General features: G+C 40.1%; 4 protein-coding genes across 6 annotated transcripts; 3 read left to right on the forward strand and 1 right to left on the reverse strand.

Annotated features, from left to right (window-relative positions):
- Positions 1-2,142: 2,142 nt before the first annotated feature.
- Positions 2,143-20,656, reverse strand: LOC135197164 (vitellogenin-like). Its single transcript, XM_064224143.1, is given in 17 exon segments — positions 2,143-3,330; positions 3,637-3,908; positions 4,132-4,507; positions 4,725-5,243; positions 5,378-6,064; positions 6,324-6,705; positions 6,813-7,414; positions 12,261-12,424; positions 12,552-12,797; positions 12,931-13,776; positions 13,779-14,678; positions 14,806-14,953; positions 15,176-16,270; positions 17,504-17,626; positions 17,628-17,695; positions 18,370-18,612; positions 19,987-20,656. Coding segments are annotated over 17 exon segments (7,725 nt in total). The 5' UTR covers positions 20,051-20,656; the 3' UTR covers positions 2,143-2,340.
- A 16,244-nt stretch (positions 20,657-36,900) lies between these two features.
- Positions 36,901-48,473, forward strand: LOC135197165 (vitellogenin-like). Its single transcript, XM_064224144.1, is given in 17 exon segments — positions 36,901-37,059; positions 37,869-38,111; positions 38,252-38,442; positions 38,721-39,044; positions 39,046-39,816; positions 39,937-40,084; positions 40,635-42,272; positions 42,513-42,758; positions 42,861-43,024; positions 43,173-43,771; positions 43,896-44,277; positions 44,625-45,290; positions 45,416-45,943; positions 46,259-46,625; positions 46,883-46,984; positions 46,987-47,159; positions 47,282-48,473. Coding segments are annotated over 17 exon segments (7,602 nt in total). The 5' UTR covers positions 36,901-37,004; the 3' UTR covers positions 48,287-48,473.
- A 3,035-nt stretch (positions 48,474-51,508) lies between these two features.
- Positions 51,509-67,442, forward strand: LOC135197166 (vitellogenin-like). 2 transcript variants are annotated; one of them, XM_064224146.1, is made up of 15 exons: positions 51,509-52,728; positions 55,192-55,434; positions 55,555-55,745; positions 55,963-57,057; positions 57,546-57,693; positions 58,545-60,182; positions 60,350-60,595; positions 60,709-60,872; positions 60,997-61,598; positions 61,760-62,141; positions 62,749-63,399; positions 63,545-64,072; positions 64,422-64,770; positions 65,219-65,499; positions 65,602-67,442. In XM_064224146.1, exons 1-15 carry the CDS (start codon positions 52,662-52,664, stop codon positions 66,604-66,606), a joined length of 7,590 nt encoding a protein of 2,529 aa, XP_064080216.1. In that variant the 5' UTR covers positions 51,509-52,661; the 3' UTR covers positions 66,607-67,442. The 2 variants fall into 2 exon arrangements, with proteins under 2 accessions (XP_064080216.1, XP_064080217.1); XM_064224147.1 differs by having other exon boundaries at positions 51,509-51,876.
- Positions 67,443-68,476: 1,034 nt separating this feature from the next.
- LOC135197167 (uncharacterized) lies at positions 68,477-120,822 on the forward strand. 2 transcript variants are annotated; one of them, XM_064224148.1, is made up of 11 exons: positions 68,477-68,635; positions 71,098-71,201; positions 72,224-72,398; positions 73,907-73,991; positions 84,332-84,416; positions 84,878-85,010; positions 104,423-104,573; positions 105,196-105,286; positions 106,745-106,903; positions 117,012-117,189; positions 119,997-120,822. In XM_064224148.1, the coding sequence occupies exons 1-11, from the start codon at positions 68,578-68,580 to the stop codon at positions 120,218-120,220; spliced, it is 1,443 nt and encodes a 480-aa protein (XP_064080218.1). In that variant the 5' UTR covers positions 68,477-68,577; the 3' UTR covers positions 120,221-120,822. The 2 variants fall into 2 exon arrangements, with proteins under 2 accessions (XP_064080218.1, XP_064080219.1); XM_064224149.1 differs by lacking the exon at positions 117,012-117,189 and having other exon boundaries at positions 119,997-120,582.
- Positions 120,823-125,592: the final 4,770 nt, after the last annotated feature.

Genomic DNA, 125,592 nt, shown 5'->3' on the forward strand with positions numbered 1-125,592 from the left:
ATGTAGTGGCAGATGCAGAAGCGTATAGATGCGACCCATAATCAATTTTACTCAGTATCAAAGTCTTGTGTAAATAGAGTAATGTACTTCTATCTGAGCCCCACTTGGTATGTGCCAATTTCTTCAATAGATGTAGTACTTTACTACAGCTTTCAACGTAAGTAATTAATGTGAAATTTCCAAGTCATCCGTTGGTCAAAATGCAACCCAAGAAATTTGGTATGCGTAACAAAATTAATTGGTTTATCATACAGTAGCAATTTCATTTTCGGTACATTTTTCTTATTTGTAAAAGTAATGGCTACAGTTTTACTTGCCGATATAGTGAATCCATGTGCATATTGAGGTGTGAGAGATGTATATTTCTGGTGAAAGAAGTTCACTTTCGACGTGGTTGGGAAGTCACGTAAAGCCGTTGGTCCCGTAGTTGAATAACCACTGGTTCCAGCAACGTAAAAACACCATACAAACAAACGGGATGATGGAGTGAGGAGTTTGGGATTGGGCGGGGGGGGGGGGAGGAATTGTATAAAGCGCATTGGGCAACTAGATTGCTACTCTTTTAATATGGGAATATTAGAAATGTTTTTTTTCTTTTCTGTTGACTGGTGTGTGATGAATACTTTTGATGGAGAAGGAGAGATTTTTCATTATACATTTTAAGTCTTTGATCTGTATGTAATGAATAGGCCTATCTTTGATGGAAGGGAGATTCCATATGGTTTGCTGTTCTTTCTTTTATCAGAGTCCATTGAATATCAATGATGGAGGGAGAAGGTTTCAGTGATGCATGCATTTTTACCCTTTATTTACTATGTAAAGAATGCATTAGATTTGGGGGTATCTTATTCACATCGGCCTAATTGCTGATTTACTATGTTTTGTATGATAGTGGTGTTCACAACCATGCGATCTATAAATTGAACTGTTGCAAAACCCATAAATAAACATAACTGCATATTCCACATCACTGGAACAGTAAGTCGTTGTCTCCAGTATCTTGCTCTCAAAACGAATAAGGAATTCAACACCGATCACTCACTCCGACATCGCTTACACGCCATTGAGCTGAATAGAGAAATTAGGCCAAAAGGCCAAGCACTGGGACCTGTGAGGTCATTCAGCGCTGAAACGGAAATTGACAGTGAAAGGTTTGAAAGGTGTAAAACCTCAAAGCAGCCGCACTACGAAATAGTTAGGAGGGGGTGGAAAGTAAGGTGGAAGAGAATATGAAAGGAGGTACAGTAAAAGGATCGAGAGGGGTTGCAGCTAGGGGACGAAGGAACTCTGCAAAGAACCTTTTGGCATAAGTTAAGCCTACAGTGGACCGCTTGAGGTGCACTGACGGCACTAACCCCTTACGGGAAATATAATAATAGAGAAATCTCTTCTTTTGTTCATTTTTTTTTCTTTGCCCTTGACATACTGATCTTCAAAAAAAAAAAAAAAAAAAAAAAAAAAAAAACTTCCTCCTAAAGTATAGACTCTCATCAACAGTTCTTTATCTTCAAGACACCGTCATGCAATCTGGCTGTCCCTGACGGTGCATTAATTGATACAAAAACATGCTGATGTGTGACTGGGACTGGGCAGACATGCATTCTCCTTATGACACTGATAGACTTAACGGGGATACGTCGAAACACTTTGTAACCATGCCATTTCTAACTGTGTCGTGCGACACAAAGAGCTGTATTATAAGACACGAAAATTCATCATTAGCAAAGTGTTATCTGTTATCAGTCTTATTTTCACGTTTTTCATGCTTTTGTCATTCGCTAATACAAATGAACATAGCGAGAACTTCCTTCCATTACTCTGAAAAGACCTGATTTCGGGTGGAAGACATCATAAATACAATAGGATTTATTATTCAAGGAAGCTAGCGTTATACCTAGTTTAGCTCTCTCTCTCTCTCTCTCTCTCTCTCTCTCTCTCTCTCTCTCTCTCTCTCCCCTCTATATATATATATATATATATATATATATATATATTATATATATATATATATATATATATATATATATATATATATCCCACTTACAGAACCAAAAAGTGATTAAATCAGAATCATGACAATTTTCCTTGTCTCGTTTTTTTAATTTTTTTTTTATTGTGCTTTGAAAAGGCAACATCCCTGCACTGAAGTGAGGCTGTACAATAATAACTTAAATGTTGATACAGGCAGTTCCGCAATTATAATGGTGAAGTAATCACTGCTATATTTGAAGCACTGAAGAAGACGAAGCATAACGCCAAGGATATTAAAAGCACGTTCATTGTCCTCCTCTTATTACTATCTAACTTCAATTTCTCAATATACCCATCAGGTCCCAAAGATCAGCACCCCATGGGCACCAGGGCCAGAACCCCCCTGTCGGCGCAGAGCGTCCTGTAGGCCCTGGCAGCGTCGCAAGCGTCGTACCCGGCGTAGCACATCTGGACGAACAGGTCTGGCTTCACGACGGAGCTACACCTCGACCGAACGTTCAACATGGCGTTGCAGCGCACCACCCTCGAGAACGACGGGTTGACGGCGGCGATGTTGGGCGTCTCGCACGCCTGGTTCTCCTGCCAGGAGGACACCAACTGCTGCATGCTGGTCGCTGTGGCCCCGCTCGGCATCATCCAGTCGTTGCCGACCTCGCCGTCGTAGGTGCCGAAAAGGCCCCCGACGCGACCGAAAGCCCAGCCGGAGATCTCCAGCGAGGCCATTCTCGAAGTGCGGAACACGCGCAGCGTCAGGTACTGGGAACTCAGCGCGACTTCCAGGTGCGTCCTGGAAACGCTGATGGGACCTTCAGCGAAACGGTTGTGCGTCACGAGACGCCCGTTGACGAAGACGTCTTGGTCAGGCTTGACGACAGCTTTCGTTCCCGACACCGTCATGGTGAACTGGGGTGGCCTACCCTCCTCTGGGAACTCCATGGTGAGCTCATTTAAGAGGTACGACACCAACAAGACCTCACACTCGGAACGAGGCAGATGCAAAACAGCGCCGTCAAATGTGAGCAACTCTGTATCGCCGACAACCAAGGCCGTTCGATTGAAAGGTGGCAGTAGATCAGAAACTTGATGCGGCAGGAAGTTGTAATAGGCCCATATTAGCTCACTGAGGGTGGGTGGGATGGAAACGTAGTAGGAAAACACTACGTTCCGGAGCAGCTCACTAAGGGAGGCTCTTTGAGCGAGTTGGGAGAGAGAATACACGGGTTTGCTTAAAGGCAGCTGGAGTTTAGTTTCGGTGTTTCTGACATCAAGTGAAAAGAAAGTTAACTGCTGTATAAGTCTCGCCACAAACATCTTTGTTGCCCTTTCTATCCAGCGGCCCTAAAAAGAAAAGAATATGTTAGAATTCACATAGTGCAGCAATAAAAACAATGATTACTCCATTGAACATAAATTTAAATGTTTTGGTATGTATAGGTCTGTGTATCTTTTCAATCTAAATGCAATTGCACATGCTAATTCATTTAAGATGTAAAAGAGGAAGAAAAACAATAGAGCAATCGGAAAGCCTTACGTGTGCTAAATGATACACGTTTTCATAACCGAATGGCACTAAACAGACCAACCAAAAAGGATTTATATCATTAAACGATTATCTCTCTAACATAAAAAAAAAGAAACTCGTACATCCTTTTCACGAATCCATTTGAGAAGTTCCTGAGTAGAGGGAATTCCCAAAAGGTGTTTTTGCAATTTCACAAGGTCTGCACGAAGCGCAGCTTCAGTCTTGGAAAGGATTTGCTGGAAACCCCTCGATTCTTCAGGTTGCAGAGAAACTAAGGCCCTCAAGTCGTTCTTGATCGCTTGGACTAAGTACGTTGTTTCAAGGTCTTTTAGAAGTTTTTGAATATCTGCGGGTACCTCTCCTTTCTCGACTAAGTCAGCCATGTCCCGCATACCTGAAGTGTGGTAAAATTATTTTCGGATGAACTTGTGGATGGAACAGCAAATGAACAAATGCCTTTCTCAGTGTCCTATAATAATTAGACACAGTAGTAGCCGATGCCAATATAGACTTTCAGATTGCAGATATGAGAAAATAAAACTTAAGTCAATTAAAATTCCAGTTGTGTGTGTCTTATCTAATCATCAAGTAAACAAAACAAAGTCATGGTTATTGACCTTTAGCGAGAAAGTCAGCCACCTCTTTGAATTCCGTTTTCCATGCCAGTATTTCTGTCAGCATGTAGTTCTCCATGATTCTACGCAAGCCTTCAATGTGAGACCAGGTCCACTTCAGTATATTTTTTATGTATATTTCTCTGGGACTTTTTAGTGACTGGAGGAGGCCCTTGTATCTTTGAATAAGTCCGTCCCTGACAAGATCTTGGTAAATCTTTGTTATTTCTTGGACAGCTTCTTTGTAGAGGACAACCATTTTGGGGGGTGGAAAGCTGATTCTCTTTTGCTCAGCCTCCAAGAACAGGTAAGCATAAGTCCTTAAGAAATACAGTCTCACACCTTGGCGAACTTTGTCGAGTTTTGTCCACGCTGTATTCTGTCAGAAGAGGAAAAGAACGTTATTTTGTAAGTGATAAAGAAAGAACGAACATTATAAACATGCCACAATGTAAAATAGACTTAAAACTGAGGAGCAGTAATATGCTGACATAAACTTCAACTCTGCTATCCAGTTAAGTACGTAGAGACTGCCAAACCAGCAGTGACTTACATTTCTCTTGAAAAATAAAACGGAGATGTATGAAGCAACTTACCCATAGTCTATAGGCTTCTGGATATTTGAAGACATAATCGAAACTTAAAAGGGAAGGGGTTGTCAAGTGAGACTGGAGCAGTACCACTGGCTGCTCACTAGAATTTACTGATTTCTCAAAAAAGCCAAACTCAAGGTTATTAGGATCCTGGAGTCCCAGCATTGCCTTGTAAATAATTCTGTTCTCCCCATGAACCTTCACACTCATTTCCACATAAGCCCTTTGGCAGACAGTGGTCTGGATGTCATGCTTCCCTATTACCGGAATATCTGCTATTGCTGTTATTAGCAAGCCTTCACAGTTATAGCTCTTCAGGGGTTTCAACGACCCAGTTACATCTGCATTCATGCGTCCTCCAGACTTGAGGTAAAATGAAAAAGCACCATTTTCTTCGGGAGTGGATCTGTACTTAAGAGCTGTTGCAAGTGCCACTGGTCTTAGGTTGAAGCTGATATCAAGTCCTTTCATTTGTGGTGAATTGGCTGTAATAACCATGACTTTTGGGTGCTCAGTCAACACCTGGAGAAATAAAATAATATACCATTAAACACACACAACCTTTACCCATATTTCGTAATTTTCTCTAAAAAAATATACAGGAATATATTTTCTGGAAAATGGTATCAAAGCAACCAGTTTGCAAAAGCACTTACTCTAGTTGTAATCTTTGCCTCGTGCTGATGACTGTTTTCAGAGAGCTGCAAAGATTCCACTGAACCAGAAATTTTGTCTGCTATGTCAGGAAATATATCAACTTCCAATGTTCCTAATCGTATTTTCCCTCCTTTTTTGTAATTAGCAGTAACCTTAATATCCTTGCTCAGGCGTGGATGACTTAAACAGCCTTGCCACCGAGAATGTGTCTCGTTCCAAGAGGACAAATAGAGAGATGAAACTTCGTAACGTGCGTCGCGTCTTTCCCTTTCTGGATAGAATTTGAAACTGTATTCATCAGGAGAGAGAGTCATCTCCGCTTCCATCGCCTGAGACGGGGAGTGGAACCAGACGGCATGCAAGTGAGGAGCAGACTTGTTGTACCCAACTCTGTAGATCAGAGGTTCGGTTATTCTGAGCAGACTCGTCACGTCCCTTCCGTCTATGTGCAGTCCCGCGTCGGTCATTTCCCTTATGGTTCTCAGCAGGTCGACGACTGAGTCCAGTCTCATGACGACGTTGACGTCGCGAATGCGAGTTCCGGGGTAGAACTGAAGATCCCAAGTGAGTACCGAGTTTTTCCTGTCGGTCTCCACAGTGAAATCCATCTTGCTCGAGTGGGCTTCATTGTGCAGCACCATTTCCATTATCAGAGGATTATGAATGGCATGGTTAGAAGCCTTTACCTGTTAAGCATTAATTAGGATTCAATTTTATTATTGTTTATGTAAAAGTCCAGTCAAGCATGAATTTTCTAGTAATTGATAAGAAAAACATATTCATGACATGTTTTGTAGAGTATAATGCATATATAAAAACACAAACAAATTTCATTTACAAGCACATGTGTGTAGAATTGCATGCTTTTTACCACATGTCTCCATGTCTTACTTACAAAAGTATATAAATAAAGTATAAATAATGCTTTGGATTTTAATCTCTCACCTTCAGAAAAATCTCGCTTCCTGCAGGCTTGGGAGAGTGAACCGCCTCTATGAAGCATTTCGTTTCATGACCATCAGGTGGTATGAATTTCACCTCAGTCGCTATCTTGAATGCAGAGGAACTGTGAGGGCTCTGAACGTGCAACATCCCTTTCATATTATAGTGCTTCTTCGCCAAAGTCGTCAGGGAGACAATTGTCTCCAGTTTGATGGAAGAAGGTAATTGCTCTACTTTGAAATCTACCTGTGTGGCGATTGTCTTACGAGTTGGTAACGTTAAAGAAAGGCCGATGCTCCTCTCTGTTGATTCAGAACCTTCGTCTCCATCAATGGAATCAGTCAGTTTTACTTGATACCTCTTACCCAAGAACTTGATGTCCCCACTGGAATGAAGAAGGCTACAACATTAAAAGGATTTAATATTAAGTTGAAATATTTTGAATTCTACAAAACTATAAGTGATATCATAAATTGAAAAAGATGCCTGTACCTAATAGTGGTTTGCTCGGAGTCTGAAGGGTCCATGACCAAGGCCAGATCCAGACTTAATTTTTTGTAGGGGTAACGGTCAGCATCCCAGGAGAAATCGGCGCTCAGAGTCTTGTTAGATACGTTGAGATCTGCGAGCCCTTTCATGCGTCGCGGGTATGGGGTACCAGGGAACCACTGGTGATTCAGCAAGATGGTGACGTGACTTGCGGAAATGATCAGATACAATTCGTTGTCAATCAAAGTAGGGACGAACAGTTCGATGCCGTAGACGGTATTGTTGGGGTACTCGGCATCAGTGTTCCAGTTTAGGGCGAAGACTTTGGTGTTGCGACTCCTCACGTCCATAGAGATCAGCTGAGTGACCTGGGAAAACGTCACGGCCACGTAGGCGTCGTAAGGGCCTGCTGTCAGGGTTGTTATATTCATGTTCCCTTCGAACGAAAGCGCATGCAGTGACGCGCTGAATGACAGAGGCCCTGAAATCTCCAAAAGCAGATGGTCTCCGTGCCTGAGGCTGGACTTGATCTCCAACTCGTTGGCTCTTTGGCTTGTGAATGTGTTTTCAAGGTGAATAGGCTTCAGGTAACTTGGAATATCCACCTGTTGGGGACGAAGAAGTCAAGTGAAGAAGGCTGGCTGATAATTTTGGGCAGGACTTTATGCCACTACTTACATAGCTTTTCATCTCTCACAGTTATGGCCCCTGGAAGAATTGTGTCTGTTTTTAGCACAAAAAAATAGCTTGTAGTTAGCCAGGAAATGAGGGAAAAAGGTGCAACACATTATTACCCTAATACTATTCTCTTTGCTTTTTACTATTTGCTAATCTATTAATGTTTGTTCTTATTTAATGAGCGGATTCTCTTTCAGTATTTCTCTTTACCTCGTCTTGCTTCTTCCTAATGAACACCTTATGCTTTGAAAGCTTGAATTTTAAGTCAATAGCAACCTGTGGGTTTATTCATATGAAAGGTTTCATCTTCTGAATGATAATAATAATAATAATAATAATAATAATAATAATAATAATAATAGGCACAATCCCAGGATTCCTGAAAAGGAATCTGGAAAAACTAGAGGCTGAAGTAGCTCCAGGACTCATGCAGAAGAGTGTGATCCTAGAAACAGCGCACATAGTAAGAAAAGTGATGGACTCCTAAGGAGGCAGGATGCATCCCGGAACCCCACACAATAAATACCACCCAGTCGAATTGGAGGACTGTGATAGACCCGAAATAATAATAATAATAATAATAATAATAATAATAATAATAATGTGGCGCCGTGGCAGAGTGGGTTAGGTCGTCAATGGACTGGTTAAGCAACATTGGGGCTGGTCAGTCGTTGGATGGGTGACCGCTTTCCTCGGCGTTGATTCCTTGGGAAAGGATCTTTACCATAATTTCCTCAGTCTACTCAGCTGTAAATGAGTACCTATCCCTGATGTGGTAGGGTCCAGCTATGGGTTAAATAGCAAAACTCAGCAATGATGGAAAGAAATGAAGGAATTAACGACAACGACGTAAATGGAACCTCTGGCAACAGAGGAGCTTCGTCCGGCAGCCAGGTATTCAACCCAATTGAAGGGGCAGACGGTCATGTACTTGGAGGTCGTCATCGAGCAACTGACCACCACAACGACAGTAACCAACAGCCTGAGATTGGAGCTACAGAAGCAAACCAAAGGAAGAAATGGACAAGAGAAGAAAATAAGGAAATATGGAGATGCTACATCAGAAGCAACCCGACGGAGAGAGGATATAGAAGAAGGTTGGTCAACATCTGGAATGAGAGGAATAACATCCCCCAAACAGAGCAGAGGCTGGCAGACCAAGTAAGGAACATAAAGAAAAAGAACTGGCTCTCCCCAACAGAAAGAGAAGAACTGGAAAGGGAAATGTCTCACGACAACGAATTACACGAAGACGAACTGAGAGACGATGCCACAGAAGACGACAGGGATGATGAGGTATCAAACAACGACACACGAAGAAACACCGACGAAGTAACAGAGAGGACGGAATGGGTAGAAAAGATTAGACAATGGATGGAGCCAGATACAGAGAGAACAAAGATCCCCTCCATGAAAGCCTACAACACCAAGAAATTAAGGAAGAAAACAAGTGTGGTCAATGAAATAATGGGAATAATACACACCACCAGTATCACAGAAACAAATAACTTGGCATATGCAGGAGCAAGATTAGTAGCGGAACTGATGGGGATTCGAACACCAACACCACCAGCACAACAACCCAACAGAAACCAAAACAGCAACCTCCTTGGAAAAGGCGCCTGGAAAAGCAAATCATGGAGATGAGATCTGACTTGAGTAAACTGAAAGAGATGGCAGAAAAAAGGCTAAGAAGCAAGAAAACAAGGGAGGAACTCAACGAGAAATACAAAGTACAAGAGAGGGGACTAAACAACACAATAGCAGATGTAAAACAGAGGCTTAAGGCCAAAGCACATAAGATCCAACGGTACATGAACAGGAATAAGGGATACCAACAGAACAAACTATTCGGAACCAACCAGAAAAGACTATAAAGCCAACTAAGAGGGGAAGACAACCACCAAGAAATTCCTGAAGCCGGACCAAGTAAGAGACTCTGGGAAAACATATGGAGCAATCCGGTATCACACAACAAACATGCAACATGGCTCCAGGAAGTCAAGGAAGAAGAAACAGGGAGAATAAAACAAAGATTCACAGAGATCACGACAAACACGGTCAGACACCAACTAAAGAAAATGCCAAACTGGAAAGCCCCAGGTCCCGATGAAGTCCATGGATACTGGCTCAAAAACTTGAAGGCCCTACACCCACGAATAGCAGAACAACTCCAGCATTGTATCTCAAATCACCATGCACCCAAATGGATGACCACAGGAAGAACATCCTTAATACAAAAAGACAAGAGTAAGGGAAATATAGCCAGTAACTACAGGCCTATCACCTGCCTACCAATAATGTGGAAGTTACTAACAGGTATCATCAGTGAAAGGCTATACAACTACCTAGAGGAGACAAACACCATCCCCCACCAACAGAAAGGCTGCAGAAGGAAGTGTAGGGGCACAAAAGACCAGCTCCTGATAGACAAAATGGTAATGATACCACACACATGGCTAATTGAATGCCTGAAAATATATGGGGCAGAGGAAAACACCATCAGCTTCCTCAAAAATACAATGCGCAACTGGAATACAATACTTACAAGCTCAGGAATAAGACTAGCAGAGGTTATATCAGGAGAGGGATCTTCCAGGGCGACTCACTGTCCCCACTACTCTTCGTAGTAGCCATGATTCCCATGACAAAAGTACTACAGAAGATGGATGCCGGGTACCAACTCAAAAAAAGAGGCAACATAATCAACCATCTGATGTTCATGGACGACATCAAGCTGTATGGTAAGAGCATCAAGGAAATAGATACCCTAATCCAGACCGTAAGGATTGTATCTGGGGACATCAGGATGGAGTTTGGAATAGAAAAATGCGCCTTAGTCAACATACAAAAAGGCAAAGCAACGAGAACTGAAGGGATAAAGCTACCAGATGGGAGCAACATCAAACACATAGATGAGACTGGATACAAATACCTGGGAATAATGGAAGGAGGGGATATAAAACACCAAGGGATGAAGGACACAATCAGGAAAGAATATATGCAGAGACTCAAGGTGATACTCAAGTCAAAACTCAACGCCAGAAATATGATAAAAGGAAGCATAAACACATGGGCAGTGCCAATAATCAGATACAGCGCAGGAATAGTGGAATGGACGAAGGCAGAACTCCGCAGCATAGATCAGAAAACCAGGAAACATATGACAATACACAAAGCACTACACCCAAGAGCAAATACGGACAGACTATACATAACACGAAAGGAAGGAGGGAGAGGACTACTAAGTATAGAGGACTGCGTCAACATCGAGAACAGAGCACTGGGGCAATATCTGAAAACCAGTGAAGACGAGGGTCTAAAGAGTGCATGGGAAGAAGGACTAATAAAAGTAGAGGAAGACCCAGAAATATACAGAGACAGGAGAATGACAAACAGAACAGAGGACTGGCACAACAAACCAATGCACGGACAATACATGAGACAGACTAAAGAACTAGCCAGCGATGACACATGGCAATGGCTACAGAGGGGAGAGCTAAAGAAGGAAACTGAAGGAATGATAACAGCGGCACAAGATCAGGCCCTAAGGACCAGATATGTTCAAAGAACGATAGATGGAAATAACATCTCTCCCATATGTAGGAAGTGCAATACAAAAAATGAAACCATAAACCACATAGCAAGCGAATGCCCGGCACTTGCACAGAACCAGTACAAAAAGAGGCATGATTCAGTGGCAAAAGCCCTCCACTGGAGCCTGTGCAAGAAACATCAGCTACCTTGCAGTAATAAGTGGTACGAGCTCCAACCTGAGGGAGTGATAGAAAACGATCAGGCAAAGATCCTCTGGGACTATGGTATCAGAACAGATAGGGTGATACCTGCAAATAGACCAGACGTGACGTTGATTGATAAAGTCAAGAAGAAAGTAACACTCATTGATGTCGCAATACCATGGGACACCAGAGTTGAAGAGAAAGAGAGGGAAAAAATGGATAAGTATCAAGATCTGAAAATAGAAATAAGAAGGATATGGTATATGCCAGTGGAAATTGTACCCATAATCATAGGAGCACTAGGCACGATCCCAAGATCCCTGAAAAGGAATCTAGAAAAACTTGAGGCTGAAGTAGCTCCAGGACTCATGCAGAAGAGTGTGATCCTAGAAACGGCGCACATAGTAAGAAAAGTGATGGACTCCTAAGGAGGCAGGATGCAACCCGGAACCCCACACTATAAATACCACGCAGTCGAATTGGAGGACTGTGATAGAGCAAAAAATAAAAAAAAATAAACAAAATAATAATAATAATGGTGAAATTTGCGTAACGTGGAATTCCAACAGAGTTTTTTGTGGCATGGAGAAGTCTTATTATGCATTTGTGCACAAGAGGAAAAAATATGAATCATTTAATCTTCGTATCTAAACGAGTTACAAAAGAAACATCCTAAGACTGCATAAACAAAATGTTCTTCTTTCACTGAAATACATCCAAAAAATCTGATCATTATTTTTTCCTGTGAGTTTGAAAGTAATATACTTGATGGAAAGTTTTGTAAGGACAGAGAAGTGCACAGACCTACACTCCTAAGACTGCATAAACAAAATGTCTTCTTTCACTGAAATACATCCAAAAAATCTGATCATTATTTTTTCCTGTGAGTTTGAAAGTAATATACTTGATGGAAAGTTTTGTAAGGACAGAGAAGTGTACAGTCCTTCTCCTTAGGGCTGCCTTATTAGAACAGGAATGTTACAGTGCTCGATGAATTACTAAGATAACAAGGAATTGGAAGATGGGATCATACCAAAATTGTTGAGGTGGAAGTTTCGCCAATCCGTCCAGACATGAGATCTATCACGCAGATTTTCTTCTGGCTACCTGGATGCATCACATTTATGGCAACGCCAAACTGGATGTTCTCATTCAGTATGTCTATGGCTGCTTTGTAAAGCTCACTTCTCACTTTCGCTGGAAAAGAGGATTTCTGATAATTAATCATAAAAGCAGTACGTTTTTCCAGATTTCTTTGTATTTCGGATTTGGAAATTATTTTCAGTTATCTATTTACTGACAAATTTCTTCTTTGATTACTAACCTTTCAGAGCCGTTTTAAAAGTAAAAAGGTCGTCCAATGACCCTTTCACTTCATGTGTCCCTGATAAGAGTAAAATCTCGTCTCTTAGCTTCGTGAGTTTCAAAGAGGACTCGTAGGTGAATCCTTTGGGTTTCCTGACGAAGGAAACCAACTTCCAGCCTCTCAGAGCAACTTGGAGCTCAAATTTGCGCGGCGTTATTTTCAGAGGTATGGCCTTGTAAGGTCTCAGGGTCCAGTCGCTGGAAGCTAGAAGGAAAATACACTTGACAGGCTTCTTTACCTTGCTTCGTAATGCATCGTTATCGTAGGTATTTTCATAGACATTCTACATGTATCAAAAGTATGAACTTTAATAAAGAAGGGCCACTGAGTTACTTACATTCAAAGTCGATAATAATTTGTTCTTTCAAAACATGACTTGTCTTAGCCACAACTTCAATGGCCTGAGTGAGGCCACTGGACTTCCAGTAGAATCTCGTCTCTGCAACCAGGGACGTTGAAGTCATATTCAGAGTGGGACTGAAGAAGACTTTCACATCGGTCCTCTTTTCGACTATGTTTCCAGAGGTGTGGGAAATTATCTTTATCCTGCGATGGGCCTCACTTCCATCTACCTTGTATCTGACAACAACATCGACATTTTTCTCCTCTTCCTGACTTTCTGCCTGGACTGAAAAGCTGCTCTCCATCCTCGGGGATTCGATGGCAGCCGACAGGCGGTGGCAGCCACGCCCCAGGAAGTACTCGAGCTTGGCTCTTCTCTCCTTCACTGGAAGGAAGTTGCAGACCCTCAGAAGCAGCAGCACTGTCTTTTCGTCGTGAGTATTTTTCACATGAGCTTTCACGTGGTAGCCAGTCATGGAGGAGTCAGTCTTCTCCATGGACAGCTTCACAACAGATTTCTGGCCGAGAGGAAATCCTTCGGCCAATAATATGTTCGGGGCATTGATGGCATAGCAAATTTTCATTCCCAAAATTGGTTCCAGATGCTGACTGCATGAGTTCGCCTCGATTCGAACATCTTTGAGGGAAGAAGGAATGACCTTCTGCTCAGGAATTCCTCTTATGGCTTTCATTAAGTAAATCTCATTTTCAAAGCTGAGCAGCTCAGTCTTTTCAGGAAAGTCCAGTCCAAGCTCAAGCTCTCCTTCAGGTGTCGTCTGGAGAACCAGTGAAATGTCCTCCTTACTATACACACTGGTTGCAATCTTGAATCCTTCTTTGCAAAGTAACTGTCATAGCCGACGAAAGCCTCGAATGTGCCAGAAATGCTGGGAGCGATGGCTAACGTGGCTTTACTGTGCCTCATGTATGACAAGAGATTATGTAAATCTATTTTACCATTGATTTTCAATCCCATAACTGCAGTTCCTTCCATTTCAAGTTTGAGAGGAACTCCGTGGATGGTGGGTAGTGAGTAATCAAAGCGTATTTGAGCAGTATGAGTCGTAAAAATATCCATATTCCTTATTTCTTCAATCAGTTTTCTAGCTAGATCAAGTAAAGATTCAATCATTCTGTCAGTATCAACATCATAAACCTTTCCCTTAACTGAGGAGTAGTATATTTCTTGGCCCATTAATCGCACAAACGCGTCAAACTGCGGCACTTTTTCTTTTGGCCCACCGTAAAGTTTCTCAAGAAAGAGGAGTATGGCTGAGTAGTCAATCGATCGCCTTCGTCTGATGCCATCTTCCAGCTCTTCAATAATTCTTCTGCCTTCATTGCGAGCAAATGAAGTGACATCGCGCAGTATTCCTCCGGATGAAGTCTGACGGAAATACCCATCGGGACCAAACCAGGCTTCCAGAGTTGGTTCAATGCCTTTGATACGAGCACCGAACTCCCCCAAGTTCAGAGATGTTCCCCCAACGTCTGCTGTGACATTGACGCCAACTGACCGAGGGAAGTAGGAAGCTGTGTCATAAATGATATTGGAATCAATGTGAAAGCCAGCGTTGAAGAGTGAAGAGTAATGGGCGAATTCGCTATTCCTGGAATATTTCCGAAAGTCAGACGTGAAATTAGTTGGAATCACAACATCTCTTAAGATTCTCCATTGATTTTCGTACCTGGAGGATCTTGACGTCTGAATCTTCAGCAGATGAGTTAGAATAAAACTGCGAACTGAAAGGAAAGGAAATACGTATGATCAAATTATGCAGCAGTGCAGCAGTACCTACGTACATGCACAGGAACAATAGACAATCATCAAAATGTTACGCTTCACAAAAAGAAATGAGGGAAAACTTGCCTTGTGTACTAGACTCTTTCGTCATTTTTTCTATCATCATTAACAAATCACTTTCATCAGCACATCTAACAGCTTGCAAATAGGACGCAATGCGGACTTCGGTGTCTATGTCACTATCCACCGCAATACTTGATAGCTGCGTCGTTGCCTGGAACAAGAAGGAGAGTCAGTTCTAAGCTCTGACGCTTAACATGTTCTAAGGGGTCCACGATAATAAAAAATGTTACGAGTGCGTTTATAATTTTAAATCTCTTTGCAAAATGCTTTCGAACCCTTCCCTATTATAGTGGACCCCTTAGAACATTTCCGAGAAGATTATAACAGCACTCTTCAGTTTATCAATGAAACGTTTTTCAAGACCAATACCTACTTCTCTCTGACATCTGGCATTCCTAAAGGCTTCGGCCGCTGCTATGCGGACGTAAGTGTTGGCCTCCACCCTCTCCAAGCACCTGATGACAACCCTGGCGTAATGGGTGTCGATGATACCAAAATTGCCGAGAGCTTTCAGATGAGCTAACGCAGCCTCTTGCGCGTCGTCGTCGCTGGTGTATTCACAGTCCCTTTCAATGATGTCTCCTAAAGTTACCAGAATTTGTTGTATCGGAGCTTCTCGCTCACAGTTTAGGTGAAGTCGGCAGTAATTGTTGACCAGCGAGGCAGCTGCAAGAGTGGTTTGAGGTAAAGACTTGGTTCCGTTGAATAAGCTCATAACTGCATTGACAGCTTCCAGGTTAGGCCGATGAGTCAAGTGCAGAGCAGCAATGTATGAAGCGTGTCTTCCTTTTGACACTTCTTTCCTAACTAATTCATCGACCATGACTCTCACAGCTCCTGATTCAAATACAAAGGCAATAGCATCCAGGAAGATACTCTCAAGAGGCTTGAAATGAACACAGTAATTGCCGTGGCGAATTTTATTCAGAACCGCCGGGATAGCTGAATCTGGAACTTGCTTAAGATAGAAAATGGCCTGCGATACTAAGCCAGCTGTGTCACGTTGAACTAAGTTTCCAGATACGCTGCAAATCTGACTTAAAATGTCATCCAAATGGGTTATGAGTGACGGGTCCTTTTTGGGGGTCTTGTGGTCGTACAGGAGGCTCTCCTCCAGTATATTGCCCTTGAGACTAGTCAAAGAAGAAGGCGCTGGGGCGTCTGCGGAACGAAGGATGAAGTCTGACCCAATTTGGGCCTCTATATACTTGTAAGAGCCGTAAAGTGGGCGAATCGTTTTCTTATCAGAACAGGTTATTTTGATGTATATCTTCCCCACGATGACTTGCTCACAGGTCGATTTGGACTCCTCCACTGGGAGTGACCCCTTGAGCCAAGCGACTGGGTTTCCCGCTCGCGTCAGGTAGTGGTCGTGGCAACGACGGTGGTCCTTCTCTTTGGTGACGAAGGTTTTTTGCAGTCGATTTCTCACGCTGTACTTCGTCGGGCAGTTCCCCACAGCGTCGATCTGAAGGACCGTGAAAATTGTAGCCATAGGCGTAACCAGGAGTCCATTAATGGGGCCCACTGGGCATGCACAAATTATAATACTCATTCCTTTTTTTTTTTACTTAAATGGGAAGATATTAAGGTTGTTTTTAAATATTTAAGCTTATCAATCTGTGAATCACGTTTTTATATAACGGAAAGAAAATTTATTTATTTCTTACATTTATTATGTAAATCTCGACTTATCTTCGTATAAAAAAACAGCCAAACTACTTGATGTATAAGACTTTAACATTAATAATAATAATAATAATATGAAAATTAAGCTTATGCTTTTACTACAAACTCCATGAACTCAAAATGGGGGGCACGTCCCCCTACCCTTAGTTACGCCTATGATTGTAGCGCCAGTGAATCTAGGTTCTCAGTCACTTCCCGTGAAAGGAGAGAAATATATAACCTTGTATTAATCACTAATGCACAGTACTTCCTGTTATATGATTATGTTCCACTAGAGTACTGATTTATTTCCTCCTGTCTTATCGCAGAAAAAAAGAAAACATCATGATTTACTGGAAACTTCATCATCCTGACATTCATCCGTTGGTCAAGTGAAGGTGACGGCTTTTGTTGTGGCTGGCTAATTGTGAAATTTTTTTTACCGTAGACTGAATTTGCTCAAGAGATGTTATTCATTTCGTCATTTTATGTGCCATGAAGAAAAAGTCAAATAGCTTGTTGTATTTAAGTGAATTGGTGTTGAGAACTGAGGCAAGCAACACCATCTCAAAAATTATTGGTTATGCTCCTGCCTTCGAAAAAAAAAAAAAAAACACCATTAACAAAACTTACAACTAACCCCAGAACAGTAAGTTTTTTGTCATCAATCTTATGCTGGCCAGTGGCGTCGCTATGGGGGTGCCATGGAGGGGTTGGGGGTGCCAGTCAGATGCTTGGCTCCCCTCACTGGGCCTTCAGTTGAAATTCCCTTCGTAGCTAAACTTTAGTCCTTTGGTAACTAAAAATTGACAGTTGAGCTCTATAATTTCAAATGCAGGTTTAATAATTATAATACTACGGTTTTCCTTCATCCACATGGAAATAGTAAATATTCGAGAATAATTTTTTTTGGCCCTACCTAGACACCCCTACTGATGGAATGCCAGCTACGCCACTGATTCTGGCATGTATAGCGATCAGGCAACTCTTAACTAACTTGAATAGAAAACAGTAACGTTGTATCTCCCACTACCTCGGTGAATTGCAACCCCGTGTTGACGGTGGAGAGAGTAGGAAGTGAGTTTTGAAAGGCCGAAGCGATCCCCTTCTTGAAATTCAAGGACCAGGAGTCTTCGTCCGGGTGGCTGCAGACGTGCTTGGACTTGGCCATCAAAAATAGCAACTACCAGGGCGTATCTTTCTATAGAAGACGCTGATGGATGGCCTGTGGAATAATACTCTGTTGAATTATTAATGTTTTGGAACTTTTTCGCTACTTTTATCCTAGATCCTCTTAGGGCCCCCATACACTGAACGATTGTATGAACGATTGTCTGAACGATTGTCGTTATCGACAAACACTCACACTATCCAGACAGTATGAACGATCTCCGCCCCAATTTCAGTCTGAACAAAGATCTTGTCTCGGGAAGACATGGCATCATCTCTAGAAAAGAGGCGCGCGATAACGTTATGTCGGCAGACAAACACAAACATTGAACGACCTGTGTATGACAGACATAAGTCGCAAGCCAGCAACCTGGTCGTAACAGATTTCAGCTGAGATCGTTCAGACACGAAGCTCCGCCCACTTTTGCATTCAGACGAGCCCATACACAATGTTTTACGAACAATACCGACAATCGTTCAGTGTATGGGACCCTATAGCTTCCTCTCTTTAAAAATCGAACTCTCACTTCCCTGAGGGTAAAACCTCACCCTCTTCACTTCTCTGTTCATTTTCTTGCCTTCGGAACTGGTCGAAACAAAGAACTTAAGGTTCTCCCTATAAACAAATGCGAATACTCTGTATACAGTTCACAGAAAACCCCTAAATCTTTGTAACCTATTTAACAAAATAAAAGTAACGTTGATACAGACGAATAAATAATTACTTACTTGCACCGCCATCAATAACTGGGTTTTTGACAGAGATGGCCACATCGCAGGGACTGAGCCAAGACAAGGAGACCTCGGCTTTCCAGGAAGTCTCCACTGCGCCCCCGTTCACATCCTGAAGGTGGACTTGAGACTTTCCAGTATAGAGATACAAGTAGGTCTTCCCTGTCTTATACGAGAGCTTTGGAGAGCCGGTGATGGGGCAGTCTCTAGAGCACAGGGGATATTCAGGAGGTCCAGGCGCTGGGAAGAAAGTACAGTCTTCAGAAAAGATAAATTAGAACGTCATTCAGCCGCTGGAATTTAACGTTCTCTGGATGATAATGAAAATGTATAGATGGTCCAGCCGCTGGGGTGAAAATGCCTTATATATATATATATATATATATATATATATATATATATATATATATATATATATATATATATATATATATATATATATATATATATATATATATATATATATATATATATATTAAATTTATCAGTACCTGACTCACTTCAGGATCGAATGCAGGTCTTTCGACTGAAAGACGACCCAGTGGTCTTGTCTTTCAATCGAAAGACCTGAGTTCGACCCTGATGTGAGCCAAAAATTTATTTCAGTTCCACACGTGATTGATTTTGTGTGTGTGTGTGTGTGTGTTATATATATATATATATATATATATATATATATATATATATATATATATATATATATATATATATATATATATATATTATATATATATATATATATAATATTATATATATATATATATAAATGTATGTATAACTGAATCAAGAAAACGTGGAAAGTAAGTTAGATGGTTTCTCTTCTGTGCGCTGGTTCGAATCCACGAGAGGACGAAATTATTATAAACTAAAAAAAAAATTCCCCTTCGGTTAATATATGAAAATGTATTAATTCCGAGGTAGAACGAATTGGATATTAAAGGAGATTTGTAGCTTAATGTTGATATATATATATATATATATATATATATATATATATATATATATATATATATATATATATATGTGTGTGTGTGTGTGTGTGTGTGTGTGTGTGTGTGTGTATGTATTATAATAAATACATAATTATATCCTAAAAAACACTTTGACTCTATCTTCCAGAAAGTAGGTGTCAGCAGCAATGATTAGATACAGGTAGCCTAAGGGCGTTGCTGGATGGTGATGATACGAGATAAAGAAACTGGTCAAACAAAATGCTCTCTTATGGATTCGCCTTTGAAGGAAATGAGATTACAATTTACATTATCAGTAACTTCTACCAGTAAGCATGAATTAAAAGACGAGAAATTGCAAGAAGAAGAGCTTAAGGGTGATTTTTAAATCAGATTAATGAATAGGTATTGAAAAGCCAAATAGCACACTAGCTCAAATCTTCAAAAAAAAAAAAAAAAAAAAAAAAAGGCCTGAATCCGTACCCACACTCGGATTCATATCAAACTTTGAAAAATTATTCCTTGGTATATTACCAACTCCTTAACAAAATTTCATGACAATCCATCCATAGATTATGTAATGGCTGACTGACAGGCAGGCTGACAAACTCGACACGAAAAAAAAAATAAAAAAAAAATAAAAAACAGGTAAAGTCAGGTTTACCCGTAGCATCAGAGAGAGACGAGATGTAGAGCAACAATAAACATGTCCCAAGACTTAGACGCATCTTGCCTGCATGCTGTTGCGAACAATATAATATTCGTTGTTAGTGGACGCAGCGCGGGCTTTCTTTGTATGTTCCAGGGAATGGCATACGCCAAGATTGTAAAATCAATCTGGGCACTTTCACGACGGAAGTCCTATGCACTTGTCAAAAGGATGCTGCTGCTCTGCACCTGAGGTGTTGCTATAGACCTACGCACGGGGCCTGGCCTCTCAACGCAGGGGTTACTGCTATGCACCTTCGTCACTGTGCGCAAGATTTGAATTGATATCGATACGATACATGCAATAAAATGTGATGAGAGTGAACCAATAGGCTCAGAAGTTGCAGTACACTCGAACTGCGTGCACTGACATTGCTATATACACTCGAAGTGCTGTATACACGTGAATTGCTCTGCACTCTGGCTGATGAAAAGGTGAGGAGCAATGCAAAAGAATTGCTTTACGCCTTGGTAGCTAAACGCTCAAACAGTAGTGCACAGAAGTTGCTTTATGCCCAAGGTAAAGTACACACGAACTGCTATACTACACAGTTACTATACTCTTGCGATGCGATGCACAGAGATAACTACACAGGAGAGTAAGATGAGAATAACGAGCTGTTTCAAAACGGTGTGTGGGGAATGAAAATCTCGTATAATATATCAGTAACCAATCAAGACTAGATTGAAATTATAATCTCAGCAGATATTCAAGAGGTTTATTAGAGAGAGAGAGAGAGAGAGAGAGCTAGCAGGGGGGGAGCAAATCTAATGTCGTATGTTAATTAAAGTGACAATCTCATGTTAATTAAAGTGACAATCTCTGTATGAAGACCACTTGCTCTGTGCCTGCCTTATACAGCATGTACTATATAATACCCATTAATAGTGCTTCCGCATTTTACTTCTTAAACCTGACCTGTGGCCTATACTACCCACGTTGCTGTTCAACTTCTTTAGGCATAATAATGATACCTCTAACATTTCCACGTAGTATGAAGATCTGCCGAAAGACCCCAGAAAAATGACTGTACAGTGGCTCCATCTCTACATGGGACCAGTTACTACTTGCTGGCTATCGGTCAAAGCTGACTCAAGCACCCTGGGGCTTGAAAATCCTCTTGAAAGCAGATTTTTTTGGACGCTGATCATGTTGAGGTGAAAATGTCGATTATAGTCTCAGCAAATATTAAAGATCTTTATTTGAGAAAGAGAGAGGCTATATAATGATAATTCTGAAAACAATGGGTTGAGAGAGCCGAAAGTCAGTGGTCGCTCTGTTGATTAGTGACGTTACATATGGGGACCACTGCTGTGCCTTGTTCAGCAAACTACACAAAAATACGACTGCTTTCAGAACGTCTGATCTAAACCTGCGTTTATGTCCAAATTCTTTAGGCATGATTAATAACGCTAACAAAATTCTGCTTAAATTGTCCTGGAAAAATTTTTGCTCAGTGGCGCCATCTGTACACCTCACAAGCAGTGTTGCCACACGTACGATAATTATCGTACATGTACGATAAAAACAGCCTAGGTACGATGTAGTACGCACTGTCTAGATCGTGGATGTACAGACGGCCAACGAAGAATTGGCGTAGTTTCTTAATTCATTGTTCGTTATGGAAATATTGCCATATGCAGATGCCAGATTATTTACTTAACAATAAATAACATTTCCTTTCAAAGGTGCTATACTTGAAATAAATTACATTAGAATAGAGTAGACTTATTCAACGTATTAAAGATAATTATTTTGCAAAGTAAGGAAAATATATACCGATGGGTCCACGATTTCTAATTTTATTCTCAACTCTACCTTCGTGACAGCATACCGAAGATTTTGAAGTTGGCTTTGCTGCCGCTCGAGTCTTGACTCAACGTATCGTACTGCACTGGGGTGTTGTCATTTCGTCTCCTACAGCCGATAAATAATACATCAAGGCGCTAAAATTCTTTGAAAACGATGTTTAATTAAACTAATTTTGTCCTTTGATCAATAAAATAATTTGCATGACACATTTAGTGGGCCTAAATTGGACTTCTGATTTTCCCACTTGATTTTCCTAGGTCTATTTTCAACAGTATACTCTCTCGGATACGTAATATTAATGACTATTTAAATCGACAATATTATATATATTATATATATATATATATATATATATATATATATATATATATATATATATTAATCTGCTTTATTTAACTATTCCCGTTATTCTTGTTTTATTAGCCATGTTCGCCTTTCCTCTTCTCTTTTCATAATTTGCTTAACATAATTAACTCAGACCTAGCTATTCAAAGTAAAAAAGCAATCATAAAAAAATCAAACGAATATAATTCAGTCTTATTTTTTATCGAATTCCTTGCATATCATACTGTTTCATTTGGTCACGTTGGAAAGCTGTGGGAGTCAAAACTGACGAATACACTAAGAAAGGCTTACTTTCCTTAAAGCTTTCTTAGTTTGATCTTTTTGTAGCTATTCATTTCTTCTAAATAGAAATTAATTCAAATTAGTTTCACATGTATACCTACTAGACCTACTACCATAAGTATATTATAAGTAGCTGAAAAGATAAGAAATATGAAAGGTGACGTTCTCGTGTAAGTCTATTTCATATGTTGTTTTGTTTGTTTGTTTGTTTTTTTTCCAAGAAAAACCTACTGCTTTAATCAATGGTTGCTCTTTGACGGCTACAGGGTTGAACACGACTGCATGCACATATTTTGTGGAATGAAAGATAAAGTTTCTTTGAGCAAAAAATATTTTATAAACATGCATTTTAAGGTGTCCGTTGTCGGTGCGGGGAATTTTAAAATAATCGTTATCATTAGTGATGCTTTCACGAGATGGAGTTCGTAGTGAGAAGTCGGATCTAGTCGCCTGAGATGTAGAAGAGAGCGGAGGTGGCGTATAGGAGTGATGGAAGGATTAGGCCGATGTTAATAAAGTATCTCCCAATCAAATGTATTCTTTAGGTTTTGAAGAAAAAAATGCATGCATCATTGAAACAGTTTCCCTCCCTATCCGTGGTATTCACTGGCCACCGATAAAAAACAAAACAAAAAGAGTAAGCCTAACTGAATCTCTCATCCATCAAAGATAAGTTTGCCTATTCATTAGACTTATTCATTAGACAACTATCAAAGACTTCAAGCGTAGATTTAAAAATCTCTTCCTCTCCATCTAAAGTATTCATCAGACACCAGTCATAAGCGTAGAACTAGTTATGATTCATGGTTCAGCAATGTCGTGACGAGGCACTAGAATTCAAATGAATGTTGTTCAGCAACATTTACACTATTGTATTGTCTTGCTCTCATGTGGTGCTTCGAGGTGTTCCACTTCTAGGCCCATGTTCTAAATTTTGCCGTTCTTTAAACAATTTGATTCATCTATGTATGATTCTCTCCGGTTTATTAGGCTTTCTTGATAGCTCTCCAACAGGAACTTGCACCAAATGCAGTGCAATAATTCTCTCGCTCATCGTGTACTTTGGCGTCCCTCGTTCGTAGACAGCGTGTCTAAAATGTGACTAGTCTTTGGTGTAAATATAACAATACACCGTTTTTCTACACAAAAATACAGTCTCTCTCTCTCTCGCTCTCTCTCTCTCTCTCTCTCTCTCTCTCTCTCTCTCTCTCTCTCAACTTATATCGAATGCAAAGCCTTAAACCTAAATGAAGGAACAAATGAAGAATTCCAGACCTTAGGGGCAAGATGAGAGAGAGAGAGAGAGAGAGAGAGGAGGGAGAGAGAGACGATTTGAGATGAGGAGAGAGAGAGAGAGAGAGAGAGAATTCATTAGGAAAAAGGGTAGATAAAGGAAAATCCCTGAATTTATTGCCATAGATGAGGTAAAAAAATCCGCACGGAGAGAGAGAGAGAGAGAGAGAGAGAGAGAGAGAGAGGAGAGAGAGAGAGAGAGAGAGAGAGCAGAAAATCTTTCAGAATCATTCCTGCTATATTTTGATAAATCAAAATATCTCTTGTGGAATATATAAAATCAACGAAAAATCGAGAGAGAAGAGGAGAGTATATGAACTGGATACTTCTCATACGGATTTCAGTTTGAAGAGAATGTGGCCTTACCTGGCCTTGGCAGCAGCTGTTGTTGGGACGTTGTTGTCCAGATGTTTTTCGAAATACGGAGATTGTTTGCTGTGGCTGCCTATTCGCCGGTGAAATTTCTCCTGACTGATAATGATGGAGCTGAACAGGCCAAGGAAAAGGAACTGAACGAGAGAATTGCGGCCTTGCGAGACGCCATCCAGTGCCAGAGAGAGCAGCGGGTGAACTTGGACAGGACAATTCTTCAGCTGCAACAGAGGCTCGACTACTATGAAGAGACGCAGACGGCGGGCGGAAGGGAAGAAACGCACTCGTGCCAACCAGATCACTCAGGTGTTGCAACAGCAAGCCTGGCAAGACGAGGCCCCCTCGCTCTAAGCTGGAACGATAAAGAGAAGAGGGAGAAACGCCAGCTGGAAGACAAGATCCTCAAGATGGTAGAAGAAAATCAGCAGCTGAAGGACAACGCGAAGGAAATCGGGCAGAGAAACGATGGCCTATGTGAGAGGATAAAGGATGTGATTGCACAGTTGGCAAAGGCAAACTACCTGCTTGAGAGACTCGAGAAACTCCTACAACAGAAGGAGAAAGACCTGCAGCTAAAGATGGCATAAGCGATGGCGAGGCTCATCCAGGAATAAAAAGACACCACTGAAAAGCGGGAATCCGAGAGGAGAGACCTCGAGTTGAGGTTCCAGTGCCTGCAGAGGGAAGTGGAAGACTTCTGGAAGGAAAAGTGTGGACTCCAGTGTGAAGTTGAAGTGGCGAAACTCAAGAGGAACGAGCTGGCATTGCCTTCTAGAGGAAGGAAATCGTCGCCTGGGCGAACGGAACGACCAGCTGGAAGATGAGGTTCGACAGTTGCGAGGAGTGAAGGAGAAATTGGTGTGTGATCTGAAGAACCTCCATGAGAAATAAAGACGCCTAGAGAAGGACAACTGGAAACTGCAGAAGTAGCTGTCCATCTTCAAGGAATGGCGTGATGAAGACGGATCAGAATTGAAAATTTTGTTGTATGGAAACTTTGATGTTTATTTTGTAATGATTTTGCTTTGTTAATCCTTGAAGGAAATTGAACCAGAACGGAAATAAATATGGTAAAATTTCTTAGTCTTATTGATTCCTGGAAGGGAAAGGAAAGGGGAGGATTATAAAACCGTTAAAGAGAATGAGGGGATTTGTGGAGGTGCCGGGAGAAGAACCAGGCTTCAGAAAAGCCCCTGGAGAATTGAGTAGGATTCGTGGAGGTAACAGAAGAAGAAGCAAAGGATTCAGTAGGATTCACAGAGTGCCAGGACAATAACTAGAGGATTCAGAGAAGCCCCAGGAGAATTGAGAGGATTCAGTGGCATATTCTGGTTCTAAGGAATAGTATAGGTGTTGCTCTCTGCAGGGACTGGCGGGCGAGGCCCGCCACGGGTCCCGGGACAGGTGGGAAAAGTCCGCCAAGTGTCCCGGGACTGGTGGGCTGGGCCTACTGCGGGTCCCGGGCAGGGCTGCCGAAGTGTGGAAATGACGTCACTAATACGGCTTATCTTGTCCACATTGTGATTAGGTGTGGAGTGTGGAATCCACACTTCAAAATTTCCACGCTTTTTACTTAAAAAGCGTATGCTAGTTAAAATCTAATCATAAATTATGAAAATTTTTTACTATTCTCTTTTATGTCTCACACACAAATATCCATAAAAATAAATAATTAATTTTATCCTTTTTAATTTGTGGATACGTTTGGATGTTTTTCAGATGCATAACGCTGACCGTTGATTCATGTGCAAACCAACACCAAGAATATAAGCTAGATCTTGACCGTACGAACTGGCTGGCTCCAGCGCCAACCAACCTCAGTTACCTATCAAAATTATTTTCAATATGGTTCTCAACAAAATCTACATTTATTCTTTTTCATAATACTAGAGAGTATTCTTAATTTGCTAGTTTTGATGGTATATTTTCTTGAAAATTTTGTGAAATGTATGCATACATTTATACTGCCATTTGGTAGCAAATTATTTTTCAGCGACGCACTTTACAGCTTTACAATACACATTGCAATTTTTGCATGTGAAAATGATTAATGTGCCTGTATAATCAGTTTGATCATACTACAACTACGGTGACAAACTTTTGAAAAGAACGGGCTTTAATGATTTCATAACTGTAATTCGTATAACGTAAGACCTTAGCAAAAATCATAGGCCTAGTTTATCAGTATAGATGATAGCGCTCATGATTTCGTTGTCAGTTGATAAAAGTGAGAGATTGTATAATGCAGTGGTAATTAAATCCTCATGTAAAATTAAATGGTTCAGTACATTAGCCAAGGTCCAGGATACGTTGTCAGTTTACTTTACTCTAAAAAATAAGACATTTGAAGCTTCAATTCTTCATGAAAGTTATTGTAATTATGTAATTGCAATGATACAATACAGCGATAATTATTTTTTAAAGTTCACTTGCGAGCATATAACCAACAGTGTTAGTTGGCCCAACATATAGGTCTAGTCATTATATTTATGGCAATAATGCCGGATTGAACATCATCATAAATTTATCGTTATATTTCATTACGATGATGTGATCAAGATGCCTTATATATATAAACTTGTTGTAAAATACCTATGTTACTTTTTTCATCGTCAAATTAAATAAGTTTCATTGCAGTTTTTCATCATCATATTAAAAGAGTACCGACTGTTGTTGAGAAGTTTTGCTTCTTTTACCCTCTCATAAAAAAAGCAATAAAAATCTAACTAAGTGTTTAAACAATATGAGGTAAAAACGGAAAGGGTCATTATCTATCCTTATTTATCAGTTAAAAAAATAAGCTACTGGTTGGGAATTCATACTGCCATTTTTGAGCACTTACAAGATCATGGTAAACAACTTTTACATTCCTCAAAGTTCGATAAAGTCGAATATATTGCATAACTGGCAACTGTCTGAGACCGAGTGTGGATTTCCTTAGTGTGGAAATCTGGCAACCCTGGTCCCGGGATGGGGGGACGATGTCCGCCATGTATCCTAGGACGGGCGGGCTGAGCCCACCGCAGGTCCTGGGACAGGCGGGCAATGTCGGCCACGTGTCCAGGGACGGGTGGGCCGGGCCCGCCGCGGGTCCCGGGACAGGCAGGCGATGTTCGCCTTGTGTCCCGGGACGGATGGATGATGTCCGCCACGTGTCCCGGGATGGCCGGGCGATATCTGCCACATGTCCCGGGACAGGCGGGCTGGGCCCGCCGCGGGTACTGGGACGGGGGGGCAATGTCTGCCACGTGTCCCGGGATGGGTGGGCTGGGTCTGCCACATGTCCCGGGATGGGTGGGCCGGGCCCGCCGGGATGGACGGGCGATGTCTGCCACATATCCCGCTAAGGGGGGGCCAGGATGGGTGGGCAATACCTGCTATGTGTCCCGGGACAGGCGGGCGATGTCCGCCATGTGTCCCAAGATTGGCGGGCTGGGCCTGACGCAGGTCCGCCACATGTCCTGGGATAGGTGGGTCGGGCCCGCTGTGGATCCTGGGACAGACGGTCAATGTCCACCATGTGTCTGGGGATGGGCGGGCCTGGCCCACTGCAGGTCCAGAGACAGGCGGGCTGGGCTCGCAGCGGGTCCTGGGATGGGCGGCCGATGTCTACCACGTGTTCTGCGGTTTGGCCTGACTGCGGGTCGTACCGCCGGGGGTCCTGGGACGGGCGGGGGATGTCTGCCATGTGTCCTGGGATGGGCGGACAGGGCCCGCCACGGGTCCCGGGATGGGCAGGCGATGTCTGCCTCATGTCCTGGGACGGGCAGGCCAGGCCTGCTACGGGTCCTGGAACGGGTGGGCGATGTCCGCCATGTGTCCCGGGACAGGTGGCTGGGGGCCCACCCCCCGCGGGTCGGGAAGCGGATGATGTCCGCTATGTGTCCCGGGACAGGTAGGCTTGGCCCACTGCGGGTCCCGGGACGGGTGGATGATGTCCGCTATGTGTCCCGGGACAGGTAGGCTTGGCCCACCGCGGGTCCCGGGACGGGCGGATGATGTCCGCTATGTGTCCCGGGACAGGTAGGCTTGGCCCACCGCGGGTCCCGGGACGGGCGGATGATGTCCGCCATGTGTCCCAGGACGGGCATGCCAGGACCACCTTGGGTCCTGGGATGGGCGGGCAATGTCCGCCACATGTCCTGGGACGGGCGGGCCAGGCCTGCTGCGGGTCCAGGATGGGCTAGTGATGTCCGCTGTGTGTCCCGGGACAGACGGGCTGTGCCCACTGCGAGTCCCGGGACGGATGGGCAATGTCCACCACTTGTCCCGGTACTGGCGGCCTGAGCCCGCCACGGGTCCCAGGATAGGCGGGCGATGTCCACCATGTCCCAGGACAGGCGGGCTGGGCCCACTGCAGGTCCCGGGACAGGCGGGTGATGTCCCCCATGTGTCCCGGGATGGGCGAGCCGGGATTGGCAGGCGATGTCCACCACATGTCCCAGGAAGGGTGGGCCGGGCCCGCTGCGGGTCAGCCCCGCCATGGGTCCTGGGACTGGCAGGCGATGTCCACCACGTGTCCCAGGATGGCCGGGCCAGGCTAGGAGGGCTGGGCCCGCTTTGGGTTCCAGAACGGGCAGGCGATGTCCGCCACATGTCCTGGGATGGGCGGGTGATGTCCGCCACGTGTCCCAGGACGGCTGGGTCGGGCCCACCATGGTTCCCTGGACGGGCAGGAGATGTCCACCACGTGTCCCGGGACAGGCGGGCTGGGCTCGCTGTGAGTCCCAGTACGGACAGGCGATGTCCACCATGTGTCCCGGGACAGGCGGGCCAGCCTGCCATGGGTCCCAGGACGGACAGGTGATGTCCGCCACGTGTCCCTGGATGGGCGGGCCTTGTCCACCATGTGTCCCGCCTGGCATGGGGCCCCTGGCCAGGAGTAAAAAAGTCTTGTTTTTCAGACCTAGCCAATTTTGCTCTAACTGCTCTTTGCTTGCCGCACTCTAATGCTGAATGCGAACGAGTGTTCAGTAAAGTTAACCTCTTTAAAACTAAACAAAGAAACAGACTGAAAACAAGGTCAGTTAATGGGGCTCTTCTCTCTGCTAGTTGCATCAAAGGTTCAGGACGGTCGTGATCATTTTACCCCTGCAAATGATATGTCTATCAGAATAAATAATCATGCACAGTTATTCCAGAACATCAGAGAACATGAATTTGATTTGGAAGATGATTCTTAAAGATCAACTTTACAATTATTATTGTTATTAATTTCTTTATCATGGGATAGGTATCAGTACCAGTCATGTTTAATTATATATATTTATTTCAAAATACTACTCAGTGATGCTATTTTGATTTTCGATGTTTTGGGGTGTTTAAAGATATGTATGAGTTGGCCTGTCAAATCACATATTTTCGTGTTAATTCGTTATCAGTTTGGTTTACATTATGGAAAGAAGTGACGTTCTAAGCTGTATACTTTTTTTACCAGTGTTAGTACAATATAGTAATAATTTGTTCATAACAGTTGTTCATAACATTAACTAATTATTCATAATTCCATTTTTTTCGTTTTTGTTGAGAGAAATGTTTCATTTGTATCATTTTTTTCTTAATTATGTAAATTACAAGATATTAATGACTACAAAGAAATCATACACATATTCATTATTTTGTCAAATTATAAAAATGTATTAAATATCAGAAACAGTGTAAGATAATAATTACGATAAAATCTACAATTTTGTACGATATTTTTACTGAAAAACCCATAATTTTGAGGAGCCAGTACGATAGTTCTAATCCGAGAGTGTGGCAACACTTCTCACCAGTTACTATACTCTTGTTTTTTTCCATCTGTCCATCCGCCTGTGGTGTTTGTGTATGGTAACACTGCGTCCCGGGCTTTAGATAGTTACGCTATGTGTAAGTTTTAGGTAAATAAAAGGATATCTGGGTGTACATTTGCAACTGAAAAGTGTTTTAATAATTTACTGTATGCAAATTACACCGTTAATATTCGAAATAGGATGTTATTATAATCGTTGAATGTAAGCTGAATGTAACTATCTAAAGCCCGGGACGCAGTGTTACCATACAAACACACATCCTAGTTAGTAGTACTGACCATCGCCATCGGTCAAACACCTTAGCGCTTGAAGATCTTGCAAGCAGGCAGATTTTCGTGGACTCCGGCCGTCTTGGCGAAAATGTCAATTCAGGAGAAATGGTAGATAATGTTGGCAATGATTCACAATGCAGATTAGGTAGGCTCGCTTTATCCATATGCTTCAGTGGGACAACAGATGGGATTACTTTGGTTACGTGTTTTGCGATGCAAACGTGAGACTTTGGAAGATGATATTTTAAAGGTGTGTGTTCCACACAATTTGAATATTCCGTACCCTTCTCCTATCTGGTTGTGTGTGATCCATGCCCGTGCGAGTCGGCCAACTACTAGGTACATATTTCATTATTTTTATGAATATGTAAAATAGTTAATCACACACACACACACACACACACCCACACACACATATATATATATATATATATATAATATATATATATATATATATAATGTGTGTGTGTGATTAACTATTTTACATATACATAAAATAATGAAATATGTACCAAGTAGTTGGCCGACTATATATATACTTATGTTATAATATATATATATATATATATATATATATATATATATATATATATATATATATGTATATATATATATATATATATATATATATATATATATATATGTGTATATATATATATATATATATATATAATATATATATATATACTATAACATCTGTCGAAGACAATATATGCTCGTATGATTACAATATTCAAGAAGTGTGTATATCACAGGACATGAAATGATAGTTCATGAATGGACCAAAGGGGAAATGATGGGATATGTAAAACGTATGACGATACATGAATGGAATGCACTAAAGTAACAAATGGCAGTACATAACAGGTTCTTAGACTAATGCTGCATGAAAGAAGCCTACATAAAATGAAAAAGGACAGTAGGCTACACTGAATGACAGTTCATAAAAAAGCAGTTGGTGAAAGGCCAGTACTACATTTACATGACAGTATATACATAAATGGAATGTACATGATATCAGAAATGGAAGTACTACATAACAGATACTACGAGTAATGCTGCATGAATGGAGACTACATAAAATAAGAAAAAATTGAAAAATGATGGTACACTGAATGACAATTAGAGAGGTCAGTTAATGAAAGGTCAGTACATGACATGACATAATTGAACACAATGTAAGCAAATTGATAGCACAGGAAGTGATATAATCAGTATATAAATGACTGCAAGAAACGAGAAAAAAGGAAGCGAAAATTAATACTGCTTAAGTTGTAAATCGATAAGGATTTAGTAAATAGAATGCATGAAATTAATACAGATGCGGTAATGTAATAGAAAACTGAAAAAGGACGAAGAAATAGACGGAAAGCATGACAGGGTCCCGAGAGAGAGAGAGAGAGAGAGGGTGATTTACAACAAAGTCTTGATTTACATGAGAGAGAGAGAGAGAAGGTAACGGTTATGGGGAGAGGAGGTTCATGCCACCGCTTCTTATATTTTTTGTATCACTGCTTACAATCATGATAATACTGTTGTTAATAATAATAATGTTATTGAAAACACCACATGATCCCCCAATAACCAAAATCTTTTTCGAAAAGCTCGTCACGCACATATCGGAGAAATTATTGATAAGAGAAGCGCAAGTTGTGGACACTTGTGGCTAAGTTGCTGGACACTTGAAGACGAGATAAGAAGAAATCCAGATATGCAGCGCAAAGAAGAAGAAGAGCAGCAACGAAAACAAAGAGCCGTGTGAGAAGAAGAGACCTTTGAACGCTGTTTTGAAAGCTGGAAGTGCACAGGCAAGCGTTTTAGAAGACTGAATCAATGCTTGATCATCTGTTTCACAAAGACATTCCTCTTAAGGAGGCAACACTATCGGTCAGCGTGACTGATATATAAATGTGGGGGAAAACTCGATGACATAAAAGTCAAGCTTTTTCTATGTATAGCAATAGCACTTGAGACACAAAGCAATTATTGCTGATCGAGACGGTGATTGACAAGTCATGCTCAACATGTCTAGTCATAGGCGCCCGCAGCATATTTTCCAAGACGGGGCAAATTTTATATATATATATATATATATATATATATATATATATATATATATATATATATATATATATATATATATATGCAGTGGAACTGCGATACCAATAATTTAAGTGAAGCAAGATGCGATAAAGAAAAAGTACAATGTTAAATTCACTCTTTTTTCAATAGTTCCATATACTGTTCAGCTGAAATCAAATATTTTTGCAAAGAACAACGCAGTTATATGCTGTATACAAATATTATACAACACATAATGATACCTTTAATTTACTTCAAATGAAAGAATGTATCGTAAAATGGAAGGAATACAAAGTGATGTAGTTGAATGTAATAAGTTTAATATACATATGTACATATATTTATTTTTTCCAGGATTTCAGGGGGGGGGGGGGGGGGCAAGTGCCCCCCTCTTGCCCCTATGTGCGGGTGCCCATGTGTCTTTATAGTAACTGTTGAGAGACACAACGTGGATGATAATTCAGGCATTGACTTAGAAACTATAATTGATAATAATCAATTAAAGCTTCTTGACCTTTTGATGACTCCAGACCCCCAGTGAAATGCAAAATATGGTTCCATACCCACTTTACTTAAATCCACTTAATACACTTAGCTTAATACATACTTAGGTATGCATAGCCAGGAGCAGAACATGCAAGAAAATCAAAAGCATTTATAGTTTTATTTAGTTATTTACAAGATGCACCCATGAATACATCGACACATTAAAATCTAACATACACAAATATCCAGAGATCAAGTCCCATACCCACGTCATGTGGTTCTCATGCCCCCAAGGGGTACGGATACCCCCTACTAAGAACCCCGGGTTTAGCCAGTGACCTGGTGCCACAGACTCAATGCCAGTCAAGTGAAAGACGATTCTCAAAATAGTTATCGATTATTTGGAAAAATTATTCGGAAAATGTTGATGAATATCAGGATAAACTATTCACGCGTTTCAAAGTTTGCTCAGTAAAAGAGAGAGCGAGAAAAGTACAAATGAATCTTTGGAATGACATTCAGGAAATCCGTAATCTTGACTGTCATATCACCGAATTTTCATCTGGCTTCCATTTTCCCAGGCAAGATTGGGTATGTGATAGATGTGAATCCCCTGAGGAGATTGTATATTACAGTTTAAAACGAGGTTTTGCTTAAATTAGCCATAAAAATAGTTTCAAGGACAGAATTTAAACTTCGGGTAAAATGTGTCTGGATCAGCATCCTTTGTTAACCAAACATTTTCACATTTTCAATTATTAAATGAATTGGAGTCTGTTTATAAATGATATTTTACCTTATGTATGAAGTAAACTGATTTTTGTCTTAGGCATAATGTATTTTTTTTTTTTTTTTTGCAATTCTGATGGGATCAAACTTTTTAACTTTATAAATGAAAATGTAATAATTAATCGAGTATTGCTTTGTGAGTCTGTGCTGGTGTCTGTAACAACGCCAGTCCACGGGTACTGAACTGAATTGAATATAGAATTCAAGCCATAGGCCAAGCACTGGGATTTATGAGGTCATTCAGCGCTGGAACGGAAATTGGCAGTAAAAGGTTTGAAAGGTGTAACAGGAGGAAAACCTCAAAGCAGTTACGCAATGAATCAGATGTTAGGAGAGGGTGGAAAGTAAGAAAGAGAATATGAAAGGAGGTACAGTAAAAGGAACGAAAGGGGTTGCAGCTAGGGGCCGTAGGCACGCTGCAAAGACCTTAAAGTAAATGCTACAGTAACCACATTGGGTGCACTGACATCACTAACCCCCATGGGGTCCTCTTTTGTACTTGCCGTCATCAAGCCCAGGGTTCAGCTCTTGTCTTCCATGATAGTACCTTTGCCATAGATACAATATATATATATATATATATATATATATATATATATATATATATATATATATATATATATATATACATATATATATATATATATATATACATATCTATATATATATATATATATATATATATATATATATATATATATATATGTGTGTGTGTGTGTGTGTGTGTGTGTGTGTATGTATGTATATATTTCATTTTGAAAGCTAGCACGATGATACTGTTCCCACAGTCATCATAGAGTCTCCCCCCAGCCCTGTAGGAGGGTAGTGCCGTCAGTGGGCCTCATGCAGTGCACTGTAGTCATTACTTAAGGATCTTTGCAGTGTGCCTTCGGCCCCTAGCTGAAACCACTTTCATTCATTTTACTGTACCTCATTTCATACTCTTTTCTTCATCTACTTTCCACCCTCTCCTAACACTTGATTCATAGTGCAACTGCTTTGAGGATTTCCTCCTATTACACCTTTCAAACCTTTTACTAATCAATTGCTACCATCAGCACTGAATAACCTCACAGGTCCCAGTGCTTGGCCTTTGGCCTAAATTCTATATTCAACTCAACTCAAAGAGTCTCCGGTAAAAGTATTTTCGGAAAGTTTATTTCTAAATACAAAACACATTTTCGTCGATGTCGGTGTCTTTGATGTCATTATGTGGATATCAATTATCACAAACATCCCATCCTCGTAAGGGAATAGTGCCGTATACGTAGGCATTACTTAAGGGCCTTTGCATCGTCCCTTCGGCCCCTAGCTGCAACTCCTTTCATTCATTTTACTGTGCCTCGGTTCATATTCTCTTTCTTTCGTCTTACTTTCCAGCTTTTCCTAGCAACTGTTTCGTAGTGCAGCTGCGAGGCCTTCCCCCTGTTGCACGTTTACAGCTCTTCACTGTCAGTTTCTCTTTCAGTGCTGAATGACCTTAGAGGTCCCAGTGCTTGGCCTTTGGCCTAAATTTTATATTCTGAGAAACAAGAGTCGGTGCTGACATAAGCCAATTATATCAAAATCGTCCCAATAGAGTTTTCTATACAGTGTATAATTCTGTATGAAACTCTCAGCCACGACCCATGAAACTCAGCTGTGGTCCATGACACTTTCAACCACGGCCTGGTGGTGACCAGGCACGTACGTAAAACGGTGCCAGACGCAGGACCATGGCTAACTTTAACCTTAAGTAAATTAAAATCTACTGAGGCTAGAGGGCTGCAATTTGGTATGTTTGATAATTGGAGGGTGGACGATCACTAATTTGCAGCCCTCTAGCCTCACCAGCTTGCACGATCTGAAAAATTGCCACCTCAAGTTTTTTTTTTTTTTACAGAAAACTAAAAACAAAAAGTTTGAAAGTAATACACTGGTCTCCCAGCTTCATTCTCCAAATATCTGTTGCTTGGATCTTGCAGCAGACCTTGGACGTCTAGTGTGCGAGGCAGCGGGAAGCACTGAAAAATACTCTCTCCCACCAGACGAGCTATAGTAGATTCACATCAACCTGCATTTGATGTCTAGGCCGGTCCCTTACGACGCTCCTGACTGGCTGCTGATAAGCCAATGACAGGGCTGGAAACTCAGTCTCTCTCTTGAGAGTTAACATAGGCCGGATGTATGTTCCACCTCTCCCGAGGGATACTTTTGAAAGACGTATCTCTAAAGAGGTGGAGCATATATCTTCCCTATGTGAACTCTCGAGAGAGACTGAGAGTTTTCCAGCCCTGTGATTGGCTTATCAGGAGCGTCGTAAGGGACTGGCCTAGACATCAGATACACGGTTGATGGGAATCTACTATAGTAACACCCGTTAGGCCATCTCTTCACACGTCCACACTACAGAAATCAAAGCAGCGTCTGTCCCTTTCATTCACCAGCCAAGCTTTGGAAGTCACAGAGCTAAAGAATAAAAATCTTCATGAGCGCCTCTGTGGCGTGGTCGGTATGCGTGTTGGCGTGCCACCTCGTTGGCTGCGATTTCGTTTCTCGGGCATTCCACTGAATGGTTAGAGATGTGTATTTCTGGTTATAGAAGTTCACTCTCGACGTGGTTCGGAAGTCATGTATGAAGCCGTTGGTCCCGTTGCTGAATAACCACTGGTTCCATGCAACGTAAAAACACCAAACAAACAATAAAAATCTTCATATACGTCATAGTTACGTTAAGAATATGTTGGTAGCAAGAAATGTATATCACTATTACAAATTTCTTGGCCACAAGCAAGGCTTAGGGAGGTATCCTACTTTCAGGGCTGTACAAGACGAGACCTTAAAGGTAACCCACTACAATATGAATACCAAACTGTAACAAAATGATACTATATAAATGCAAGCATGAAAATTATCATAAAGACCCGTCCACACTAGGCAACATTGTTTACAAACTGTTTGCAAACAATGTTTCCTAGGGAGGACAGGCCTTAAAAAAGGTTCATTATAGGGAATGTCCATTAGACCTAAGGAATTATGGGGAATGTCCATTAGACCTAAGGAGTTATAGGGAATGTCCATTAGACCTAAAGAAACAGATGCGCAGAATGAAAAGAAAAGATTGGTTGTCCTGGTAGTTGGTTACAAACGGAAAACTTTTTATGACGTACATGAAACACCAGAGCAATGTTGCATGATCCTGAATGCTTGTGAAACAATAATAATAAAACACGCTTTTCGAAATGCCACAATGACTGATAACTTGAAGTGCCTCTCATCGACCCGATTATAGAAGTAGACGTAACGTAAGCATTCCCCAATTGCTAGAAAATAAAAGAGGATGATTTTGGACGTGAAAAGGGTTCATTAACCTAACGTACCCGGCATTCTAGGGCGAGAGACAGATATATAAGGGAGCAGGGTGGCAGTTGGTCTTCAGTCGTTGTGGTGCAAAGGTAACGGCGCCATGACCTCACCGAGTTCCTTGTTGGTTATCGGCCTCTTGGCCACAGCCAGTGCCGGTAAGACTCGTTTTTTTTGTGTGTTTTGCGCGAAAAAGAATGTGAGACTCGCTTTGTGTGTTTCATGAGACAAAGAATGTAACCGTTGCTTTGTGTGTTTCACGAGGCAAAGAATGTAAGACTCGCTTTGTGTGTTTTATCAGGGAGAGAAAGTTAGACTCGTTTTGTGTCTGAACACTGGAAGAGAGTCTCTTTGCGTCTATTAGCAAAGGAAGAAGGAAAGATTATTTTCATGTAAAGAGAGAGAGAGAGAGTATGAAGTCATTTGAATATATATATATATATATATATAGATATATATATCATATATCAAATGAACATTTAAAGAGTTACCTAAGATTTGGGAGCGAGAGAGGATAATAGTTACAATCTTGTCTGTTCTACATTTACTATTATTCTCTTGTCACGATCGCCGAAGAAACCAGCGCGCTTTTCACTTGTTTTTTTTATTTTCTCAGTCAGCACTTTCACCGTAACTTCTTGCAGCTTCTGAGAAACGACGAAAGACAGTCACTCTCCTCCTCCTCCTCCTCCTCCTCCTCCTCCTCCTCCTCCTCCTCCTCCTCCCCTCCTCCTCCTCCTCCTCCTCTGCTGAGTCAGTCACGCCTCCTTTGAGTAGGAGGTTTCAAATCCTCACACCTGACTCAGCTCCTCATTCGAGGGGAGTGGAAGCGGCATTTATTCGTTCATTCATCCACTGACATGAAATGAAAACCTCAACAACAGCACATGTGGTTACTTTACATACATAATGACACACACTTTGATATAAAAAAATTTCATTCTAACCGTATTTTAACATTCCTCAGCCCCCTGGTCAGCGGACGTCCCGAGCTGCGCCCACGAATGCCCCATCGCCGGATCCCAGAAACTTCACTACGCCCCTGGCAACACCTACTCCTATTCTTACACCGGGAGATCGGAAATTCACTTGAAGGATGTCGAAGGCGGAGTCTCCCAGATGGAATGGACCTCGCAAGTGGACGTGACGTGGGTGAACCCGTGCGACATGGCCATCACCTTCAAGAACCCGTCCTTTGGGGGAGCCAGTGGTAAGGAAAGAATGAGTCTGCAGTTGAAAAACAGTCACTCGAAGAATGAAAGACATGTTGAATTCTTGGGGAGTTTCAATGCTTCTTAATGATTCCGATAGGTACTGACTTTATAGAATGTCACTTCTACTCCCTGGCAGGAACCCCTGAGGCTAGCTTCTTGACTCGATACCCAATGGTGGTGGCCATCTTGGATGGGCGCGTTAGTCACGTATGCAGTCATCCTGATGACGATACCTGGTCAATTAATCTGAAGAAGGGCGTCGCATCAGCTTTCCAGAACTCGTTGCCATCAAACTCTTCAGTTAACACAGGACTGAACTTCACTGAGGTAATCTTAAGGATATATCTTGCGGATTTCTGTGTAGCACTGGATCCATTTCTTTATCGGCGAAATAAATTTTAGCACAGTACCTCTTTTAAAAAAAAAGAAGTCATCCAAATCAATCAAATGTTTATTAAAAGCCAGTTTCTCTTAAAATTATACCATTTATACTCCAGAAACTTAACAGGCGTAGATTAATCATTTTTCTTCTCAGCAGAGTTTGCAAATAAATGTGACAAGGAAATGCTTACTGAAAATAATTTTGAGTCTCTCCAATTTTCCAGACCGATGTTACAGGGCAGGGACCAACATTATATAAAGTGCGAAATGAGGGAGGAAAGGTTATTATTGAGAAAACCAGGAACCATCGATTCTTACAAGAACGATTCCCAACCCAGTCTGAAACACCGATGTCTTGGATTAAAGCTCCTCTCCCAGTGCAAGACTCAAAAAGCAAATGTAGGCAGGAATTAACAGGAGGTATTTACACTTCAATTGTATGTGAAGATAGGAATGTCATCAAACCAGCCATTGGATCCTACAAGTACATTGAAGCTAAACAGGAATCCAAACTCCAGTTTCAGTCAGAATCCCCTAATGACCCCACAAGCTCTTTCAACCCTCAAAGGCCATTTGGTTCACAGAAGTTTACTGTTCGACCATGAAACACTTAAGAAAGATCCCAGATTGGTCCCACAACTAGAACAGGCTCTAAAGCAGGTATGTGAAAAAACAAAGCTTGCTGTTGAAAAGGATGCTGCACTCTGGGTAGACAAGGCTATCCATCTATTGAGACACGTTCCTGAGCAGGCAATCGAAGAAATGCTGCAAAAGGTCAAAGGTGGAGAAATTTGCAGTGAAAAGCAGAAGATGGAAAGTCTCTTCTTAGACATCCTAGCTTATGTCCAAGAGCCCAGTACTGTGAAATTTATGGTAAGGGAGATGACCAGTGGTCAGACTACAGGAGGTAGAGCTGCTCTTTACACTGCAGCCCTGTATTTTACTCCCAGGCCTTCACTTCATGCTGTTGAGGCTGTGAAACCTTTGCTTGAACATTGTGAGCGATTCCCCATGGCCTGTCTTGCAGGAGCTACCATGATACATACATATTGCAGGCATCATTCTCATTGTCAGCTAGAGTCTCCAGTACGACAGGCTGCTGAAACTCTGAGTCGCAAAGTCCAGGAACACTGCTCTTCTCGTGGGAGTGAGGAAACTGAAAAGGCTTGCCTAATTTCACTGAAGTCTCTTGGTAATATGGGTGTAGTGAACTCAGAAGTAGCAAGAAATGTCATCAGTATTATTGAGAAACGAGAGCTTGAAGATGTCATTAGGGTTACTGCAGCTCAGGCATTCAGGAATGCCAAATGTGAACACGAGGTAAGATTTTCTTTTACAGTTAAAATTTCCTATCCCGATAAAATTTTTGATAGATTTCCTCTAAAGAGGAACGAACAGTACAGTCATTGTGTCTAATGATATGTGTTATCTTTTCCTTAGCCCACAAAACAACTTGTGAGGATTGCTCTTGATCCGAAGAAGAAGACAGAAATTCGTATTGCTTCTTACTTGGCTGCAATTCGGTGTGCAGGAAATGAAGACTTGGCGAAGATCTCGGAAAAGATCTCGAGAGAAGAAAATACCCAAGGTAAGTTTATGTTATATAAAAGATAAAAGTACTTTGATATTATTTCTCATTCTATTTAATACTATTACTATAACATTAATTTTAGTAGATACTCATATAATGCATTATGATATCAGTATAACTAACATCAGTTGCCCTTGATGTAGCTACATTAGTTTTAACTGTTGCTAAACTACTAATTGTTTGCTTTGTCAGATAATATTTGGTCAGTTGAGTCATGTTGTAAGTTTTCATATATTTGACTTAATATACAGCTAGTAATGTTAACATTACTGAAAAATAATAATGACATGAAAAAAAACAGAACTAATCTCAACCATTCCCTAGTATTAATGATGAAAATAACCTCTTAATGATTACAAATGACTTCTACATACAGGGGGTACACCATTAACATGATTTAGTTATAAGCATCTACTATGCGGGGAAAATTCAAATTCTTCAGTCAATAAAAGCTGACCATGAAATGCTTTCACAAATGAATGTTGTGATAGGACATTGTGATCAAACATGTCAAAAATTTAACCTCATATTTTTCTGTTACCATCAGTACGTGGATTCATCCTTAGCCACCTATGGAATCTTCAGGAATCCTCAGCCCCTCACAAGGAAAGGCTGAGGTACATACTATCAAGCATCTCTGTGCCATCCAATTTCTCACTCGACATCAGAAAATACTCCAGGAACATTGACCTTTCCTATTATGCTCCATCCTTTGGTGTTGGGGCCGGTGTAGAATCTAATATCATTTACGCTACCAGGTCATTCATTCCCCGATCATTCAAAGTTAACGTAACATCTGCTCTTGGAGCAACTCCAGTCAACCTCGGAGAGTTTGGTGTTCGAGTAGAGGGTCTTGAACCTATCATAGAAAAACTATTTGGACCAGAAGGATATTTCCAAAAATCTTCCTTACGCCAGATCTTCAGGGATGCTACTGAATATGCTGAAGAGAAAGGAGCTAACATCCTTGAACACTTGAAGGAAACATTCAGGGAAAGAAGATCAGTTGATTTGTCTACTCTCTCTCACTTCTTCAGCCAAGTTTATGGTGAGCACTCAATGAAAAGGCCTCGTGCAGACTTCTTTGCTCGCATCAGTGGCCAAGAAATAGCATATGGCTCACTGACAAAGAAAATGTTTGAAGGTGTCAGTGTTGATGGATTAATTGATAAGGTCTTTAACCTTATTGAGGAAGCACTTAATAAAATGACAGATGTGAATGCTAATTCAGCAAGAGTACTTCAAGTCGACTTTGATCATTACCTACCAACAATTCATGGTCTTCCTTTACGATTGAAACTGAATGGAACAGCCGTTGTTGGCTTAAAGATGGAAAGTAGACTTAACAACCTTGGAAGCAGTTCTCCAAGCATACTGAAAGTAAAGCCAAGTCTTTCAGGAAAAGTAAATGGATTCATTGGATTTGATTCCTTCATGGCAAAATGTGGTGTTCGCTCGGTGAATCGTATTGCTAGCAAAAATGGACTTTCCCTCAATATTAAAGGAGGAGAGAGATTTGAAATTGAGCTAGATATCCCAGAGAAAATGGACTTTATTGATATTAAAAGTGAAAATTATCTAATGAAAGCTGTTAAAGGACAAGGTGAAACCAGAATTAGTCCTCCTGGAGTCAGGCTATCTGAAGTCCACCACCAGAATTGCTTCCAATCTTTAGAACATCAACTTGGTTTGAAGGTATGCTATGACCTGAAATTCCCAGACCTACTCAGAAGCCATGGGTTACCTCTTGGACAGCTGTTGGTTGCAAAAGTAACTGTGGAAAAGTCTGAACCCTCTATGAAAGGCTGGAGGTTAACAGGCAATGTCCAGAACAGGCCAGAAAGGAAGGAAGTGAAAATGCAGATGGAAGCTGCTGAATCATCCTCACCAAGAAAGGCTGAAGTACACTTTACATCCTCGGTGGATCAGGGTCTTCGGAAGATAGGGGCATCGGTGTCATCACAAGCATCTGGAGGATACAAAGTAGAGCTCAAGACCAAACACGAAGAAAGTGAAAAGCTACTGGAAGCCAATGTCTACAGCAGTAGAAGCCAGAGTTTCAGTCCTGAGACACAGGTTTTGGAGGTCAAGTTGGCAAGCAAGTACAATGGCCAGGAGTCACAAGTGGAAGTGCTGGCAAAGACAAAGAATTCTTTGAGCTCCTACATTAACTATCACTTTGAAGGTAATTAAATTTATTGCGTAGAAAAGTATTCAATAAAATATTTTGTGTTCTATCTCAATATAATATAAATATCCATAGAAAATTATGGTATTTTCTTTACTATACAATTTCATTTTGTTCAATCTTTAAGTGCTATACTTTGATCATATACTGAAATTTCTTTGACCCACCATAGCTAAACCAAAATTTCATTATTCTTTAAAGAAAGAAACCATAATTTCACTGTTCTTTATCTTGCAGTGCTTGGAGACATAGGATACACCACATCAACAGGAATTCCTTACCCAAGACGTCTTCACAAATTCATCCTTATGACTCAAGTGAAAGATTTTAAATTGGTTTCAGCTTTAGAAAAAAAGAGTGATTCTGAATATGCTACTACTTTGAAGGTTGGATCAAGGAGTACTGACCACTTTGTTATTGAAGCAACCCATAACATTCAGGAAACCTCTGAAGAAGGCATTGCCATGAAGACAGTTGCCATTGGTAAGTCACATAAAATTCTGGAATTTATAGGAAGATATAAATCCTGCTTTAGATCAGGGAACTCTGGTGGCATTTTTATTACATCCATTTTTATGCTTTCAGCTAAGTCAGAAAGTGCCCAGTACAAAGCTGTTTTTGATGTGCACAACACGCGAGAAAAATTGGGAACTTCACTACAAGTTGTCCGTTCTACAGAAGGAGCAAAACTAATTGAAGTTGAAGCCATGCTTTCTAGGTCAGGACAGTCACACAGTTTAAAATTCCAGGTACTATAGTATTTTCTTTTTATTCAGCTTTAATACCATTTTCTATGAAATAGTTATATTTCAAACTAGGAAAGTACTGGTTATGATTGTTATTTATAAGCTATTTTTATATACGTATTTCTTAGTTTTGCTCTCTTCATCTTTTCAGATGGACATGCCACGTTACACAAGAGCCATTAAATTTGAATGTAAACTGGAAGACCAAGGCAGCCATCGTTACCAATTACAAACAGCCCTAAGGCTTGGAAGCCAGGTTGTTTTACAAGCTGATGGGTCCTTAACTGCAAAATTCATTCCTAGCATGAAACAACTTCAGTTAGCTTTGCGAGTGCAGACTTCTGAAGGAGAACCTCACATTATCTCCACAACTTTCATATTGGCCAGAAACAAACAAGAACTAGGTTTTGAGCTGAAAGATCAACAGCAACAAATCTTTGCGGTCAGGTGGGATGTATCTTCGGAGAGCAGCGAAGAAACAAAGGCTCACTTTAAACTGATGATTCAAAATCTCATTAACAACAAGGTAGATGCCATTATCAGTAAAAGGAATATTCAGGTAAGCTTTAGTAATGTTGTCAAGCATACAAGCTCTTCACACCATGTAAGAGGCTTTTCAGATGTTGACATCGGAAACCAGAGAGTCAAAACCGAGCTCAGCTGGGATGTTGACAGAGATCCTAACCAGAAATTGAGTATTGAAGCCATGATCATTGGAAGCCCATCTTCTCCCCATCAGACTATGGTTCAGTAAGTTTAATGTTCAAGAGCATTTCCAAGTTTTTGGTAAAAATAATGTTTTAGAATGTTTTACTTCTGAAAATCAAATAATGATTCTTATACCTATTACATAAAGTCCTTATTCTGTTTTCAGTGGCACAGCAACCTTTGTGGGTAGGACTTACAACTACAAAGCTGAATTAAGGCGGGGTGATTCGCAGCCTTGGTTACTAGGAAAGAAGGACATAGTGGTTGAAGTCACTACTCCCTCTCACAGAACCTATACTTTTGATACAAATTTAGATGTCGAAAAACGGCCATCCAGCGCAACAGCAAGGGCTCAAATACGGTACAAGAACCCAGAGGGCAAAGAATCCTCAATATCTTCTGATATTGCTGCTGAACACCTTGGTAGGCCCTATAACTTTAAAATGAATGCCAAGGCTAACTTCATCTCCCCAGAAGGACAGCATACAACCATTTCTCTTGAATCTAAACATGAGTCCACTGAAAATCAACGGGAAGTCTTAGCAAAGGTAAATATAAAAAAAAGATTTTATTATTCTTTCATAAAAGGAGTTAGGTCCTAAGAATCAAACTTTTAAAATGTCTTGAATGCATATTGACTGTAAATAGTATACCTGCCTAGAGATCCACCTGATAAATAATTAAATTGAACTATCAAGGGAAGAATTTGGAGGCATTCTGAGTTCTATCCAATCATAATCACAGAATGTTCATGTTTTGTACATTTCACTAAGGGGTACCTCATTCATTTTAGCTCTCAAATTATCATTCATCCTAGCAGTCATTTCCAAACTGCTTCAAGAAAATCTCGAAACAAGAAAAAACTCACTTATTTCAACTCACATAATGTTTCCAGGTGGATGTCAACTGTCCATCATTGAGAAAGCCACTGCAAACATCCCTCACTTTATCAAATCAACCAAGTTCATACACAGCTAAATGGATGATTGACGTTACATCTCCATCTGATGGTGCTCAGTATGATCTTAAAGTTTCTCCTGAGGGTGTACAGTCCCTCAAGATTGGCTTTGACTTGAAAGAAATTGTTGCCCTTCTCAAGGCTGCTCATAGACTAGTCAGTGCAGGATCTGGCCCCTCAGAAACAATGGGCAGTGCTAAGTATCTTGTCATGTACGAGAGGCCAGAAAAATATTCTCATAAGATTCACATCCATTCCCCATCTAGACACATGGAGGGAGAAGCAAAGTACTCTCCATCAGAGTACAGAGTCACCTTCCATCCTGAAAGACACAGGAGTGACAAGAGGTATGAGCTGGCTTTCACTTCCTCTGAGAGGTCTGGCTCTGGGGAAAGAGAGAACAGGTATGAAGGCCGGTTCCATCATCCATCACTAGATAAAGAAAGGAGAATAGAGTTTGCATACACACAGGGTGAAGAGAAGACACAGGGAACATTGGACCTGGATATTTTCCCAAGATCAGAAGACAAAATTACTGGCACACTAGAGTCCACTAGGATTGCACGCAACAGTTGGAGAGTAGAAGCATTATTGTCAGGGAAAGTAAGTATACTTAGGCTAAATCTCTGGACATTAGGAAAAAAATTATTCTGTTACATTTTATTGCAAAATATAAAAATTAGAATAATTTCTCTGTTCTAACTTCCCATTTATGTTCACAACTACAGGTCCTCAAGGTTCATCCAAAGGTCATAGTAAGTGCCTCTTATGCTCACCACACTGTTGGCTTTGATCTAATGTTTAAAAAGTCTCCATCGGAGAGGCCATCTTTCGTTGTCTCTGGAAAATATGACCGAAGCTTTGGAAGAAACGCTGCTGTAGCATTCACAGTGAGAACTGAGGGAGGCCCAGTGGTAGAGATGTCTGCATCTTTGAAACCTAAACAAGAACCTTCATGCAATGGTCTGAAAATATCTGCTAAGACGTATATTTCTGTACTTGGAAAGTATGACCTTTCTTCTGAACTCTGCAAACCTGGATTTGCCAAAATTTCTTTGTGGAAAGAAGGCAGCAACAAGCATGTTATTGCTAGGGCTGGGCTTCTAGCTATAAAGGATCTCGAGTTTAGCATCTCAGAAAAAGATGAAAGACGGCAAAAGGAAAGCCACATTGCTATGGCGAAAATCAGCCTTGTTTCTCCAACTCTCGTCAATGCAGAGGGGAAATGGAGAACTGAAAAGGTTTCTGAATTGTTGGTAAGCATTGTTTTATTTATTTTAGATAAATTTTGTTGTATAGATACATACTCATATAGAAATAATAGCTATTAATTTAACCTTAGGCACTTAATGTTAGTCGCTAAAGTGTATAAATAACGGATCACATAAGAAAGATATCAGAAAGATGAAGAATCATTTAACCTGACTTCGTGTTTTTAATAGGAAAGACAGCATACTTTCCAAGAACAATCTCAAAGAAATCTTGCTACTTTCCTCACTGAATTGTCTTCCTGAAGCTAACCTAAAGCAATTCTGAATATGAAATGCTAAATTATGCTTTCTTTCTTCTAGGATGCTTCCCGTGAAAAACTGTCAAGGGTATCTTCAGGGCTGCGGTCATGGGTCAACCATCAGGAGCAAGAAATTCTTCAGCTTTCTGGATCAAGCAGCCCTACGTCAGAAACGGCAAGACTATGGCATGAAGCTAAAGAGGAAATTAACCGAATCCATTCTGATTTAACATATGATGGATTGATACCTTCTAGGGAGACCCTTGAGAGGTGGTGGAATTCTCCTTCTCTCCATAAGATAATTGGTGTCTACAAGGCCCTTTGGTCTCAGGTGGATGAACTTAAGAGGAAAATATATGAAGCTGTGCCTAACACTGTCAGATCTCTGAAGCATCGCTTCTCAGGTCTTACTGAAGTTGCAAATGGAGGTTTGTTAGTCAATGTTCTTAAGTGAAAATATTTTTTTCCAATTTTTGAATGTTGTATGGCTTAATCCAGGGCGTTGATTTTTTCCAAGTTTGAATGTCTATGGCTTTAATCCAGGATTTTGTTTTGGGACTACAGTAATTTAGTTAGATAAATGATAAACAGAACCACTGGGTCTGATCGTTTCTAACTTGTTTCTGATGAATGAGATCATGTTTTCATCTCTTGCATATTATAATGACTGACTACCAATTCACAGTTGTTGTTGGAGGTGCTCGCTGGGTGAAAACCGGAGAAATGCCTGAAGAGATCAGGCGCCTTACCGAAGACATCAAGAACTCGGCCCTGCTCAATGACATAGAATTTTGTTAACTGACATAGTATCGATGTTTGGAGAGGGAAAGGACTCCATCTTCGAAATTTGGCATAAATATAAAGATACCCTATTAAAGGATTGGGAAAACATAATGAAAGACCTAGGACGCAATAAGAGAGTTCAAAACACAGCAAACTGGATCGTCAATGACTTTAATGTTGTAAGTTTTTAAAATACTAGGTTTACTGGTTTGTTAAAATAATCTCGAAGACTTTGTGAAGCACACTGCTGTTCTATAAGTTAATTACCTAATAGAGATTTATACTTATTATTCTCTTCCAGGAAAGGTTGGTAACCCAGGAAATTGAGGGAGTCCTCAATAAAGTGATCCAGTCTTCTTTACTTTCTTCAGTCCAAATTAGAGGAAGCCACGTGGAAATGCAAATTCCTCTTCGTCGGCCAGTCAATTCTCTAACAACCGCCTTGAAGAACATGTTGGTCAATCCTATCCCTGTTCCTGAGAACATTCTTCGCCTGTATGAAGCACTGACTCTCCGCTCTACTGATTACTTGTTGTGGTCTTATTACACTTTCTTGCCCAGACATGTCACGGACCTGCTACCTCCTTACAAGCGCACTGCCGTTATTGTAGATGGCACAGAGATTTTGACCTTTGACAGAGCTGTTTTGAGAGCTCCTCGTGCTCCCTGCAAGATACTCTTGGCAGCCTTTGACTCACTCGCACTTACCATGGAAAATCCTCATTCTTCACAATCACCCAAGGTCACCCTCAAAGTTCATGGCACTACAGTCACCATTCATCCTGACCATAAAGTTACTGTCAATGGAAGAGAAGTTAGCGGTGAGGAGGAACATGCTGGTGATGTCAAGATTGTGAAGCGCCAAGAAAAAATCAAGGTCATGTCTCATTACTTGACGGTCCGAGTTTACCCAAGGAACAATGTCATCTCTGTCGAAGCGTCTGGTTGGACCTTTGGCCAAATCGCTGGTCTTCTCGGTACTTACGACGGAGAGAAGGCCAACGACTGGCTTACCATTCAGGGCACACGTGCGGCCAACCTCCAGGAACTGGTGAGATCATGGCAAGAGGACCAGAGCTGCCAGACTCCACACGTTGCTCCCTTGAGTGAAACACCGGTTCCACCACTGAGGTACCTGCAGTGCAAAGCGCTGCTGAACATCCGCTCCCGCTGCACACCCCTGGTTCAAACTGAACCCTTCGTAAAGATGTGCCTGACTGCAAGGAATGCCTGCGATGCTGCCAAGGCTTACAACGCCGTTTGCTCTAACAAAGGAGTCAAGGATGTCTTCCCCCCAGCCTGCTAGGATTCCAGTCTTCCTTTTTTTTTTAAGTGAACTCTGTTGATGAAGAAATCTTTAGATTTTTGGTTTGTGGAATATCGAAGTTAAACGCTGCATCATGAAAATGCAGACAAAAAAAGTATTTTGAGCAAAAGAACAAAAAATGTACTAAAAACAATATACAATGAAAATAAATAAAAATATAATAGCATGGAAATTCTTGATTTTCCCTCGGGACATGGACTGACGGTCAAGTAATACAAAGAGTAAGTAATTCAACATTAAGATGTTGAACCGGAACACCTAATGAAAACTCTAAACTATATTCCTGATCTAATGAAGCAAAAACACATAGTATATAGTTACGTCAGGAACATGGAAATAAAAATATGTGATCTCTCCATAACGGCCTCTTGGCAGAAAGTCTCAGATGATTGATAAAGTCTATTTGATCTTACTAGAACTGACGTGTAGAAAACTGACAACTGTTTGTAAGCTTCTACTACTGTCTCTTCAATCGTATCATGACGGATCATAGCACCTCAGTGGCGTGGTCGCTGGCCGCGAGTTCGATTCTCGGGCATTCTCACTGAGGTGTGAGAGATGTGTATTTCTGGTGATAGAAGTTCACTCTCGACGTGATTCGGAAGTCAGGTAAGGCCATAGGTCCCGTTGCTGAATAACCACTGGTTCCATGTAACGTAAAAACACCATACAAACAGAGACAATCATGACAAATCAATATTTCGGTATTTTCAAGTGTTCGCTTTTCTTGTCACAGTACGAATATGATACACTGAATCTGTATACGTGGTTTATCACCGTACTGGATATTGTCTTACTGAAATTTATCGAACGAAATGTAAGACAAAAAAACTGAGTGATATAAAAGTGATGATGAAATTGAAAAGCAACAACCTATCTTTCTTTGAATAAATCTTCAGCTGAAATTTGAAAACCTTATTGGCAGAGTCAGTAGTCTTTAGACCCAAGATCTCTCTCTCTCTCTCTCTCTCTCTCTCTCTCTCTCTGAATGTCTCCAAAGGGATATCGGCCAGCAGCGACACACCTCAAGTTAAAAGAAAAGGCAATGGAATGGAAGAGAATATCGAGTTTAGGCCTAAGACCGAGCACTGGAACCTTAGAGGTCGTTCCGCGGGAAAACCTCACAGCAGTTGCACTATGAAGCAATCAAAAGGAATGGAAAGGGCTGCAGCTGGGGGCCGAAGGGAAGCTGCAAAGAACCTACCTCTATAGTAGATTCACATCACCGGGATGTATGTTCCACCTCTCCTAAGGGATACGTCTTTCAAAAGCATCTCTCAGGAGAGATGGAGCGTACATCCTGCCTATATGAACTCTCCAGCGAGGCTGAGAGTTTCCAGCAGCCCTGTGATTGGCTTATCAACAGCCAATCGGGAGCGTAGAAGGGACTGGCCAAGACATCAAATGCACCGCTGATGTGAATCTGCCTTAGTAATGCCTACAGTGAATCGCTTGAGGTGCACTGACGGCACTAACCGCCTACGGAGAGGAAACGGTGATGAATTTAAATAACGAGGGATTAGTATAGAATAAGAGGGAATTCAGGAGACGCCAGCAAAGAGCTGGAATGAATTTGGTCCCATCCAATTTGCCTGTAGTGTGATAAATTAGGCGTGGACCTGTAAACATCATCTCGCACTGTATTTTCGCTTGCTCGGGGAGTAAGCCTACAAACTACTTTGTTGCTGTTGTTGTTCTTGTTGTTGTTCTTGTTGGGGGATAGGAAAACCTAAGGTCTGAAAAAGGTGTTTCGCCTTCAGATAAAGATAAAGGAATTTTAGGATAGGGTATGTACTTATGATTTATTAATTAGAATAAAAATTTAAAAAAATTAATAAAAATGCACATGTTAAACAGTACAGAAAATTTTTTTATAATAAAATATATCGTGAAACAATGGGCTAATTTCCCGTAGGTTTTATCACATTTTAATTTATTAGATGTACTGAATTTGGAGGCTATATTTCTGTTCGATTATTTTGTGTTTCCGCTTATACTGACAATATATGAACGCGTTCCATTTGTGTCCTTTTTATTTGATCCTTGTTGTCAGTATGAGTAGTACTAATTAGGAGTATTAATTACGAAGACCATTCCATTTTAAGTTAGGAATATAATGCTTGCAACTTATCCGTCAGGGGAAAAATCTTGCACGCGTCCCGAGTAAGCTGGAGGTCGAATTACACCTTGTTAGAATATACTCCCCTTTCTGGAACCTGACAAAGAGCGAGAATTGAATTAACCTCAGAATCGGCATTTATCTATTAGGAGAGTCTCGGCAAATTTAAGAAGGCATAATATATCGTTTGTTATATATATCTATATCTATATATAGATATATATATATATCATATATATATATATATTCAATTAACTACTGAATAGTACTACTACTAAGTCGCATTTTGCTTCTATTTGGAATTGGAGATTTCTATAGGATTTCCCTTTAACAGTATTATGTATATTTACATGCATAATATGTTTGTATATATATATAACTTTCATGAAGTTAAATTTTCTGCAACAGTGTAAAATTAACACTATTTTCTTAGTGAGGAAATAGGTACCGTCTACAATCATTACGGCCGAAGATAAACTGTCGACAACGTTTTATGGACGACAGTTTCAAAGGGAACAGTTACTACGAAGCTCTTTCCCTGGTGTATACCAGGAAGTAGGTGAATGCAGTCTTTTTTTGGTTTGAAGAGCCCAGAGGCCCACATCAGGTCTCGTATCCCTATTAATATTTTACTTCATTTAAGGCAAGGGCCTGTGCTGACACCAAATCAGGTGATAGTCGTCATTTGTCAAATCTCGTAACCGGAGTTTGAGCCGTTTGTTGCTGTGAAGGATGACTTAAAATTTTTTGTTTTTGTTTTTTTCCTTTCCTCGCAGTTCAAGAAGTTTCTGCCCTAAGAGAGTAAAAGGGAACAATTTTTAGTAAGACTATGCTTCTCATACTAGCAAACAAGAAGAAGACAGCCGTAGCCGTCATTATTCCTCATGATGCATCGTCGTTTCTGTCTCAGAGTTATCTCACTTCACTTGTGTACCGAATGGCCGGCCTCTACCGTAGCGCGACTATCCCGAAAAAGTACTTTAACACGTCCTGTAACTCGGGAGTCAGGAATGAATTTCAGGATAAATATTAGTCAAGTGCCATCGTCCGTTGAAGCAACGCCTCGAAACCTCTACTTTCCTGTCGGAGTAAGTTTTTTCTCCCAAGTCACGAATTAAGGCCATAATTTCCGATTTTCGATAAGGTGGTCGCGCTATGGTAGAGGCCGGCCATTCGGTATTTTACCCTACACTCGAAAACATTTAGCAGTTGTTTGTTGAACCGGTGTCCCCTTGCTATTGTGGTCTAGCTATCTCTCGTTACCAACTGCTACAGGAGCAGGAGCCCGCACTGGCATAAGACCAGCTTAATCTGATTCTAAAACAATAACAACATTATCCATTTTGCGTCTTTCGCTGGCGGGGAGAGGTTGATAACCACCAGACCACGGGACTTTGTATTGTTATTATCGAAGAGAATCTAGACCGCCCGCCAAAGGACATTCATTGAGGTGAATAGAATAAGAATAATGCTGAATTTGCAGGTTCATCGCCATTAACTGGGCTGCTTAACACCGAAAGACGATAAGATACGACGTTCTAGACGAGTCATTGAACTATATAAAGGACCGTTTCATTTATTAACTGGAGAGCGATGGGAATGTATGATGCTTCGTTTGACTAAGTTTCATTGTTTGTAATCATCAGACAAAGATATCTTTTATCTATTTATCGGGCGCATGATTGATTGGAAACGACGCAAACGTTGTCCAAATAGAGAGAGAGAGAGAGAGAGAGAGAGAGAGAGAGAGAGAGAGATTGGAAAAGAAAGGCCAGATTTCCACGTTCTATGGTTTCTCTTTTCACTTTGCAGGATGTTTAGGGGCGAAAGTCAATTCTGGCCTTATATCAGCACAGGAACTTGCCTTCACACGGCGTGTAGATGTGGTAAGGTGTCAAAAAGGGAAAAAAAAAAAAAAAAGTTTCGTTTATGAACCTCTGCACTCGTCCTACCGACTAGGCCTAGGGTTCAACGCCCTGCTGTGATTTGGAACCAGCCATCTCGATATCTAGCTTCCCCAGACATAACGTAAGCGCTTTCGTAGTTGGTTAGCAAGTTAGAGGCTCTGATTAAGGTTTTGATAACAGAACGTTTTCGCCACGCGGTTGAAAAACCGAATGTTTTGTCCTGTGACTAACGGGCATGCACTGATCGATTGTGGATATATAAGGCCAACGACTGCGTACGCTGATTAGGTAAGAGTTGTAAACTTGCGGTGCTCAGTAACACAGCGTCATGGCTGCGGTTCAAGCAGCGGTTGTCGCCCTGCTTTCTGTGGGACTCCTGGCTTGTGCCACTGATGGTGAGACAGATTCTTCCTTTCTCTCTGTTGCTCCATCTTCACTCAGGCGGATTTTTGGAAATCCTTTCACCGGCTTTCATTCATGCGGTCCGGGAATGAAAGCCTATTAGCTTTAGCCTAAAGGTGCGTCCACACGGTCGAACAGTGTCCGACGGACAAACATTGTTACCAATTAACAATTGTCCGCCGGTCTTTGCTTTGTGAGCAGAGTAAAAACACTGGTATACAACCTCATCTGGTACTACTGTTTGTTGCCAGATCTACTTCCATCGTTTCAACGCTTATGACGTCATCCTGCTTCGCCTCTGATATGGTAACAATGTTTGTCCGTCGACTATTGTTCGACCGTGTGGACGCACCATACAAAACGTCGCACGTCCGCAGAAGTCTAATATCTATATATTTTTTTATTATAAGTTTTTACGTTTCGTGATGTTTAAGTGTGAAGTTTTCTTTTGATTATCCATGTTTTCGTGGGGAAAAAGGTATAAAACTACTTGCTTATATGAAGGCTGAATCTCGACTAGAGTGGAGCACTCAGCAGAGCTGCAGGACCATTGCAACTGTGTTCACAATGGCCCACTGCCCCATCTCGCTCCGCTCTCGCTCCAGTCACAATATCTTAGGAGTGAACCGTGAATGGAGCGAGAGCGGAGTCAGCAGACCATGAGCGCCAAAGTGAACGCTTCCGTTGAAATTCATGTAACAATATTGGACCGGACCGGGAATGGAGCGAGAACGGAGTGCGACCGGACCTATAGTGCAAATTAATGAAGATTTAATTAAGCCTATCAGGTGTGGATTAGACTCCATTGGTTTCGTATGTGTCTGTACTGTCCCTTTAGTATACTTACATACTGTCACTACTGCCATTAAGTACGAGTCTGTCAGTAAGAAATGCATTTGGAACCGATCAGGACCTACTCTCAGTCATATATATATATATATATATATATATATATATATATATATATATATATATATATATATATATATATATGTGTGTGTGTGTGTGTGTGTGTGTGTATGTATACATATATATACATATATATATATATATATATATATATAAATATATTCTATATATATATCATATAATATATGTTAGATAGATAACTTTACTATATTATCATAATATATATCGTGTGTGTACTATAATATATATATATATAGTATAGTGTATATATATATATATATATATATATATATGTTTATATATATACACACACACATATATATATACTATATATATAGATATATATATATATATAAAGATATATATAATATTTTATATAATATGTATATATATATATATATATATATATATAATATATATGAGAATATTTTATATATATTATATATATATATAGATATATATATATATATATATATACATATATAATATATATATCCTTGACATTCTGTTGCGTATGCTTGCGATAACAACAACAATAATAATAATGATATAATAATAATAATTCCTATCAATGTTTTATTCATGATTATTTGTAATCTCAGCTAGAATTCTTCTCCGTTTTTATTTGGTTATCTTTTCATTTTTGTTAGTGTGAAGGGAGATATAAGATCAAAATTATCTTTTACTGAACCTCCTTTCATATTCCCTTTCTTCCATCTTACTTTCCACCCTCTCCTAACAATTGATTCATGCACCTGCGAGGTTTCCTCCTGTTACACCTTTCAAACCTTTTCACTATCAATTTCCGTTTTAGCGCTGCAAGACCTCATAGCTCCCAGTGCTTTGCCTTTTTGGCTTAAATTCTATATTCAGTTCAATTCAATACATGAATTCGATATGGTTTAGCTGTCACTAATAAAGAAAGCAATAAATGTTCGATTTGATCTGATTGCTGGAAGCGGTTCCTTGTTATGTGGAATAAGAAACCGGCTATTATTATTAGATTTAAAGTTGGAAAAGTTCTGTTAGCCTAAGATAACTTTGACGTAATTATATGTGATAAAAAAACTACTAAATTCGTTTTAAGAGCCCCATTTTCATTCTCCAGACCCTAGTCCTCGAATATCTAAGCTTACTATTTAATCTGTAACCGATTTATAGATTTTAAAAAGCCCGCCCCTCCCTTTTATTTATTTATTTATTTTTTAAATTTATTTATTTATCTTTTTTTTTTCACTCTACGGTCCCGTAGACCCCAAGCGTCCTAAAGTCCTTGGTACAGCGCCTCAGCGGCGTGGTTGGAATGGTGTTGTCGTCCCACCTCGGTGGAAGCGGGTTCAATTCTCGGCCATTCCATTGAGGAGCGAGAGATGTGTATTTCTGATGATGGAAGTTCACTCTCGACGTGGTTCGGAAGTCACGTAAAGCCGTTGGTCCCGTTGCTGAATAACCACTGGTTCCATGCAACGTAAAAGCACCATACAAACAAACAAACAAAACCATTCCCATACGAAATATTAATTAAGAGGCATTTCTCCACTTTATAGCTTCCTGGTCCTCAAGTGTTCCAGGATGCGCGAGAGAATGTCCTGCTGCCGGATCACAGAAACTTTTCTACGACCCGGAGAAGACCTACACGTATTTCTACACTGGAAGGTCTGAAATTCACGTGAAGGATGTGGAAGGTGGCATCTCCCAGATGGAATGGACCTCCCAAGTCGACTTGACATGGTTGACCCCATGTGATATGGCCATTTCCTTCAAGAATCCAACCTTTGGAGGTGCTACTGGTAAGAGCGGTTTAATTGGTTATGACAAAATGTACAGAAGATGACTATTCCTGGTTCTACAATATTTCTTCTTGATGTTGATAACCACTCGATCTCATTCTTCCTCTAACTTTCCCGCAGGTACGCCAGAATCCAGGTTTCTGACTAGATACCCTATGGTAGTAGCTATGGTCGATGGACGGGTACAGCATGTTTGCAGCCACCCACATGACGACACTTGGTCTATCAACTTGAAGAAGGGTGTTGCTTCTGCTTTTCAGAATACACTGCCATCCAACTCATCTGTCAATACTGGGCTTAACTTTACAGAAGTAAGTTTCCCTTGTTAATTTATACCTTGAGTTCAGCCTGGCACATTTTCATATCATGCTGACAGCTGACACTAGAGAGCAATAATAATCTTCAAGAGTAAATTATCATAAATTAACTCAAGGATTAAAACATAATTTAGCTGCTATATATTCATTAAACAGAAGAAGAGTAAGTTTCCCGGAGTAAATTTTTTGTTTCATGTCTGTCTATCCGCAGACAGATGTGGCTGGGAAATGTCCTACCCTGTATAAAGTTGACAATCAGGGAGAGAAGATTTTTGTTGAGAAAAAGAAGAACTACCAATTCTGCCAAGAACGATTTCCATCACAAGATGAAACGCCAGCGTTTTGGATCAAAGCTCCTTTGCCAGTTCTCAAATCTTGGTCTACCTGCAAACAAGAAATAACAAAAGGTATCTACACTTTTATTGCCTGTGAAGACAGAAACATAATCAAGCCAGCCATTGGATCTTACAAATACATTGATACTAAACAGGAATCAAAATTACAACTCCAGTCTGAATCTACAAGTACACCACCAACTCTGTCCACTCTTAGTGGTTGTATGGTACGCAGAAGTTTGCGGTTTGACCATGAAACCCTCAAGAAAGATCCCAGCAAAGTTCCAAAACTTGAGCAGGCTCTGAGGCAACTTTGTGATAAGACAAAACACGCTGCTGAAAAGGATGCTGCTTCCTGGGTAGATAGAACTATTGATCTTATGAAACATGTACCAGAATCGGCAGTAGAACAAATGCTGCAGAAAATCAAGAGTGGAGAGATTTGCAGTGAAAAACAAAATATAGAGAGTCTGTTTTTGGATCTTCTTGCTTATGTCCAGGAAGCCAATGTAGTAAAACTTATGGTAAAGGAAATTGTTAGTGGTCAAAGCACAGGAGGTAGAGCTGCTCTTTATACAGCAGCCCTCTACTTTACTCCCAGGCCTTCTCTCCAGGCAATTGAGGCAGTGAAACCTTTGTTTGAGCAGACCAAACGATTCCCAATGGCCAGTCTTGCAGCAGCCTCTATGGTCAACACATACTGCAGACATCATCCTCACTGCCAAGAAGAAGTTCCGGTCAGACAAGCTGCCGAAACCCTGAGCCACAAAATCCAAGAACAGTGTTCTTCTCGTGGAACTTTAGAGACTGAAAAGGCATGCCTTGCATTACTGAAGTCTCTTGGTAATATGGGTGTGATGACCTCTGAAGTAGCAAGGACTGTCATCAACATCATAGAAAACAAGGAAGTGAAATTGGTCATCCGTGAAACTGCTGCACAGGCTTTCAGGAATGCAAAGTGTGAACGTGAGGTAAGGTGCAAATTTGCAATGTCGGATTTGACATATACAAAAAAGTTTTTTAAAACAGATTAGAACAGTTGTTTTCAACCTGGGGGGCGTCAGCAATTTCCAGGGGAGGCGCGAGCCCTAGGGAAAAATGAATAAAAAATTCTCTAATTATATCCATTATTCTCTTAACAAGAGTGAGGAACTAATAATCAGAAGTTTATGAAAAAATGCAAAAGTATGGCCTTGTAACGTTACTTTCCAAGAGTCTACTACTCTAGTTAGGCTCGTTGGCCTTACAATGTTTTGTAATTATTGATCTCCTTTCCTATCGCTCGAAACCCCGCCCCCCACCTTTTTTTTTGTCAAGTCTGGGAGGGGATTTTACTCACATATGCAATGGGGTGGGGGGGGGGGGGAAGGAAGGACCGACTCTTAGAGGGGGCGTGGTCATATAAAGGTTGAGAACCACTGAATTAGAAGACGAATAATAATCATCTGTTTTCTTACAGCTCACAAGACAGCTCTTCAGGATTGTTCTCGATCCAAAAGTGCAGACTGAGGTTCGAATTCATTCCTATCTAGTTGCAGTGAGATGTGCCAAAGAGGCAGACTTAAGGATTGTCTGTGAACAGATTTCTAGAGAAGAAAGTACCCAGGGTAAGTACATGAAAGTTTAACCAAAAATAGGTCCCTCGTTGGACGAGTGGATTTCGCGCTCAGCTTACCAATCTGGTGGTCCGAAGTAAATATATCTAATCCTTCGGGCCATCCCTAGGAGAGCTGTTAATCAGCTCAGTGGTCTGGTAAAACTAAGATATATACTTAAACCAAAAATAGTAACCACAATTTCACAAGATTATTAACAATACATTTTTTTTCTAAAATATTTTGGGATGATGCAGTCGCCTCTGTCATTCTATACTTGTATTTCAAACATGATGATGATGCTTTAGCTTCTAGTAGTTAACGAATAGAGCAGAAGTAACAACAGCAACACAAACAACTCGATAATAACAGTAATAATCCTTCATGATTATTAGTTTCTTATAGTTTCACAGTTTTGGGAATTTCCATTGTCTGTTACATATGACTTTCTCTAAAATTACTAATTCGGATAACCTTCTTTTCATAATATACAACTGAAAGCCCTAGAGGGGTAATGGTACACTGCATTTTTCTTTATCCACAGGAACATTTTGAAACAAAAGATTACAGTCATTAACACTATCAGAACATCGTAAGCACTAGAACTGTCTCAATTCATGAATGAGTTCCTTTCCCTGCTACTGGCAAAGTCTACGTTACACCTTTTTAGCTTTAAATTATTCCCATGCTTTGTACCCCTATACTGGTGAAAGCTCAAAATTTAGGACTAGAAAGCAGAATACAAAGAACAGTATATTAGCAATAAACATAGAGCATCTGGGAAGACGCTCTTGCCTCACCTCAAAATCAAAGTGTTCATTCAGTTTTACCAGGTATTCATTGTTTCTGCGTCTCTCTTGCAGTTCGTGGATTCATCCTTAGTCATCTTCTCAACCTGCAGGAATCCTCTGCACCTCACAAGGAAAACTTGAGGTACATTCTCTCCGGCATTTCAGTTCCTACAAACTTCTCGGCTGATATTCGAAAATACTCACGAAATATTGACTTTTCTTACTATGCTCCGTCATTTGGAGTCGGAGCTGGCTTAGAATCTGACGTCATCTTTGGCACTAGGTCATTCATTCCCCGTTCAGTCAGACTTAACCTGACCTCTACTTTTGGTGCAACTCCAGTGAACTTTGGAGAGTTTGGAGGCCGATTTGAGGGTCTAGAATCTATCATAGAGAGCCATTTTGGACCAGAGGGATATTTTCAGAAAACGTCGATGGGACAGATCATAAGAGATGCCATGAATTATGCAGAGGAACGAGGTGCTGGTATTCTTAATCATGTGTTGAACAATATTAGAGTAAAAAGGAGCTTTGACTTGTCATCTATCCCTGACTTGATCAAGCAAATGTATGGCCTGAGTGCAAATCCTGAAGTTCGAGCAGATTTCTTTGCTCGTTTCAATGGACAGGAGATTGCATATGGGTCATTGACAGAAGGCTTTTTTGAAGGTTTAAGAGCCAATGGAATAATTGATAAGTTCTTCAGTACAATAGAGGAAGCACTCAATGACATGGCAGAGGTGAATTTTCACACAGCCCGGACACTTCAGATGGCTCTCGATTATTCCCTGCCAACCATCCAAGGTCTTCCTCTACGAATGAAACTGAATGGAACAGCCGTCGTTGGGTTGCAGATGGAAAGCAGACTTAACGCCCTTGGGAGCAGTTCTCCAAGCATACTGAAAGTGAAACCAAGCCTCTCAGGACAAGTCAATGGATTCATTGGATTTGACTCATTCATAGCATCGTGCGGTGTCCGTTCAGTGAACCACATTGCTAGCAATAATGGAATTTTCCTCAACATGAAAGGAGGAGAGAGATTCGAAATTGAGCTAGATATCCCAGAGAAAATGGACGTTATTGATATTAAAAGTGAAAATTATCTAATGAAAGCTGTTAAAGGACAAGGTGAAACCAGAATTAGCCCTCCTGGAGTCAAGCTATCTGAAGTCCACCACCAGAATTGCTTCCAATCTTTAGAACATCAACTTGGTGTGAAGGTTTGCTATGAGCTGAAATTCCCAGACCTACTCAGAAGCCATGGGTTACCTCTTGGACAGCTATTGGCTGTCAAATTGACTGGTGAAAAGTCTGAACCCTCTATGAAAGGCTGGAGGTTAACAGGCAATGTCCAAAACAGGCCAGAAAGGAAGGAAGTGAAAATGCAGATGGAAGCTGCTGCGTCATCCTTTCCAAGAACGGCAGAAGTACACTTTACATCTTTTGTGGATCGGGGTCTTCGGAAGATAGGGGCCTCAGTGTCCTCACACACATCTGGAGGCTACAAGGTGGAGCTCAAGACCAAACATGAAGAGAGTGAGAAGCTACTGGAAGTTAATGTGTACAGTGGCAGAAGCCAGAGTTTCAGTTCTGAGACGCAGGTTTTGGAGGTCAAGATTTCTGCCAAAAACAATGGTCATGCAACTAAAGTGCAAATTCTTACAAAGACTCAAAATTCATTGAAGGCATTTATTGATCATCACTTAGAAGGTAAACGAATACTTGAGGAAACAATTTTTTGAAAATATATAACTCATCAAAATGTCAATTTTATTTCTGTGCAAATGTTAATGTTATTTCTGTACAAATTTTTAAAGGTTTGTAAGAGCATTACTCAGCCAAGTTATCACATCAATGCTTTTCTTTATTTCATGTAGTCCAAGGAGATATGGCATTTATGGAGTCTACTGGACTCCCTTACCCACAACGCCTAGAGAAATTTTATCTACAAACAGCCATAAGTGATTTTAGAATTGCTTCCTCTGTTGAAAAGGAGAGTGATGAAGAGTGGGCAACTGTTTTGAAGGTTGGATCAAGAAATGCAGAAAAGTTTTCTTTCATGGCAAACCATCACCTGGAGGGAACTTGGCAGGAAGGAATGTCAATAAAAACAACAGTCAACAGTAAGTTACCCAGACTGAGATCAAAATCTTTCTATATCGTGAACTGCAACTGCAGTTTCATGCTCTTTTTACAATTTGGCTATGGTTGTCTTACTTAGATATTATTTTCACAGCAGTGGTGGGAAGCGCCCAGTTTAAAGCAGCTTTTGATATCTACAATACACGCGAGAAGAGAGGAACAGCTCTTCACATTCTCAGTCCTCAGGAGACTTCCAAGATGGTTGAACTCGAGGCAGTGATGCTCAGGTCAGGCCAATCAGACACAGTCAAATTCCAGGTATTATAATCAAACGTTCTTAACTTGTTTTCAAGACAAAAAGCATGACAGAAAATCTCAAGCTATATAGGTAATGACCTATAATTTCATATGACATATATTCTTCAGGTCAGTATCTTTTCAGCTCGACATCCCACGTCACATGAGACCATTCAAGTTTGAAAGTAAACTGGAAGGTCAAGGAAGTGGTCGCTACCATATACAGACTGCTCTTAGTCACGGAAGTCAAATTCTGGCAGAGGGAGATGGAATTTTAACAGCTGAGTTTGGTCCTGATAGGAAGCAGTTTGAGATAGACCTACGAACGGTAACTTTAGTCAGTGAACTTCATAGGATTTCCTTCTCTTGTATCAGGGAAAGAAACAAGAAAGTCTTATCATTGGAAGTAAAAGATCAGGAACAACCACTCATTGGCCTCAACTGGGAATTATCTTCAGAAAGTGAAAGAGCAACAGAAGCTCATTTTACATTCCTGCTCCCAAGTCTAATAGTCGACAAGATTGATGCCATTATTAGCCATGAGAATATCCAGGTCAGCTTCAACAGCTTAGTTTCACCGAAGAATTCCCCTCGAAGGGTGAAAGGCTTTGCAAATATTGACTTCGAAAGCAAGAGTGCAATGGCTGATGTCTTATGGAATGCCGATCAGGATCCAAATGAAAAGCTGAGTGTTGAAGGCACAGTTCTCGGTGAACAAGCTCTCTCTCCTCAGTTGACTACTGTGCGGTAAGTTCACTATTGCCTGCACTGGGGATTTTTATATTTTAGTGGTACTATGATGGATGGTTATGTTATGCTTACTCATTTTTATTTCTTTGAAACTAATGTACCAAATTCCTATGAGATTTCTATAAAACGTCTGTTAAATTTCTGATCTTCACATACAGTGGTAGCTGGACATTTTTTGGAAGCACTTATCATTACAAGACAGAAATTCGCAATTCTGACGCCACATCTTGGTTATTTGGAAAGAAGGACTTAAAGATTGAAATCTTAAACCCGTCCCAGCAAGCCTTAGAGCTCCAAACCAACATAGATGTTCAGAAGCAATCATCTGGTGCAAACCTCAGTCTAGAATTGCAGTACAAGAATCCAGAGAGCAAAGCATTTAAGGTCAATTCTGATGTATCTGTGGAAAGTCTTGGGAGACCTTTCAATTTCAAGCTAAATTCTAAAACAGAATTCATTTGGCCAGAAGGAAGGCATTCGGCCACAGTCTTAGAAGGAAAGTATGAACATCTCCACAATCAGAGAGAGATCTTTGTCAAGGTAAAGTTCTCATATCTGCTGCTAATTATTATTATTATTATTATTATTATTATTATTATTATTATTATTATTTTATTATTAGATTATTATTATTATTGATTATTATTTTATTATTATTATTATTATACAGCCCTACTTCAAAATTGATAATTGAAAATGTTAAGTTGTGAAATCCCTGTAAAACTCAAGTTTATTTTTGCGACTATGAGGAATATAACTGCAAGGCTGCACTGTGTAACATCTTCTGTCATATGGACGATTAATTTCAGGAAGATAACTTTTGTAAACAGTGACAGGACATTGGAATTTAAACGGTTTCCATTTCAGTCATTTTTCCGTGTGTAGAAATGTATCAAAAGCATTTTTCTGTCCTATATATTCATTGTTAAAAAGCTATGAATTGTATACATTACAAATCTATTTAAACTCACTGATTAAAAGGAACTTCTCTTTTGCATCAGTATCTTTAAGCCTCATAATAATTCTCTCATGGGAGCATAGTCTGAAAGGTTTCAGCCTCAGATGCACAGCAGTCCTTTCTTTAAATATTTTTGTATATACTTTCCTTGTCATCCATAAGAATGAAAAACTAAACTGCTTTTCACAGGTGGAAATAAGCAGACCATCACTGAGTAAGCCACAACAAACGTCCTTCACTTTATCACACCAACCAAGCTCATATATGGCTAAATGGGTGAATGATGTAACATCTCCAGCTGAAGGGGCTCAGTATGACCTTAAACTTTCTTCTGAAGGAGGAATTCAGTCGTTCAAGGTTGGTTTTGACTTGAGAGAAGTCGTTGCGCTTCTCAAGGCAGTTCACCAACTAGTTGGTGTGGGATCTGGCCCCTCAGAAACAATGGGCAGTGCTAAGTACCTCATCACGTACAAGAGGACCGAACCTGCCTATCACAAATTTGTTATTCAGTCCCCGTTTACGCATATGGAAGGAGAAGCACAGGACTCCCTCCATCATCCAGAAAGGCACAGAAGTGACAAAAGATATGAACTGGGTGTCCCCTCCTCTCTACACCCTGGTCCCTGGGAGAGAGAGGTCAAATATAAAGGCCAAATTCTCTATCCCTTGCTAGAAAGAGAAAGGAGAGCAAAGTTTGCATACACGCATGGTGAAGGGAAAATTAACGGAACACTGGATCTCGACATTTTCCCAAGATCAGAAGATAAAATCATTGGCACTATCGAGTCCACTAAGACAGCAAGAAATAGCTGGAAAGTGGAGACAAAATTGTCGGGAAATGTAAGTACTTTTAAAAAGCTTAATTTCAGAGAGTAAAATAATAATGAGAATTAGTTTCATAAAGCTCAGTAACAATGCTTGTAGAGTAGACCTTTAGATAATCTCTTTGTTGTAAGTTTCTATAGAAGTATAATCTTCATTACAGGCACTTAAGATTAATCCAAGGATTGTAGTAAGTGCTTCCTATGCATCTCACACCGTTGGTTTCGATCTGGAACTGGAAAAGACTGCGTCATCCAGGCCATCGCTTTTTGTCTCCGTAAAATATGATAGAAGTTTTGGAAGAAATGCTGCTGTAGCATTCACAGTAAGAACGGAGGCAGGTCCATTGGTAGATATATCTGGATCTGTGAAACCACAACAGGAACCATCCTGCAATGGGCTAGGAATATCTGCTGTTGCACAAATAACCACAGTAGGAAGATATGACATTTTCTCCAAGCTCTGTAAGCCCGGCTTTGTCAAAGTCACAATCAAGAGGGAAGGAAGTGACAAAGCTATCGTTGCTAGACTGGGACTTCAGGCTATGAAAGACCTCGAGTTCAGCATCTCTGAGAACAATAAAAGGCTTCAAGAAGAAAGGTATATTGCAATGACAAGAGTTGGCCTTGCAGCTCCAACTCTTGTAAATATAGAGTTTGACTGGAATTATGAGAAGATTTCAGCATTAATGGTAAGGTGATTGCATTTTTTCTGTTTCGATCATTATATTTACAGTATTTTATTTTACAGCACAGAAGATCTGTGACTCTCAAGTTTTTTTTTCAAAATTAATGGATGGATAACAGTTACCTAGATGTTATTTAGTAACCTGTGAACCACAGGCAACCTGCTTTTGACAGAAGTTGATAATACACATGATGTTTTTAGTTTAGGTTGCAAGGCTCACTTATTCAAGATCTAAGGGATCTTTGTGAGCAATTAACTCTTAATCTAAGTACGTACTCCTGTAATGTATGTAAATGCTTATCTAACCAAAGTACTTCCATGTGTGTGGGTGTGTGTGTTCTTTTCTAACCAAGAATGCTGCATCTGAAAAGTGGAGAAGAGAATCTCCAGGAATTTTGTTTTGGACAGAAAATGTGGGACGGGAAATCCTGGCAGTTTCTGGTTCTGATGAAAGTTCGGCACATGTGGCAAGGCTTTGGCAACAGGCAAAGGAAGAGTGTCAACAAATCTACAGCGATTTGGTGAATTACAATATAATACCATCCTGGATAAATATTCCGACCATTCGAGGCGTTATTGGAGGTTACAGAATGCTGTGGTCTCAAGTGGATGGAATAAAGAAGAAAATAAATAGCATTGCTAAAAATACTATACAATCTCTCAGAAGTCAGTCCTCAAGCCTTACTGAGGCTGTAGATGGAGGTAAGCAAGTCTGTGCCATCATGCTACATATGTTTCCTACACAAACTATACAAAATCTTATGTATCACTTGTGAATTACTTCTATAACAAAAACCGGGTGTGAGTCATTACAATAGTCAATTCATGTTTAAGAGAGAAGCCTTTGGTCCTAAATGGAGTTACTATACAATGTACTAGACAGTGTGAATGATTAAAAACACACAGTGTTGAGAGACATATTATTAGGCTGACAGTTAAGCATGTAATGGCTGCTGACTCTCTTTGTTTGCTTGTTTTGAATTTCATAATATACAGGTATCACTGAAGTCCCTAAGAAATTCTAAAATCTGCAATAACTTTAAAGTAGTATTCAATTACATTCTACCAACTATTTTCCCTATTTACATGATTGTGACATTTACCTTACATGAAGTAATAAACCAATAACATTATATTCTCTGATTTATAGTGGTAATTGGCACTGCTCGGTGGATGAAGACTGGGGGAATGCCTGAGGAGATCAGGCCTCTAGCTGAAAAGATCAAGGGTACTCCTCTGTGGAATGACGTCAAGACTTTCTTTGATCACTTGGAAGACATGTTTGGAGAGCAAAAGGAAGCTTTCAAAGAAGTATTAAGAAAGTACATGGATACGCTGAAGGAAGATCTGGAAAGGATTCGCAGTGATATCTTCTCAAATAACATTAGGGTTCGAGAAATAGCTGACTGGATCATCAATGATCTCAAATTGGTATGTATCAAGCTAATGAAGAAATACTTTGATCTAAACACCTGTCATAAAGCTACTTGACAAGTATGAGAGAGCCTACCTAATAAAAATCTTTCCTTTTAGGGGAAATTGGTGATCAAGGGACTTGATCGTGTTATCAACAAGGTAGTTCAGTCATCTCTCCTCTCATCCACTGAAATCAGAGGTGATCACATGGAGGTGCAAATTCCCCTTCGTCAACCTGTAAACTCTCTCGCGCAAGCATGGAGGTATGCGTTGGTCAATCCAGTCCCTGTTCCTGAAAATGTGATTCGATTCTTTGAGACACTGACTCTACAGCCTGTTGAGAACTTGCTATGGTCATATTACAACTTCTTGCCACAACGCTTCTCAGACCTACTGCCTCCATACAAGGGCACAGCAGTGCTTGTAGATGGCTCAGACATCCTCACTTTTGATGGCGCAGTCCTGCATGCTCCTCAGTCCCCCTGCAGAGCAGTGTTAGCTGCCCATGAATCAATGCTGCTTACTATGGAATACCTTGGACACTCACGCGTACCACAGATTCATTTTGCATTCTATGGTTCCCAGATTTTGGTCACCCCTGACCACAAAGTCATGATCAATGGAAATGAGGTTACCAGTCCAGAAGGAAGCATAGGTCGCATTAAGGTCAAGAGGAGTCACGAAGAAATTAAGCTCATGGCTCCAACCATGGTTGTTCAAATTTACCCAAAGAACAATGTCATCACTGCTGAAGCATCTGGGTGGATGTTTGGCCGGGTTGCTGGTCTGTTTGGTACTTACGATGGAGAAATGGGTAACGACAGAGCTGTTACTATGGCCACTGAAGCATCTAGTTTTCACGAGCTTGTCAGTTCATGGCAGGAGGATAAGAAATGTCCAACACCAACAGTTACACCCCTAAGTGAAACACCAGTTCCGCCTTTCAGGTCTCTTCAGTGTGAAACCCTTCTGGGAGTTCGATCCCGCTGCAATGCTGTGGTTCGACCAGAGCCATTCATCAAGATTTGTCTTGCCAGCAGGAATGCTTGTGATGTGGCTAGGGCCTACCATTCTGTTTGCTCTAACAAAGGAGTGAAGGATGTGTTGCCTTTGGCGTGTTAGAGCTCTGTGATGGGTCTTTCTCTTGCCTAGCTCACTGATGACAGTACCATGAACTGATAACTTTAGAAAAACATTTTTTTTTGCAAAACACCCAAAGTAAATAGTGTACAACATCAGCAAAAAGTTTGAAAAGTGGTATATTGTTTTTATAGCTTCCCTTGGTTTGTAAAATCTATGCCAAAATGACAAAAAGGGCAAGGATTTTGCATGGAATTTTCTAGGAAGCATTTTCCACATCTCATGCTCCTGTAAAGAAACTGGTTTTCTGCTTCTAATTGATTTATAGATTTATAGCTACTGCATTGTGATATCTTTCATCATCTAGGTGGTTTGAAGTCACAGCAAGAATGTTCGCAACTTCATTCTGAATTAGCTCTTTAAAATGTTTGAGCCTCACTGACATCCATTGCCACTTCTATCACATTCCAAAGGCCCCTCACAAGTTACTCGTGTTCCGCCGTTGTCTGTTGTTCATTGGTGGTCACCCATCCAAAGAGTGACCAGAGCTATTAGCACCTCCGATTCTTGCAATTTGTATTCTTATTCCTTGTAAAGGCTATTGAGACAGAAAGAGTCATGTTTTATATAAGTTAAACAGGGAATTAAAGGTAGGATTCAGTCCCAAAGGGAGTAACAGATCGCCTTGTATAAAATGGAAGGTTATAGGAACCATGGAACATGGAAGCAGGGAGCAAAGTCTAATATTCATTCGTAGAACCAACAATATTAAATCTAGCAGATACCTATTAATGACCTTCAAAATTGGTAACATTATTTAGGGTTAACCTGCGAGACAAAATGATGTGATAACTGAGAGGGACAGAAAATAAAGAAAAAAAAAAAAATAGGGAGTTTATTATCCTGGATGATAAATTACTCGTATAATTAAATAAGGGTCCGTAAGAGTATCTTTTGGAAGAGCCATAGCAGCAGCACTGGCTCACGTGTGAATGTTATGTTACCAACAGCATACTTCTCAATGACTTGAGAAGTGACTTGTGTCTCTGGTTGTCAGCCGAATTTTTCAGGTCGTACCTGATGACGAATAATCATAGTAAATACATAAGCAAGTAAATAAAATAGGGATTAATTATCTACGTCTCTAGACAGTAACACTAAAGTATACTCACTAAGGAAATGTCAACAACTTTAGTACTAAAAAACAGCGCGAGAATAACTTCACTGGTTTCCCAATTCATAATGACATATTTATTATTACGAGAAATCAGTTCATAATTTAACATACTACTCATTATTAAGAAAACTTTTTTTTTAAAATACCGTAAATGTCCTCTTTGAAAAAAGAATTAAAAAAAGGACAATGATTTGCACAACTTTACACTCTAGGTACGTCATAATTTCTTAACTCACAAGCTTGGTCGGGAAAACCCTTGCGTGATAGGTATGCTGACGGTAATGCATGATTCCCTACTGTCATCTTTCAGCCGTGAATACTCAACATGGCATAAATATGATAAAACAATTATCTCGCCTTGTCTATGGAACTCAATCGATTCATTGTCTGCAAGCGGTGCCGATATCGGTATTCAAATGAATAGGACGAGAAATGAATTTTCCGAAGCAAAGGTTGACCCTAGTGTCAAGACTCCGATTCTCCGCTCTTCCCAAGGTTCTTGGAAGTGGACACCTGGAAAGAGTTGTCACTTACCACTTGTTCAGTCAGTTAATAGAGGTTGATATCAAAGAGTGACATTATGCTACTAGGTCAATAATGATTCCAGATGATGTTTTCAGGTATTTTTTAATCGGTAAGATACCGAAAAAAGAATATTCTAACTAAATATGTTAGTTTTTCCACACATCGGATAATACTTGGCAACTAGCCTTATGGCGATGCCTCTCTACGTCCATGTCCATCGTTGGAAACAAACAAGTCAGTCTGGCTGTATCCAGTTAGTGTTAAAGGTGTGCACCTTTCTTGTAAGGTATCGTCATCCGGTGTAGAGTTAAATGTCGTCTGCAGTGATGCTCATATGGATTACAACATCTCTTCTCCTTTTTGCGAGAGGTAAGGTGGATTTGTCTCCTACGCTATTTATTATTGCAGGTTCGAACCTTCAAAATCTGTTGAAAAATACTTCACTTTATCTGTACTGGATGTTGAATTTAACATATTTTCCCCGAATGATTCTTAATCGAGTTAACCAACAAAATTTTGTGTTAAATTTGCTTGAATATTTCTCACGCGCATTTAATATATAATAATACACGTTACCTTTACACGAGTGACATTTTCTATATTGAATTGACCACGTACTATAGTTTGGAATAACTCTCTCACCCAAGGGGAATTATAATTGTTGTGCCTGCCAGGAGAACCACTTATCAGTTACTGTTTCCTTTGCGAGTAAGTTATTCCCAAGACTGTCAATTCGCTACTAAACGATACTTATGGCATGGTATTTGGGATTATATTACACGCACACACACACATTATATATATATATATATATATATATATATATATATATATATGTGTGTGTGTGTGTGTGTGTGTGTGCGTGCGCATATGTATATATGTGTATATATGTATATATATACAATACATCATATATAAATAAATAAATATATATTATATATATATATATAGATATGTAGATTATATATATAGACCGAGAGATGAGGGAGAAGGGAGGAGAGAGAGAGAGCGAGAGAGAGAGAGAGAGTCAAATAGGACTGGAGTGACATCTAAAGATGATAAAGGGTTTCAAGGATTTGCAAGGCTTTCGAAGAACGTGAAACCTAGCCAAAATAAATTTGGAACATATTAATCACTCTGTTACCTCACGCTGTGTTTTGTAGGCATTTCTTAGGGTTCTTTGTAGCGTCATTTCGGTCCCTGTAGTTGTAACACCTTTCAGTCCTTTAACTGTAAACTCCGTTCATATTCTCTTTCTTCCATTTATTTTCCACCCTCTCCTAACAGTTGGTTTCTTAGAGCAACTCAGTAGGCGTGTACAGTATGGTCTTGGCCTTCCACCTTGGTGGCCGCGAGTTCGATTCTCGGGCATTCCATTGAGGTGTGAGAGATGTTTATTTCTGGTGATAGAAGTTCACTCTCGACGTGGTTTGGAAGTCACGTAAAGCCGTTGGTCCCGTTGCTGAATAACCACTGGTTCCATATAACGTAAAAACACTGTACAAACAAACAGTCATCGAGGTATCATTTAAAGGTTTACATTAATGAACCTGGTAGCACACGATAACTATATATAGTAAACGGCTGAATCCTTTTGTCAAAATAGGAAGCACCACCTGTGTCATCACCAAGATATTAATCCTATATATTATAGTAGTGGTACAAGTTTCTAGGTCTAGATAAACAATTCCCTGTCCCCACTCAAGTTTCGTTCGAAACCAGTCTAGTAACATTCGGAGATTTCCCGTACACAGCCTCCATCTTCATTGTCAGAGATGCATAGACTATATGAGTGATTGCTTCTTTGTTTGTCGCTGCACGAACATATTGGTTGTAGCCCCTGGGTCGAATGGTTGGTTTTGGCCATCTCCCAAACCCGGATTGTAAGATTTGACCAAACAAACAAGCCAAAGCCATGCAGTATAACTGTATATAGGTCACTGGTTGGGAAATGCCTTTGCATCTTGCGCTTCCTGACTCCTTTTTATTTTCCTTATGCTGCGTAGTACTAGTGCTTGTTTAACTTTCGATTTTGTACAGTCGGGCGTCTCTCTTTAACTTCTTCTTTGCGATCTTTTATGTAAAAAAAATATAAATATATCTATGATGATGTCCGTTTTCCTCATGATGAGACTTTTCACGACACGGATTATTTATTTATTTCCCCATGAGAGTTGCCAAGTGTTTAATTAATATTTTTTCAGCTACAGAAGGTGCATTTTTTGTATCTTTTCCTCCCCGCCAGTGAAGTCGTAGCAGGAGGATCAAGGTCGAAAATCGGTTGCAAAAAAATAAATAAAAGAAATTGGTGCTCAGGTTCTCACAGTGCAACAGAATTAGGATTTATCATATGCCTGTGCACGGGCCTTGGTGTCTTCCAAACAATGTTTCCTAATTCCAGAGCTACTAAACAGCCTGGAATGACGAATAAGAGATAAATACGGGATTATGATAATGTTTTTAAATGATTCGGGTGGTCGAAATTAATGCATTTAAAACATTTCAATTTGTTACTTGGATTATTGAGTAATTTCATACGTTACTGATGACAAATGGGCAGCTAACGTTTGTTGAACTTTTTAAAGCCGACATTTGTGTTTTATGGTTGAGCATTAAAAATGGACAAGAGGAATAGTTGTTGTTGCATTGTAAAAATTAAAGATGATAAATCCTAGGCCTAGCAAATAAAGCATATATGAGTGTGCCAGTGACCACCTTGAAGCCACCCACATTTTATGGAGGGGAAAGGTTAAATTTAAGGAATACATTTGAATAGACAGATGCATTCTGCATATACTGAACCAATTTAATCTTATTTCGTTCTCTTTCAGATGGGTATGACTTCGTCTCTTGTCAGTCGATTGACACGTCTGTTGACATACAATCATTCTTAAATCAGTTTTGTTCCCCTGGCTCCACCAATCCAGGATGTGGGGTAAGAAAGTCTTTTTTTATTATTATTTTAAATCTTGCGAAGATATTTGAGGCTCATGTTTATTATGGCATGTTTAGAAATGAATCAATTTCTGACTGAATCAATCAGTATGCACAGTATGTGTATTTTGTGTAAGTGGTCAGTAAAGCTAAGGAATTTTTATTTTATTTTGTTTTATATGCCAATGGCAAGATGCCAGTAAATGAACCCTTCATTATTATTATTATTATTATTATTATTATTATTCTATTATTATTATTATTTTATTATTATTATTATTATTATTAATTTATTAAATATTATTATTATTATTATTCTTATTATTATTATTATTATTATTATTATTATTATTATTATTATTGTATTATTATTATTATTATTATTATTATTATTATTATTATTATTATTAACAACAACAACAATAATGCAAACATGTTCGACAATTACTTGAGAAATATATAGAATCCTAGATTTTGAAACTGTAAACCTAATATTCAGACATTTTTATGTTATACTAAAAGCTCTTCTATGGATTTTATTTTTCTATTATATATATATATATATATATATATATATACATATATATACATATATATGTGTATGTATGTATATATTAATTAGCGAATACCACAGGAAAATGAAAGTCAGAAATCCAAGCGCTTTCGTCTCTACTAAGACATTGTCAAGGAATGAATGTCTTAGTAAAGACGAAAGCGCTTGGATGTCATTTTCCTGTGGTATTCGCTTATTTAATGAAGTCACGTGCATCTACTGTGATATATATATATATATATATATATATATATATATATATATATACATATATATACTATATGTATATGATGAAAAACAGTAGCAATTTTTTTTTCCTTTTTTTTTGGTACGTTGAAGCTTATACAGCTTGAGTTAGTACTATATCAAGGTGGGAGAAGACTTCTCTTCCACCTTGTACTATATGAAGGAATGCATGAATGCATAAATAAACTAACAAAATAATTGACTAGAGCCCCATTTTTAAACAGGGGACTGCAATCATCCCCCCAAACTCTGCGCCGCCCTCCCCGCCAGTCACTACGCCGTCCTCCCCTCCAGTCACTGCGCCGCCCACGGTCTCTACAGACTGCTCTGCTAATGAACGTCAATGTCCCCAGCTAGGGGCGTACTGTTTCCCCAGCAGTGTTGACTGTGATGCCATTGGTAAGTGACCTTAATGTAGCTATCCTCCAAAATTATTTGGTATTAGTTACTTATAGTAGATTCACATCAACCGTGCATTTGATGTCTAGGCCATTCCCTTACGACACTCCTGATTGGCTGTTGATGAGCCTATCACAAGGCTGGAAACTCTCAGTCTCTCTCGAGAGTTCACATAGACAGGATGTATGTTCCACCTTACTTGAGAGATGTGTCTTTCAAGAAGTATCCCTCAGGAGAGGTGGAACATACATCCTGCCTATGAGAACTCTCTCCAGAGACTGACAGTTAAAAGCCATGTGACTGGCTTATCAACAGCCAATCAGGAGTGTCGTAAGGGACTGGCCTGGACGTCAGATGCACGGTTGGGTTCAGTGTCACATGTCCTAAACGATGATGGGCTGAGTGTCATATATCCTTAGCAAGATTGTGTCTGATCTCATTTATTCTAGTTAATATTGGGTCCAATGTCATATGCTGTCGATTTTATTTGGTTTGTCTCCATACAATACTGTGTCTCTAATGATGTGTTCATATCCTGTTTTCATTTCATTGCCATAAATTCCCAATTATTTTAAGTTCACTATCTTATGGCCCCAGACTTATTGGGGTCAGTGACTCGTGCCCATAATGATAGTGGGTACAAAGTTATGCATTTTATTCAGTATTGAATTCAGGGTTGCTCGTAATATTGGGTTCGTGGCTGTTTATCAATTGTGGTATATGGTTCGTGGGTGCTTATTTGTAATACTGGGTTCACTGTCATATATCCTCTTTGATAACGAGTTCATTGGTCTCATATGTCCTCAGTATTATTGGGGTCTGTGGCTTACATCCCATATGTAAAGTTATATCCCCCTGCAATATGGAATTCTGTGACATAAGACCTCTTCGTCAGCACTGGTTCAAGGTTGTAAGACTTCAGTGTTATGTCTCCTGATCATTGTTAAGTGGATTGTTTTCACTGATTATCAGATATCCCTGATCGTAATGGTTTCTGTGACAAAAGTATCCGTGTGCCCCCAATATTTGTTTATTGGTACAATAACTTAGTACAGGCAGTCCCCGGGTTACGACGGGGGTTCCGTTCTTGAGATGCGTCGTAAGCCGAAAATCATCGTAAGCTGGAACATCGTCAAAAATCCTAAGAAACCCTTACTTTCAATACTTTAGGTCTATTGAAAACTATGTAAACTGCATTCTTATTGAATTTTTCATCAAAAAAACTTCAAATATTGATTATTTTGCATTTTTGGTGTCATATTTCATCTGCCAGATCAGTGTTGTAGGCGTTGTAACCCTGGAACATGTGATGTAACCCTGGAAATAATTTCTGATGAATATAATTGAAAGTGCCTTAACCTCGGAACGTCGTAAGCCGAGACCGTCGTAACCCGGGGACTGCCTGTATTATCAAGTAATGGCTTGTAAGATGGTTCTAGCCAAAGCACTGTGAAAGAAGGAGAATTTCATGAACAAACTAGAACTTTAAAACACCTTCATGTCCTCAGGCACTGTTACTTGTCCCCTACCACAAGATTACGGCGTCGAGACTCAGGTGCTTATATGTGGAAGTGGATCAAGTTCGGGTGCAAGGTGAGATGGATTTCCATTTTGCTTGGTTACTGTATTCTGTATGTGTGTGTGCGTGTGCAACTGTCCCATGACAACATATTTAGGCTTTCAATAACTACTAATGATTTTGGGGGCTAAGCCCTGTCAAGTAACAGCAGGCTAGTGAGTGGGTTAGGTTAGGTTAGTTAAATAGATAGCTTGACTGGTCTTTATAAACTGCAATGGACCAACTATGGTCATACCACTGGAAGTGTGCTTTTGCTTTTAACAGTTTTAACTGCAGTAAAAGATGAGTTTGATAAAAAAAAAAGTCAATGAACGTTCATACTTACTTAACAGCCATAAATTTTTTATTGTAAAAATGACCATCGTACTAACCAAAAATCTACCTATTTGCTGTATGGGTTTTCATTGTTTAACCTGAATGGGTTCTCCAGTTTGGCAGATTATACACACAATGTCATTTTACCTTTTTATTTTTGGCTTTTATTACGCAGGAACTCGAAAAGGTAAGGGTATTAACCCGGTATGTATCCACCTACGCGTCACCTCAGGTGCTAGTACTAAATATGACAGATGCTCAATGGGATGCCGTGTTTAGTACCAACCCCTCGGGGATCAAAGATATAATGTATTAATATACATAGAAATGGGCATGTATAGTAATACTTTGATCCCCGAGGGGCTAGTACTAAAAGCGACGTTTCATTGAGCTTCTGCCATGTTTAGTACTAGCTCCTCGGAGGTACGCATAGGTGGATAAAAGGGATTTTGACGAAGGAAAAATCTATTTCTGGGCGAGGGTTTGTGTCGCCCAGTGAAATAATCCTAAAGTTCATTATTTCTAGGTAAATGATACTAACATATACCAGAGAAAAATAAATTCAGGAGGATGTCAGTATAACTGACTCGCTCCCCCTAAATAAAAGAGGGTGTCGGTATGGTTTCTGGGGCGAGTGAGACCACTACCACGAACCTCTTGCCATTTAGAATTCTCCTACACCAGAATCCCCCTCCTGAAAGAGCCGATCCACAGTCGGAGACAGCAACTACTACTACTACGCTACGTACCACGCCGACTGCAGCGCCTCTGGTGGTCATCCTTGTCGTTAGATGCCAATCTTGGGCTGCAGGGCGGGACATAGGGGGGGATTTCACTGGGCGACACGAACCCTCGCCCAGAAATAGATTTTTCCTTCGTCAAAATCCCTTTTTTGGGCTCAGTTTGTGTCGCTACGTGAAATATTACCAGAGAAATAGCACAAGATTGTAAAGCAAAAGTGGAAGGTCTCAATAAAACTAAAAAGTAAAACAAATAAATATAATGTTATTGAGAACTTACAAGTTATCATACAGATAAAGTTAACTTAAAGTAAATAATGCAGACATATAGTTAACCTTAAAATTAAACTTATACTAGTTATGATAACTTAAACAATATTAGTGAGTTACAATGCATATTGGGAAAATTACTCACTAAACTTATAATTATTATTAATAAATGGTACATTGATAAATGTCGGTGTGCTACCCTAGCATAAAAATAAGGGGAGCAACACCAACCAGAATCATAATATTTACAATAAAGTTGTGGGTGCCCCTAGCATAAAAATAAGGGACACACCACTATAAACATCATCTTAAGCAGCTAAGGCTAAAGGACCATATAGAGCATAACGGTAGTTAGGTGAAATATTAGTTGAGGCAGGTAGAAAGGAGATCTGGATCTTCAACTACAACTACTGTGCAATGTCAGGGGAAACTATGTTTCCCGCTGCCACTGCCGGAAATTTTAAAGATTCTAAGGACTTCAGATAATGACGCTTGAAAACTGTCGGCGATTTCCAGCCAGTACGTATACTTTTTTAAGTCGTCAAAGTTCATATGCTGGAAGTAATTAATGGAGGTGGCTACTGCCCTGATGTCATGGGCTTTTGGAAATGATTCAGGGTTTGCTTGTTTAATGAAGTAAAGGATCTGCTGCCTGATACCTTTTATTGAGATAGTACCACCTCTTTCCCTCATGAAGAGGGGGCCTGAGGATCTAGAGGATGTCCTAGACAGAAAGGCTCGTAAGGTCATCACTGGACAGAGAAGGGTCTTGAGGAAGAGGGATGACTTTCCAAGGGGCCCATCTCATCAAAGGATCCTCATTTTTTGCCAGAAAACTACGATCTGGTGAAAGTAGAACCTCTCCTGAAGGGAGGAATTCTACATGTCCCGCATCTCTGGAAAGAGCCGACAGTTCTGATATTCTAGCTCCTGAGGCCAGACTCAGCAAGAATAGTGTCTTTCTTAGTAACATTATGAATGAGCAAGAAGTGTTGTCAGTGTCTGAGGCCAGTTTGAGGACATCATTCAAAAACCATGATACTGAACTAGGTCTTTCAGAAGGTCTGAGCCTAGCACAAGCTTTAGGAATAGACGTAAAGTAAGAGTCTGTTAAGTCGATTTGAAAACCCAACTGAAAGATTTTCTTTAAAGCTGATTTATTAGTGGTAATAGTACTAGCTGCTAATCCTTTTTCAAATAAAGATCTGAAGAAGGATATAGCTGAATTGACTGTCATGGTTGTGGTGTTTGTTTCCTTCAGGAAAGATGCTAACTTCTTAACAGCAGAATCGTACTGTCTCAAAGTTGATTCCCTCTTATCTGATTCTAAGAAAAGAATATTCTGAGGATCGATATCTGCATCTTTTTTAGCCTCAAACTTCATGAAGTCCATAAAGTTAGGGTTTTGAGAATTCCTGAGGAAGCGAACAGTCCTCATTTGTACTGACTGAGATAGTTTGGGATTGGGAATCCGTCAAGGTCGAAGACCCAATTCCAGGAGCAGAGGGTACCAGTTGCTCTTGGGCCAGTCCGGGGCTACTAGAGCTACTTGTCCCTTGAAAGTCCTGAGTTTGTTCAGTACTTTCAATAGAAGATTCACTGGAGGAAAGATGTATATCTTCTTCCACTGATTCCAATCTATGGACATAGTGTCTATGGCATATGCCAGAGGGTCCAGGTTGGGGGCCACATAGCAAGGTAGCTTGTGGTTTGCTTGAGATGCGAAAAGATCCACCTGAAGCCCCGGAACACTCCGGCGTATCCACTGGAATGACTTGTTGCCCAGGGACCACTCTGATTCTAGAGGAACTGATCAGGACAGGGCGCCTGCTATCACGTTCCTTACTCCCGCCAAGTGGGTGGAGGATAGATGCCATTTGTACTTGTTTGCTAGGGAGAAAATGGCTATCATGACATGGTTCACATGTTTTGATTTGGATCCTCCCCTGTTGATGCAATGTACTACTACTGCGCTGTCCAAGACCAGTTTTATATGCGAGTTCTTTGGTGGAAGAAGCCTCTTCAGAGTGAGGAACACTGCCATAGCTTCCAATACATTTATGTGAAGCTGGCGGAACTGACGTGACCAGGTTCCTTGAACTGAGAATATCCTCCCCACCCGCTTAGCGAGGCGTCCGTGTGGATAGTCAACGACGGAGGAGGATGTTGAAGAGGAACTGACTTGGACAGATTCTTTGACTCCACCCATGGACGGAGATGATTGCTTGCGGGATTACTGACAACTTGTCTCGAGATTTGACATTTGCCCTTGAGCGCCAAACTCGATTTATGTCTTTCAGCCTTGCTTTTAACAGAACATCCGTCACTGATGCAAACTGGAGTGAACCTAGGATCCTTTCCTGGTTTCTCCTTGATGCTCGTTTGTTCCTGAGGAGTTGCTTTACTAACTTGGCTATTCCCTTCGTTTTGACCGCAGGAATTGACAGATTGTGGGAGGTCAAATCCCATTGAATGCCGAGCCATTGAAAACGAGACTCCGGTGTGAGTCTGGACTTTGTCCTGTTTATTTGGAACCCTAGATGTTTCAGGAATTGAATTACTTTGTTTGTGGCTCTGAGGCATTCCTCGATGGTTGACACCCAAATTAGCCAATCGTCGAGGTACACTACTACCATTATCCCTTGTGATCTCAGTTGTTGAACTACTACTTCCGGCATTTTCGTGAACACCCTGGGGGCTATGTTCAGCCCGAAGGGCATCACTTTGAAAGAGAATGCCTGATCTCCCAGCTTGAAGCCTAGGTATGGGCGAAAGTGTCTTGCAATTGGGATATGATAGTATGCGTCTGTAAGATCGATAGAGGTGGCGACGGCCCCACGGGGAAGTAAGGTCCACACCTGCGAGATGGTCAGCATTTTGAACTTGTCGCAACAAATGAATAAGTTTAGCCAGGACAAGTCTAAGATTATTCTTCTTTTTGATGAGCCTTTCTTTGGCACGCTGAATAAGCGTCCTTGAAACTTTAAATGCTTGACCCTTGACACTACCCCTTTCTGAAGGAGCTCTTCTGCATAATCTGCCAATTCCTTTGTTGGTAGCTGAAGGAATGATTTGGTTGGAGGGGGACCTTTGATCCAACTCCATCCCAGCCCTTTGGACACAATGCTCTGTGCCCAATTGCTGAACCCCCACCTGTGGCGGAAGAGGAACAGCCTCCCTCCTACCTGGGAGCTCTCACTGCTGTTGTGCGGGACGTGCTCCTCGTCCTCCACGGAAGTGCTTGCCTGTGTTGGTAGCTCTTCCTGCACCCCTCTGCCGAAAGGCCCCTCTAGCCCTGCTTCCCCTTGCGAACCTATTGAAGGTTTGAAAGGCTTGGCTTTCAAACACCTGGTTGAAAGCCGGGGAAACAGCGTAAGAGGTCGAGGGCTGGCTCTGTGGGGACAACAGGAGGATGGGCTGATTCTGCCCCTTTGTAGCTGCCGGTTGTCCTGGTTGAGAGATCGGGACAGCTTGTATGAATTGCTGCTGTTGCTGTTTCTGGTAGGGTGGGAACCTCTTAGTTTTCTTTAGTTTCCTCTTATTGGAGAGACCCCAACGAGCTCTGAGGCTTTGGTTAAGCCTCGTTGCTTTGTGCTGTACCTCGTTTATGGCCGATTCCGGAAAGAGGTCTGCCCCCCAGATATTTGAGGAAAGCAACTTATTCGGCTCATGTCGAATCGTTGCTTCCTGAAGGACATGTTTCCTACAGTTCCTTCTAGCCAGCGCAAACTCGTACAGATCAGACTGTACAGTTTGCGTCTGGGACTTGGCTAGGAGCTTAAATAAAGGCTCCGTACCATAAGTCAGAGCAGCCACTTCGGTCATCACTAGAGTGTTCAACGTCCTTCCTAGCCTTGTTCTTGCCTCAAACTCAGCTTGTATGAGGTTATACGGTAACCTAGGCAACCTCTCGCCGAACTGTTCTATGGCACAGTCCGGTTTGAGCTTACCTACCGTGAAAGTGGCCGGTAAGTTCTCCCAAAGCTCACCAAATGCAGGGAAGAGTGGGGACGTAGGGTCCAATTCCCTGAGCTGAGGAAGGGGTTCATCCTTCATGACAGCCTGTAGGGTAACCTCAGCTAACTTAGTCGTGAAGGGGAGCGGTGCCTCCTCCTCTGTGGCAAAGATAGTGAAGGGACTCTTAAATGCCTGGAGTCTGGTACTGGTACAATCCCAATCCTCCAGGCAATGTACCCATTCCCTCTGAGCATGGTCGCGGCTGTACAACACCGTCTCCTTGGGAATCTTATCTTCTCTGTTCAATGCCGTCTCCGTAAGCCTGGCATAACCCATGAGAGGAGGCTGCAGGCCGGCTGGATGGAACTCGAAGTCCTCGATCCTTCGAGTTCCATAGTCCGGGATGGAGATCATGCCATCCTTGTAGGGCGCATAGACTGCTACCCTCCAAGGATTGCTCATAGAGAAGGAAGGAAGGGTATTGTAGTCAGGCAACTGGGCCAGTCCGGCGCCTACTACAGGGAGATCGGCCTGAGGTGCTTGGCTCAGTCATGCCAGCCGGTTCTTCTGGTCAGACAGACGTTCAGAAATATTCTGAATCGACTGTCCAGACTGATTCAGCGTGGTGGAGAATTGAGCGAACATCTTCTCGAATCTCGTATTCAGAGATCCGACCAAGTCTCCTACTTGCTGCATAACCCCTGCCGTGAATGCAGCAGGATTGAAGGGACCAGTTGAACTGGCCCCGACAGGGGTCACCGGAGGAGTTACTCCTCCGGTAGCGGGAGAGGGTACTGTCTCGGCGGGAGCACGGGCCTTCTCCTTAGAGGATTTACCTCTCGACCCTTTCGAATGCAAAGAAGAGGAGGACTTCGACTTCTCTGCTCCGGGATGGTTAGCCGGAGACTTCCGAGAAGATGAAGAAGACGATGTCTTCTTAGACGACGTCTTCTGAAGGGTCTTCTGCTCTCTTTGCCCCTTTACTTTGGGGACTACAGAGGCAGCTGGCGTGCTAGTAGGGATCTCAGATCCCGTGAAGCCTTGAAAGGAAGAGGATGAAGGGACAGGCGAAGAAGATCCAGAAGCACCCAAGGGAAGCCCTTGGGCACCTAACAAACCTACCTCAACTAACAAATCATCTGTACCTACCGCCATTAGCTCTATATTGAGGTCTAGAGTCGCTACATCCGCCGCGATGTCTTGGCCTCCTCCTTCAATAAAGGCTTGCTCCACCTGTTGTTGGATGCTTGCAATCGTCGGAGCTGCCGCGGTGGGATCCACGTACCCCGTCGACTTCCTGCCTGGGAAGATCTGGATAGCCATCTTCTTGTCCAATATGTATGGCTGTCCCTTCGACACATTTTTGCCGAAGCCTCCCACCCAGGCCCGCAGGGTAGCCGACGCGGCTTCCTTAACGGCGGTAGCCTGGAAAAGAGGGTCATTGTAATCGTTACAACGAAGCCCCGAGGACGGATCATTAACAAATGACACATATAACCATATAGCAAATTAACATTAGGTCATGTAACAGTATATGCCACGTAAAGAACAAACCTTACACCGGTATATACTTACTCCGTCCAAAAACTGGCCCACCAAATCGTAACAAATGGAACAAGCCTCGTGGTGCCAGACGATCAGCTCATTGTGGCGGGTAGCACAAGGAGCGTGGAATCTGCAGACCTCATGTCCGCAGGGGTCCTGGAGGACGGCGTTGCACCCTGCCTCCTGACAGTTAGTAGCCTGTAAGTGAATAGATACATAAGTATCAACGTAGTACACTCACAGGGCTACTATGATACTCCGTTGCATGCCGGAGTAGCTTAAAATTATTGGGCATAATACCCCCCTGAACTCCGTGTGGAAGGGGGTCTATGACCTAGTAACTGGTTGGTAAAACTCCGGTGTACACCGGAGAGGAGAATATGAATCAACCAGATGCTTCTATACACCCATAATGAGTTCCAAGGAGTAGTACACCATGCCGGAGAACGAGAGAGGATTACCCATAATAAAACTAGAATTAAATGAAATAAATAGTTATTTATGGAGCGTGCAGCTCCGCCATAAAACACCTCCGACAACTAGAGGAGTGCTCGGATAGCAAGCAAGTCCTCCGCCGGATGACGAAGGGACTACGTGGGTTAGGGAAAGCATGTAGGACAAATGGATATGTCTCCCCCTCCGGTGGCTGGCGGAGCCAGTCACCCCCCCGACAACCGAAGGTACACCTGGATAGCAAGCAGGCGCACCGTCCGCAGGCGAAGGGGTAAATAACAAGGAGTTGGGGGGAAGAGAAACCAGACCCAAGGAACGCCGGAGAAGAACCGAAGCCACCAGAGGGGGGGTGGCCAACCCCCGCCTCTGACCACTCCGGAGCTCCCCCAGAGCTCAAAGAGAGTATGCGGCCCACCAGTGCTCACAGCTGTCCCGAACTCCCGTGACCTCCCTAACAGGGGGGAGGAGGGAGAGGTACTCGGATGGTTGCCATAGCGACCGTAAGCGAGCTAGGACAGACCCCCCCTTCCGTACGGGAGGGAGGGAAGGGGACTGGGACTAGGGCGACCAGAGGCACCACGCGATCGCATGTGGACCAAGAGGTGATAATGCAACAAAACAGCCTAGGCCGAGCGACCACGTGACCCTGAGAGGACCAAGGGGCGATAATGCAACAAAACTGAACACAGTTGGACCAAGAAGATCAATGCAACAAGACCACCTAGGCTAAACTGGTCGCCCTAAAAGCTAACCCTACAAAATAATAAAAATAAAATTTTTACATCGTCAAAAGAGAGAGAGGGAAAACACGAGTGAGAGAGAAAGGGACGTCCAGGAGAAGTAGGCTAGTTCCCCGATGAAAACGAGCCAACTGCTCAGAAGCCAGCCTTAGCCGACACGTAAAAGGAAGGCAATAGCCAGGATACTGGACTAGAAGGAAAAAATTAATCACTCTAGCGCCTAAACCCCTAGACAAAGAGACATGCATGCATGAACGTGAATCTAAGGTATAGGCAATGAATTCCCGAATAATACGATGTAAAAAGATAATGGGAACTTGTGTAACACGTAATATAACCCATAAAAGGTTAAATTATATGATAGATGTCACGGTATAGGAGACCGAGAAATCTAACCAAACACGAGGCGAGCCGCCGACCGCCATGCGCCAGACCAGGGGACCATTTTGGACCTAAAAAACGGTAAATAAAGGACCCTGGCTGACAAAAACTAATTCCAAACCTTTCGGGGTACTTAACTTAGCTGCGGCAATAGCTGCTAGTTCCATGGTGAATATAATTCCAGGGAAAAGTACACCAAAAGCACAGAGAAAAAAATGGCACGTGCTACCTAGTTCACTAACGAAAAAGGATGACCACCAGAGGCGCTGCAGTCGGCGTGGTACGTAGCGTAGTAGTAGTAGTTGCTGTCTCCGACTGTGGATCGGCTCTTTCAGGAGGGGGATTCTGGTGTAGGAGAATTCTAAATGGCAAGAGGTTCGTGGTAGTGGTCTCACTCACCCCAGAAACCATACCGACACCCTCTTTTATTTAGGGTGAGCGAGTCAGTTATACTGACATCCTCCTGAATTTATTTTTCTCTGGTATATGTTAGTATTATTTACCTAGAAATAATGAACTTTAGGATTATTTCACGTAGCGACACGAACTGAGCCCAGAAATACCCGGGTGATACTAAAGGTAAGTACAGCGGTCAAACCCCCCCACCTGTATTCGTGGGGGATGCATACCAGACCCCCACGTGAATAGTTAGAACCAGCGAATACTTGGAACCCCTATAAAGATGCTTTAAACCTCCTATTTTGTTAGATTAAACTCAAGAAAAACCCACAAAAAATGTTTATACCTGGTTTTTTTTAATAGTTTTATCACAAAAAGTGCATTTTATGATGAAAATTTATATAAGAAGCTCGAATTTCTAGATATTTCTCGTAGAAAAATGCTGCGAACAGGCGAATTTTCCACAAATAATGAGAGGAAATGTTCCAGAGACAAATCTGCGAATGCGTGATTCCGCGAATCCGGAGAACGCGAACACGGGGGTTCCACTTTATTCCAGTTGTCGTTTTTGACTGAGCTGGTGTTATGCCAGCACAGGCTCTTGCTCATAGAGCAGCCCTTAAAAGTTTACCCAAATCAGCGTTGGTTATGCATGAAAGGAAAAAAAAAAATAGGACACAGGACCCAAGAACTGCAGAGAACTGCACATATTTCTTGTGTGTCATTTCTAATTGCAAGATAGAAAACTTATGGTTCTGATCATATTTTTTTTTATTGATAAATGATTCGTTGTCTTGTTCTGCCCCATACATAAGCATAAATAGATCTGGGATGGATACTCTGTGAATAAGCCTTATACTTTCTTTTCCTTTTCCTTGAGGTAAGCGGTTCTTTTGTATTATTGAACAGAATAGAATATTGAATATAGGCCAGAGGCCAAGCGCTGGCACTTGTGAGATCATTCAGCACTGAGACAGAAATTGACCGTAAAAAGTTTTGAAAGGTGTAACAGGAGGAAAGCATCACAGGTTTACTATGAATCAGTTGTTAAGAGAGAGGGATGGGAAAATAAGATGGAAGAGAATATGAACAGAGGTACAGTAAAAGGAATGAAACGGGCTGCATCTAAGGTATGAATCTGCTGTGTGTATGAGTATGTGTTTGTGTGTAAGTGCTGAAGAGGTCGCAATTGTTTGTGCTTCTGTAAATAGAAAGCGCATTGTTAGTTTACTAGCTGCTGCTGGCTATTGTGTAGAAGTGTTTTAATTATAGTATCCGCTGTGTATTTTTCATGTATATTGTATTGGCCAAGAGGTGAAATGAAGTGATATTATTATTATTATTATTATTATTATTATTATTATTATTATTATTGGAGAATCAAACCCACAGTTATGTATATGTGCATACAGTATTTTACGATAAAACTGTATCAATAGGTTTTGGAACCAGTCCCGAAAACTATTTATACAGTTTCATCGTTAAATATACGTGCTACTGTGAGTATATTTTAATTAAATATTTTTGTTATTATGAGATATGCTCTCATTGCAGGTGTGGGGATGACAGGAACGTCCCTGTGTTGACATTGCTCATGGTACAATGCCAGGGTAGCAATAGCATCAGAGAAAGTCATGTGGTAAGTACTTCAGAAAAATGGTTGAACTAGTAGCTCAAACTCAAACTCGTGTAGACAAGAGACTTTAACATGTTACGCCATGCAAAATATGTAATTGAGAGAAACTCGTCTTTTTGCACTTCGGAAATGTCTCATTTTTCACAATCCTGCATGACTTTTGATGTTCACTAAAAGGAGTGTATTATGCATGCATCAATGATTTCATGACCATTTTTGTACAGAAGTGAACAAGTGCACGTCCCCGTATAGTGTAGTGCCATTAGTGGACCTCACGCATTGCACTGTAGGCATTACTCAAGGCCCTTTGCAGTGTCCCTTTGACATATAGCCTAGATTTTATATTCCATTCCATTTATTATATACAAGAGTCATCCTTATACAATCATTTTGACCTTACTACTTATCCTTTCTAAGTGAGAAGGATATTTTTAATGAAATCCGCTGATGCTCTCTGTCCCCAGGAGCGATTCAGTGCCCTGAATGGCACTGGGGACGATGGGGGCGCAGGTGTTTATTTGTGCTCGGCCACAGGTCAGTGGGACAGGAAACATGGATCTACAATTGAGAACTTGATTGTATCTTGCAGGGATGCAGGTAAGATGCTTCCTGTGTTCTTTTCTTTAATGTGCATAAATCTTATCCCCTTTTAAGTCAATACATGCACAAGCATGTGATATTATATATACTGTGGGCCTCCCATATTCACGTTCTCCGGATTTGCGGATTCACGCATTAGCAGATTTCTCTCAGGAACATATCCAACCATTATCTGCGGGAAATTTGTGTATTTGCTGTATTTTTCTATGAGAAATATCCACAAATTCCTGGGTTTTTTTATCAATTTCATCCTAAAATGCACATTTTGTTATAAAACTATTTAAAAAACCAGGTATAAACATTTTTAGTAGTTTTTTCTTGAGTTAGTTATTTTTTTTTGAGTTATAACTAACAAAATAGGCCATTTTAAGCGTTTTTGTAGGGTATCCAACTATTCGCGGGTTATAGCCATTCACGGGGGTGTCTGGTACATATCCCCCGCGAATACGTGGGGAACACTTAATATATAAGTATATATGGATGTACCCGGTAGCGGGTAGTGCTGTCATTGTACTCCACAGTGTGCAAAGTAGGCATTGCTTAAGGTTCTTAGCAGGATCTCTTCAACCTCAAGCTGAAACCCCTTTCATTCCTTTTCCTGTATCTCAGTTCATATTCTTTTTCTTCCATCTTACTTTTCACCCTTTCCTAGCAATTGTATCATAGTGAGACTGAGGTTTTCCTCCTCCTACACCTTTAAAATCTTTTTACTCTCAAAAGTTCCCATTTAGTGCTCCAGCCTCAATTTTACATTCCATTCCATTCCATTCTTTTGTTAGACAGAATCCTTGGAGTCTTTGTAGTGTCTCTCTACAGCAGTGTCTTGGCACATCAGGTTGGTCCTCTGGATTGTAAGGCTAGGACGTGGTAACCAGAAGATCCTTTTGTCTTCCTTGACTGATGACGCACTGTGGTCTCTAGTGCCTTGGAAATGAATTACTAAAGGGTGCTTGTAGCATTTATTTGGCCCCTAACTGCATACTATTCCTAGCCTTTTAAGTAACTTTCATTCTCGCTTCCATCATTCAGTCTTGCTATCCAACACCTTTAATTGTTACTTAGAAGTGCAACTGTGGGAGTTTCTGCTGGTTCCACCCTTAGATGCATGTACTTCCTCTCCCATATTTTCTAGGTCAACCACTCCATTCCATATTTTCTAGGTCAACCACTCCATTCCATATTTTCTAGGTCAACCACTCCATTCCATATTTTCTAGGTCAACCACTCCATTCCATATTTTCTAGGTCAACCACGTCCTCCATATCTAGGTCAACCACTCCATCCTAGGTCACCACCTCCATCCCATATTTTCTAGGTCAACCACTCCATTCCATATTTTCTAGGTCAACCACTCCATTCCATATTTTCTAGGTCAACCACTCCATTCCATATTTTCTAGGTCAACCACTCCATTCCATATTTTCTTGGTCAACCACTCCATCCCTTATTTTCAAGATCAGTGGTTCTTAACCTTTTTAATTCCATGCCCCCTCTAATATTTGGACCACTCTTGCATGCCCCTCTTGCATCTGAGTAAAATTCCCTCCCAGATTTCAAGGAAAATAAAAAAAAATAGAAAGAGAAGGGGTTTCGAGGGATAGGAAGTGAGGTCGGTAATTACAAAACATGGTAAGAATCCCAGTGAGCCTAACTAGAGTATTGCAATATTCATTCATTTAAGTGAAAACAACCACTGGATGAATTGGATTGGTAGTTCAGTAATTGCAAGATCAAAAGATGTCTTATCACGAAATCTTTTAGAATCTGCCATTATACAACTTACTTCCCATTGTAATTTTAATATTAGTTGTGACCTGTTTCATGTAGACCCTTGTATTTGTAACATGTTTAAGAGTTACCTCAAAGATACAATCACAGACTTAAATACAAATTAGTTGCCTTATAGATATTTTCTTTGTATATGTATGTTTAATATGTTTTGTGAATAAGTTTTTGTTTAAGGTTTGAATGTGGTCAGTTCATGCCCAGTAAAATCCTTTAATTGTCTTGTCCCTGTGCCTGAGCAGTTGGACTTAATCTTTTTGTAAACCTCTTAAATTATACCCATGTTTATGTTCGTTTGGGAAGGTTACTAATTCTCCAGGTGTGTTGGATTCTAGGTACTTATCTCCTTATAATCTCCATCTGTCACTTATACAACCCTTCATTGTCGTCTCAGTTTCTCATGTAAGTCAGTCAGTCTGCTAAGTAAAAAACATTGATGCGAAAGATCTTGCAGCTTCTCCAGTGTTTCACTTTCTTGTTTGGCTTATACTTTTATACATATATATATATATATATATATATATATATATATATATATATATATATATATATATATATATATATATATAAAGGCAATGCCACGAAGGAAAATGAAAACACAAGAACTGCCGTGATCTTTCGGTCTTAACAACTCTTTACTATATTAAAGGGTCGTTAAGACCGAAAGACCTTGGCAGTTCTCATGTTTCATTTTCCTTCGTAGCATTGCCTTTATATTTATACATATCACGTTTTGTATATATATATATATATATATATATATATATATATATATATATATATATATACATACTTATATGTATATGTGAGAGAGAGAGAGAGAGAGAGAGGTTCAATTGCAGAGTCCAACTCCTGCATCCATACATTTTTGGAAGTACGTACTTGTTCCTTGATGCATCCAAAAGTCATATATATATATATATATATATATATATATATATATATATATATATATATATATATATATATATATATATGTATGTATATATGTATTGCTACTTTCAAAATGCATATTTCCCCTCTTTGAAATGTTATGTAGAATTGTGCAATATTTTTTCAGATTCCTAGATAGCTTAGAGTTAGAATGTTTTAAATGTGTGTTCAGATTTCGCATAACATATTGTAAAAGAATATATATATAACGTAGTACGTAAAAAGAGAGAGATTTTGTTTGTCCACTCGAAACTACAATTGTTTCCCTTTTATGTCAGCACTTTGAGATTGGAGGGTCTCCGAGATCCGTTTGCTTTCCTAATCTGTCAACATGTTTGATAAGCGAGCTCAAATCTTCATTTGTGTTTTGGGAATCTGTCATCTTATGTGATAAGCCTTCTGCTCCGTGTCGATCGAATAGAGTACGTGTCTTTTTTTTTTTTAACAGAATCGTCTCATACGTGTATGTCTTTGATCAAAGCCACGTGGAGATTGCACATTTTGTGAGTAAGATTGCGTAAGATTACGAAGCTTCTGGAAGAGTTATTGTCTCAAAACGTTTTGTCATGTCCTCTGTCCAGTTTCCGCAAGGGAAGAGAATTCATTATATCTTAGAACCGCGAGGCGTTCAGAGCTCTCTCTCTCGCTCTCTCTCTCTCTCTCCTCTCTCCTCTCTCCATCTCATAGCACTTTTGATCTTAAAGTAACGTAACGTAAATCGGTCACTCGTATTGAGAATTTCATATTTGATATTTCTTAGAGTTTATTTAGTATTATTTAGTGTTTTTGTGGAATCTGAACAAACATTGTTTTGTAACGGCGCCTGCGTTTTGGTAAAGTGAAACAAGCCTGCAGCAAAGAAAGAAATTGGTATACCAAAAAGGTAAAGTGTGTTATATTTTTATTAGTTGCAACTAATAACGGATAGGAACTGTGGTTAACTAATAACTAATATCTAATGGTTATGACGGTTTGGTAAGAAACTAATAACTGATAGGAACAGTGGTTAACTAATAACTAATAACAGATGGTTACGAAGGTTTGGTAAAAACTGATGGTTACAATGTTTTGAGTGAAAAAGATTTACACTTATACATTGCAAATTTTGTGTTTTGTGTTTGTTCCATTGTTTGTGCACTTGTTCATTTTCTTGTTGAAGTGTTCCTTTTTATTTTATATTTTCATTTGCATTCACAATTTAATTGACTTAGTTATTTTCATTGCTTAATCATTGCACATTTAATTAAATTTAACACTTGTAAATTAATTTGCATTTACTTAGAATTCTTTTCAAGTTTTATTATTGTTTAGCACTTGTTAATTAATTTCAAATTTTCAATTATTGCCTAACACTTTTGAATTTTGATTGAATTAATTCTCTTGAATTTTGTGATAATTAATTTTGATTTAATTTTACTTAATTTGATTCAAGAATTAATTAAACTTTACTTTGTTTTCAAGTAACAGTAATTTTCCCTGATATTGTGAATTTTACTTATAAATTTTGAATTTAATAATAAATTTTTGTATTTAAAATTTTTATAAGTATTTCATTTCTAAGTAAGATGTATGGTAGTCGTGCAGTAGGACGTGACTATCAAGTGCTCTGTGAAAAGTGCAACTCTAGCGCAATGTTAAAAATTTATACTGAGAAGAGAAAGGAAACAGAAAAATAGGAACTTTGTGGAGAAATTGATGCAAGATGAAAGGCTTAAAATGACATATAAACTTTATCAACAAATTATCAGAAAAGCACAGAGATGGAATGTTAACAGCGAACACTGCGACCATCCTGTCACCTGTAGTAGCTGCTCTTAAGACGATGTTGAAGAATGAACTTGTGAAATGTGTGATACATAGTTCCATTACGCATATTCTCCGTAGGGGGCTAGTGCCGTCAGTGCACCTCATTTGGTCCAATGTAGGCATTACTTGAGGTTTTCTGCAGCATCCCTTCGGCCCCTATCTGCAACTACTTTCATTCCTTTTACTATACATCCGTTCATATTATCTTCCATCTTGCTGTCCACCCTCTCCTAACAGTTGTTTCATAGTGCAAATGGGAGTCCAGTTTGTGCAAAATTTAAAACTATTAGGGTAGGGCCATTTGGCGTGTCACAAACACAAATTACAACAAATGAATCTCACGGCTCACAATGTGTCATACAGAAAAACAAATTTAGGTTCACATTCAATAATATCAATAATAAAATGGATAGTCACAGCTCCAGCTGGAAAAAGCTAAATTCAAAACAAAACTTTACATAACATGAGTCAAAAATGAAATGTTACTCATAAGAAATTTGGTAAAAGCATAAGAAAACTTACTGAATATCTTCTGCAACACAATAAAAACAAGAAAATAAAAAATCAAATTCAAAGATTACACACGAAAAATAACTCTTGATAATCTCACTTTCTTACATCATCGATGGAATATCATAAATTTCTGACAAAGCATAAACAGCATTGACAACGATATGAAATTTTGGACACAGTATAATTGGTATCAATAGAAATGAACAAAAATTAGATACATTGCAATAAGATGTTTAATACGACTTGAAATGCAATAAAAAATAATAATGCAACAAAAATAACACAATTATGAATACAGAGACTCACTCATTATTTGCTTGGAACTGTAACAAAAGGATTTTTTTAATTTTTATTAAACATCAATTTCTCAGCAATAACTGACATGAAACAAAAGTGCATAAGCATGTTTTTATGATATTCTCTGTTCACTTTGGTCATGACGGACACATTTACTCATGACTCGCGCTGGTATGCTATTAAGGCACCAACACGCACTTACAAATTATGTGGATGGTTTGCTTTATCGAAGAGGGAGGAACGGTGGCACAACAAGTTACTCTTTTCTTTTTTTTCTTTCATTAAGCATTTATCTCTTGCATGCTCAGAAAACTGTGACTTATCAGTCAACTCCCTTACACACTAGCGAACCCACACACTCCCAGGGCACTCACTCAACACGTTCATACAACAGCTGACTCACTTGCCTCTGTTTTCTGTGCAACTCACCCACAGGTGTAACTAAAACATTTAACTGTATGCGTCGCAGTTCCTCTCTCTCTATGTGGCTCATGTCTTACAGTACTCTTGGGAAGAGCGTCTGCTACTCTTATTACTCTTTTTTTTTATATGATCAATCCCCACAAACTCTAACAGTTGCTCGATCCTACGACCTTTTTGAGAAATTAACATTCTTAAGGGCATCTCTATATATCAGGGATAAAATACAATTTGTTCTCACTTCGTCATCAAATTTAAAAATTACTTCTCTTTCCGAATGAAAATCTGACTACTCTTTCAACAAATATATCAGTCTCGCTACTTTATTTAAACTCTTTAATGAATTTACGTTAATAATTTCTTCATCAAATATATCAGTCTTGTTACTTTACTCAGACGAACACTTTAATGAATTTACGTTAATAATTTCTTCAACAAATATATTAGTCTTGTTACCTTACTCAGACGAACACTTTAATGAATTTACATTAATAATTTCTTCAACAAATACATCAGTCTTTTTACTTTACTCTGACGAACACTTTAATGAACTTTCGTTAATAATTGTGTCTTTAAACCTTAATCACAATTCTTCAATGGGGACAAATGGGATGCATTGTCGTTCGTGATACTTCAAATGTGATCAGAACACGGCCTAAGAGAACCATCCTTTTTTTTTCTTTTTCTCTTATTTTCTTATGCAAATTTTTTTCCTAACGTTACTTTCTACAAATTCCCTATCTGTATTTCCCTAACACAACATGCTATTGATTACGCTACTAAAGGCTACACAACTCGTTCATTGTGCAGTCGAACTAATACTAATATTACTATCAGTGACAATTTTTAGCAATCACGACAGCGGGTAGGGAGACGGCTACTAGGCGTGGCGGGGTCTCCCACCTCCGGGGGTGTGAAGGGTATCCTCTCATCACATCCCCATAGTGTCCCAAGACACTATCCTGTAACTATCCCTCTCTGCCATATGGTTGAGATGTTCCCGTTTTCTATGCAATTTGCTCACAGGTCAACAGCTCTATTAGTGCCAGCAGCTGTGCCGGCGATCACTACTGATGCTATTAGTTTGCTTGTATCTTCTTCACATCGTGCCTGGATTCTCTCACTGGTTGCTGGCTGTCATCTGACGTCTATCAGCTATTCCTTATTCTAACATGACGTCATCCTATCCATACCTTAGGCAGGTATCGTGACTTCCTTCACGGGTCGAGGTTGGTAAGGGAACTTCTGCACTATTCACCTTTTTAATACCATCCCTCTACTCTTCAATAGGTCGCGATCAGAAGTAGGAGTGGACTTCCCCCTTCCCACGGGGTCATGGGGCAGAGGCTCTGGTCGACCTCTCTCTGTCCCAGCATTCTTGACTCGTGGGTGGACAGGTTGTTCTCTACTCCTGTATTCCTCAAGGGTGAGGATTTGCATCCCTTCCCTCGCAACAAGACAACAAGGCGTCCCTTGTTCTCGGGAACTGCATAACAGTCCCGCACGGCACTGGGGCTAGCCTGGGGTACCTTCCCGGCATTACCTCCATGCCACCTCCTGCTGCCACCTTCCGTCCTTCCTGGTGGGGTTGGACTGCTCCTTACCACTGCCATCACTCCGTTCAAAACGCGTTCGTTACTCCTCTTCTTGGTCTGTTACACGAGTCGGTTACTCGGGGGGTCACAAAGTTGTTTGGGTGCCACCACCACGGCACCACCGTCGTTTGAATTTAGCGTTGCAACCGTCGATTTTGAATTCTCCCATACTAGTCTCTGTCTTAAACAGATTTTTCAAATATTTTGTTAATACTTCCGCAGATTCGAATTCTCTCTCGCCCGTTCGTCATTGAATTTGGTCGCGAAACTGTCTAACAGTGGTAATTTATTAACAATTTCTGCGATCGCACTCTATCTTTCTGATTAGCACTGCATTTTCTTCGAAATCGTAGGGTGTATGATTGTACACTGTCTTTCTGGTTAGCACTGTGCATTTCGAAATCATAGGGTGCGTGATTGTACACTGTCTTTCTGGTTAGCACTATGCATTTGGAAATCGTATGGAGTGATTGTACACTGTCTTTCTGGTTAGCACTGCGCATTTCGAAATCGTAGGGCCGCTCGATTTATTATTCACGTTCTTAGCACGGTTCGCCACTTTTCTGCCAATTGCTTTAGCCATAACTGTTTTTATCCAGTCTGTTCGTTTCACGATTTCCCTCGTCATCACCATCCATCGAATTTTCTCTCGTATCCATGTTTATGTCACTTCATGTTACCATTTGTCGTCTAAAATGATTTAACAATAACGTTTGTTTGACACCTCACAAGACCTCACAAGACCTCATAAGACCTTACAGGACTCGGGAACCCCACAGGACCCCACGACTGACACCAAAATTATATGACCTGATCTCGGTCATTTGTGGGTTCGGGATATGAAGGAAAAAACAGGAGAGAGATAAGTTTATGTGCATGCAATGGAGGTCATGCAAAAATAATAATCGAGGGAACGTTTGACACAGGTGTATTCTTCTTAGCTGCACAGGTGGCCTTTACTTGTAATTATTATGTTAACTATTCTAGTGCACAACCGGACGGCAGGTTAGACTGTTATTGACACTCGTGACGATACATGTCATTGTGTGGCGGCCGACGGGAACTGGACTGCCGGGGCACTGGGCACTCTCGACCCAGTTTGTCTGTGCTGTATGGGACCCGCTAACGAACTGCTCTGACCGATCGGCAATCTGTTTCAAATGCCCCCTTTCAGATGGCATCGTTATGCAAGAAGCTGATTGGTTATTCTGGCTCCTAAGACACAAGGGCCAATCAAGAAGGAAAATTAATTCAATTGAAATTCATGTTTGGTCAGATCAGTACGCCTAGGCACATCTGCAAAATTTTCTGGAAAACTTCTAATTACTTCACTTAAGTCTTCACCTTGTTCAACACTCAGATGTTTCAGTTTATCCTCCAAATTTTCCAAAATTGAAGAATTATTCATCTTGCTTGCAGCTCCCAATTCGTAGCCATCATCGTCTTCTGTAGATAAAGTTGTTTGGGTTACTGACACAGTTTCAGTTTTAGTTTCTGAGAAATAAGGTTTCAAGAGGTTCACATGTATCTTCTTTTGTCTTCTTCTTCATTCTGGTGTTTCAATCACATAAGTTCTATCACTTAACTTCTGAATTATCTTGTAAGGACCTTGAAATTTATTAGTGAGGGGAAATCTTTTGACAGGTAAGAACACTAACACTTGTTGACCAACACTAAAACTTCTTAGCTTAGTCTTAGCATCAAATCTCCTTTTCATTTTCTCTTGACTCATTTTCAAGTTTTCTAAAGAGAATTTTCTAATCTCTTTCAACGTTTTCCTTAAGTTCTTCACATACTCTCCTTGGCTTTCCTCTTGGTTTTCTTCCCAATTTTCTGCAAGAATCTTCAACGGTCCTCTCACTTCTCTTCCAAAAATCATTTCATTAGGTGAACATCCCATACTTTCTCGATAAGTACTCCTAACTTCAAATAACATTAATGGTAAACCAACATCCCATTCTCTTCCTGACTCAGAACAATACTTTGTCAGGATACTTTTCAATGTTTGATGGAACCTTTCTAAGGCACCTTGAGTCTCTGGATGATAGGCAGTGGATAACTGTTGTTTCACTCCTAACAAATTCATCACATCCTGGAATAACTTTGAAGTAAAGTTTGTTCCTCTGTTACTTTGTACTATTTCTGGTATTCCAAACTTTGAGAAGAACTCCACAAGTTTTTCTGCGACTATCTTGGCAGATATGTTTCTAACAGGGATTGCTTCTGGATATCTTGTCACAGGACACATTAATGTTAACAAATACTCATTTCCTTTCTTTGTCTTCGGCAGTGGTCCAACCATGTCTATAATCACTTTGCTAAAGGGTTCTCCTCTAACTTCTATAGGTTGTAGGGGGGCTTTCTTGATGGTTTCATTCGGTTTTCCAGCTATCTGGCAGGTATGACACTCACGACAGAACCTGCTAACATCTTTGTGAAGTCCAGGCCAGAAAAAATATTTCATGATCTTCTCCACAGTCTTCCTGATTCCCATATGTCCAGACTCATGAGCTACTGCAAATTTTGATATGGAATAAAAATTTGATGATATTCGCCCCATACAGCATCTCCTGGTATCTCTGTAGGTCTATACTTCCTCATCAGCAAACCTTCCTTCAGATAATAACAGATAGGAGTTTGTAGCATCTCTTCTCGATCAACAACTCTGAAGAACAGATCAGTTAACGATGCATCCTTCTTCTGTAAGTCCATCAGCTTCTCTCTTGTCACTTGACCAACTTCAAGGGTTGAATTCTCAATATCTGCTAACTCAGCTACTGGAGTTTCACTACTGTCTTTAGTAATACTTTGACTACCCGGAGTCTCCTCAGGAACATCAGGTTCTTCTTCTTCATCGTCGTCGTCTACTTCATCTTCTTGGGAAATCTCTTCTTGGTCAGCACTATGGGAAACTTCACTTCCCTGGAATAATTCTTCTAAACACAAAGATGCTTCACTTGATCCTTCTTGGGTGTGTAAATCCTCAGTTTCTTCACTTGCAGTCATAGTTCTCTTCATACTTCTGGTAGTTACACAACTAGGAAACAGGTGGGGGTTATTCATCTCCAACTCTACTGTAGGACTAATCCTCAATGGTTTGTCTGTCACTATAGGACAAGGAATAAATGGCACACCACCAACTTCATTCCCCAACAGAACATGTACACCTTCCACAGCTAGTGAGTCCTTTACAGCAAAATCAACATTCCCTGTCACCAATTCACATGACAGGTGTAAGCGGCATATAGGAGTTACTTCCTCTCCTCCTATACCCTTCAAAATAACTGAATCTCCTGTGAGACTCTTCTCCAACTGAGGGTGAGAACCACGTACTACGACACTATGGTTACTCCCTGTATCACGTAATATCTTGACTGATACCTGCATACTTCCTTCTTGAGTTGACAGCATACCCTCATAGATATATGGCTTAAAAGCCTCCACACTGCTAAGCCACTCACTGCTTGAGGTAACATTTCCACTGGTTGCTAAACATTCAGCTTGTTTAGTTTCATTCTTCTCTGGAGTCTGATTCTTTCCCACACTGCTCTTCGTAGTTTGTTTCACTTGGTCACCTTTTACAACTTGACCAACTGGTTTTGACTGCTGTTGATTCCGGTAACACTCTTGACTGTATTGTCCTACTCTTCCACAGTTGAAACAGACAACATTAGGTTTATGTAATTGTCTTGAAAAACTGGATGAGGATTTCACATTAGCTTGCTGAGTTGTATTACCTTGTGTACTCTTGGTAGTATCACTTGTAGGTTTCCCATTAAATTTGTTCCTGTTATTTGGATAAGACTTAAAACCTGGGCGTTGTTGACTCTGGTACTTGACATTGTAATTACGTTTACTACTGATTATATTGTAATCTTCACTCAGTGTAGCAGCTTTGTCAAGTTTTTTCTCCTCTCTCTATCTTAAATAGGCTCTTATATGTTCAGGAATTCCCTTAAGATACTGTTCAAGAACAAGTAACTCTTCTAACTCATCAAAAGTTTTAACTTTAGCAGCTTCTACCCAACGTTTGAAACACCTTTTCACTTTGTAAGCATAATCTAAGAATGTTCCCTTCTCATCTTTTCTTAAATTTCTGAATCTTTCATTGTAGTACTCTGGGGTCATCTGGTAAACTTGTAGCACACTGTGTTTAAGTACTTTGTAGTCTTTACACTGATCAGCTGTTAAGGCTAGATAAGCACTTCTCCCTTTACCAATCAAGACACTTTGTAGCAAAACTGACCATTTATCTTCTGGCCATCCCATACCTGAAGCCACTTTCTCAAAGTGATCAAAAAACTCATCTGGAGCTTCTTCAGTAACCTTAGGGATTAACTTCTGTACTCTCACTACATCAAATACAGGGTCTTGATTACCTTGGTTAGGGTTAGACGGTGTTACAGGTAATGTGGATCTAGCTTTTATTAATTCCATTTCCCTTTCATGTCTTGCAATTTCTCTTTCCTCTTTTATCCTTTCTCTTTCCTCTTCTGCTGCTTTTTCTTCTTCTCTTTCTCTTCTTTCATGTTTTTCCCTGTCTATTCTTTCTCTTTCAGCTTGCATTCTCTCTCTTTCAGCATGCATTTTTAGCTTAATCAAATTCTCTTCTGCTTCAATGCGTCTTAAGCTTTAACTCTGCATCACTTTTCTCTTTCTTTTCTGCTTGTTTATTTATGAGATCAGCACGTGCTACATTCAACAACTCTTGAGCCAATTCTAACTCATCTTCATCAGTTATTCTACCAGAGTTTATCAATGATTCCATAGCAATACATCTTATTTGTGCCTTTACCATACTAGTAGACACATAACCACCACATGCCACTGCTAAAGCGCTCCACTGTGCCTTAGTCAGAGTGGTTTCAGACAAAACTTGGATGGAAGGGGCTGCTAAAAATTCCTGAACCTTGAACTGAGCCATTTTCCTCTAAGTTATCAACTTACAATTCAGTACAACAAATGCAAAACAAAAAACTATATGGTCACTCTCCTAACAAATATATCCCTAACACCACCAGTATATTCTAGAGTGATAATGAAATCTGCTTTCCCTGGTCTCTGGGTACCATTAATACATTGTTTACGAAGTACCAAGTATCTGGTTACCATTTATCAATTATTACCTCACCAAAAGCCAGACACCTGAACCCTCATAACAAGTATTAAACTGAACAACTGAATACTCTAAAGGCAACAGTGATCCCTTAACACTTACCAGTATTGCAGAAAATCAGACCAAGTTCATCAAAACAGGTGTGAAGTCATATTGTAAGTAATTAAATTAATCAAAGGGCATCACTCCATCAACAACTTTAAAAGTCCAAGTTTTTCCCTGATTTCAGAAGTCTAAGTACTTCCCTGGTTCTAAGTCACTTCAAGTAAATTGAAGGAAAGCAAATCAATTACCACTCTGTTTCTACCTAACATAAATATAATCAAATGCAAATATACTGGTTAGAAATGAAATACTTATAAAAATTTTAAATAAAAAAATTTATTATTAAATTCAAAATTTATAAGTAAAATTCACAATATCAGGGAAAATTACTGTTACTTGAAAACAAAGTAAAGTTTAATTAATTCTTGAATCAAATTAAGTAAAATTAAGTCAAAATTAATTTATCACAAAATTCAAGAAAATTAATTCAATTGAAATTCAAAAGTGTTAGGCAATAATTGAAAATTTGAAATTAATTCACAGGTGCTAAACAACAATAAAACTTGAAAAGAATTCTAAGTAAATGCAAATTAATTCACAAATGTTAAATTTAATTAAATGTGCAATGATTAATCAATAAAAATAACTAAGTCAATTAAATTGCGAATGCAAATGAAAATATAAAGTAAAAAGGCACACTTCAATAAGAAAATGAACAAGTGCACAAACAGTGGAACAAACACAAAAATATGCAATGTGTAAAAGTGTAAATCTTTTTCACTCAAAACATTGTAACCATCAGTTTTTACCAAACCACTGTTCCTATCAATTATTAGTTAACCACAGTTCCTATCCGTTATTAGTTATTAGTTATTAGTTGCAACTAATAAAAATATTACACACTTTACCTTGGTATATCAACTTCTTTCTTTGCTGCAGGCTTGTTTCACTTTACCAAAAACCAGGCGCCGTTACGAAACAATGTTTGTTCAGATTCCACAAAAACACTAAATAACACTAAACAAACTATAAGAAATATCAAATATGAAATCCTCACAAGTTACGAGTGACCAATTTACGATACATTAATATAATCTCAAGGATGTCATGAGAGAGAGAGAGAGAGAGAGAGAGAGAGAGCGAGCTCTGATCGCCTCGCGGTTCTAAGATGTAATGAATTCCCTTCCTTTACGGAAACTGGACAGGGCAGATGACACAAAACGTTTTAGGACAATAATGCTTCTAGAGGCTTCGAAATCTGACACAATCTTCATAAAGAAATGTGTAATCCCCACGTGGGACTCGGCAAAGACATACACGTATGAGATGATTCTGTTAAAAAAAAATAAAAAAAAGACATGTATTCGTCTCGATCGACTGAAGCAGAAAGGTCTTATCTCATACGATGACAGATTCCCAAAACATAAATGAAGCAAATGGATCTCGCAGACCTTCTAATCTCAAAGTGTTGACATAATAGGGAAACAACTCAAAGTTTCGAACGGACAAAGAAAATCTCTCTCTTTTTACGTACTACATTATCTATATATTCTTTTACATTATGTAATGCGAAATCTGAACACACATTTAAAACATCCTATCTCTAAGCTATCTAGGAATCTGAAAAAAATGTTGCACAATTCTACATGACATTTCAAAGAGTCTAAGAGGGAATATATGCATTTTGAAAGTAGCAATATATAATAATATATACAAATTATATATATATATATATATATATATATATATATATATATATATAGGTATAGATGATATATATATATATATATATATTATATATATATATATATATATATATAATATATATATATACATATGCATCTACTGTTATTTTTTTATGCATATATATATAATATATGTATATTATATATATATATATATATATATATATATATATATATATATATCATATGCATCTACTGTTATTTTTTATGCATATATATATATATAGATATATATATATATATATATATATATATATATATCTATATATCATATATGCATATATATATATATATATATATATAGATATGTATATATATATATAGATAGATATCTATATATATATATATATATATATATATATATATATATATATATATATATATATATATATAGATATATTATACTATATATATATATATATATATATATATATATATGCATAAAAAATAACAGTAGATGCATATGACATCAGGATATAAACGAATACCACAGAAAAAGTAATAGGCAGAAATTCTAACCGAACGCTTTCGTCTTGTAATGAGACATTGTTGAGGCACAATGTCTCATTAAAGGACGAAAGTTCTCTGTTAGAATTTCTGCAAATTACTTTTCCTGTGGTATTCACTTATTTGTATATGTGTGAGAGAAGAGAGGTTCAATTGCAGAGTCCAACTCCTGCATCCATACATTTTTGGAAGTACTTACTTGTTCCTTGAGGCATCCAGAAGTCAATCCCATTTTTCGCAAATTTGAAAAAGAACTAATTAGATTACACTGGCTGAATAATCTAAAACACTTTTTAGAAGAATGCCTCAAGGAATACATACTTCCATATATACATATTGTTTGTTTACACTCACATATAAACAACCGATGGGAAGAGTTTGACTAAAGGGAGTGGCAGATTTAGGCCTTAGGTGGACATACACGTACTCAACTGGCATGGGGTTTGTCCTGCCGGGAGTAGCGCGCGCTCCAGTCCGCTTGGGTATTGCCCATACGCGCAGAGGACTTGCTCTACGCATATTTTGAGAGGGCAGAGTTAATATGCAGTGGCTATGTTCCTTCCAGTCCTGTAGTGTCCTGATATGGCACCAGGTAAAAGGAAGATAAGTGCAATAATGATAATAGCACTCCTGCAAGACAAATACGATCATGAAATATGCAAGAAAAATCGTAAAGTATGGGTGAAACCATGACTAATAAAGAGAGGTTTTACCATATGACTTAAATGAAAGAATTAAAGGAAAATAACCCAGAAGATTGTAGAAGTTATTCAAGAATGACTGATGATGACTGGGGTGTTCCTAATTTTTATTGCTGCTTCAGGTACAGTAATCACGTAACGGAATCCATTCATATAGTTTAGGAGGACCTCTGAATATACAATATGCTTTTCAGCTTTTTCATTTAATTTAACCAACGCAAAGGGTTACCTGCATTTCAGAATGTTTCTCTCTCTCTCTCTCTCTCTCTCTCTCTCTCTGGGAATGATGATCAAATAAAAGGGTTCCAAACTTATAGATCAGATAGAAAAAATAGGAATCAAGGGGGAACCGCAATATATGGGAAAGACAAAAAACAAGGAAAAATATATGAGAAATATAGTAACTCAGAATGTGAACTAATAGCGGTAGAATTTGAATCTGAAAAATTGATGAACATAGTAATATATAGACCTCCTAATACTAAAGAGTTTGACTTAATAATTGAAAAATTGGATGATATATGTAGAAATCACAAGGACTGGACTATTCTCCTATCTGGTGACTTCAACTTTCCTTTCGTAGAATGGAAAGAACGAATAGGAGATTGTGGTTGTACTTATACATATAAAAAAGAGAGTAATAGTAGTGCAGAAGATAAGAGGCAATTTGAAAAGCTATTAGATATGCTACTAGAATACAACATTCAACAAATAAATCACCTGCCAACAAGAAAGGAAAATACTTTAGACCTAGTATTTGTGAACGAGATGAATTATGTTAAAGAAATAATAGTTTATAATGCGAGTATTTCAGACCATAATGTCATAGAATTAACAGTTCATTCCAAAGCAAGTGAAAATAGAGATAAGCAAGAAATGAAAAAGTGGGAAGGATATGGAAAATACAACTTCTACAGTAAAAATATAAAATGGTCAGAAATTAATGAAGAATTAAACAAAGATTGGGATAACATTTTCGTAAGTGATGACATAAGGGTAAATACGGAGATATTATATAAATATTGGAGATAATAGTGGAAAAATATATACCGAAGAAGAAAAGTAAACATCATTCATGCATACCAAGAGACAGAAGGATCTTGTTCCAGAAAATCAGAAAGTGGAAAAAAGGTCTTGCAAAAGAAAAAATGCATGGAAAGTTATAGAACTAAAAAGTAAGATAGAAAATGCAGAACAAAAGATTATACAATCAAAAGAAAATGAAAAACGGGACTTGGAAGAAAAAACCCTATTAAATATCAAGCAAAACCCAAACTATTATACTCATATGCGAAGAAGATGAATAAAAGAAGAATAGAAATAGGCCCTCTGAGAATTGAAGGGAGATTAACGAATGAAAAAAAAAAGGAAATTGCAAAACATACGGCAGAACGATATAAGAGAGAATTCACCCCTAGAATAGATAATGAAGATAATGATATAGAAGTAAGGGATGAAAATAGTGAATATTTAGCTGACATAGATATTAATGAAGCTGATATTGTGCAGGCTATTAATGAAATTAAAAATGGAGCTGCTGCAGGGCCTGATGGAATTCCTGCTATTTTGTTAAAGAAAGTAGTTCATTCTATCGCAAAGCCACTTGCAATATTATTAAGACAAAGTGTAGATACAGGCAAGATATATGATGAGCACAAATTAGCATATATTACCCCTACTTTCAAAAGTGGATCAAGACTAGAGGCAAGTAATTATAGGCCTGTGAGTCTAACATCACATATTATGAAAGTGTATGAAAGGGTAATGAAGAAAAATATTATGAAACATTTAATAAAAAATAATTTGTTTAATAAAGGACAACATGGTTTCGTACCCGGAAAAAGTACACAAACCCAACTGTTAGTCCACCGTGAAAACATATTCAAAAATATGAAAAGCGGAAATGAAACAGATGTGGTTTATTTAGACTTTGCAAAAGCTTTTGATAAAGTAGACCATAATATATTGGCGAAGAAAATTAGAAAACACAATATCGTGGATAAAGTAGGAAGATGGTTAAAAGAATTTTTACACAACAGAAAACAGATAGTTATTGCAAACGACGAGAAATCGGATGAAGCCAAGGTAATATCCGGTGTGCCGCAAGGTACGGTGTTAGCTGCAATACTGTTTGTTATTATGATTGAAGACATAGACAATAATGTTAAGGATTCGGTAGTGAGTAGTTTCGCAGATGACACAAGAATAAGTAGAGAAATTACTTGTGATGAAGATAGGAACGCTCTACAAAGAGACCTTAACAAAGTATATGATTGGGCAGAGGTAAATAGGATGGTATTTAACTCTGATAAATTTGAATCAATAATTATGGAGACAGAGAAAGAAAGCTATATGCATATAAGGGACCTAATAATGAGACCATCACAAATAAGGAAGCAGTTAAAGACCTTGGTGTGATGATGAATAGGAACATGTTATGCAATGATCAAATAGCAACTCTGTTGGCAAAATGTAAAGCAAAAATGGGAATGTTGTTACGGCACTTCAAAACAAGAAAAGCTGAACACATGATTATGCTTTATAAAACATATGTTCGTAGTCCACTTGAATATTGCAATATGATATGGTACCCACACTATCAAAAGGATATTGCACAAATAGAGAGGGTACAAAGGTCCTTTACAGCTAGAATAGAAGAAGTTAAGGACCTAGACTACTGGGAAAGACTACAATTCTTAAAATTATATAGTCTAGAAAGGAGAAGAGAACGCTACATGATAATTCAGGCATGGAAACAGATAGAAGGAATAGCAGAAAATATCATGGAACTAAAAATATCAGAAAGAGCAAGCAGAGGTAGATTAATAGTGCCCAAAACTATACCAGGAAAAATAATGAAAGGCAACACAGGACATTAATCCACTACGCACCAGCATCGATAATGCAGCGTCTATTCAATGCGTTGCCAGCTCATCTGAGGAATATATCAGGAGTGAGCGTAGATGTGTTTAAGAATAAGCTCGACAAATATCTAAACTGCATCCCAGACCATCCAAGATTGGAAGATGCAAAATATACCGGAAGATGTACTAGCAACTCTCTGGTAGACATTAGAGGTGCCTCACACTGAGGGACCTGGGGCAACCCGAACAAGATGTAAGGTCTGTAAGGTAAAGGTCTCTCTCTCTCTCTCTCTCTCTCTCTCTCAAGGTGATATGGAATGCATCATTCATAAACATACTTTACTTCGTATAACAGGAATCTAAGTTGACTCTGGAGATGAATTAATTTGAATATCGATGAAAGGTGTGATATCGATCACTATGGACAGATTTCCTCTCAAATGTTTTACTAGTGAAATTCACAGTCGTTTAAGAATGTTAATGTTTTTATCGCCACGTTTATCCTTTAAAATGTTTTACAAATTAATTGTAAAACTCATTTATATTAATTAAAAGATACCATGAAAGGCTGGCAGTTTTGGCTTTCACAAAAGCTGTTTGCATCTTTATCTATTTTTTTTTTACATAATTCCAGTAATTGCTCATAAGCTGCTTGTCTTCTTACTTAATTGGAATAATCCGGACTTCGTATTTTCCAAAAGCACGGTAGTGCTCTGTACAGGTCCAAAAAAATCTGAATGAAATCGTGAGATAAATACTTGACTGACTGCGACATCCTTTCACAACAGCAGTACTGCCCCGATTCCCATGAGGAAATAGGGTATTGTACTTAAAACTTTGCCTCAGTCCTCCCCACCCAACACCTGCGCCAGTCAGTTCAACATGCTGAAATGACGACAGGACAGGTCTGGCTCGACAGGACTGGCATCAGTAGCCCCCATACACGATAAAGACTGACCGGTTCGCGCCAGTCGCGTACGTGTATGGCCGCCTTTAGATAAGATAGTATTCATTGTTGAAAACATGATATAATTTGTGTCCTGTCCCTGTCTCTTATAATAATTCTTAAATACAACCCTCAGGTTGTGGCCGCATACCCCATCCCACCAACAACATGCCTGTGTACAGACGATGGCCATGGGTGAGGGGTATTTACAAAGATGATCAGTTTATCTGTACAGGAACTCTTGTTTCACAAAACGCTCTGGTCACTGCAGCACACTGCGTTACTGAGTAAGTGTTTATATCTTTGAGGTATTTTATGATTTCATGCCTTTGACTGCTACTATACGGCATCAGGATGGAAAACTATGAATGACAGAAAAGTTTCTGATTGAGTCTGGTAAGGAGAATGAGCGAGGGTGGTTGTGTATGATGATTTGAATGCAAAAGTCGTAAGAAAGTCTAAATGTAAAAATTCTGTGTAATTCCAGATTTTGGTTACTCTGTGCTGTTGAGTTTGTAAAGAGATTCTTTGTGAGTTTTTTTTTAGAATTCTAGAAAGATGAATTATGTACTACTATGAGATTCTAAGTCACTGATTTTGTATTTCTTGGAGGATTTACTTTTTCTGTTCCTTAGCTTTAATCAGTGGTCTTTGTTAATTGTTGCCCTGCCTGAATGATCAGTCAGTCTGTGGGGCAAAGTGGAATAAAGGATGAGAATGAATATAGTACTTCAGTAATGGTGTCCTGACGGTGCCTATTCTCTTACTTCGAAGACCGATCAATAAGAGGGCGTATAAAAACCTAGTGTTGAAATTCATGTAAACGTGCACTAGGAATTGACAATAATTAATTTATATGGCAAAACTCCTTCCTTTAAGTGTCACAATACTTGATGCCGTCTCTTACAGATCAAATTCTGCAGTCGCTGATGCTTTCTTGGACGCCTATCGGGTAGAGCTGCCGGGGCTAGTACAAAATCACCCTATGGTCCGAGTACAGGTTGGTTAGAAAGTTGGCAATCTTTTGGTTTACCCTGCACCTTCACACACACACACACACACACACACACACACACACACACACACACACCTTGAGTCTGCCACTTGTAGTCAACCCTCAAACTCGCAGACATCTTCCAAGTCTGAAACCAGTGTTTGAGTTAATACTTTTATATATAACTTTTCTTGTCTTCTACTTATATTTGACCTTTAAACTTCAAACACCTTGTTTGTTTTGTCACTTTTTTAGTCTCCTTTAAAAGAAAACTATTGAGATGGCTTTGTCTGTCTGTCTGTCCTCACTTTTTCTTTTCTGCCCTCAGACCTAAAAAACCTACTAAATTGTAGCCATCTAGCCTCAATAGTTTTTATTTAATTTAAGGTTAGATTTAGCCATGATTCTGCATGTTGCACCGCTATCGGTGCCAATAACACAGGCCACCACACAGCTGTGGCTGAGAATTTCATACAGCATTTTACTTGTTTTTCTTTTGCTCTCAGTCACTGTTTTCAATGTGCCACTTTTGTCCTTCAAATCTCATTTCAGTTCTGCTTCTGGTACAGTATGACCATCAGCCCTCAAAGACAACATAGCCGCTTTGCCACATTTAGATTTCCTTCAGTTTCTAGAATTTTTTTTTTATCAAGTCTGACACTTCAGTCCTCAAACAATGTTCTATTTTTTCCCTTTGGACACTGAGGCCTAAATAGATAGAACTGCTAGATTTAGCTACATTTATTAGTCTTTTCGCTCTTGCGAAAGACTGTTTGTTTTTCATTACGACTGTCATTCGTAAGTATTTCTGGTTCCTTCTTTCTCCTATGTGATATCTTAGTAGAGTGGTTCTTCTTAAATTAAAGGAGATGATTCAAACGGATAAGTTGAAAAATGTACAACAACTTTATTCTGTAACTCCATAACAAGAGAGACAGTTCGGTCGTGAGACCGTTACGTTTGATTGATAGAAATGAACTACCATATTAGAGCATCACGTTGATAGCGAAACATTAGCTATCTCAGCGATTCACATAAAAACATACGTAGTCCGCCGGCTCGGAAGTTACAAGTTTCCGGCGTAGGTTAACAGGTCAACCGCTTCCCATGGAAGGCGTGTTGAAAATGATAGACAATATACAACATGATGACATATCAAACAAACCTAAACCAGGCTACTGCAGACATCGCATAGCGTAATCTAGATCTGCCTTGGTCACATAGGACCCTCCTAATGCCAATGACCTCAGGTCATGGGTTTTTATTTACAGATTATGTAATTCTAAAATGTATTTATTACACATTTCTCTGAATTTGGCTGCACAATAGAGACAGGTTTGCTTATCCCCTTTGGGAATCGTAATTTGGGACCTGAAAGACTTTAGGGTTGAATGTCATTGGTGTGATTGAAATGGTCAACTTTTTTGCTCGTAAACTCATCTTTGTTATTTTCCCTCTTTCCAGCCCACGGACATTTTCATTCACCCAAAGTACAGCCGAAACGATAACGAATACCGGCACGATATGGCTGTCATTTTCTTCAAGCTTAGACATCAACAAAGGCTACCGACCGTCTGTATTACTAATCATCAGTACAGCCAAGAACTTGGTCGAGCTCAGGTGGTAAGTGTGTACATTCGACAAGAAAACTGAAGACACAGTTTTCTTTAGCTTTAGTTCATCGAATTTCCCATTTGTTTTTACTGAAAAGACATATCACTAAATTTAATCTAGAATATGAAAATACACTGCAAATTATATCATATTAGTTAAAACTGCAAAACAAAACCGTTCAGATACTTAAAAATACGATATATGTCCGAAGTAATTGGAATTTCTCAGATAGATTCGTTCATGGAGATCTGGTAGATAGAATGTGAATTTTTGATTGTAGTACTATGTATCACGACGACAATATATACTCGTTTTCCTTCATGAACGGGGATATTATTGTATCATTGTAAGTGGTGAATGCAATTATTTTTAGCTTCTACAAACTCATGTTTGTATTCCAAAGCGTTTAATGTTAGCTGACGTCAATGGCAGCCAATGTTGCTAAGGCTAAGGTAGGTTGAGCAAATCTAGTTGCATCCGCAAGAGCGTTTTCTATGATGTGGAGGAGCCCTAGAACTTCGAGCAGGGAAGCGCAAGTCACTGGATACTGGCTTACGTAACGGATTTCACACTTTGATTACTTTGACGTTGACATGGATCGAATGGTAGTTGCAGTTTGCAAAGCTACCATCTTTAAACATAAATCTTTATCAAGGTTAAAGTAGCATGTCAGCTCAAAGATGTTCTGGCTATATGCTCCCATTACAAAGCAGTTCGTAGTAGCCTACAGCCCTACACGACTGCATTTCTTTGCTGCGAGGCTGAAGGATCTCCCAACACCAGCATTATTTGCATGATATAAAACTTTAATTGCCTGTGCATTACATATTGGGTTATTTGTGGTAATAACTATTTTTACTTAGCACAGCTTTTTTCGGGAATTATTTGTGGATGAAACCCGATTTTCAAAAGAACAGATTATATCAAGAGAGCTAGAATGACCGCAGCCTGTGTCTAAAATTTTCCACGTCTTTTAACAATTTTTGAATGTTATGGCAACGTCGAATGAAACCAAGATTAGGGTATGAATTTCTTAGAGAATTTACTTGAATATTATGATCCTTCAAATTTTATCTAGCATAGTGCAGCACGATCTTGGCAGTCATATCATCCCGTCTCCCAGGTATTTGTGCACCGACTCGCCGCTCTTTATTCTGCCCTTCCCCGACACAAGTCCGTCACCAATACTATAATTTCTCTCTCTCTCTCTCTCTCTCTCTCTCTCCATCTCTCCCTTCTCCTCCTCTTCTCTCTCCTCTCTCCACTTCTAAAACATACTTTAAAAATATATATTACCACTCAATCTCCCAAAGAAAATATAATGAAATTAAGTAGTTATAAATAGGACTAAGCTTTCACATAAGCAGATTACTCTCTCTCTCTCTCTCTCTCTCTCTCTCTCTCTCTTTCTTTTAAAACATTTGAAAAAATATTATCACTCAATCATTCAAAAGTAAATACTATAATGAATTAAGTATCTCTACAGATAGGCCTATGCTTGTGCTCTCTCTCTCTCTCTCTCTCTCTCTCTCTCTCTCTCTCTCTCTTTTAAAGCACATTTGAAAAAATATTATCACTCAATCTTTCAAAGTAAATATAATTAATTAAGTATCTCTATCGATAGGCGTATGTTTGCGCGCTCTCTCTCCCTATCGTCATAATATTTCATTCTTTACTGTATTGTTCCTCACGATTTCCACAAGTACTGACCAAATTTTAAAACACTTTCTCTCATTGTTTAAGATCCGTCTTCAATTACGAATGAATGTTACGTCAGTTTAGTGTCAAACATTACTTATAAAAGGGATTTTGACGTAGGAAAAATCTATTTCTGGGCGAGGAAGCCGTGTCGCCCAGTGAAATATGTCTGCTTTAGCACTATTTCTAGTAAAATATTGCTATAATACCAGAGAACTGCTAAATTGGACATGTCAGAAGCTTCTGACTCGCTCACCTATATAAAAGGTGTCGGTATAAAACTGGGGCGAGTGTTAAACACTACCACAGCAACCCCTCCAATTAGCCTTTTCCTCATCAAAAGACCCTAAATACGGGGAGCCGACCCATAGGTCACCCCTAGCTACCCCGTTGAAGGCGTCTGTGACGTCATACTTATCGATAGCAATGAAGCTTGGTGCACTGCAAGGGGGGGGAAAAAACCAGGGGGGGATTTCACTGGGCGATACGGCTTCCTCGCCCAGAAATAGATTTTTCCTACGTCAAAATCCCTTTTCTGGGCTCAGCCGTGTCGCTCCCGTGAAATTGTACCAGAGAAACACCAAGCTACATCACCCTGAAACGAAATAGAATATTAAATTGTATAAATTAACACCATACACCAAGTCAAATAACAAAGAAATGTGCTGCGGTAGGTAGAATGTTAATAATGCTGGCATAATGGAAAATATTCATATGACACAAGGACAGTACTATATTGATGTTGTAGCAGGAGACACTGACCTCCCTACAGCTATTGCATGATATTTAAGATCCTCCAAAGACTTAAGGTAATGCTTTGGAAAATCCAGTGCGACTTCCAACCAGTATACTTCTTCAGATCATCAAAGTTCATATATTTGAAGAAATTTACAGAAGTTGTTATAGACCGAATACCACGCACTTTGGGAAAGGACCCTGGGCTGACTTTCTTGGTAAAATACAAAAACTGCTGTGCAATGCCCTTTGGAGATATGGTACCACCACCGCCCCACATGAAAAGGGGGGGAGGGGGGCCTCCGGAAAGGGTAGATGTTCTAGATAAATAGTCCTTAGGAGTTTTAACAGGACATAAAGAAGGATGTTGCGGAATCGGAACAACCTTCCATGGGGATCACCTTACCAAAGGGTTCTTATTCTTAGCCATAAAATATTTATTTGGTGAAAGCAACACGTCACCCGAGGAAAGGAATTCTATATGCCCTTGGCCACTAGATAAAGATGACATCTGCGATGTTCCGGCACCTGAAGCCAGACTTAATAAAAACAGTGCCTTATGCAAAAGGGTTTGGCAATCACATTTGAAGTTGTCTGTTTTAGAGTCTAACCTGAGAACATCGTTAAGAAACCATGACACTGACGACGGCCTGTGAATAAGCCGCAGGCGTGCATAAGCCCTTGGGATTGGGGTGAAATAAGACTCAGATAGATTTAAAATAAACCCGAGAAGAAAAATCTTTTTCAGAGCTGATTTAGTGGTTGTTATTGTGGCAACTGCCAAGCCTTGTTCGAATAAAGTCCTGAAGAATGTTATAGCCACGTTCATTGTCATTACTTTGACATTTGATTCCCTGAGAAATGTAGGCAATTGTTTAACTGCTGAACCATACTGGCGAAGTGTAGATTCTCTTTTGTCTGACTCCAAGTACAAAATGTTCTGTGGATCAATGTCCCCTACCCTCCTACCTGCAAACTTCATGAAATCCATAAAGATAGGGTTTTGTGAAGACCTGAGGAATCGAACACAGTCACCGTTTGAACTTGTTGCGACAGCCTCAAGTCCGGGAGAGGGTGAGGACGAAGACCTAGTTCCAGGAGAAGGGGAAACCAATTATTCTTGGGCCAGTAAGGAGCTATGAGAGCCACCTGACCTTTGAAGGATTTCAACTTGTGCAGCACCTTCAGGAGAAGGTTCACTGGAGGGAATAAATAAACCTCCCTCCACTGGTTCCAACCTATACTCAGGGCGTCCGTAGCGTATGCTAGAGGGTCCATATTTGGGGCTACGTAACAAGGCAGCTTGTGGTTTGCCCCTGTAGCGAACATATCTACTTCCAGACCGGTACTCTCCTACAAACCCTCTTGAAGGATTCCTGGTCCAGTGACCATTCTGACTCCAGGGGGACTGACCGGGACTGTGCGTCTGCTACTACATTGTGGACTCCTGCCAGATGGGTAGCCGATAGATGCCAGGTGTTCTTGTCAGCTAGAGAAAAAGTTGCTATCACCACGTGGTTCACATGACTTGACTTTGAACCACCTCTGTTTATACCGTGTATCACTACCGCACTGTCGAGAGCCAATCTGATAAGTCTCTCCTCCAGAGGACGGAGCTTCATTAAGGTCAGAAACACTGCCATAGCTTCCAGGATGTTGATGTGAAGCTTTTGGAACTGAGGTGACCAAGTTCCCTGAACCTTGTCGTGCTGATGGATAACCTCCCAACCTGACAGTGATGCGACTGTATGCACCAGTAGGGACGGGGGAGGGAACTGCAACTGCAACTCTTTGGCTAGGTTTCGGCCATTGCCCATGGACGTAGACGTTCCTTGGGAATCAGAGGTACCCGGCCGAACTTGTCGCGACATTTGGCATTGGCCTTTGAACGTCAAACTCGATTGATGTCCTTGAGCTTGGCTTTCAACAGAACGTCTGTGACTGAGGCAAATTGGAGCGAGCCTAGGATCGTCTCCTGATTCCTTCTCGAAGCCTTTTTGCATTTTAAGAATTGGCTTGTTACCTTGGCATCCCCTTCCCTGATGGAATGGAAAGATTGTGTGAATCCAAGCCCCAATGGATACCTAGCCACTGGAACTTGGATTCTGGGGCCAATCAGGACTTGGTCCTGTTGATCTTGAAACCTATATATTCCAGGAAAGATATGACCTCGTCCATGGCTTTCATATACTTGTCTTTGGCCATCTCCCAGATTAGCCAGTCGTTTAGGTACGCCACCACCAATAAAACCTGAGACCTTAGCTCCTGCACCACTACCTCCGCCAGTTTCGTGAAAACCCTTGGGGCGGGCTATATTCAGCCCGAAGGGCATCACCTTGAAGGAATAGGCTTCTTTCCCTAGTTTGAAGCCCAGGAATGGATGGAAGTGCCGAGCCATCGGGACATGATAATAGGCGTCTGTAAGATCTATATAGGTGGTGACGCCCCCACGGGGAAGTAAGGCCCGTACCTGAGAGATGGTCAGCATTTAGAACTTGTCGCAAGGAATGTACAAGTTTAAACGGGACAAGTCTAAGATCACCCTTCTTTGGTCGGTCCCTTTCTTTGGGACACTGAATAAACGACTCTGAAATTTCAAGTTCTTTGTCCCGGAGACTGCTCCCTTCTGGAGAAGATCCCTGGAGTAATCCATCAACCCTTGGGTTGGATGCTGATAGATGGATACTATGCTTTCGGCTCAGCTGCTGAACCCCCAACGATGTTAAAAGAGATACAGCCTGCCTCCTATTTGAGGAACTTCATTGAGATGATGAGGGTCGGGTTCCTTTTCTGACCATGCACCTCTAGCTCGCCCTTGGGCTTCTGTTCCTCCACGCTGACGAAAGGGGCCTCTAGCCCCTGCAAACTCCTAGCAACCTTGGTAAAAAGGTTGAAATACCCGATTCTCATAGACCGGGTTAAAAGCAGGCGACACTGAATACAGTGGGGGAACCTGTTGGCTAGCCGACGGCGAAAGGAAGACAAATTGATGCTGTTGCCGAGGCTGAGCCTTAGAAGATGAAGGTTGGCGGGGAACTTGCTGAATTAGAAGCAGCTTGTAGCACAGGATGCTGTTGCGGAACTTGGAAAGGTTGGTACCTTCTTCGACCCTTCCTAGCCCTAAAACTGGAGGAAGAAGACTCTAATTTCCTTTTGAAAGGAATGCCCCAACGCAATCTGATGCTTTGATTAAAACATGATGCCTCGTTCTGAACCTCGTTTACTGCCGAAGCTGGGAAGAGATCTGCACCCCAGATTGAGGAAGCCAGAAGCATGTTGGGTTCGTGCCTGATCGTAGCCTCGCATAGAACATGCTTCCTGCCATTTCTCTTAGTAACCGGAAAGCCGTACGAGTCACATTGCATGCTTAAAAGTAACTACTCCGCAATGACCTTAAACAGCGGTTCATGAGCGTACTCCAGAGCCGCCGTCTCCGTCATCACTAGAGAGTTAAGAGACCCTGCAAGACATGTCCTAGCATCAAATTCGGCTTGGATCAGTGCGTCTGACAGAGGCGCTCACTAAACAAGTTGATTGCACAGTTAGGCTTAAGCTTGCCTACCGAGAATGTAGCCAGCAAACTTCCCACAAATTCTCCCTACCTGGGAGTAGCAATGATGTGGGATCTGTCTCGCTAAGCTGGGGCTCTTCCCGAGTCACTGCCTGAAGGGTAAGTCCTGTTACCTTTTATGTAAAAGGTAAGGAGTTCCCGTCATCAGACGTAAACATCGTGAAAGGGCTTTTAAATGCTGTTACCTTAGTATTTGAGCAGATCCACTTCTAGGCTCCATATCCATACTTGATGAGCCTGATTGCTAGAAAGGATAACAGTCCCCTTGGAGACCTTGTCCTTCCTAATCGAAGCTCCCTCCATAAGCCTAACATAACCTATAAATGGTGGCCATAACCTTTCGGGGAAGAACTCGAAATCCTCGAGTCTATGTGTACCACAACCTTCTGCAGTCAACATCCCGCTAACAAACGGAGCGAAGTTCGCTACCCTCCAAGGATCACCAGGGTGGAACCGGAGGAGCCGTGGACCCGTCAGGCATGCTCTGACCTTGCACCAAGTTACTAGGAGGTGCCAGAACTGCCGACTCCTGTCTGAGACCTGCAATCAGGGAGTCCTGTGCACCTAAACTTTTAAAAACACCCTTTCAAACCTTGCTGCGACTGACCTGACTAAGCTAGCAAGACCACTGACCTGATTTAAAATATTCGTGTTGAACAGGTCTTTGCCGACTAAAGGGGAACCTTCCAGCCCTCCCTACGGTAGGTACCTTATGAGGTATCCGATCTCAAGACGTTGAAGGGATGGGACTTGAGGGGCAATGGGAAGAGTTCTCTCCTTAAGGCCTTGGATTTGCAGACTTAGAAAAAAAATCTCGGCCTAGGTTTCATATGTGTATGAACCTCTGGCACCTGCCCAGGCCTTGGCTTTGTGTCTGATTGGCTTTTAAGCAAGGTTTTACCCAAAGGTTTTCTCTTTAATCTAGGAATCATAGAGAAGGAATGCGACCTGGGAGGGGGCAAACCTCCTGTGAAACCCATGAAGGAATTGGGAGTAAAGGGAGAGGAAGAATCAGTCACTCGAGGAAAGACTCCGGTGACCAACTAGGCTAGCCTCATTAACACTGTTACCTGTAACCATATCTAGTGTAACGGGCAAATCCTCACTACTTCAAGTGAGACTACTTCCAAACCAAGGTCCAGCAACTCTGCCTCTTGCTGTTCCATAACTGAATCTTGAATTGATTTGATAATTGGTGCTACGACTTTTGGGTCAACGTATCTGGCAGCTTTCCCGGCTGGGAAGGCTGCCATATCTTGAGGTAGAATATAAGGCTTAGCTTTCCCTACGTTCTGTCCAAAACCTCCAACCCAGATCTTGAGGGTGGAGAGTGCAGCATGCTTAACAGACTGCTCCGTCTGTAATGCAAGGAATGTCAATTTCGAGTAAAATTTTTGAACATTATCCTTACATATGTTGATTAATTAATGTAATTTAATTTAAAGAAATTTTTATTATTTATTTTTTTTTTTTATTTATTTATTTATTTATTTATTTTTTTTTTAAATTTTTTTTTTTTTTTTTTTTAATTACACTAACAAAAGTAGTGTAATATAATTCCATCACAATATGCATAGAACAAGCAGTGCGGTAACTTACCGAACAGGTAACCTGTTGCACAAGGCGTAGCAGCAGCAGTTTTTGTGATGCCAGACTACGGACCGGTAAGCAATACTGCGCACGGGGCATGGTTCCGGCAAACATCATGGTTGCACGGATCCTGTGGACCGGCAACCAGACACTGAGTGGCCTGTAAGTGCAATAATATATAAGAACAATTGCACAGACTTATTAGGATTATTATGATAATAATGTCATATGCCGGAGCATTCAGGACTGAAATAATATATATATATAAAATATATATGTATATATATATCATATGTCATTACGTCAGGGGACTGTGTAATAATTAAAACAAACCCGGAGCTGTATGACCCGAGTGGGGGTACACGAAGTAACCCGGGACAGCCACATGAACTCGCAAGTTCCGTGGCAAAAGAAAGGAAAATATATATATATATATTCATATATTTACGTCCCGGGGACTGTGTAAGAAATAAAACCACCCGGAGCTTTATGACCCGGGGTGGGGGGTACACGGAGTAACCCGGAACGGCCACATGAACCCGCAAGTTCCGTGGCAAAAAGAAAAGAAAATAAAAATAAAAATAAAAAAGAGAACTAAAATAACAAATATCATATCTCCGCCTACGGAAGAGTAACTTCCGTAAACACAGCCCTCAACGACTACCGGAGAAGCCGGAATCTAAATCCGCCTTATGCGGAGAGGGAATGTTTTAGGCGGATGGATGTAAGCTCCGGGAGCTGAAAGAAGCAGAGCGCAACAAATCCACGGAAGCCGAGGCTGCATACGCAAAGCAATCATCAACTCCGGAGGCGGTCGGCTGAGAAGCGACACCCACTAACCTAAGGTCCTAGAGGACCCTCTACATCCCCCCCTCCGCTGATGGGAACGGCTGTCAGCGACAACCGAGGCGAGAGGAGCACCCAACTACTGGGGGCCCCACGTGAGGGGGAGGGAGGGAGGGCTGATGGGGTGACGATCACGTGAGCAGCGTACCCTCGCAAATAAAAGATCACGAGGAAAACGCAGGCATAGCCTATGTAGGCTAACCGACCTAACATCCAACATATACATAGAGAAAATAAAATCAATTACTTAAAGCTAAAAGAAAATCATGCTTTAACACGGGGGAAATGAAAATAAACTTACGTAAAATATAAAACCGCAATGAAGGCCACTCGATAACGGTGGGCGCAAAAGGGAAAAACTACTTGCCTACTGACAAAACGATAAGAAACGGCAAGCTGACGAAAAGAAAAAAGGGAAAATTCTTGAATGAAATAAACCAAACTTAAAAATAACGGGGGGGGGGGGGGGGGGGGGGGGGGGGGTGGATAAACGGCGAAGCACGAAATAAAGAAACGTGCTCGAATGAAGACCCCCGTGAAAAACATGAAAATAATGAAAATAACAAAACATAAACGAAAATAGGATCGACTAAAAACTGCCACCCAAGAAATAAATAAATAAATAAATATATGTACTGAAATATCACATGTTACAAGCAGAGAGGAAGACCACTCGAAATCGGTACAATTCAAGGATAAGCCGTAAAGGCGACTTGCCGCCCGCCTGCTACTTATAAGTGACGCCTAATAAAATCCTAAATAAAGGCAAAACGAAAGGCAAATTCACTCTCTAAATATTGAAAAAGGGCGGAACCAGTACTTAACTTGGGTGAAGAGGTAGATTGACGATCTGTAATCAAGAATAAAAATAAAAGAACAAATAGCTATATTTGAACATACGAACATGATAAGGCTATCGATAAGTATGACGTCACAGACGCCTTCAACGGGGTAGCTAGGGGTGACCTATGGGTCGGCTCCCCGTATTTAGGGTCTTTTGATGAGGAAAAGGCTAATTGGAGGGGTTGCTGTGGTAGTGTTTAACACTCGCCCCAGTTTTATACCGACACCTTTTATATAGGTGAGCGAGTCAGAAGCTTCTGACATGTCCAATTTAGCAGTTCTCTGGTATTATAGCAATATTTTACTAGAAATAGTGCTAAAGCAGACATATTTCACGGGAGCGACACGGCTGAGCCCAGAAATAAGGTTTCACAGTAGGTTTTAAAGAAGGATGATCGATATGGTACCCTGAACTGACGTTACCAAACCAACATTAACGAATAATATAGAGCCTGTTTCTACATTCAAGTATAAATTATTAAAGGACCTCTACAGAATCTTTATGGTGCAAAGTTAATGGAAATCTAGAAAGCAACAAACACTATGATTTTGAAGCTCCGCCCCCTTTCTAGAGTTGCCAGGTGTGGCATTATTGAACACTTTATGTCCGAAGATTTAAAAAAACTGTATCTTAACATTCCTTGCCGAGTGTACATATATGTTTTTATGTAAAATTAGTTAATTACATAGAGGAACCTGCATTCTATTAATAGCCTGAAAATGGTTCCTCAAATAAATATCGATTGTTTAGTAAAAACATAAATCTGATTACAATGTTAAAAGCCACAGTAAGCCAAGGTAGGCCAAATATCCATTTTTCACGCTTCATCACAGGTGTTCAACTTACAAGCTGCACCTAACTGGACAGGTCAAAATCCACAGCCTCCTACTTGGAACGTTATCAAGGCATCCTGGGACCACAGATGCATCACTACGGTTTTACGAATGTGTCCACAATGCGTTCCCAATGTGTTGCAAGTACAAGAATCCCAGTTCTGTGCGGCTCATGAAGGTAATTAACTGACAAATGTGTGTGTTCAAACAGATGTTTCACGTGCACATAGTATTTTCCCCTTAGATGTGATGTGGTCATAAAAGATATTGATCTCCTGGTTCTCAGAAAGGATTAAGGTTGTAATTTACACAGCTGACTTGATACTAGGTACAAAATGAACTCTTCAGGGCAGCTGAGGCGTGATGGATATTTTGGAAATCAGGCTAAATGCCTTTCCCCCTTTCCCAGGATTGATTCCAGAATAATTAGTAGGTTAAGGGAGCATCTGCACTCTGGAGACCACCGGGGTCATTGTTCATACATAATGTACATACAAGCATGCACATGTATATATATATATATATATATATATATATATATATATATATATATATATATATAATATAGCAAAGTTACAGCCACAAAGGAAAAGTGAAACAATGAGATGCATAATGAGTGTGTGCTTTCATCTTATTACCAAGACATGGTAATATGATGGTAGTACATATTTAGCACCTCATTATTACACATTTCCTTAGTGGCTGTAACTTTATTTATATAATCATCACGTTTTACCATTTTCGTGATAGAAAATATATATGTATATGTGTGTGTATACTATCTATATAATATATAGATAGACAGATAAATCCAGAGATAGGGTTATAAATTTAATTAGGATAGATGATTGTGACAAGAATACAGTGAGGAAGAGTAATGTAGTCAAGTGAAGGGTTTTGGCAAAAGGTGAGGTACAGTAAACATTCATATGGGACCATTTATTTTATGGAAGAAAAAGACTGTACTGGAGAACAGTAAATGAACAGTAAATGCAGAGAGAACTCCTGGTGTGTATAAGGATTCAGACAAATATGTCAAGTGGACTGAAGCTGTCAGAAGAGAATTCTGTTCAGCACTGATGGAGGAAGCATTCCGGGAAAGGTGTTCATTCAGTAGATCAGGCAGAGACAGATCTGAAAGATGCAAGTGTGTGTTTTGTATGTGTGTATGTGGAAATTGTAAATATAAAGAGGATAAATGAAATTGATATAGAGAGAGAGAAGACAGGGAGAGTTTTTAAGAGTTATGTATACACAACATTATTTCATAAGTCTGGGAAGAGCTATTATAGGAGCTTTACTGAGGAAGTCAAAAGTAACAGAAGGATTGATAGTGGAAGACCATTAAGGGCTTTGAGGAGTTTTAAAGTAGAGGAATTCTGTTGTATCAGCTGAGCGACCCAGCTTTGCTTAGGATAACTCTGAATTACAACTGTTAAACCTCTCTCTCTCTCTCTCTCTCTCTCTCTCTCTCTCTCTCTCCTCTCTCTCTCTCTCTCTCTCTCTCTCTCTCTCACTTTTTCTATCTTTCTTTTACCTAACACCCCCTCTACTCTTTTCCTCTCCCTCTCGCTCCTTTCTCTTACTCTCTCTTTCTCTCTCCAACCATCACTGTCTCTTCCCCCTCATTCTTCTCACTAATACCAACTCTCTCTCTCTCTCTCTCTCTCTCTCTCTCTCTCTCTCTCTCTCTCTCTCTCTCCTCTGTGGTAACCCCCTTCTCAAACTCCACCCTCTTTGATGTCATTGATGTTTACCCTATAGTATTCTTTTCCAAATGATAAGGCATATGTATACAGAAATTATGTATGATAAATTCGTAAAGTAACTAAGTCTACGGACAGAACCAGCTCCGTTTCAGGGAATCCCTTCTCACCCCCACCCCTTTCGGAGGGGGCCCCCCGGGAGGTGGGATGAAACCCCATTATAAACCATCTTATGGGTCTCCACTATAATCCTACCAAGTTTCATGCCCCATTGGACCAGCCATTTGGCTGTGATTGAGTAATGGACGACGGACAAACATGACGCCCATTATAGTAAGATGCGACTTTCAAGAAGTTATAAAGGAAAATAACTTGTTAGTGACACGGGGGTTTGTTTTGAGGGAGTATGATTGAGATTAATGAATTGTTAACAGTGATGAGGAGATATTTTAAGATGAAAAAAAACCTTAGGCAGAATCTGTAGATGGGAAAGTGATTGGTCAGACAAGGTTTTGCTGTGATTCGGTGACTGTTTGATGTTTTTATAAACTGTGCAATAAGTCAAGTGAGGGAAGCGATAGTGTTGTAGGTGTAAGATTTGTGGGATAAATAGAATAGAGAGTCAAAATTTGAGGCAGTAGACAAGCAAGAGGGGGAGCTCAAGTCCCAGAGCACCACTCGTATCACTGGAGGGTCCTATTTCGCCAACCCGAAAAAGAACAAAATGTTGCAAAACATATACACTAGAGGATACCTTTTAAGTTTTTGTCACTACACGCACTGAGGTCAAGGGGTCTCCATTTGTCTAATTATTGGAGTGATTATTATTAATACTGTATTGTTTAAATGCATAACAAGAAAAAAATTGTTTTTTATCATGAAACCAAGGTAGGTTTTTCAGTGACATTGAACTTTTTTTTTCACTCTCCCATAAGAAAATGTCTGTAATTTTATTGGGGTCTGGAGGTGTCAGAATTATGTCGGAGTCTTCTCATTTTACCTTCTCTGTTGAAGGAGTCCTCCTTCACTGGGTAAGGTTGTCATCCCTGTAACGCATTTTGACTGCTCTATTTCAGAAGGATCCTTGAGAGGGTCTTGCCTCACCAAAATGGGCAAGGACTGATCATTCGCTTTGTAACACATTTTTTTTTTTTCACTTTTTGTCTTTGCTAGGCTCCTCTTTGTTGGAGGGGTCCTTGAGACAGCCTTTCCTGGCTAAGATAGGTAAGGATTGATTGTGCCCTCATTAACCTTTGATCTCTTTTTGTCTTTACTATAGGCTTATCCCTGTCGAAAGGGTCTTCCGGAGGCCCTTACCTGGCTGAGATCGGCCAGGACTTGGAGGAGGTTTGGGTCTTGATGGGTATCCTCTCTTTAACTACACAGGTCACAAATATCAACGGAGATGAACCCTCCCAATACCATTCTGTCTATGGACAAGCATCCGATGAATCCAGATGGCTGAAAGATTGCGTCTTTGATAGAAAATGTAAAGACTTTTAAACTGATACAAATACTATTCTGTAATATGCAACAATTACCTTGATTGAAACTGTACAGCGGGAGTTATGTATACTGCAAGGAATTGGTGGAAAAGGTAGTGCTGCTAGATATTATTTAGCGTGGTTGTAGTATTTGTTTTGGAAGGCAATTATAAAAAAAGATACGGATGTGGATAATTGTTTTTAAAGGATGCAGTATCGATATGTGCGCTATTTGTTATAGTAGATTTATATCAGCATGCATCTGATGTATAGGTCAGTCCTTTACGACACTCCTGATTGGCGGTTGATAATCCAATCACAGGGCTGGAAACCCTAAGTCTCTCAAGAGAGTTCACATAGGCAGGATGTATGTTCCACCTCCTGAGGAATATGTCTCTCAAAAGTATCCCTTATGAGAGGGACTGGCCTAGACATCAGCTGCACGGTTGATGTGAATCTACTATAGGAATGTTTAGCATAAGACATTGTACATTCTCATCATGACAGCAGCTCTGAAGTTTTTATAATTTGTAAGAAAGGGAGGAACAAATAATTGTTTGTATATACTTACAAACTCCATGACAATACATCTTCCTAGTTGAATAAAACCATACACATTTAGCTTTTTTTTTTTTCTTTCTTTTGGTTGGAAAGCCTGCAGTGCTGGTTGCTGGGTTTTGGTTTTAAAAAGTGGAAGTATAAAGATGTTAGGTTAGGTCACGTAAACATCTTGCCTCCAAACTTTTATTTTGGTCAGGGTTTCTGTCATGTATTATGCATAATTTATGTATAATGTTTATATATATGTTTTCTATCTGTCTACATTTAATATATATATATATATATATATTATATATATATATATATATATATATATATATTATATATATATTATATATATATATATATATATATCTATATATATATATATATATATTTTAAACATATATATATAGATATATATTTATATATTATATTTATTAAAATACAGGCAATCCCCGGTTTACGACGGGGGTTCCGTTCTTGAGACGCGTTGTAAGTCGAAAATCATCATAAGCCAGAACATCATCAAAAATCCTAATCAAAACCTTTACTTTTAATGCTTTGGGTGCATTAAAAACTATGTAAACTACATACTTATTGCATTTTTACAAAAGAAAAAACTTTAAATATTGATCATTTTGCATTATTGGAGTCATATTTCTTCTGCCAGATCAGCGTTGTAGGCATCGTAACCCTGGAATGTGTGTCGTAAAACTGGAAATAATTTCTGATAAATATAATTGAAAAGTGTTGTAACCTCGGAAGGTTGTGAGCCGAACCCGTCGTAACCCGTGGACTGCCTGTATATATGTGTGTGTGTGTATATATATATATATATATATATATATATATATATATATATATATATATATATATATATATATATATATGTATATATATATATATACAGGCAGTCCCCGGTTACGACAGTGTTGGCTTACGACGTTCCGAGGTTACGACGCTTGTCAATAGACGATATTTCCAGGGTTACGACGCCTACAACGCTCATCTGGGAGATGAAATATGACACCAAAAATGCAAAATAATCAATATTTGTAGGTTTTTTTGATGAAAAATGCCATAAGAATGCAGTTTACATAGTTTTCAATGCACCCAAAGCATTAAAAGTAAGGTTTTCTTAGGATTTTTCACGATATTCCGGCTTACGACGATTTTTGGCTCACGAGCGTCTCAAGAACGGAACCCCCGTCGTAACCCGGGGACCGCCTGTATATATTATAATTATGATTATATAGATTATATATATATATATATATATATATATATATATAATATATATTATGGGGGTGTATATATATATATATATGTATATATATACTATATATATATATCTATATATATATATATATAAAGATATATATTATATATATATATATATATATATATATATATATATATTTTATATTTTATATATTATATATAAATGCCCTTTTTATAATAATCATCCATTATTACATAATAAACTGTTAGGTAGTTTAGTTCCATATGAGAAATTTCAATATGTATATTGTATAGCATTGAATGACCTTAGATTCCCAGTAAATTTCACACATTCATCCAATACTCTTAAAAAAATTATAACATTTTAAACTTATCTTTAGAGGCCAATGTTCAACAAACGAAATTTGATGATATTATAATGTTTGTGAAAGAAATACAAGTACATATCACCTTTTTGATTTGGTAGCAATTGCATAAAATACGATACTGGATGCACTGAATGTAGTCAACCAAACATTCCTCTTTAAATTTAAATGCGTTTTTCAGCTTGCTATACAAAAGTACAAGTTATTTAATACTATATGATAACGTTTATATCATGTTGAACATTGAAATTGCCCATTTTGTACTCCTTTATTTAAATAAAAACACAAAAAATTATTTTTTCACTTCCTTGTAAAATGAAATCGAACTGTACTGCTGAAGACATTAGTAGTAAAAGGAAGCTTAGTCCTCCACAAAGGCACATTGTATTCAATATGCCACTCCATCATATATTACTAATATGAAATTATTGTTATCAAAATTTACATGTAATTAGACTGAGACCACGTGAAATGGCTACTAAAAATGTATTTTTGTATATACTTGCACTGGAATCCTTAATTTCATATGGTTGCAATCTGTTGGTAAGTTACTGGAATTCCAGGATTAACGTTTTATAGTAAAAAATAATACTGTACAAAGATTTTTTAAACATCAAAGTGTAACAGAAAGTTCACTACATGTAATTCTGAAGACCAAATGATAACGAAGTTGCGTGAAACGCATTTTAGTTAGGGTGATGTGTATCAAACCCTCCCTTGAATAGCTAGAACCCACGAATAGTTGGAACCCCTATAATAAAAATGCTTAAAACAGCCTATTTTGTCAGTGAAAACTCTTAAGAAAACCCCACTACAAATTTGTATGCATGGTTTCTTTAATAGTTTTATCACAAAAATGAAAAATTTTCTAAGACAATTTGTATTTTTCATAGCTACAAACCTGAGGTCTTGACAATAGGATAATTTCTAGCGCCTAGCTGGATCCGGTAAAAAAGTAGATGAAAGCAAGGAATCTTGTGGTATCTGGCAACGCATGCGTGGATCAGGTGAAGAGTGGTCAAACGCCGAACATCTATGCCAGTCTTTCCCAACTCAGGATGACTTAACAAAAAGAGGGGCGGCTAGAGCCGGGCAGTATAACGTTAAGACCTCAGGTTTGTAGCTATGAAAAATACAAATTGTCTTAGAAAATTTGTCATTTGTTCATACGCGAACAAACCCTCGGTCTTAACAATAGGATAGACTCATACTTGGAGGGAGGTATAAGACATCCTAGACCTGCTGGGGGCCTACCCGCCAGTCCAGCTCTCAAAAGAAATAGTTCTTAGAGAGGGACTGAAACCCGTTGAGAAGCTAAATACACTAAAATCTAACCACTCAGAACCTGAGTGACATGCAATGATATATAGGATAACTATTGTATAGGGAACCAAAGAAAAACTGTGACTGTCCAAAAAACAAACCAGGGCACTAGGGTTTGTAGTACTCCCGACTCCTCCTTGCTCAGGAGCAGAGCCTATGCTACTAAATAGTGGGTAAGAAATTGAATACTACGCGACCACACTACCAGTATGACTACCTCACACACCTGTATCAGACCAGACCAGCAAATGACGTGTCAATTCCTTAAACCGCCCAAAGGAAGAAGGAAAGGTACAAGAGAAAGAAGGAGGCCAGCCAAATCACTCATTCTCTCATCCACACAATCATCTTAGGCAAGATACAAAGGTGCTCTGATAAGGGCAATTATGAGTTACACAACCTGTTGGGCAGCCACCACAGGACCCAGGGAAAATGTGTCCATAGATCTGTGGGCAACATCCTTCAGATAGAAAGAGGTGAACGCGGACTGGTGTAACCAAGTACCAGCGCTCAGCACTCTATGTACAGCGAAGTTCTTTTTGAAACCCAGAGAGGGACCAATACCCCTAACGTCATGTGCAGACAGGCATACTGGACTCATCAAGAGTCAAGTATGCCTGTATGATGACTTTCCGTATCCAAAAAGAGATAGTATTCTTAGACACCTCTTTCTTCGTACGGCCTATACTGACAAAAAGCCTGCGGCAGCCTGGTCTAAGGTGCCAAGTCCTTTTAAGATAATAACCCAGGGCACAACATAAGCTCTTGAGCATCACCACCCACAAAGTCAGTCAGTGAGGGAATGGAGAACGAAGCGAACCTGTCATCATGCACCTAGGGATTTTGGGTCTTGGCCACAAACTCCGGAACAAATTCGAAGGACACTGACTTACAACCCCTGGTGTGCTTCACCTCGTAACTCAGACCGTGGAGCTCTCCTACCCTTTTGTAAGATGCCAAAGCCAAAAGGAAAACTGTCTTAAGCGTCAGGTTCCTATCAGATGGTCGGTGCAAGGGCTCATATGGGCTCTTAGTCAAGCTCTTAAGCACCAAGGAAACATCCCACGTTGGGGGCTTGAGCTCTCTAGGAGAAGACGACTGCTCAAACCCCTTAACTAGCAGGGAAAGTTCCCAGGAAGAGGAGACGTCGATACCCTTCAGGCGTAACACCAAACTCGGAGCCGCCCTGTAGCCTCTAATAGCATACACAGACAAACGTTTCTCATCTCTGAGGAAGGTTAAAAAGTCTGCTATTCGCTGAATAGAGGTCACGAGTGGAGAAAAACCCTGTTTACGACACCATTTGCCTTGGTAAACTGCGGAGGTTGACTTCCTAAGACTGCTGGACATGTGCCCAGATGACTTCTGAGAAAAGCCTCTCTCTCGGAGGAGATAGTTGATAGCCTCCAACCATGAAGAGACAGGGATTCTACTGACTGGTGGAACCTTCCTGCATGGGGCTGACACAGGAGATGCCGCCAAGGCGGAATTTCCCTCGGAATCTCCAACAACAACGATAGCAGATCTGGAAACCATTCCGCCTGAGGCCACAGAGGGGCCACCAGAGTCATTCTGAGACCCTGTGAACCCAACAGCCTGTTCAGAACCTGACGGATCAAACAAAACAGAGGGAGGGCATACACCTCCAGGTTGTCCCAAGGATGTTGGAATGCGTCTTCTGCCAATGCCAAGGGATCTGGGACCACTGAATAGAACACTTCCAACTTCTTGTTGTAACGTGTCGCAAAAAGGTCCAGCATGGGTCTCCCCCAAATCTGGAAAAGCCTGTCCGCCACCACTTGATGAAGAGACCACTCTGTGCCTTAGATCTGATCCCGGCGACTGAGTTTGTCTGCGACCACGTTCTGTTTCCCTGGGATATACCTGGCTGAAAGCTCTACCGAATTGCTGATTGCCC

Source organism: Macrobrachium nipponense, chromosome 18 (genome assembly GCF_015104395.2).
Source record: "Macrobrachium nipponense isolate FS-2020 chromosome 18, ASM1510439v2, whole genome shotgun sequence".
In the NCBI taxonomy this organism is placed as follows: domain Eukaryota; kingdom Metazoa; phylum Arthropoda; class Malacostraca; order Decapoda; family Palaemonidae; genus Macrobrachium; species Macrobrachium nipponense.

What these genes read in the sequence shown, in the direction of transcription:
- LOC135197166 (XM_064224146.1), top strand. Translation starts at nt 52,662, where the DNA reads ATGGCTGCGGTTCAAGCAGCGGTTGTCGCCCTGCTTTCTGTGGGACTC. An exon ending in CCTGGCTTGTGCCACTGATG is followed by an intron (nt 52,729 to 55,191) that starts GTGAGACAGATT and finishes TCCACTTTATAG; the next exon opens with CTTCCTGGTCCTCAAGTGTT. An exon ending in CTGGGCTTAACTTTACAGAA is followed by an intron (nt 55,746 to 55,962) that starts GTAAGTTTCCCT and finishes GTCTATCCGCAG; the next exon opens with ACAGATGTGGCTGGGAAATG.
- LOC135197167 (XM_064224148.1), top strand. Translation starts at nt 68,578, where the DNA reads ATGTCGTCTGCAGTGATGCTCATATGGATTACAACATCTCTTCTCCTT. An exon ending in CCACCAATCCAGGATGTGGG is followed by an intron (nt 71,202 to 72,223) that starts GTAAGAAAGTCT and finishes ATTTTTAAACAG; the next exon opens with GGGACTGCAATCATCCCCCC. An exon ending in AACTTGGTCGAGCTCAGGTG is followed by an intron (nt 106,904 to 117,011) that starts GTAAGTGTGTAC and finishes GCTTCATCACAG; the next exon opens with GTGTTCAACTTACAAGCTGC.